Source organism: Oncorhynchus mykiss, chromosome 22 (assembly GCF_013265735.2).
Source record: "Oncorhynchus mykiss isolate Arlee chromosome 22, USDA_OmykA_1.1, whole genome shotgun sequence".
Classification (NCBI taxonomy): domain Eukaryota; kingdom Metazoa; phylum Chordata; class Actinopteri; order Salmoniformes; family Salmonidae; genus Oncorhynchus; species Oncorhynchus mykiss.
The window spans coordinates 29,668,232-29,812,410 of NC_048586.1; the positions used below are offsets into that span (position 1 = coordinate 29,668,232).

General features: G+C 43.9%; 2 protein-coding genes across 3 annotated transcripts; both read right to left on the reverse strand.

The window, feature by feature from the left end:
- Window positions 1–38,580: 38,580 nt before the first annotated feature.
- tnfsf11 (TNF superfamily member 11) lies at window positions 38,581–59,510 on the reverse strand. The gene is made up of 4 exons (XM_021579453.2): window positions 59,197–59,510; window positions 56,381–56,416; window positions 41,544–41,679; window positions 38,581–41,285 (listed from the first exon to the last, which is right to left on the reverse strand). The coding sequence occupies exons 1-4, from the start codon at window positions 59,389–59,391 to the stop codon at window positions 40,840–40,842; spliced, it is 813 nt and encodes a 270-aa protein (XP_021435128.2). The 5' UTR covers window positions 59,392–59,510; the 3' UTR covers window positions 38,581–40,839.
- Window positions 59,511–77,137: 17,627 nt separating this feature from the next.
- LOC110501713 (A-kinase anchor protein 11) lies at window positions 77,138–102,619 on the reverse strand. 2 transcript variants are annotated; one of them, XM_021579454.2, is made up of 14 exons: window positions 102,414–102,618; window positions 99,525–99,624; window positions 99,275–99,385; window positions 99,139–99,192; window positions 98,546–98,677; window positions 97,572–97,833; window positions 93,733–97,433; window positions 93,415–93,585; window positions 92,992–93,311; window positions 92,432–92,578; window positions 87,976–88,059; window positions 82,000–82,046; window positions 81,109–81,311; window positions 77,138–80,994 (listed from the first exon to the last, which is right to left on the reverse strand). In XM_021579454.2, exons 2-14 carry the CDS (start codon window positions 99,585–99,587, stop codon window positions 80,809–80,811), a joined length of 5,481 nt encoding a protein of 1,826 aa, XP_021435129.2. In that variant the 5' UTR covers window positions 99,588–99,624; window positions 102,414–102,618; the 3' UTR covers window positions 77,138–80,808. The 2 variants fall into 2 exon arrangements, with proteins under 2 accessions (XP_021435129.2, XP_021435130.2); XM_021579455.2 differs by lacking the exon at window positions 87,976–88,059 and having other exon boundaries at window positions 102,414–102,619.
- Window positions 102,620–144,179: the final 41,560 nt, after the last annotated feature.

The following is a 144,179-nucleotide window of genomic DNA, read 5'->3' on the forward strand; positions in this document are numbered from 1 at the left end:
GGATATCGTCAAGGTAAACGAAAACAAAGATGTTCAGCATGTCTCTCAGGACATCATTGACTAATGCCTGAAAGACAGCTGGAGCGTTAGCGAGGCCGAAAGGAAGAACCCGGTATTCAAAGTGCCCTAACGGAGTGTTAAACGCCGTCTTCCACTCGTCCCCCTCCCTGATGCGCACGAGATGGTAAGCGTTACGAAGGTCCAACTTAGTGAAAAACCTGGCTCCCTGCAGGATCTCGAAGGCTGAAGACATAAGAGGAAGCGGATAACGATTCTTAACTGTTATGTCATTCAGCCCTCGATAATCTATGCAGGGGCGCAGGGACCCGTCCTTCTTCTTGACAAAAAAAACCCCCGCTCCGGCGGGAGAGGAGGAGGGGACTATGGTACCGGCGTCAAGAGCTACAGACAAATAATCCTCGAGAGCCTTACGTTCGGGAGCCGACAGAGAGTATAGTCTACCCCGGGGGGGAGTGGTTCCCGGAAGGAGATCAATACTACAATCATACGACCGGTGTGGAGGAAGAGAGGTGGCCCTGGACCGACTGAACACCGTGCGCAGATCGTGATATTCCTCCGGCACCCCTGTCAAATCACCAGGCTCCTCCTGTGAAGAAGAGACAGAGGAAACAGGAGGGATAGCAGACATTAAACATTTCACATGACAAGAGACGTTCCAGGAGAGGATAGAATTACTAGACCAATTAATGGAAGGATTATGACAAACTAGCCAGGGATGGCCCAAAACAACAGGTGTAAAAGGTGAACGAAAAATCAAAAAAGAAATGGTTTCGCTATGATTACCAGAAACAGTGAGGGTTAAAGGTAGCGTCTCACGCTGAATCCTGGGGAGAGGACTACCATCCAGGGCGAACAAGGCCGTGGACTCCCTTAACTGTCTGAGAGGAATGTCATGTTCCCGAGCCCAGGTCTCGTCCATAAAACAGCCCTCCGCCCCAGAGTCTATTAAGGCACTGCAGGAAGCTGACGAACCGGTCCAGCGTAGATGGACCGACAAGGTAGTGCAGGATCTTGAAGGAGAGACAGGAGTAGTAGCGCTCACCAGTAGCCCTCCGCTTACTGATGAGCTCTGGCTTTTACTGGACATGAAGTGACAAAATGACCAGCAGAACCGCAATAGAGACAGAGGCGGTTGGTGATTCTCCGTTCCCTCTCCTTAGTCGAGATGCGGATACCTCCCAGCTGCATAGGCTCAGCTCCCGAGCCGGCAGAGGAAGATGGTAGTGATGCGGAGAGGGGGGCAACGGAGAACGCGAGCTCCTTTCCACGAGCTCGGTGACGAAGATCAACCCGTCGCTCAATGCGAATAGCGAGTTCAATCAAGGAATCCACGCTGGAAGGAACCTCCCGGGAGAGAATCTCATCCTTTACCCCTGCGCGGAGACCCTCCAGAAGACGAGCGAGCAAAGCCGGCTCGTTCCAGCCACTGGAGGCAGCAAGAGTGCGAAACTCAATAGAGTAGTCTGTTATGGATCGATTGCCTTGACATAGGGAAGCCAGGGCCCTGGAAGCCTCCTCCCCAAAAACAGATCGATCAAAAACCCGTATCATCTCCTCCTTAAAGTCCTGATACTGGTTAGTACACTCAGCCCTTGCCTCCCAGATTGCCGTGCCCCACTCACGAGCCCGTCCAGTAAGGAGAGATATGACGTAGGCGACACGAGCAGTGCTCCTGGCGTAAGTGTTGGGCTGGAGAGAAAACACAATATCACACTGGGTGAGGAACGAGCGGCATTCAGTGGGCTCCCCAGAGTAACACGGCGGGTTATTGATTCTGGGCTCCGGAGATTCGAAAGCCCTGGAAGTGGCCGGTGGATCGAGGCGGAGATGGTGAACCTGTTCTGTGAGGTTGGAGACTTGGGTGGCCAGGGTCTCAACGGCATGTCGAGCAGCAGACAATTCCTGCTCGTGTCTGCCTAGCATCGCTCCCTGGATCTCGACGGCTGAGTGGAGAGGATCCGAAGTCGCTGGGTCCATTCTTGGTCGGATTCTTCTGTTACGGTGAGTGAATGAGGACCCAAAAGCGAACTAACTTAAACAGAGCTTCTTTAATAACCAAACATAGGTAGGCTCAGATAGACCGGCAGATTCCGACAGGACAGGACAAGGTTACAGCAAACATGACGATAGTCTGGCTCAGGCATGAAACACAACAAACAAGAATCCGACAAGGACAGGAACAAAAACAGAGAGAGATATAGGGGACTAATCAGAGGGAAAAAAGGGAACAGGTGGGAAACGGGGTGACGAGGTAGTCAGGAGGAGACAAGGAACAGCTGGGGGAAAGCGGGGGAGAAAAGGTAACCTAATACGACCAGCAGAGGGAGACAGGGTGAAAGGAAAGGACAGAAAGACACAACATGACAATACATGACACCTTCAACCTAACTCCTAAACTTAACCATAACCTTAACCCTAACCCCTAGCCTAGCTAACATTAGCCAGCTAGCTAATGCTAGCTACCTACCCACCTAGCTACAATTTGTAGCATATCATACATTTTGCAAATACGAAACATATAATACGAATTGTAATTCGAAACATATCATACAAAATGGGTGATGAACATCCACAAATTATACTACATACCATACTAAATGTAACTCAGACCCCTTCCCTTTTTTCACATTTTGTTATGTTATTCTAAAATTTATGAAATATCTTTTCACTCATCAATCTACACAAAATACCCTAGAACTACAAAGTGAAAACATGTTTTTAGACATTTTTGCAAATTGATAAAAAAAAAAAAAAATATATCTTAAAACAAAATAAAAGGGAACTTTAGCTGTCATTTCAGAGTTTGATGTGACTGGGTTAGTTTTTGTTAGCTGTTTATTAAAAAAAATCCCCATTACTCAAATTATGAACAGAAACATCAATGTTATTTGCCTTCACTGGGTATATACTGAACACAAATATAAATGCAGCATGCAACAATTTCAGGCAAAAATTTCAAAGATATACAGTTGATATAAGGAAATCAGTCAATTGAAATAAATGCATTGGGCCCTAATCTATGGATTTCATATGACTGGGCAGGGGCTGGCGTGGTTACACGTGGTCTGCGGTTGGAGGCCGGTTGGACGTACTGCCAAATTCTCGAAAACGACGTTGGAGGTGCAGTATGTAAAGTGTTGGGGCCATGTTTCATGAGCTGAAATAAAATGTCCCAGAAATGTTCCATACGTACAAAAATCTTATTTCTCTCAAATGATGTGCACAAATTTGTTTACAGCCCTGTTAGTGAGCATTTCTCCTTTGACAAGATAATCTATCCACCTGACAGGTGTGGCATATCAAGAAGCTGATTAAACAGCATGATCGTTACACAGGTGCACCTTGTGCTGGGGACAATGAAAGGCCACTCTCAAATGTGCAGTTTCATCAAACAACACAATGCCACAGATGTCTCAAGTTTTGAGGGAGCGTGAAATTGGCGTGCAGACTACAGGAATGTCCACCAGAGCAGATCATTTAATGTTAATTCCTCTACCATATGCCTTCTTCAACGTCGTTTTAGAGAATTTGGCAGTATGTCCAACCGGTCTCACAACTGCAGACCATGTGTAACCACGCCAGCCTAGGACCTCCACATCTGGCTTCTTCACCTGTGAGATCTGAGACCAGCCACCCAGACAGCTGATGAAACTGAGGAGTATTTCTGTCTGTAATAAAGCCCTTTTGTGGGGAAAAACTTATTCTGACTGGCTGGGCCTGGCCCTCCAGTGTGTGGGCCTATGCCCTCCCAGACCCACCCATGGCTGCGCCCCTGCCCATTCCTGTGAAATCCATAGATTAGGGCCTAATTTATTTATTTAAATGGACTGATTTCCTTGTATGAACGGTAACTTGTGTTTATATTTTTGTTTAGTATAGTTGACATCAGTAAAGTTCTCTGTCATTTCTGCTTCTTCGTGGAGCAAAGACGTTTAGATACCGGGGAGAAAATGCAATAATTCAACAACAACAAAAAACAGGAAAGATTTTCTGTGCGAAATGTCCAAATGTCGTCAGTTTGACTGGTTGTAAGGAAATCTAGAAATCATAGAAAGCTATGCAAACTACCCAACTTGTTCCTGGTAACGATTTCAGTTCAGCTTGGATGAATATTTTATGTGGTTGAAATACTATCAGCTTTTATGATGCTGATAAAGTTAGCAGCTCTAAAGAGGGTATGTACAGCAACTGCACATTTGCATTCACTCAATATGCTGAAAGAAAGAAATCATATTTCTCCATTTATAACATTTATATAATTGTATAATTTTACGACAAGAAATGCTTAATTCTGCGGCGTTAATATTAAGGCTATGTGAGAGGTTATCTGTGTGAGAGGTTACAGACCTACAGTAAGTGTCCAGATTTTAGTTCCACACTGTAAACAATTTCCAGTAATATTTCCTAAAAGCACGATTGGCGTGTAGGCTATTTGGCGTGTGTACAGTTAGGCCCTAAAGCTAATGCCAGACAGCCTAAAATAATGAAAGAAAAACCTCAATGTAGCCTATAAATTGCCTCATAAATTGCATGAGAATTATACATTTATGGATTTTTTTTAGGTGTTGTTTTCTCTTTATGCAACCCGCCCCTTTTATGCAACAAGATCTCATAGTTTCCCTTCAAAATTCAACGTATTATGGATGAACGCCTATTTTTGACGGATTAAGTCTGCGTGATTACAGGGTTAATTCCATGTCGTTACAGAGTTAAAACAGAAGCAATTCAAAGGGTTAAGTTTAGGTATTAATTCCTAGTGGTTAAAGATAGGGCTATGGTTTGGGGAAGGACCTCTCTGGACCTTCTCAAACGTCTGAAATCACCGTCTATTTCTAGTGATCAATCTGCAAGTTGAGTTATTGGCTAGATTGTGTGTGTTAGTATGTGTGCCTGTGCGTTCGTGCTTGGTGTGCACCCATGTGTGTGTGTGTGTTGACTGGAGAGGATACAATGACTGTGAAACCGAAGCAGGCCCAGCCCACTCCCACAGTGGAAAGAATTATGGTGATTCTATAAATGACTGTATTGACCAGGACAGATGCTAATTGAGGTAAAGTGGTGGTTATTTGTCTGAATGTGTATGCTTGTGAAAGCTACTTTGTAGTAAGGCGACATCTAGTTTGCTTACGTCTCCTCGCGTCTCCTTGTTTGCTAAAATACTTTGTAACTGGGAAACAGCTTTTACTAACACTAGACGATGGTAGTGCTAGTTCACATCGGAGCATCACATCTGCTCAATGTGTATGCAGTAGCTGTGTGAGTGGGTGCTGAGGGCTCTGAACGGTAGGTTTTATAATAACAGGTAGGGTTTATAATGACAGGTAGGTTTTATAATAACAGGTAGGATTTATAATGACAGGTAGGTTTTATAATGGCCCAGTCAGTCGGTCTCCTGCTGAGTGCTTAGTTTAGCCAGCTCCTGTGTTGTGGTTCTAGCTGTGTGTGTCCTGCAGAGGGTCTAGGAAACTGTATGTGTGTGTCATGTAGGTACAGTGAGGGGGCTAGGAAGCCTTTCAACTACTGGCTGCTCCCTGTAATCAGCTTGACCTCAAAATAAATTGTTTGTTTGTTTGTTTGTGTGCGTGCTTTGTGTGTGTGTGTGTGTGTGTGTGTGTGTGTGTGTGTGTGTGTGTGTGTGTGTGCGCGTGCGTGCGTGCGTGCGTGTGTGTGTGTGTCAGAGGACCTACAGGTGCAGAGGTGTGAGTGTATGAGTGAGTGTGGGGTAGCGTGTGTGAGTGTCAGCGTATCACTTACTTCATGTGGTCTATGAGTCTTGGAGTGGTTAACGTAATTGGTTTTACAGTAAATTTACTGCCTACATCTGTCTCTCTTTAGAACAAAGAATTACCAAACAAATGAGGTGCATTTATATGTACAAGAATCAGTCAGTACTTTACAATAGATGATCACGACAGCTTGTTCTTTTCTAAACTTTCCTAAATATTTGTTCTCAAACATCTCTAATGTTTCTGATAACATCTGGTGTAGCAGCACCTTGTCTTCTCCTTCACATATGTTATGTTACGTTCTGTGTGTTGTGTTGTGTTCTGTTCTGTGTGTTCTGTTATGCAAATTCTGTTATGCTATGTTCTGTTCTGTGTGTTCTGTCCTGTTCTGTATGTGTCTGTGTGAGTCATCCAACCCTGCTGGTCCATCCAACCCTGCTAGCTAATCTCTCTAATGCAAGCACACTCTTTGGATGGCTCAAGGTGACACACAGTGCTACCTTGGACTGGCAGCTAATGGAATTCTCAGTGCCAGACCTGTAACTGTGGATCCGGCTGTGTGTGTGAGGTTTCTCCATCAGTCTCTCCTTAGACAGAAGGATGTCAGTCCATCCAACACAAAGAGGAGAGAATGGAAAACAAGTCCCTCATATGCTTCCATTCCCAGTTTGGGGAATTTAGTGATATGACGGATGAGATACTGGGTGGACTCTCTCCCTCTGCTGCAGTGCTTCTACCAGACAGATATTCATTGACTGAGGAAATACTGTATGTATAGATTACATGTTTACTCGTAGACAAACGTGTATTGACTAATGGAAACATCTCTAGATTACATGTCTAATTTTTGTCAATGCAAGGATTAAGATTAGATTTTTGTCCTATATAGAGTCTAATCTCTGCCAGGTGATCTGTCTCCTCTGACATACTCATAAATATCATCTGACTCTTCTCTAATCCAACTATTAGCACTGGAGACAGAGTTGAGCCCAGGCCAGGGTTAAGACACTGGTCAAATGATGTTTGGCAGATGTTATGTGTGTGTGTGTGTGTGTGTGTGTGTACGCGTGAGCATCCGTGCATGTTTTGCCTGAAGTTTCAGTAAATGTATTGCATGTTATTTAATTTGAGCATCACAATATGGATATTTAGGGTTTGCCAAACCATGCATCAGGACCTATTGCTTTGAGCTGGGCTGTGGCTGGAAGTATTGTTCTGTTTACATGGGTCAATGTAACATCTGAAACACTTTAGTTGGAGCATGTCATAACAGAAAGGTTGGGAACCACGGTTCTGGTGGAGTTTGATAAGGGAGAACAGAATGGCTGCATGGCAGATTGATTATATAGTTCTGTTTCAATGGAACTTCAATCAACTCAGAGCTATTGAAATGATGTCATCACACCCTGCCTAGATCAATGTGGAAAACCACAAATGACTGCAATTTATTAAGATTCCTACAGCTGCACCTAACCAACTGTATAATGGACAGTAATGTTGAAATGTCATTTAAGGATAGGAAAGGTAATTGGAGAGTACAGTTTGAGGAAAAAGGAAATGCACAATAATGAAAATGACTGACTATATTTGTTGATTAAATGAAAATAATAGAAAAAATAATTTGCCCCCTTTCTGATTTTCTCTATTTTTGCATATGTTTGATTTTGAATGTTATCAGATCTTCAACCAAAACCTAATATTAGATAAAGGGAACCAGATTTTACATTGAATGCAGAACTGCTTAAATTCATCAACATTTGTGGGTTTTCAAACATGAACTGCTTCAATTCATCAACATTTGTGGGTTTTCAAACATGAACTGCTTGTTTCAAGTCCATGCAACAACATTTACATTAGGTCTGGAATTTGACTAGGCCATTCCAAAACTTCAAATTTGTTGCTTTTTAGGCATTTTCGTGTAGACTTGATTGCATTTGTTTGGATTATTGTCTTGCTGCATGACACAGCTGAGCTTCAGCTTCATCTCACAGATGGATGGCCTGACATTCTCCTGTATAATTCTCTGATACAGATCAGAATTCATGGTTCCTTCTATTAAGGCAAGTCGTCCAAGTCCTGAGGCAGTAAAGCATCCCGAAACCATCACACTAACCCCCACCATACTTGACCGTTGGTGTAAGGTTCTTACTGTGGAATGCAGTGTTTGGTTTTCCCCAGGCATAATGGGACCCATGTCTCTAAAAAGTTATACTTTTGACTCATCTTTCCACAGAACATTCTTCTAAGAGTCTTGATGATCATCCAGGTGCTTCCAGGTGCTTTTTGGCAAACTTGAGTCATCTTTTTGGGCAAGATGGGTCCCATTATGTCTTGTGAAAAACAAATACTGCATTACACAGTAAGAACATCATACCAATGGTCAAGCATGGTGGTGGTAGTGTGGTGGTTTTGTTTTATTTGTTTTTTTAAATCAGGTTTGCTGTTCACTTGCACGATATGAGATGGAAGGGAGTTCCATGCATTCATGGCTCTGTATAATACTGTGTTTCCTTGAATAAGTTTTGACCATGACAGTTTACAATCTAAGGTAACACCAAGTAATTCAGTCTACTCAACTTGCTCAACAGCCACACCATTCATTACCAGATTCAGCTGAGGTCTAAAGCTTAGGGGATAATCTGTACCAAATACAATGCTCTAAGTTTTAGTATTCAGAACCAGTTTATTACTGACCAGCCCTTCTAAAACTGACTGCAACTTATTGTTTAGGGTTGTAGTTATTTCACTAGCTGTGGTTTTAACAAATATGGGGGTGAATCATCAGCATACACTACATGGACATGCAGGCTTTGTTTAATGCCAGTGGCAGGTCATTGGTAAAAATAGAAATGAGTAGAGTGCCAAGAAAGCTGCCCTGTGATAAACCACACTTTACATGTTTAACATTAGATAAGCTTCCATGTAAAAAAAAAACTCTGTGTTCTATTAGATGGATTACTCTGAAACCACAATATGACAGAGGTTGAAAGCCATAAATAAATTCAAATCAAATCAAATTGTATTAGTCACATGCACTGAATACAACAGTGAAATGCTTACTTACGAGCCCCTAACCAACAACGCAGCTAAAACAATATGGATAAGAATAAGAAATAAAAGTAACAAGTGATTAAAGAGCAGCAGTAAAATAACATTAGCGAGACTATATACAGGGGGGTAACGGTAGAGTCAATGTGCGGGGCACCGGTTAGTTGAGGTAATATGTAAATGTAGATATTAAAGTGACAATGAATAGATGATAACAACAGAGAGTAGAAGCGGTGTAAAGGGGGGGGGGGGGGGGGGGGGGTCAATGCAAGTAGTCTGGGTAACCATTTGATTAGATGGTCAGGAGTCTTATGGCTTGGGGGTAGAAGCTGTTTAGAAACCTCTTGGACCTAGACTTGGCGCTCTGGTACCGCTTGCCGTGGGTTAGCAGGGAGAACAGTCTATGACTAGGGTGGCTGGTGTCTTTGACAATACTTATGGCCTTTCTCTGACACCGCCAGTATAGAGGTCCTGGATGGCAGGAAGCTTGGCCCCAGTGATGTACTGGGCCATTCGCACTACCCTCTGCAGTGCCTTGCGGTCGGAGGCCGAGCAGTTGCCATACCAGGCAGAGATGCAACCAGTCAGGATGCTATTGATGGTGCAACTGTAGAACCTTTTGAGGATCTGAGGACCCATGCCAAATCTTTTCAGTCTCCTGATGGGGAATAGGTTTTGTCATGCCCTCTTCACTACTGTCTTGGTGTGTTTGGACCATGTTAGTTTGTTGGTGATGTGGACACCAAGGAACTTGAAGCTATCAACCTGCTCCACTGCAGTCCCATCGATGAGAATAGGGGCGTGCTAGGTCCTTTTTTCCTGTATCACATTGAGGGAGAGGTTGTTGTCCTGGCACTACCAGGCCAGGTCTCTGACCTCCTCCCTGTAGGCTGTTTCATTGTTGTCGGTGATCAGGCCTACCACTGTTGTGTCATCTGCAAACTTCATGATGGTGTTGGAGTCGTGCCTGGCCATGCAGTCATGAGTGAACAGGGAGTACAGGAGGGGATGAGCAAGCACCCATGAGGGGCCTGTGTGTTGAGGATCAGCGTGTCGGATGTGTTGCTACCTACCCTTACCACTTGAGGGAGGCCCGTCAGGAAGTCCAGGATCCAGGTGCAGAGGGAGGTGTTTAGTCCCAGGGTCCTTAGCTTATTGATGAGCTTTGAGGGCACTATGGTGTTGAATGCTGAGCTGTAGTCAATGAATAGCATTCTCACATAGGTGTTCCTTTTGTCCAGGTGGAAAAGGGCAGTGTGGAGTGCAATAGAGATTGCACCATCTGTGGAGCTTTGTGAATGTTGACCTGTTTAAAGGTCTTACTCATATTGGCTGTGGAGGGCGTGATCACACTGTCTTCCGGAACAGCTGGTGCTCTCATGCATGTTTCAGTGTTATTTGCCTCGAAGTAAGCATAGAAGTAGTTTAGCTCGTCTGGTAGGCTCATGTCACTGGGCAGCTCTCGCCTGTGCTTCCCTTTGTAGTCTGTAATGGTTTGCCAGCCCTGCCACATCCGACGAGCGTCAGAGCCGGTGTAGTATGATTCGATCTTAGTCCTGTATTGATGCTTTGCCTGTTTGATGGTTCGTCGGAGGGCGTAGTGGGATTTCTTGTAAGCTTCCGGGTTAGAGTCCCACTCCTTGAAAATGGCAGCTCTAGCCTTTAGCTCAGTGCGGATGTTGCCTGTAATCCATGGCTTCTGGTTGGGGTATGTACGTACTTTCACTGTTGTGACGACATCATCGATGCAGTTTTTGATGAAGCCAATGACTGATGTGGTGTATTCCTCCATGCCATTGTAGGAATCCCAGAACATTTTCCAGTCTGTGCTAGCAAATAGTTCTGTAGCTTAGTATCTGCTTCATCTGACCACTTTTTTATTTATCTAGTCACTGGTGCATCCTGCTTTAATTTTTGCTTGTATACAGGTATCAGGAGGATAGAATTATGGTCAGATATGCCAAATGGAGGGCGAGGGAGAGCTTTGTATGCGTCTCTGTGTGCGGAGTAAAGGTGGACCAGTGGTTTTTTTCCTCTGGTTTTACATTTAACATGCTGATAGAAATTTGGTAAAACCAATTTAAGTTTCCCTGCATTACTACAGCTACCCCCCTACTTTTTTCAATTTCTGCCTGAAGACATACCCAAATCTAACTGCTTGTAGCTCAGGCTCAGAACCAAGGATCTGCATATTCTTGATTTCATTTGAAAGAAAACACTCTGAAGTTTGTGTAAATGTGAATTAAATGTAGGAGAATATAACACAATAGATCTGGTTTAGATAATACAATGAAAAAAAACATACGTTTTTTCATTTTTATTGTTGTATCATCTTTAAAATGAACAAGACTAAACAAACATTCAGATAGGATGATGGGGACCATTTAAAACATAAGAGGGCAACAGTAAAAAAACATGAAAAAAATATATACATTTACAAAATAACACTTTCAATATTTGGAAGACCCTCAGTCCTCTACACAATATTGTGCTGCTGATGCCAGGTGCCATAACAGTCTCTTTCTGCTGTAAAGCAGAGGGTCACCAAGCATATGGTGCAGGTGATGGGGGACTTCATTTTGCAAAGAATACAGTGACGCCTCCATGCTGTGCCCTTTTGGCCCTGAGGTACATCCATGCCTGCAGAAATACATTTGGGCAGATGAACACCACTTGTGGCAGGAGCTGGATGAACCAGCTTCAGTGGGGGATGGACACCTTGGCACTGGGGGCTCCCATTCGGAGTCAGTGTCACTGTGAAAGAAAATGTTCAGTTAGAATAGTTTCACATATGAGCCCTGTATCAACAGGTATAATAAACATATATATATAGAGTACAGGGAACATAAGGTTGAATATACAGTGCCTTGCGAAAGTATTCGGCCCCCTTGAACTTTGCGACCTTTTGCCACATTTCAGGCTTCAAACATAAAGATATAAAACTGTATTTTTTGTGAAGAATCAACAACAAGTGTGACACAATCATGAAGTGGAATGACATTTATTGGATATTTCAAACTTTTTTAACAAATCAAAAACTGAAAAATTGGGCGTGCAAAATTATTCAGCCCCTTTACTTTCAGTGCAGCAAACTCTCTCCAGAAGTTCAGTGAGGATCTCTGAATGATCCAATGTTGACCTAAATGACTAATGATGATAAATACAATCCACCTGTGTGTGTGTGAAGGTGCTCTGGTCAGATGAAACCAAAATTGAACTTTTTGGCAACAATGCAAAACGTTTGGCGTAAAAGCAACACAGCTGAACACACCATCCCCACTGTCAAACATGGTGGTGGCAGCATCATGGTTTGGGCCTGCTTTTCTTCAGCAGGGACAGGGAAGATGGTTAAAATTGATGGGAAGACGGATGGAGCCAAATACAGGACCATTCTGGAAGAAAACCTGTTGGAGTCTGCAAAATACCTGAGACTGGGACGGAGATTTGTCTTCCAACAAGACAATGATCCAAAACAAAAAGCAAAATCTACAATGGAATGGTTCAAAAATAAACATATCCAGGTGTTAGAATGGCCAAGTCAAAGTCCAGACCTGAATCCAATCGAGAATCTGTGGAAAGAACTGAAAACTGCTGTTCACAAATGCTCTCCATCCAACCTCACTGAGCTCGAGCTGTTTTGCAGGGAGGAATGGGGAAAAATTTCAGTCTCTCGATGTGCAAAACTGATAGAGACATACCCCAAGCGACTTACAGCTGTAATCGCAGCAAAAGGTGGCGCTACAAAGTATTAACTTAAGGGGGCTGAATCATTTTGCACGCCCATTTTTTCAGTTTTTGATTTGTTAAAAAAGTTTGAAATATCCAATAAATGTCGTTCCACTTCATGATTGTGTCCCACTTGTTGTTGATTCTTCACAAAAAAATACAGTTTTATATCTTTATGTTTGAAGCCTGGAATGTGGCAAAAGGTCGCAAAGTTCAAGGTGGCCGAATACTTTCGCAAGGCACTGTATTATTATAGACCTGCTAGATCTACTGTCTCATTTATATTATGACAGACCAGCTAGATCTACTGTCTATTTTATATTATGACATTTCAGCTAGATCTACTGTCTCTATTATATTATGACAGACCAGCTAGATCTACTGTCTTTATTATATTACAACAGACCAGCTGTATCTACTGTCTCCATTTCCCTTTGGCCATTGTTGTGGGCCTGCCCTCCCCTCAACAGCCTCAAATAGGCTATTTCATGTGGGGGTGGGTTGGGGCGGCAGACACACGCATCTCACATTTCATTAAATTACATTTTTATAGATTGCTACTAAAAATAAAAAAAAATCACAAATAATATTTTATATTATTAATTTCAAACAACGGTATTAGCATGAGAAGAACATACCAGTCCAAAACGATGTCCTCTCCGTTCAAAAAATATTCCTACATTTGGGAATCGCTAAATTAATCGTCCTCCAACAATCTCTGTCTCACTTTCCCGATCAATTTATTCTAAAATTGTGTGTACATCTGTATATCTAGACTTATATTTAGCTTTCCCTGACTTAGTCGCCATACTGATTGATATATAAACAGCTGAAGATGTGTTGTACCAAAACAACGCTGTGCGTAACATGGGTTGCTCCTTCCGGTATGAAACTTCTGTGGCGAATGACCCTCTTTACGCCGGAGTTTACTACATGGGTTGGTCTTCCAACACATAAACATTACATATTGGCGTTTACCTCAGCTCATTGGTTATCTACCCAGCTAGATTTCAAGACGATCAGTGGTCATTGGGTTAAAATACAGTCAATCAACGAAACAGCGGTCATATCACTGGTACACAATGATGTCATTACTTGTTGTCTTCAAATCGGTTTCTTTCAGTCAATACGTCCCCTTGAAATGACCCATCAAGTTTTGTTGTGTTACAAACAAACCAGTTGATTGCAATGAAACCAAACATGACTGGAAAAGTCCTGTTTAGTGTGTGTATTTACATCGAATGTGTCGTCGAAAATGGAATGAGACGGAATCACGACACAAGCGGTTCACAAAATGCTTTGTGTTAGGCTATAAAAATGGATGTTATCAAACAAAAGACCATTCCTTGTGTAACAATGAGCATTGGGATTGCAAACAGAGGAAGATCGTCAAAGGTAAACTATTTATTTTATTGCAGTTTGTGATTTTGTTACGCCTGTGCTGGTTGAAATAGTTGTTTTTTATGGGGCTCTATCCTCAGATAATCGCATCGTATTCTTTCGCAGTAAATCCTTTTAAAAATCTGACAACGCAGTTGGATTAGCAAGATTCTAGGCTTTCGATACATGTGAGACACTTGTATTTTCATGAATGTTTAATATGACTATTTATGTAGCGATCACCGTATGTTGTCGAATTTTATCCCGCTAACGGGTTCGGTGCGCAGAGGTTAAAGTCCCCGGCTACTAGGAGCGCTGCCTCTGGGTGAGCGTTTTCTTGTTTGCTTTTGGCGGAATACAGCTCATGCAGTGCTGTCTTAGTATTAGGCTCAGTCTATGATGGTATGTAAACATAGTCGAAAAATACAGATGAAAACTCTCTAGGTAGATAGTGTGGTCTACAGCTTATCACGAGATGCTCTACCTCAAGCGAGCAATAGCTCGAGACATCCTTAGATATCATGCACCAGCTGTTATTTACAAAAATACATAGACAGCCGCCCTTGTCTTGCCAGACGCCACTGTTCTATCCTGCCGGTACAGCGTATAACCAGCCAGCTCTATGTTGATAGTGTCGTTGTTCATCCATGACTCTGTGAAGCATAAGATATTACAGTTTTGAATGTCCCGTTGTTAGTTTAATCTTCCAAGGAGGTCATCGATTTTATTCTCCAAACATTGCACGTTTGCTTGCAGAATGGAAGGAAGTGGGGGTTTATTCGATCGCCTACAAATTCTCAGAAGGCAGCCCGCCCTCTGACCCTTTTTTTTTACCTCCGCTTCACGCAAATCACGGGGATCTGGGCCTATTCCCGAGAAAGCAGTATATAATTTGTGTCGGGGTCGTCAGACTCGTTAATGGAAAAAAAACTATTCTGCCAGTCCGTGGTGAGCAATCGCAGTCCTGATGTCCAGAATTTATTTTCGGTCAGAGGAGACAGTAGCGGCACCAATATGTACAAAATAAGTTCAAAAATAAGTTCCAAACAACGTTAATAAACGAACAAAAAAACACAATAGGTTGGGGACACTTAAACCCTCAGCCTTCTTCTCCGGCACCATTATTACACAACACATACACTACCGGTCAAAAGTTTTAGAACACATGCTCATTCAAGGGTTTTTCTTTATTTTTTGTATTTTCTACATTGTAGAATAACAGTGAAGACATCAAAATGATGAAATAACAAATTTGGAATCATGTAGTAACCAAAAAATGTGTTAAACAAATCTAAATATATTTGAGATTTTTTAAATAGCCACCCTTTGCCTTGATGACAGCTTTGCACACTTTTGGCATTCTCTCAACCAGCTTCACATGGAATGCTTTGGCTGCTTTTCCTTCACTCTGCGATCCGACTCATCCCAAACCATCTCAATTTGCTTGACGTCAGGTGACTTTGGATTCCAGGTCATCTGATGCAGCCCTTACACAGCCTGGAGGTGTGTTGGGTTATTGTCCTGTTGACCCAACTTAAGCCCAAACCAGATGAAATGGCAACTTTGCTGCAGAATGCTGTTGTAGCCATGCTGGTACCCCAGGTAATCTTAGGTTTCATTACATACACTCGGGAGGAACTACTGAATATAAGAGCAACGTCAACTCACCATCATTACGACGAGGAATATGATCCTGGATCATTGTTATTCTAACTTCCGTGGCGGATATAAGGTCCTCCCCCGCCCTCCTTTCGGAAAAGCTGACCACGACTCCATTTTGTTGCTTCCAGCCTACAGACAGAAACTAAAACAAGAAGCTCCCGCGCTCAAGTCTGTTCAACGCTAGTCCAACCAATCTGATTCCATGCTTCAAGACTGCTTCGATCACGTGGATTGGGATATGTTCTGCATTGCGTCCAACAACAACATTGACGAACACGCTGATTCGGTGAGCGAGTTCATTAGAAAGTGCATCGGAGATGCTATACCCACAGCAACGATTAAAACATTCCCAAACCAGAAACTGTGGATTGATGGCAGCATTCACGCGAAACTGAAAGCGCAAACGACTGCTTTTAACCAGGGCAAGGTGACCGAAAACATGACCGAATACAAACAGTGTAGCTATTCCCTCCGCAAGGCAATTAAACAAGTGTCAGTATAGAGACAAAGTAGAGTCGCAAAGTAGAGATGCAATTCAACGGCTCAGACACAAGAGGTATGTAGCAGGGTCTACAGTCAATCATGGACTACAAAAAGAAAACCAGCTCCGTCGCGGACCAGGATGTCTTGCTCCCAGACAGACTAAAAAACTTTTTTGCTCGCTTTGAGGACAATACAGTGCCACTAACACGGCCCGCTACCAAAACCTGCGGGCTCTCCTTCACTGCAGCCGACGTGAGTAAAACATTTAAACATGTTAACCCTCGCAAGGCTGCAGGCCCAGACGGCATCCCCAGCCGCGTCCTCAGAGCATGCGCAGACCAGCTGGCTGGTGTGTTTATGGACATATTCAATCAATCCTTATCCCAGTCTGCTGTTCCCACATGCTTCAAGAGGACCACCATTGTTCCTGTTCCCAAGAAAGCTACGGTAACTGAGCTAAACGACTACCGCCCCGTAGCACTCACTTCCATCATCATGAAGTGCTTTGAGAGACTAGTCAAGGACCATATCACCTCCACCCTTCCTGACACCCTAGACCCACTCCAATTTTCTTACCGCCCCAATAGGTCCACAGACGATCGCAACCACATTGCACACTGCCCTAACCCATCTGGACAAGAGGAATACCTATGTGAGAATACTGTTCCTCGACTACAGCTCAGCATTTAACACGATAGTACCCTCCAAACTCGTCATCAAGCTTCTGCAGATGCACAATCGAGAGCATCCTGTCGGGCTGTATCACCGCCTGGTACGGCAACTGCTCCGCCCACAACCATATTGCTCTCCAGAGGGTAGTGAGGTCTGCACAACGCATCACCGGGGGCAAAGTACCTGCCCTCCAGGACACCTACACCCCCCGATGTCACAGGAAGGCCATAAAGATCATCAAGGACAACAACCACCCGAGCCACTGCCTGTTGACCCCGCTATCATCCAGAAGGCGAGGTCAGTACCGGTGCATCAAAGCAGGGACCGAGAGACTGAAAAACAAGTGTAAAAAAAAACAGCTTCTATTTCAAGGCCATCAGACTGTTAAACAGCCACCACTAACATTGAGTGGCTGCTGCCAACATACGGACTCAACTCCAGCCACTTTAATAATGGAAATTGATGGAAATTGATGTAAAAATGTATCACTAGCCACTTTAAACAATGCCACTTAATATAATGTTTACATACCCTACATTACTCATCTCATATGTATATGTATATACTGTCACCTATATCATCTACTGCATCTTGCCATCTTTATGTAATACATGTATCACTAGCCACTTTAAACTATGTCACTTTATGTTTATATACCCTACATTACTCATCTCATATGTATGTACTGTACTCTATACCATCTACTGCATCTTGCCTATGCCGTTCTGTACCATCACTCATTCATATATCTTTATGTACATATTCTTTATCTCTTTACATGTGTGTGTATAAGGAAGTAGTTGTGGAATTGTTAGGTTAGATTACTCGTTGGTTATTACTGCATTGTCGGAACTAGAAGCACAAGCATTTCGCTACACTCGCATTAACATCTGCTAACCATGTGTATGTGACAAATAAAATTTGATTTGTTTTGCCCTGAAATCTAAATAAATCACAGACTGTGTCACCATCAAAGCATCCTTACACCATAACACCTCCTCCTCCATGCTTTACGGTGGGAAATACACATGCAGAGATCATCTCCCTCACTAGCTTTAAGCACCAGCTGTCAGAGCAGTTTACAGATCACTGCACCTGTACTTAGCCTATCTGTAAACAGCCCATCTATCTACCTACCTCATCCCCATACGGGTATTTATTTATTTTGTTCCTTTGCACCCCAGTATCTCTACCTGCACATTCATCTTCTGCCGATCTACCATTTCAGTATTTAATTGCTATATTGTAATTACTTCGTCACCATGGCCTATTTATTTCCTTAACTTACCTCATTTGCACTCACTGTATATAGACTTTTTGTTTTCTTTTGTTCTACTGTATTATTGACTGTATGTTTTGTTTATTCCATGTGTAACTCTGTGTTGTTGTATGTGTCGAATTGCTACGCTTTATATTGGCCAGGGCACAGTTGTAAATGAGAACTTGTTCTCAAACAGCCTACCTGGTTAAATAAAGATGAATTTTTTTAATATTTTTTTTTTAATCGTTCACCCACACTGCGTCTCACAAAGACACGGCGGTTGGAACCAAAAATCTAAATTTGTGCTCATCGGACCAAAGGACAGATTTCCACCGGTCTTGTGTCCATTGCTCGTGTTTCTTGGCCCAATCAAGTCTTTTCCTCTTATTGGTGTCCTTTAGTAGTCTCTTCTGAACAGTTGATGTTGAGGTGTCTGTTATTTGAACTCTGTGAAGCAATTTTATGGGCTGCAATTTCTGAGGCTGGTAAATAATTAACTTATCCTCTGCAGCAGAGGTAACTCTGGATCTTCCATTCCTGTGGTGGTCCTCATGAGAGCCAGTTTCATCATAGCACTTGATGGTTTTTGAGATTGCACTTGAAGAAACTTTCAGTTCTTGAAATTGTCCATATTGACTGACCTTGATGTCTTAAAGTAATGGACTGTCGTTTCTCTTTGCTTATTTGAGCTGCTCTTGCCATAATATGGACTTGATCTTTTACCAAATAGGGCTATCTTCTGTATATCCCCCCCTACCTTGTCACAACACAACTGATTGGCTCAAATACATTAACTTCTTATGGCTGGGGGCTGTATTGAGTAGCTTGGATGAATAAGTAAACTGCCTGCTACTCAGGCCCAGAAGCTAAGATATGCATATTATTAGTAGATGTGGATAGATAACACTTTGAACCTTCTAAAACTGTTTGAATGATGTCTATGAGAATAACAGAACTCATATGGCACGCAAAAAAAAAAATCCAACCAGGAAGTGGGAAATCTGAGGTTTGTAGTTTTTCAACTCTTTGCCTGTCCAAGATACAGTGTAAATTTGGTCCGATTGCACTTCTCAAGGCTTCCACTAGATGTCGACAGTCTTTAGAACCTTGTTTGAGGCTTCTCGCTCCCGTGAGAGGTAGCTGCGTTCCATTGCATTTATAATGACAAAAGAATTCTCCGGTTGAAACATTAAGATTTATGTTAAAAACATCCTAAAGATTGATTCTATACATCGTTTGACATGTTTCTACGAACTGTAATGGAATTGTTTTACTTTTCGTCTGGCCTGTGCATTGTGAATTTGGATTTGTGAACTCAAGGCGCAAACAAAAAGGAGGTATTTGGACATAAATGATGGACTTTATCGAACAAAACAAACATTTATTGTGGAACTGGGATTCCTGGGAGTGCATTCTGATGAAGATCATCAAAGGTAAGTTAATATTTATTTATAATGCTTTTGCTGACTTCTGTTGACTCCATAACATGGCGAATATCTGTATGGCTTGTTTTGGTCTCTGAGCGCTGTACTCAGATTATATCATGGTGTGCTTTTTTGGTAAAGCTTTTTTGAACTCTGACACAGCGGTTGCATTAAGGAGAAGTTTGTCTAAAGTTCCATGCATAACTCTTTTATCAATGTTTATTATGAGTATTTCGGTAAATTGATGTTGATCTGCAAAATCACCAGATGTTTTCGAAGCAAAACATTACTGAACGTAACGCGCCAATGTAAACTGAGATTTTTGGATATAAATATGAACTATGTTGAACAGAACATTAATGTATTGTGTAACATGAAGTCCTATGAGTGTCATCTGATGAAGATCATCTAAGGTTAGTAATTCATTTTATCTCTATTTCTGCTTTTTGTGACCCCTCTCTTTGGCTGAAAAAATGGCTGTGTTTTTCTGTGACTAGGTACTGATCTAACATAATCAGATGGTGTGCTTTCGTCATAAAGCCTTTTTGAAATTGGACACTGTGGTGGGATTAACAACAAGTTTATCTTTAAAATGGTGTAAAATACTTGTATGTTTGAGGAATTTTAATTATGAGATTTGTGTTGTTTGGAATTTGGCGCCCTGCACTTTCACTGGCTGTTTTCATATCGATCCCGTTAACGGGATCTCAGCCGTATTAAGAAGGAAATAAATTCCACAAGTTGACTTTTAAGAAGGCACACCTGTTAATTGAAATGCCTTCCAAATGCCTTCCCACCTCATGAAGCTGGTTGAGAGAATGCCAAGAGTGTGCAAAGCTGTCATCAAGGCCAAGGGTAGCTACTTTGAAGTAAAATATGTTTTTATTTATCACTTTTTTTGTTTACTACTGTACATGATTCCATGTTATATCATAGTTTATGTCTTCACTATTATTCTACAATGTAGAAGATAGTAAAAATATAGAAAAACCCTTGAATGAGTAGGTGTTCTAAAACTTTTGACCGGTAGTGTACATTTTTTCAACAACACGCTATAGTCAATAACATCAAAGGCTACACTGAAATCTAACAGTGCAGCTCCCACAATCTTCTTATTATCAACTTTTTTTCAACCAATCATCAGTCATTTGTGTCAGTGCAGTACATGTTGAGTGCCCTTCTCTGTCAGCATGCTTAAAGTCTGATGCCTTTTTTCTGGCCACTCTTCTGTAAAGCCCAGCTTTGTGGAGTGTACAGCTTAAGGTGGTGCTATGGACAGATTCTCCAATCTCCGCTGTGGAGCTTTGCAGCACAACCCTTTTCCGTTTTACATGTTTTTAATTTTTTTTTAAACAAGTTGTATTTTTAATTTCACTTCACCAATTTGTACTATTTTGTGTATGTCCATTACATGAAATAAAAATCCATTTAAATGATAGGTTGTAATGCAACAAAATATGAAAAACGCCAAGGGGGATGAATGCTTCTGCAAGGCACTGCATAAGGAAAATCTTATTGTAAGTAGCTTCTAATTTAATTTCAGTCATTTCAAGCCCTATTGCCCCATTTTTGTTGAATGGGGGGGGGGGGGGGGGGGGTTATACACTACCAGTTAAAAGTTACCTACTCATTCTGTAGGTTTTCTATATTTTTACTATCTTCTACATTGTAGAATAATAGTGAAGACATCAAAACTATTAAATAACACGTGGAATCATGTAGAAACCAAAAAAGTGTTAAACAAAGCAAAATATATTTTATATTTGGAATCATGTAGTAACCATGGAGTATTTTAAATTTTAGATTCTTCAAAGTAGCCACCCTTTGCCTTGATGACAGTTTTGAACACTCTTGGCATTCTCTCAAACAGCTTCATGAGGTAGTCACCTGGAATGCATTTCAATTACTAGGTGTGCCTTGTTAAAAGTTCATTTGTGGAATTTATTTTGTTCTTAATGTGTTTGAGTCAGTCAGTTGTGTTGTGACAAGGTAGGGGTGGTATACAGAAGATAGCCCTATTTGGTAAAAGACCAAGTCCATATTATGGCAAGAGCAGCTCAAATAAGCAAAGAGAAATGACAGTCTATCATTACTTTAAGACATGATGGTCAGTCAATGCGGAATATTTCAAGAACTTTGACAGTTTCTTCAAGTGCAGTTGCAAAAACCATTAAGCTTTATGATAAAACTGGCCCTCATGAGGACCACCACAGGAAAGGAAGACCCAGAGTTACCTCTGCTGCAGAGGATAAATTCATTAGCCTCAGAAATTGTTACCAGTCTCAGAAATTGTAGCCCAAAAAAATGCTTCACAGAGTTCAGTGTAATAGAGGAGACTGCATAAATCAGGCCTTCATGGGTGAATTGCTGCAAAGAAACCACTACTAAAGGACACCAATAAGAAGAAAAGACTTGCTTGGGCCAAGAAACACGAGCAATGGACATTAGACCGGTGGAAATCCGTCCTTTGGTCTGATGAGTCCAAATGTAAGATTTTTGGTTCCAACCGCCTTGTCTTTGTGAGACGCAGAGTAGGTGAACGGATGATCTCCGCTTGTGTGGTTCCCACCATGAAGCATGGAGGATGAGGTGTGATGGTGTAGGGTTCTTTGCTGGTGACACTGTCTGTGATTTATTTAGAAATCAAGGCACACTTAACCAGCATGGCTACCACAGCATTCTGCAGTAATACGCCATCCCATCTGGTTTGGGCTTAGTGGGACTATAATTTGTTTTTCATCAGGACAATGACCCAACACACCTACAGGCTGTGTAAGGGCTATTTGACCAAGAAGAAGAGTGATGGAGTGCTGCATCAGATGACCTGGCCTCCGCAATCACTTGACCTCAACCCAATTAGATGGTTTGGGATGAGTTGGACCACAGAGTGAAGGAAAAGCAGTCAGCAAGTGCTCAGCATATGTGGGAACTCCTTCAAGACTGTTGGAAAAGCATTCCAGGTGAAGCTGGTTGAGAGAATACCAAGAGTGTGCAAAGCTGTAATCAAGGCAAAGGGTGGCTACTTTGAAAAATCTACAATATAACATATATATAACACTTTTTTTCGTTGCTACATGATTCCATATGTGTTATTTCATCATTTTGGTATCTTCACAGTGTAGAAAATAGTAAAAATAAAGAAAAACCTTTGAGTAAGTGTGTCCAAAATTTTGACTGGCACTGTATATAATTGTTCGTATTTTATAATTGTTGTTCTTTGTACTTGAGCTTCTGTTTCCAAAAGTGAGAACACCGTAGCAATTATTTTTTTACCAATGACCAGAAAGGTGAGTTCCAAACCTTTCTAAAAGTATGCAGCATTACCAGTTATTGTTTTTGGCCATCTCATGAAAAATGCTTACTTTTGGGTATGTCTATTTAGGTGGAAATGAACATTTTGCACTAAAATGTTCAAGTTTAACTAGGTAATTGCAGTGGACCTTGACTTGTTTAAGGGCTCCTCTATTCAGTCTGTATCGCTGAAGTTCAGCAATATTCCCACATTAGAGGAGACGGCATTCAGAGGAAACGCTGCACATGGCGTCTCAATCGGAAATTACCTTTACATTTCTATCGCGCATCTGTAAATCTCCAGCGATACAGATTGAATAGAGCCCTAACTTCAGCTAGATAAAGACTCCTGTAGGTTGTAGTGCCCTTGTGTTTTTAAATGTTCATCATTCCTGATCACGGTCCAAATCCATTTCCAAAACCACAACTTTCTTAGAAACCTGACGAACCTGTTCTCAGCGTTGTTGAAAAGTGTAATTCTATGCCAAAGGTGACAGCTCATAAACGTTTTATAAAACAAGTTATTAAAAAAATCATCCATCTCATGCAGGAGCTTTTGACATTCATCCCAAGCTTTCCCCTTTCACATCCTCCACACCCAGATTAGACAGTCCACTCAGTTGAGTTTTTCCTCTCATATGAGCAGTAAACATCACAATGTGTTGGTCGGTTGGTGTAGGCTAGTCTAGCGATCCTCAGACACATCTTCGGCACCATGTTCTTCTTATTACACGCGGCGTAATCTGAAAACGGCAGCGTGATGACAGCTCCCGGGTTCTCGAAGGCATCCTCGGAGAATGCCAGCGAGGCTGCTCTGAGACAGGAGATTCCACAGATAAGATTAGAAACGCAGTAGAACCGAGAGAAGTGATCAGCAGATTGTCCCATTGGCTGTGATGCACGGTGTGGTCAATATCTAGGCCGTGCTGCATGGGCTGCGCTGAGAGGAAACTGTTGAACTACTAGACTCTGTGTTCCAGATAATGAGATAAGGAGACAAGCATCAAACCTCAAGCAATAAACATTGCAGTTGGCTGACATTGGCCTGGTTTGACAGACATATAGAGATCAACAGTGGTGATATGGATTTCCCTTTCAGAGTTACAGCGAAAAGGTTTCATTATGAGTTATGGTAAAACACACAATGGAAACTTTCCTGTGGCCATTCAATCTCCACTTGGGATTTTTCATGTTTAACTTCTTTATGTTGAGAAGAAACACTGTGTTGAGCATTGGCTATAGAGAAACATGTTTGGCAACAACACTGCTCTCATTTTGAGTTTTTTGCTTGCAGCAATTAAAAACATCATGATAGTTTTCCTATCTGCGTATATAACACATAGCTGCTGAGGGCTCCAAGTTGTATCTGAGTGCTCCAAACAGTCTTAAAGTCTCCATAGTTATTAAGGGAAAACATAGGGGACTTATAAAGCCAACGTATGCATGCGTCGGGGGGTACTGTAGCTGTCTGTACTAGCAACTACCAGGCTGAAGATGAGACATCCCAACTCTGGATCAAACAACCTCTCTGCTCCCTCCGCATAGTATGGAAAGAGGGGAGGGAGGGAGGGAGAGAGGGAGGGGGGAAATCAGGACCATATGAATTGAATTCCTGGTCCTCTGGCTGGGCGTATAGCTTGTTGGTGGGGGTTTGGGAAGTCTGGAAGTCACTGGTTTGGGACTCAGATGTTGACATTGTCCTGGCACAACCCTTCACTGAGTCCCTGCCATCGCTATACAGTACGTCACACAGGTCACTCTACACACACACACACACATAAACATGACTGCACTTACTGACACAGAGAGACACATACAAACAAACACAAAGACACCTAGTAACTACTCTACTAACTCTTTTGATATGTTTATCAGATGGATTGGCTCTATTTAGTCTTGTTCTTGCCGTGACATTATGCACGCAGAAGGACACGTTGCCAAGTCTAAAGAACCCCACCAGAGTATCCACCAGTAGAGAAATGCCTGTTGGCCATAGTCTCCATCCAGCGTGTACATTCAGTAATGGTCCTAAGAAGAATACAGTTGAAGTCTGAAGTTTACATACACCTTACCCAAATACATTTAAACTCAGTTTTTCACAAATCCTGACATTTAATCTGAGTAAAAATTCCCTGTTTTAGGTCAGTTAGGATCACCACTTTAATTTTAATTATGTGAAATGTCATGAATAATAATAAAGATAATGATTTATTTCAGCTTGTATTCCTTTCATCACATTCCCAGTGGGTCAGAAGTTTACATACACTAAATTAGTATTTGGTAGCATTGCCTTTAAATTGTTTAACTTGGGTCAAACGTTTCAAGTAGCCACAAGCTTCCCACAATAAGTTGTGTGAATTTTGGCCCATTCCTCTTGACAGAGCTGGTGTAACTGAGTCAGGTTAGTAGGCCTCCTTGCTTGCACACACTTTTTCAGTTCTTCCCACATATTTTCTATGGGATGGAGGTCAGGGCTTTGTGATGGCCACTCCAATACCTTGACTTTGTTGTCCTTAAGCCATTTTGCCACATATTTGGAAGTATGCTTGGGGTCATTGTCCATTTCGAAGATCCATTTGCAACCCAGCTTTAACTTCCTGACGGATGTCTTGAGATGTTGCTTCAATATAGCCACATAATTTTCTTTCCTCATGATGCCATCTATTTTGCGAAGTGCACCAGTCCCTGCTGCAGCAAAGCACCACCCACAACATGATGCTGCCACCCCTGTGCATCACGGATGTGATGGTTCTGCGGCTTGCAAGTGTCCCCCTTTTTCCTCCAAACATAACAATGGTCATTATGGCCAAACAGTTCTCAGACCAGAGGATATTTGTCCAAAAAGTTTGATCTTGTCCCCATGTGTAGTTGCAAACCATAGTCTGGCTTTTTTAAGGCAGTTTTGGAGCAGTGGCTTCTTCCTCTCTGAGCGGCCTTTCAGGTTATGTCGATATAGGACTCAATATGTCGATATAGGACTCGTTGGCTCCAGGTCATCTGTAAGTCTTTGCTAGATAAAGCCCCGCCTTATCTCAGCTGACTGGTTACCATAGCAGCACCCACCCATAGCATGCGCTCCAGCAGGTATAGCAGGTATGTTTCACTGGTCACCCCCAAAGCCAATTCCTCCTTTGGTCTCCTTTCCTTCCAGTTCTCTGCTGCCAAAGACTGGAACGAATTGCAAAAATCACTGAAGATGGAGACTCATATCTCCCTCACTAGCTTTAAGCACCAACTGTCAGAGCAGCTCACAGATTACTGCACCTGTACATAGCCCACCTATAATTTAGCCCAAACAACTACCTCTTTCCCCACTGTATTTTATTTATTTATTTATTTTGCTCCTTTGCACCCCATTATTTTTATTTCTACTTTGCACATTCTCCCATTGCAAATCTACCATTCCAGTGTTTTACTTGCTATATTGTATTTACTTTGCCACCATGGCCTTTTTGCCTTTACCTCCCTTATCTCACCTCATTTGCTCACATCGTATATAGACTTGTTTATACTGTATTATTGACTGTATGTTTGTTTTACTCCATGTGTAACTCTGTGTCGTTGTATGTGTTGAACTGCTTTGCTTTATCTTGGCCAGGTCGCAATTGTAAATGAGAACTTGTTCTCAACTTGCCTACCTGGTTAAATAAAGGTGAAATAAATAAATAAAAATAAATAAATAAAAAATATCTCCCTCTCTAACTGTCAGACCAGCTGTCAGAGCAGCTCGCAGATCACTGCACCTGTACATAGCCCATCTGTAATTAGCCCATCTGTAATTAGCCCATCCAATTACCTCATCCCCATACCGTTATTTATTTTTATTTTTACTCCTTTGCACCCCAGTATCTCTACTTGCACATTCATCTTCTGCACATCTATCACTCCAGTGTTTAATTGCCACTATGGCCTATTTTGCCACTATGGCCTATTTATTGCCTTAGCTCCCTTCTCTTACCTAATTTCCACACAGTGTATATAAACTTTTCTATTGTGTTATTGACTGTATGTTTGTTTATTCCACGTGTAATTCTGTGTTGTTGTTCGTGTCGCACTGCTTTGCTTTATCTTGGCCAGGTCGCAGTTGTAAATAAGAACTTATTTGAAATAAAAAATAAAATAAAAAGTTTTACTGTGGATATAGATACTTTTGTGCCTGTTTTCTCCAGTATCTTCACAAGGTCCTTTGCTGTTGTTCTGGGATTGATTTGCACTTTTTGCACCAAAGTATGTTCATCTCTAGGAGACAGAACGCGTCTCCTTCCTGAGCGGTATGAAGGCTGCATGGTCCCATGGTGTTTATACTTGCATACTATTGTTTGTACAGATGAACGTTTTACCTTCTCAGGCGTTTGGAAATTGCTCCCAAGGATGAACCAGACTTGTGGAGGTCTACAATTCTTTTCAGACTTTTTGGCTGATTTCTTTTGATTTTCCCATGTTGTCAAGCAAAGAGGCACTGAGTTTGAAGGTAGGCCTTGAAATACATCCACAGGTACACCTCCATTTGACTCAAATGATGTCAATTAGCCTATCAGAAGCTTCCAAAGCATGACATAATTTTCTGTAATTTCCCAAGCTGTTTAAAGGCACAGTCAACTTAGTGTAAATACATTTCTGACCCTCTGGAATTGTGATACAGTGAATTATAAGTGAAATAATCTGTCTGTAAACAATTGTTGGAAAAATTACTTGTGTCATGCACAAAGTAGATGTCCTAACCGACTTGCCAAATCTATAGTTTGTGAACGAAGAAATTTGTGGAGTGGTTGAAGAACGAGTTTTAATGACTCCAACCTAAGTGTATGTAAACTTCCAACTTCAACTGGCAAAAATGTGTCTCAGATTTGTCTCATTTTGAAGTATTCAAAAGTAATTATTTGTATTATTTAATTTCTTATTATCTCTCCACACAATGCGGACTGAGTCATACTCGCATACATAGTGGACAAGCCATATGTCGACATTATTCATATTCATCATTATTACCACTACAACCATCATCATCATCATTAGCATCCCATCACCATCATCAGTATGTAAAAAAGATCACTGCATGGAGATAGCAGTTGGAATAGTTGTAGGAAATGAAACAGGTGTTTATTGCTAAACTTGTGTTGCCCTCCGTGTGATTTATCTCAGTGAGTGAATGAAGGATCTGAATATAAAGGATATTTGTTACCTCCCAGAACAAAGCGCTAATGTGTTTCCTGGAATGTAAGTATGTTGCTGTTTGAAATTACAAGCCTCCCCTGAGATAAGAGTTAGAGTTTGAGACAGAGCAGGATTTTATGGGTAACTGCTGTAAATGCATCCTGAAGAGCATAGCAGCATCACACCCTCAGGAGTTTACACCAACACACTATCTACTGGAAGGGTTCCTCTCATCATCTGTCAGATGACCATTGAGCTGTTTGAGAGTAAAAGGAAGTACATCCCCATTTCATCCGGACCCACCTTCACACACACTCAACCTTTTACGGCCTCCATCCTACCATCCACACAACGCTGAGATCACAGACCTAGGTTGAGAGGCTGATGACTGTCTGACTGAGTAATTGACGTAGTCACCCGTTGCTATTTTAATACAGGAATAACCTAATCTGAGTGGAACTCACTTGATACAAGGATTACAGTGAGATTAACGCTACATGTTTGTGTGTGAGTCAACGGGGAATTCCCTCTCTCTCGCTTTGTGTGTGTGTGTGTGTGTGTGTGTGTGTGTGTGTGTGTGTGTACCACAAGCTTTTCTGTTTTGACATTATTAACATTTCCTCGACCTCTGGGTATAGTTTCCAGTTGTATGTTCGTGTCAGTGGGCTGGCAAATGATCCAAAACTGTAACACAAGGGATTTGTTTGTGGAATTTGTTCAATTAAAATGGAATTGAAACAAATAAGCAAATATCTAGGGTGTGTATCAAACCCAAACCAATGTTTGGTGATAAATGTAAACAAAACAAAGAGTAACTACTTCAATCCAAGCTAAATAGATTGTTATGGAGACATGCCATATAGTCCTGATGCTTAGCAGTGTGGTACCATAACTAATGCTACTGACATGACTGTAATCTTTACAGGAACAGAGATGATGAGGACAGATGCATGTCACCATCTTACCAGGCTGACTTTTAGCCACACAGGCTCGTGCTAAACCCAGGTACTAAGGACACACACATCATATACCCCTTTTCCATATCTTGGATCCTGTGTTCTGCCTTTCAACCAGGACAACGGAATGGATCCCAGCCGGTGACCCAAAAAGACGACTCCGTAAAAGAGGGAAACAAGGCGGTCTTCTGGTCAGACTCCGGAGACGGGCACATCGTGCACCACTCCCTAGCATTCTTCTCGCCAATGTGCTGCCAGCGGGTTTCTCCACGCATCCATCACGCCGACAGAAACAAACATCTTTCTGGTAAGAAGAGGGGCGGGGGCGTATGCCTTATGGCTAACGAGACGCGGTGTGATCACAGAAACATACAGGAACTCAAATCCTTCTGTTCACCTGATTTAGAATTCCTCACAATCAAATGTCGACCGCATTATCTACCAAGAGAATTCTCTTCGATTACAATCACAGCCGTATATATTCCCCCCCCAAGCAGACACATCGTTGGCTCTGAACAAACTTTATTTGACTCTTTGCAAACTGGAATCCATACATCCTGAGGCTGCATGCATTGTAGCTGGGGATTTTAACAAGGCTAATCTGAAAACAAGACTCCCTAAATTGTATCAGCATATCGATTGCGCAACCAGGGCTGGAAAAACCTTGGATCATTGTTATTCTAACTTCCGCAACGCATATAAGGCCCTGCCCCGCCCTCCTTTTGGAAAAGCTGACCACGACTCCATTTTGCTGATCCCTGCCTACAGACAGAAACTAAAACAAGAAGCTCCCACGCTGAGGTCTGTCCAACGCTGGTCCGACCAAGCTGACTCCACACTCCAAGACTGCTTCCATCACGTGGACTGGGACATGTTTCGTATTGCGTCAGATAACAACATTGACGAATATGCTGATTCAGTGTGCGAGTTCATTAGAACGTGCGTTGAAGATGTCGTTCCCATAGCAACGATTAAAACATTCCCTAACCAGAAACCGTGGATTGATGGCAGCATTCGCGTGAAACTGAAAGCGCGAACCACTGCTTTTAATCAGGGCAAGGTGACATGACCGAATACAAACAGTGCAGCTAATCCCTCCGCATGGCTATCAAACAAGCTAAGCGACAAAGTAGGCTCAGACACAAGAGGTATGTGGCAGGGTCTACAGTCAATCACGGACTACAAGAAGAAAACCAGCCCAGTCACGGACCAGGATGTCTTGCTCCCAGGCAGACTAAACTTTTTTGCCCGCTTTGAGGACAATACAGTGCCACTGACACGGCCTGCAACACGGCCTGAAAACATGCGGACTCTCCTTCACTGCAGCCGAGGTGAGTAAAACATTTAAACGTGTTTACCCTCGCAGGCTGCAGGCCCAGACGGCATCCCCAGCCGCGCCCTCAGAGCATGCGCAGACCAGCTGGCCGGTGTGTTTACGGACATATTCAATCAATCCCTATACCTGTCTGCTGTTCCCACATGCTTCAAGAGGGCCACCATTGTTCCTGTTCCCAAGAAAGCTAAGGTAACTGAGCTAAACGACTACCGCCACGTAGCACTCACTTCCGTCATCCGTCATCATGAAGTGCTTTGAGAGACTAGTCAAGGACCATATCACCTCCACCCTACCTGACACCCTAGACCCACTCCAATTTGCTGACCGCCCAAATAGGTCCACAGACGATGCAATCTCAACCACACTGCACACTGCCCTAACCCATCTGGACAAGAGGAATACCTATGTGAGAATGCTGTTCATCGACTACAGCTCGGCATTCAACACCATAGTACCCTCCAAGCTCGTCATCAAGCTCGAGACCCTGGGTCTTGACCCCGCCCTGTGCAACTGGGTACTGGACTTCTTGACGGGCCGCCCCCAGGTGGTGAGGGTAGGCAACAACATCTCCACCCCGCTGATCCTCAACACACAAGGATGCGTTCTGAGCCCTCTCCTGTACTCCCTGTTCACCCACGACTGCGTGGCCACGCACGCCTCCAACTCAATCATCAAGTTTGCGGACGACACAACAGTGGTAGGCTTGATTACCAACAACGACGAGACGGCCTACAGGGAGGAGGTGAGGGCCCTCGGAGTGTGGTGTCAGGAAAATAACCTCACACTCAACGTCAACAAAACTAAGGAGATGATTGTGGACTTCAGGAAACAGCAGAGGGAACACCCCCCTATCCACATCGATGGAACAGTAGTGGAGAGGGTAGTAAGTTTTAAGTTCCTCGGCATACACATCACAGACAAACTGAATTGGTCCACTCACACAGACAGCATCGTGAAGAAGGCGCAGCAGGCGCCTCTTCAACCTCAGGAGGCTGAAGAAATTCGGCTTGTCACCAAAAGCACTCACAAACTTCTACAGATGCACAATCGAGAGCATCCTGGCGGGCTGTATCACCGCCTGGTACGGCAACTGCTCCGCCCACAACCGTAAGGCTCTCCAGAGGGTAGTGAGGTCTGCACAACGCATCACCGGGGGCAAACTACCTGCCCTCCAGGACACCTACACCACCCGATGTTACAGGAAGGCCATAAAGATCATCAAGGACAACAACCACCCGAGCCACTGCCTGTTCACCCCGCTATCATCCAGAAGGCGAGGTCAGTACAGGTGCATCAAAGCTGGGACCGAGAGACTGAAAAACAGCTTCTATCTCAAGGCCATCAGACTGTTAAACAGCCACCACTAACATTGAGTGGCTGCTGCCAACACACTGACTCAACTCCAGCCACTTTAATAATGGGAATTGATGGGAAATGATGTAAATATATCACTAGCCACTTTAAACAATGCTACCTTATATAATGTTACTTACCCTACATTATTCATCTCATATGTATGTACTGTACTCTATATCATCTACTGCATCCTTATGTAATACATGTATCACTAGCCACTTTAACTATGCCACTTTGTTAACATACTCATCTCATATGTATATACTGTACTCGATACCATCTACTGTATCTTGCCTATGCTGCTCTGTACCATCACTCATCCATATATCTTTATGTACATATTCTTTATCCCCTTACACTGTGTATAAGACAGTAGTTTTGGAATTGTTAGTTAGATTACTTGTTGGTTATTACTGCATTGAATGAGTTCTGAATGAGCTGCAAAATCTGGACCCCTACAAATCAGCCGGGCTAGACAATCTGGACCCTTTCTTTCTAAAATTATCTGCCAAAATTGTTGCCACCCCTATTACTAGCCTGTTCAACCTCTCTTTCGTGTCGTCTGAGATTCCCAAAGATTGGAAAGCAGCTGCGGTCATCCCCCTCTTCAAAGGGGGTGACACTCTTGACCCAAACTGCTACAGACCTATATCTATCCTACCATGCCTTTCTAAGGTCTTCGAAAGCCAAGTCAACAAACAGATTACCGACCATTTCGAATCTCACCATACCTTCTCTGCTATGCAATCTGGTTTCAGAGCTGGTCATGGGTGCACCTCAGCCACGCTCAAGGTCCTAAATGATATCTTAACCGCCATCGATAAGAAACATTATTGTGCAGCCGTATTCATTGATCTGGCCAAGGCTTTCGACTCTGTCAATCACCACATCCTCATCGGCAGACTCGACAGCCTTGGTTTCTCAAATGATTGCCTCGCCTGGTTCACCAACTACTTCTCTGATAGAGTTCAGTGTGTCAAATCGGAGGGTCTGCTGTCCGGACCTCTGGCAGTCTCTATGGGGGTGCCACAGGGTTCAATTCTTGGACCGACTCTCTTCTCTGTATACATCAATGAGGTCGCTCTTGCTGCTGGTGAGTCTCTGATCCACCTCTACGCAGACGACACCATTCTGTATACTTCTGGCCCTTCTTTGGACACTGTGTTAACAACCCTCCAGGCAAGCTTCAATGCCATACAACTCTCCTTCAGTGGCCTCCAATTGCTCTTAAATACAAGTAAAACTAAATGCATGCTCTTCAACCGATCGCTACCTGTACCTACCCGCCTGTCCAACATTACTACTCTGGACGGCTCTGACTTAGAATACGTGGACAACTTACAAATACTTAGGTGTCTGGTTAGACTGTAAACTCTCCTTCCAGACCCATATCAAACATCTCCAATCCAAAGTTAAATCTAGAATTGGCTTCCTATTTCGCAAAAAAGCATCCTTCACTCATGCTGCCAAACATACCCTTGTAAAACTGACCATCCTACCAATCCTCGACTTCGGCGATGTCATTTACAAAATAGCCTCCAATACCCTACTCAACAAATTGGATGCAGTCTATCACAGTGCAATCCGTTTTGTCACCAAAGCCCCATATACTACCCACCATTGCGACCTGTACGCTCTCGTTGGCTGGCCCTCGCTTCATACTCGTCGCCAAACCCACTGGCTCCATGTCATCTACAAGACCCTGCTAGGTAAAGTCCCCCCTTATCTCAGCTCGCTGGTCACCATTGCATCTCCCACCTGTAGCACACGCTCCAGCAGGTATATCTCTCTAGTCACCCCCAAAACCAATTATTTCTTTGGCCGTCTCTCCTTCCAGTTCTCTGCTGCCAATGACTGGAACGAACTACAAAAATCTCTGAAACTGGAAACACTTATCTCCCTCACTAGCTTTAAGCACCAACTGTCAGAGCAGCTCACAGATTACTGCACCTGTACATAGCCCACCTATAATTTAGCCCAAACAACTACCTCTTTCCCTACTGTATTTTATTTATTTATTTATTTTGCTCCTTTGCACCACATTATTTTTATTTCTACTTTGCACATTCTCCCATTGCAAATCTACCATTCCAGTGTTTTACTTGCTATATTGTATTTACTTTGCCACCATGGCCTTTTTGCCTTTACCTCCCTTATCTCACCTCATTTGCTCACATCGTATATAGACTTGTTTATACTGTATTATTGACTGTATGTTTGTTTTACTCCATGTGTAACTCTGTGTCGTTGTATGTGTCGAACTGCTTTGCTTTATCTTGGCCAGGTCGCAATTGTAAATGAGAACTTGTTCTCAACTTGCCTACCTGGTTAAATAAAGGTGAAATAAAAAAAATTAAAAATAAAAAAATTGTCGGAACTAGAAGCACAAGCATTTCGCTACACTCGCATTAACATCTGCTAACCATGTGTATGTGACAAATAAAATTTGATTTGATTTGATACTGATTTACCCCACAAGACATGTCATCAGAGGTCTCTTCACAGTCCCAAGTCCAGAACAGACTATGGGAGGTGCACAGTACTACGTAGAGCCATGACTACATGGAACTCTATTCCACATCAATTAACTCATGCAATCAGTAAAATTTGATTTAAAAAACAGATAAAAATACACCTTATGGACCAGCGGGGACTGTGAAGCAACACAAGCATAGGCACAGACACATACACACACACACACGATAACAAACGTACTATACACACACGTGCACATTGATTTTGTGTTGTGGACATGTGGTAGTAGAGTAAGGGACTGAGGGCACACACTTAATATGTTGTGAAATCTTTCGTGAATGTATTGTAATGTTTTTTTTTTTAAATGTTGTTGGACCCCAGGGAGCCAAGGCAGCAGCTAATGGGGCCCCATAATAAATACAAAAACTGGATTAGCTCTGATGATATTGACCCATTTGTCTGTTCTAGTCTGCCCATGTAATGAGTAACTTCAAATCAATACGACTTTATTAATCCCATAGGGACAATTCGATAGGCATCTAGGGAGTCGGCCAGTAAGGAGTCATCCAACTCGAGATCCATGGTCCTAAGAGATACACACACTGAGACGTTATCAACTCACCCGGGCTCTGACAAGGGCCCTTAATAGTCCTCTCATATTCTCACGCCCAAACGTCTACACAACGTCCTGTAAATCTCCCACTGTTATTGTTTTAATGGTACTAATGTTAGTATTGTCCCAGTGGTAAAAACGTCAGCTTCAAACAGCCGACTATGTCTGGGCTCTACTGGAGTAAAGGAGAAGGGCGAGAGTATATAGCTTGTGAAAATTGATGGCCACGCTGACTCAGTGCTGAATGGAGTCTGTGTGTGTCGGTGTGTGTGAGCATGCGAACTGCTAAGCAACCTGACCGTGAATAACAAAGCACCCAGCTGCTTCGAAAATCGGACCTCGCAGTTATTTCCCCCAAAACCACAGAACCTCGTAAAGTCAAGCACCCATGGTTCACTGGTACAAGAAGAAGCTGTATCAATGCCTCTGAAATTTACTAAGGAAAACAACCCCGTAGAAACAAAACACCACTGGGTGTTTTAATCCTACTCCACCCCTCAGCTGAGACATTATTCTCATCAATAGACAAGACACTGAAATCATGTCTGTGGCCTGAAAGAGTCATGAGTCAAGTTCAATATGTCTTTGGACTGTATTTAGTAGATAGTCATGTAACAGTCATCTTCCTCACACTGGAGACATAGAGAAAATACCAGTCAGCAGTAATGGGTCTTTTGAGGAACTGTAAAAGGTTTTATGTCCTGTAGTGTAGGTTCAATTCCATATTAACATTGTCATGCCTTGTTTTGCCAATTGTACTTCATTGCTGTAGCACTTTGTGTTTTTACATATGTGAACAATAAAGTGAGCTGATAAATTCCTCTGCTTTGCCAAATGTGGCTTTTTTATGTACAGCGGGGACTATGACTATATGTGTGTGTGTGTGTGTGTGTGTGTGTGGCTGTTATAGTTGTCTTTATAAGACTCCCTTTACTCCCTGAATCAGTGAGAATGCAGCTAAAAGAATTGGCTAGATCGTGTGTGTGTGTTTGTGTGTGTGTGTGTGTGTGTGTGTGTGTGTACACGTTCCCCTGGGCAAGCCTGGCTAAATGTTTACTGACACAACACATTTGACTGTTTTTTTGTCAGCGCCAGGCATTGTGAAATTAAGTGACTTCAGAAGAGAACGAGTCACTGCGGAAGTCTGTCCTGCATACTTCAAATGGAATACCGTTGTGAAATGCATATTCAAAATGTGCAGAGGGCTGAATGTATGATAGCTGCCAAATATTGCAAAACATTGTAAGCATTGTTCTAAAAGGGTTCAAACATTTCTGAATAACAGACCAATTGTGCCTAAAAACCTTTTCTGACTGCAATACATCTCATGTTTAGGAACCAACCTCTCTTAAAAATGTGCAATTGTTATCAGACAGATCAAAATAAAAACAGTATGGGACCATTTTGGAGCAGTATACGTAATCCTAGAACTCAGATCTCTCTCTGAGAGAAATGTTGAAATTCAACCTGATCAACTCCATATGCACCTCAGTCACAATTTCCATGACAAATCACTCCATCTCCAACCCAGTGAGAGCATTGTTGAGAAACGTGCTGCAAGCCATCTGAGGGCCCTCCAAATGGACGTGTGAAGGATGGAGAGCTATCTCCAGACCATATGCTTGTTAAATCCAAGGGATAGGAGGTCTATCCAGGGGGCTGCTGTGCTCTCCTCCTCTGAGGAGGGGGGGTTCATAGCAAGGCTCATTTTTATATTTGATTTTGAATTTAGTATAAAATTGAAATTGTAGTAGAAAGAAAAACATGAAAAAAATATTTTGGGCCTCACTGCTATTAGCCCATACAAAATGTATGCATTGAATAACAGATTCACTACATGGAACAACAGATAGTACCCTAGAAAATCTAAATGAAGTTTGTTCTGAAGTGTATGACCTATATCTGACAGATTTAAGGAAGATCAGGAAACATTATTATAGTTTTTTTTTTCAGTGTCTTTAACTCATTTTTTTTGGCACTAGACAGTCTAAACCCTGTCTCAGCCGGGGGGAAGGTGGTTCTATTAAGCTATATGGAATTGTTTTAAGAAGGTCATATACCAAGGATCATTTTGATATTTTATTTAGAATTTTAAGACCACTATACTGTTTCCATAAACTTCCATTCATTTTTACAACTGGTACCAGGGGACCTTCAGATGAGTCTTGTGAGGCCTGTGGGCACCCTAGAGCAAAACATGTTTGTGAGAGTTTCACCTTTCCACAGAGGGGTCATATTAGTGTGTAGCCCAAACTGTTCGGACGCTACAGACAGAAGTTGGCAGAATGGCTGTACCAACTTCAGACAAGTCCCAAGACGCTTGTGTGGGTCGTAGAGCAAAACTGAGAACACCATCGTGTTCGCGAGAGTCTCATATTTTCATAATAACCACTACAGACAATTTTGGACACTACAGACAATATTGTGAGAAGACAGATTTTTCGGGATGTCTTATGGTCTGATAAACACCACTATAGCTCTGTCACCTTTCACCACAGATGCGGAAGAGTGACATAGATGGATGCGGTAAATTGAGACGCAGCCCATGCAACAAAAAAACATATATCCCTAGCTTAAACTGACAGGTTTTTATGGGAATTTTTGTATTATGCTAATTAGACTTCCTCGGGGGTGCGTACATCAACCTTAGGGGGTTTTAAACATCTCTCAGAGCGGAGAACCAGCTTCACTGTGTTCTGGTCACATACTCCAGGAACACACTACAACCACCCACATTTCATATACACACATCACATATTTATCCCATACACACACTTTTCCCAAACACACCCATGTAATAAACATAATGAATGTCATTATTTTTCATTGCCTCCAGTCTGGTACTATTTACTCCCCAGGTCCCCTGTGGTTCAGATATCTGCACAGAGTTATTGGGAGAGTGGGTTACACCATGTGACAATAGCTCTAGGGCAGGGATAGGCAACTAGATTCAGCCGTTGGCCAATTTGTGTCGGAGCAAATTATTGTATTTGAAAAGAAACATGATCACATAATATGATCATAATATGTGATCGTGTTTCTTTTCAAATACAATGTCTTTATTATCTCTTTTTATTTATTTCTGGGAATACTTGGGAACATATTTCCTAAATTCCTGGGAAATTTACAGTCTATTTTTGACTAAAAACTTTGGGTCTCCCAAAAAAATCACTTGCAGACCGGTTCTGGACCCCGGACCACCAGTTGCCGACACATGCTGTAGGGTGAAGATGGGGGTTAGACCATATGACAATAGCTGTAGGGTGAAGATGGGGGTTAGACCATATGACAATAGCTGTAGGGTCAAGATGGGGGTTAGACCATATGACAATAGCTGTAGGGTGAAGATGGGGGTTAGACCATATGACAATAGCTGTAGGGTCAAGATGGGGGTTAGACCATATGACAATAGCTGTAGGGTGAAGATGGGGGTTAGACCATATGACAATAGCTGTAGGGTCAAGATGGGGGTTAGACCATATGACAATAGCTGTAGGGTGAAGATGGGGGTTAGACCATATGACAATAGCTGTAGGGTAAAGATGGGGGTTAGACCATATGACAATAGCTGTAGGGTAAAGATGGGGGTTAGACCATATGACAATAGCTGTAGGGTGAAGATGGGGGTTAGACCATATGACAATAGCTGTAGGGTGAAGATGGGGGTTAGACCATATGACAATAGCTGTAGGGTCAAGATGGGGGTTAGACCATATGACAATAGCTGTAGGGTGAAGACGGGGGTTAGACCATATGACAATAGCTGTAGGGTGAAGACGGGGGTTAGACCATATGACAATAGCTGTAGGGTAAAGACGGGGGTTAGACCATATGACAATAGCTGTAGGGTCAAGACGTGGTGCTGGAGCTTTGGTTAACTCATTTTAAAAACTTTCTGTTCAAGTCTGTAAAGGATGATGAAACACATTATCCACAATTCATAGTATGCGTTTTGCATTCATGACAAAATAATGTTTAACAAACGTCAAACCTATATATAAAAGTAATGATTTTATTAGTTAAATTGACATAAATAAACATCAAATAAAAAAAAAAGAATGTACAAGATTTTTAAACTGAAGTTTGCTACGGTCTTATGATGGACAGTATATTCTGCTTCGGCTAGCCAAGTGCACACAGAATTGTCGTAATAAAAAAATACAAATACAGAATTTAACATTGAGCCCCTGTGTTTGGACAATAAAAGCGCATCTACTAATAAACAAAGTACTTCCTACTGTAATACAGACATCAAATACACAAGATTTTACAGCAGACAGGTCATTTAAGCAATGGTCCCAATCTGCATTGTTATAGCTAATAAATAAATACATTTAGTGCATATTCTCATTTACCTCAAAGAGTCAAATGAAAAAAGGAACTATAAGTTAAAAGGTGGACCAAAGTCAATTTGGATCCGTTAGTTTCATAAAGACAGGAATCTCTGCTCTCCTCCCCTACGGTAAGACAGGCCAGCTATCTTCAGTATGCATCTTCACGTAAGTTGTTTAAGCGTTTTGATAATCATTACTTGTAGAAACCACCAAAAACTGGACTAAATAGTTCAATACTGTGTCATTTGGGGGAAAACGAATCAAAATAAGAAAAAATACTTTTGACCCAAACCACAACCATGTTCCCCTCAGTTAATGGGATGATTGCAGCAGGTCTCTCCTGGTTAAACTAAGTACATGCAGTTATGGAGTACTTCTATACCCACTTTTCTGTATTTCCTTGGAAAACAAAAATCAATAGTGATTGATACAGTATTTATCATTGTTCTTACACAGCTGTTGTTATTCCTTTAAATAATGTCTATGTAATATTAAATGTTGCCTGGGCCTGAATGGACAGTAATACTGTGTTAACTACTGAATAACCTCCTCACCCTCTAAACTTGAGTTCATCATTACCCAAGAGAGACAGAGGAGCATCATTGGCTAATGGCTACACTATACTTATGGTACACTCTTAGAAAAAAAAGGTGCTGCTGTGGTCTAAGGCACTGCATCGCAGTGCTGAGGCATCACTACAGCCTGGAGTTCGATTCCAGGCTGTGTCACAGCCGGCCATGACCGGGAGTCCCATAGGGCAACGGACAATTAGCCCAGCATCGTCCGGGTTAGGGGAGGGTTTGGCCGGGGGGCTTTCCTTCGCTCATTTCGCTCTAGCGACTCCTTGTGGCAGGTCGGGCGCCTGCATGCTGACTTCAGTTGTCAGTTGAACCGTGTTTCCTCCAACACATTGGTGCAGCTGGCTTCTGGGTTAAGTGAGCAGGTGTTAAGCAAAAGCATGGCTTGACGGGTCATGTTTCAGAGGACGTATGACTCGATCTTTACCTCTTCCGAGCCCGTTGGGGAGTTGCAGCGATGAGAAAAGATTGTAACTACCAATTGGATATCACAAAATTGGGGAGAATTATTTTTCTCCAAAAATAAAAGGTGCTATCTAAAACCTAAAAGGGTTCTTCGGCTGTCCCCATTGGAGAACCCTTTGAAGAACCCCTTTTGATTCAAGGTAGAACCCTGTTGGTTTCAGGTAGAACCCTTTTGAGTTCCATGTAGAACCCTTACCTGGAACCAAAAAGGGTTCTACCTGGAACCAAAAAGTGGTCTCCTATGGGGACAGACGAAGAACCCTTTTGGAACCCTTTTTTCTAAGAATGTACCAAAGTGTACACTGGTGGAAACTCTCCTCAGTTATAAACAAAATACCCCAGCTGTGCTTCTGTTCAGGACGATGACAATGTTTTGTAAACTATGAGGGGCCAGACTAGCGATGAGGAATGACTTTGTGTCGGCTGATAAACAGAAGATAGGATCCACACTGCTATACTTTAAAAAACACATCGTAACAACATTTTTCAAAAGTGCTCCCTGGAATGGGAAATATCAACAATATAAAATGGTTGATAACTATCAACTTTATAAAATGTTGAACTAAAAAGCATCCTGTGCAGTTTTGAACCATAAGGAACAGGTTAAGTCTATGTGTGAACGACATATGGGTTTTGTTGAGGCCTAGTGAGTGAACGGAGGTATCCATATCACCTCACTTAAATGACTGCATATCCTAATTCTCTATCTGGTGAAGAGCAACATAGCCCATTCCTTTCAATAAAAAACTCAAACAAATCAAATACAAATTCAGTAATGTTACATACAACAAGTGCTCTGTCTCTCTCTCAGTGGTTCTTTGGCAGTTACGTCTATAGAACGTTCAGTAGCACATCCTCCTCCTCCTCTGTACGCGGTTTCAGTTCCCTATCTTGATCGCCCCAAAGTACGTCCCCTCTGGTTCAGGATCCAGCATCCAGGCATTGGACACATTAACAAACAGTCCATCCCCTTGCTGTAGCATCACCCCCCTGCCCTGCTGGGCACAGTACATGTTATACTGGGAGTTATTCCAGCGCATGGTGCTGCCTGTCTTCATCAGCACCACAGACTTGCTGGGCAGGGACGTGTGTTTCTCGTGGGAGATATACTGGATGAGCTGGGCGTTGTTCACGTCCACGGCCTGGGGCGTAGCATCGCCAGGCTCTGTGTCAGGTCCCAGGTCGTAGTAGCGGAAACAGGTCTTGGCGTAGACGGAGTACAGGCCTGGCTCATCCACCAGGAGACGGCCGTCATGGTAACGCATCTTCTTCAGGTGGCCCTGCGCCTCATCCCAATGGATCATAGCTGCTCTCAGCTCCCCTTCTGGAACAATACAAATACAACAGCCAATCAATAAATTAATGAATCAATCAGTCAGTTGATCAACTAATCAGTAATACAATCAGTCAATCAATCAATAAGTCAGTCAAAACAATGATTATGTTATTAGTCAAATCTGTCAAACAGACAGAGGTTGTCAGAATTATATTTTCACCATTGTACTGTATACTAGTATTGGTTGCAGTAGGCTAGTTCTATCTGTAAGCTGTGGCTTACTGTTGGCTATTGCTATGGACTTACTCTTCACATAGTCTATAGTTGCTCTGATTGGTAGATGAGCTGATGGAAGCCCCTCCCTCTCCTGGTTCTTGCAGCGTTGTCTGCCTTTCCTCGGGTCCTTCAGGGCGTCGAACATGATGGGTTCCATCTGCACTTCCTGCGGAAATAGAAAGGGTCATCAACGGGACGCTACAATGCATGTCAGAGCAGAGTGGAACTGTGAGAGGGCGGCAGCGGAGTGAGGAGATGAGAAAACAGCCATCAATAAAATACAATTGTATTGGTCGGGTACAAAGTTTAGCAGGTGTTATGGCAGGTGCAGTAAAATGCTTATTTTCCTAGTCCTATCAATCAATGCAGTAAATGTCAATAAGCACACAATAATCCAACATTTTGAGAGGATACCTCACCTTAATGAACTGAATTATGAAAATATTGGAATAAAGCAGGCTAATGCAATTGAATGAATGTATCAAATTCTTGCTCATACTGAAACTCCCAAAGTCATATCCAACAATTAGCCTATACTAATTTAAAAGAAATAGAGTTTGGGAAATCCTGACCTAGATGATCATTATTGCCACTATTATTGCCATATCTTCAATCTAAGCCTACTAGAAAGTGTGTTCCCTCAGGCCTGGAGGGAAGCAAAAGTATTTCCGCTACCCAAGAATAGTAAAGCTCCCTTTACTGGCTCAAATAGCCAACCAATCAGCCTGTTACCAACCCTTAGTAAACTTTTGGAAAAAATGGTGTTTGACCAATGCTATTTTACTGTAAACTAATTGACACACTTATAGGAAAGGACATTCAACAACCATGGCACTTACACAAATGACTGATGATTGGCTGAGAGAAATGTATGATAAAAATATTGTGGGAGCTGTTTTGTTAGACTTCAGTGTGGCTATTGACATTATTGATGATAGTCTGCAGATGGAAAAACTTGTGTTATGGCTTTACACCCCCTGCTATATTGTGGATAGAGTTATCTGTCTAACAGAACACAGAGAGTAATGGAAGCCTCTCTAACATAATACAGGTAGATTCAGGAATTCCCCAGGGCAGCTGTCTAGGCCCCTTACTTTTTTGAATCTTTACTAATGACATGCCACTGGCCTGAGTAAAGCCAGTGTGTCTGTGTTTGCGGATAACTCAACCCTATACACGTCAGCTACTACAGCAAGTGAAATCACTGCAACACTACAATAAAGAGCTGCAGTTAGTTTCCGAATGGGTGGCAAGGAATAAGTTAGTCCTAAATATTTCAAAAACTAAAAGCATTGTATTTGAGACAAATCATTCACTAAACCCTAAACCTCAACTAAATCTTGTAATAAATAATGTAGAACTTGAGCAAGTTGAGGTGACTAAACTGCTTGGAGTAAACCTGGATTGTAAATTGTCATGGTCAAAACATGTTGATACAATAGTAGCTAAGATGGGGAGAAGTCTGTCCATAATAAAGTGCTGCTCTTCCTTTTTAACACTATCAACAAGGAAGGTCCTACAGGCCCTAGTTCTGTCGAACCTGGACTACTCTTCAGTCATGTGGTCAGGTGCAACAAAGAGGGACTTCGGAAAATTTGAATTGTCTCAGAAATGGGCAGCACGGCTGGCCCTTAAATGTACACAGAGAGCTAAAATTAATAATATGCATGTAAATCTCATGGCTCAAAATGGAAGAGATTGACTTCATCACTACTTGTTTTTGTAAGAAGTGTTGACATGCTGAATGCACCGAGGTGTCTGTTTAAACTACCAGCACACAGCTCAGACACCCATACATACCCCACAAGTCATGACACCAAAGGTCTCTTCACAATCCCAGAATCAAGAACAGACTTGAGGGGGGGGTAGATAAAAATACAACTTATGGAGCAGCGGGAACTGTGAAGAGACACCCACAGGCACAGACACACATACACATGATAAGACACGCACTCTACACACATGTACACGTAGATGTTGTATTGTAAATATATGATAGTGGAGTAGTGGCCTGAAGGAACACACTAAATGTATTGGGTAAAGTGTTCTGAAATGTAATGTCTTTTATAAATTTCATTTGACCCCTTTTTCTCCCCAATTTCATGGTATCCAATTGTTTAGTAGCTACTATCTTGTCTCATCGCAACAACTCCCGTACGGGCTCGGGAGAGACGAAGGTTGAAAGTCATGCGTCCACAACCCAACCAAGCCGCACTGCTTCTTAACACAGCGCCATCCAACCCGGAAGCCAGCTGCACCAATGTGTCGGAGGAAACACTGTGCACCTGGCAACCTTGGTTAGCGCGCACTGCGCCCGGCCCGCCACAGGAGTCGCTGGTGCGCGATGAGACAAGGATTTCCCTACCGGCCAAACCCGGACAACGCTAGGCCAATTGTGCGTCGCCCCACGGACCTCCCGGTCGGTTACGACAGAGCCTGGGCATGAACCCAGAGCCTGGGCGTTAACCACTGCGCCACCCGGGAGGCCTGTCATGTAATGTTTTAAATTATATATAACTGCCTTAATGTTGTTTGACCCCAGGAAGAGTAGCTGGTGCCTTGGCAGCAGCTAATAGGGATCCTTAATAATTACAAATACACATTTCAGCACCGATTTGATTGGGACAGCACCAACTCGCTGCTTTGAGACACTCATCTTGATTAATCAATCAATAACAATTAGGCTGGGAAAATGTTAACGTTAGCTATATTTTTTAGTTTGCTCATATATTTTTTATTTTTTTTAATTTTATTTCACCTTTATTTAACCAGGTAGGCTAGTTGAGAACAAGTTCTCATTTGCAACTGCGACCTGGCCAAGATAAGGCATAGCAGTGTGAACAGACAACACAGAGTTACACATGGAGTAAACAATTAACAAGTCAATAACACAGTAGAAAAAAAGGGGAGTCTATATATACATTGTGTGCAAAAGGCATGAGCGGCAGGGTAGCCTAGTGGTTAGAGCGTTGGACTAGTAACCGGAAAGTTGCGAGTTCAAACCCCCGAGCTGACAAGGTACAAATCTGTCGTTCTGCCCCTGAACAGGCAGTTAACCCACTGTTCCCAGGCCGTCATTGAAAATAAGAATTTGTTCTTAACTGACTTGCCTGGTTAAATAAAGGTAAAAAAAAAAAAAAAAAAAATGAGGTAGGCAAATAATTACAATTATGCAGATTAACACTGGAGTGATAAATGATCAGATGGTTATGTACAGGTAGAGATATTGGTGTGCAAAAGAGCAGAAAAATAAAAATAAATAAATAAAAACAGTATGGGGATGAGGTAGGTGAAAATGGGTGGGCTATTTACCAATAGACTATGTACAGCTGCAGCGATCGGTTAGCTGCTCAGATAGCAGATGTTTGAAGTTGGTGAGGGAGATAAAAGTCTCCAACTTCAGCGATTTTTGCAATTCGTTCCAGTCACAGGCAGCAGAGAACTGGAACGAAAGGCGGCCAAATGAGGTGTTGGCTTTAGGGATGATCAGTGAGATACACCTGCTGGAGCGCGTGCTACGGATGGGTGTTGCCATCGTAACCAGTGAACTGAGATAAGGCGGAGCTTTACCTAGCATGGACTTGTAGATGACCTGGAGCCAGTGGGTCTGGCGACGAATATGTAGCGAGGGCCAGCCGACTAGAGCATACAAGTCGCAGTGGTGGGTGGTATAAGGTGCTTTAGTGACAAAACGGATGGCACTGTGATAAACTGCATCCAGTTTGCTGAGTAGAGTGTTGGAAGCAATTTTGTAGATGACGTCGCCGAAGTCGAGGATCGGTAGGATAGTCAGTTTTACTAGGGTAAGTTTGGCGGCGTGAGTAAAGGAGGCTTTGTTGCGGAATAGAAAGCCGACTCTTGATTTGATTTTCGATTGGAGATGTTTGATATGGGTCTGGAAGGAGAGTTTAGAGTCTAGCCAGACACCTAGGTACTTATAGATGTCCACATATTCAAGGTCGGAACCATCCAGGGTGGTGATGCTGGTCAGGCGTGCGGGTGCAGGCAGCGAACGGTTGAAAAGCATGCATTTGGTTTTACTAGCGTTTAAGAGCAGTTGGAGGCCACGGAAGGAGTGCTGTATGGCATTGAAGCTCGTTTGGAGGTTAGATAGCACAGTGTCCAAGGACGGGCCGGAAGTATATAGAATGGTGTCGTCTGCGTAGAGGTGGATCAGGGAATCGCCCGCAGCATGAGAAACATCATTGATATATACAGAGAAAAGAGTCGGCCCGAGAATTGAACCCTGTGGCACCCCCATAGAGACTGCCAGAGGACCGGACAGCATGCCCTCCGATTTGACACACTGAACTCTGTCTGCAAAGTAATTGGTGAACCAGGCAAGGCAGTCATCCGAAAAACCGAGGCTACTGAGTCTGCCGATAAGAATACGGTGATTGACAGAGTCGAAAGCCTTGGCAAGGTCTATGAAGACGGCTGCACAGTACTGTCTTTTATCGATGGCGGTTATGATATCGTTTAGTACCTTGAGCGTGGCTGAGGTACACCCGTGACCGGCTCGGAAACCAGATTGCACAGCGGAGAAGGTACGGTGGGATTCAAGATGGTCAGTGACCTGTTTGTTGACTTGGCTTTCGAAGACCTTAGATAGGCAGGGCAGGATGGATATAGGTCTGTAACAGTTTGGGTCCAGGGTGTCGCCCCCTTTGAAGAGGGGGATGACTGCGGCAGCTTTCCAATCCTTGGGGATCTCAGACGATATGAAAGAGAGGTTGAACAGGCTGGTAATAGGGGTTGCGACAATGGCGGCGGATAGTTTCAGGAATAGAGGGTCCAGATTGTCCAGCCCAGCTGATTTGTACGGGTCCAGGTTTTGCAGCTCTTTCAGGACATCTGCTATCTGGATTTGGGTAAAGGAGAACCTGGAGAGGCTTGGGCGAGTAGCTGCGGGGGGGGGGGAGCTGTTGTCCGAGGTTGGAGTAGCCAGGCGGAAGGCATGGCCAGCCGTTGAGAAATGCTTGTTGAAGTTTTCGATAATCATGGATTTATCGGTGGTGACCATGTTACCTAGTCTCAGTGCAGTGGGCAGCTGGGAGGAGGTGCTCTTGTTCTCCATGGACTTCACAGTGTCCCAGAACTTTTTGGAGTTGGAGCTACAGGATGCAAACTTCTGCCTGAAGAAGTTGGCTTTAGCTTTCCTGACTGACTGTGTGTATTGGTTCCTGACTTCCCTGAACAGTTGCATATCGCGGGGACTATTCGATGTTAGCGCAGTCCGCCACAGGATGTTTTTGTGCTGGTCGAGGGCAGTCAGGTCTGGAGTGAACCAGGGGCTATATCTGTTCTTAGTTCTGCATTTTTTGAACGGAGCATGCTTATCTAAAATGGTGAGGAAGTTACTTTTAAAGAAAGACCAGGCATCCTCAACTGACGGGATGAGGTCAATGTCCTTCCAGGATACCCGGGCCAGGTCGATTAGAAAGGCCTGCTCACAGAAGTGTTTTAGGGAGCGTTTGACAGTGATGAGGGGTGGTCGTTTGACTGCAGCTCCGTAGCGGATACAGGCAATGAGGCAGTGATCGCTGAGATCCTGGTTGTAGACAGCGGAGGTGTATTTGGAGGGCCAGTTGGTCAGGATGACGTCAATGAGGGTGCCCTTGTTTACAGAGTTAGGGTTGTACCTGGTGGGTTCCTTGATGATTTGAGTGAGATTGAGGGCATCTAGCTTAGATTGTAGGACTGCCGGGGTGTTAAGCATATCCCAGTTTAGGTCACCTAACAGAACAAACTCTGAAGCTAGATGGGGGGCGATCAATTCACAAATGGTGTCCAGGGCACAGCTGGGAGCTGAGGGGGGTCGGTAGCAGGCGGCAACAGTGAGAGACTTATTTCTGGAGAGAGTAATTTTCAAAATTAGTAGTTCGAACTGTTTGGGTATGGACCTGGAGAGTATGACATTACTTTGCAGGCTATCTCTGCAGTAGACTGCAACTCCTCCCCCTTTGGCAGTTCTATCTTGACGGAAGATGTTATAGTTGGGTATGGAAATCTCAGAATTTTTGGTGGCCTTCCTGAGCCAGGATTCAGACACGGCAAGGACATCAGGGTTAGCAGAGTGTGCTAGAGCAGTGAGTAAGACACACTTAGGGAGGAGGCTTCTGATGTTGACATGCATGAAACCAAGGCTTTTTCGATCACAGAAGTCAACAAATGAGGGTGCCTGGGGACATGCAGGGCCTGGGTTTACCTCCACATCACCCGCGGAACAGAGAAGGAGTAGTATGAGGGTGCGGCTGAAGGCTATCAAAACTGGTCGCCTAGGGCGTTGGGGACAGAGAATAAGAGGAGCAGGTTTCTGGGCATGGTAGAATATATTCAGGGCATAATGCGCAGACAGGGGTATGGTGGGGTGCGGGTACAGCGGAGGTAAGCCCAGGCACTGGGTGATGATGAGAGAGGTTGTATCTCTGGACATGCTGGTTGTAATGGGTGAGGTCACCGCATGTGTGGGGGGTGGGACAAAGGAGGTATCAGGGGTATAAAGAGTGGAACTAGGGGCTCCATTGTAAACTAAAACAATGATAACTAACCTGCACAACAGTATACAAGGCATATTGACATTTGAGAGAGACATACAGCAAGGTATACAGTAATCACAGGTGTTGAATTGGGAGAGCTAGCTAAAACAGTAGGTGAGACAACAACAGCTAATCAGCTAGCACAACAACAGCAGGTAGAATGGCGATTGATTAGGCAGAGAGGGTCGGATTAACTACACACAGAGCCTAAATGCGGCTGGGGCCGACAGATAAAACATAAACAAGCAGAATGGATTACCGTGAATTAATGGACAGTCCAGCATGCATCAGCTATGTAGCCAAGTGATCAGTGTCCAAGGGGCAGCGGTGGATGGGGCAGGGAAGCTGGACTGGCGAGTGTTATCCAGGTTAGAAAACTAACAATGACTAAATAGCTTGTAGCCAGTTAGCTGGTTAGCTTCTGAAGGTTCTTGAGTGTGTTCTAAAAATGTAAAGATAATAGCGGTTCCGTATCACATTGGGTGAGGCAGGTTACCGGAAGGTATAAACAAATAAAAAATCGAAAAGGGATAGAAAGTAAATATGGGTTCAGTGAGTGTTTGGGACGCGGCGATTCAGATGGTTAGCAGGCCTGTGCTAACAAGCTAACAGTTAGTAGACGGTGCTAAACACGGTAGCAGTTAGCGGACCGGGCTAAACAAGCTAGCAGTTAGCAGGCCGAATTTGCAAGCAAGGAGATAGCAAGGGCTAGAGAGTTAGCCTTTGGGGACGTCGCGATGGGGGGAGTCTGTTTATTCCTCTTCATGCGGTGACATCAATGGACCGGTCGTGGGTCTGGATATTGTAGCCCAGGAGCTCAAAATGTTCCGTTTGCGATGGGAATCCGGGGGTGAAAAATAAAAATAAAATAATAGATAGGTCCGTTATGCTCTGGTTAGAGTCGCGTTGTTCGAACTGGCGAGAGCTTTCCGAGCTAAAGGTTAGCTGATGACCGGTTAGCTGACCGGTTAGCTGAAGACCGCTAGCAATGTTTTGCTGAAGCTGGTAGTTAGTTTGCTAGTTGGCTAGCTTCAGTTGAGGGGTTCCAGATCCGAAGTAAATATAAATACTTTAGGAAAAAAAGCTACGTTGGGTGAGGCGGGTTGCAGGAGAGTATTTAGAAGAAGTTGAGGTTCAGCAAAAAGTTTTAAAGATATGTGAAGAAAACAAACGATATATACAAGGAACACGACAACACGTCCTACTGCTACGCCATCTTGGAACGTATATTAGCTGACCCCCACAAAATTCTAGCATGTTATATAGCTTAACAAGTGGAATTTGCTCTTCACTCATGTAGTACCCTGTCCGACTCCCGACCAAAAGCCTCGACTTGTCTGATAATCAATCAATGTGATTTTTTTTTCAGTGAATCTCTTTCTCTATTTTAGGAGTATCCTCAGGAGGTAGGGTGGGCAAACCCTGCCCCAGGCTGGCAGCAATAGTCAAGTTCATTGTTGATGGGTTTGTTATGGTAATAGAAGAAGGGGGAGCTGCACATTGGTTTGTGGAGATATACATAGTGGGGAGAGACCCATTTTCTCTCTCTTGTGATTATTTCTCTGGGGAGATACCTCCCGCTGGACTGTGATTTATGGCTTGCTATTTCATGCTAGCTTTGTTGTTTTGTGCAGTTCCCCGTTACTCCGTGCAGTGTAACATTCAAATGCCTGTTGGCATTAACCATATTTCCCTCTCTGTCCATTTGTTATTTAAGCTAGTAAAGATTGGGAAACCTGTAAACGCCACAGTATTTTTAGATAATTGATCTGGAGGTGCTAGCTCATTTGCCCATCTAGCACTGATCAGAAATACATAGCATGCCATAATGTAGCCTAAATCAAGTGTATTGTTTTCCTCTTGACTCACGTAGTAAGTAGCCTTGTATAACTTATCCACAATCAAGCTATGAGAGTACATCCTGTTTTATCTGCCTTAATGTAACAGCCTACTTCAATATAACACATTATTATTTATTTACTTTTTGTCATTACATGTCATTCATGCCTTTCAATAAAATAAAGCATTTTATTTTGAAATAAAATAACAAAGTTAGTCTTGAATAATGAAACAATAAATGAATAAGATGTTCTGCCAGAAAGAAACGTTTAAACACCCTGTGTTTTGAATGCATGTTTTATTAAGAAAACATTTGGATCAGTTATGGGTCTACTTGTGATAGTTTACAGCAAGGCACATTAACAGGGAAGTCTAGGGTGTACCTCTTGACTTATTCCACATTTTGTTGTGTTACAACCTGAATACAAAATGCATTAAATAGATTTTTAGCCCAACCATCTACACATGGTCACCCATAATGACAAAGTGAAAATATTTTTGGGCAAATGTATTGAAAACGAAATACAGAAATATCTCATTTACATACAGTGCCTTGCGAAAGTATTCGGCCCCCTTGAACTTTGCGACCTTTTGCCACATTTCAGGCTTCAAACATAAAGATATAAAACTGTATTTTTTTGTGAAGAATCAACAACAAGTGGGACACAATCATGAAGTGGAACGACATTTATTGGATATTTCAAACTTCTTTAACAAATCAAAAACTGAAAAATTGGGCGTGCAAAATTATTCAGCCCCTTTACTTTCAGTGCAGCAAACTCTCTCCAGAAGTTCAGTGAGGATCTCTGAATGATCCAATGTTGACCTAAATGACTAATGATGATAAATACAATCCACCTGTGTGTAATCAAGTCTCCGTATAAATGCACCTGCACTGTGATAGTCTCAGAGGTCCGTTAAAAGCGCAGAGAGCAGCATGAAGAACAAGGAACACACCAGGCAGGTCCGAGATACTGTTGTGAAGAAGTTTAAAGCCGGATTTGGATACAAAAAGATTTCCCAAGCTTTAAACATCCCAAGGAGCACTGTGCAAGCGATAATATTGAAATGGAAGGAGTATCAGACCACTGCAAATCTACCAAGACCTGGCCTTCCCTCTAAACTTTCAGCTCATACAAGGAGAAGACTGATCAGAGATGCAGCCAAGAGGCCCATGATCACTCTGGATGAACTGCAGAGATCTACAGCTGAGGTGGGAGACTCTGTCCATAGGACAACAATCAGTCGTATATTGCACAAATCTGGCCTTTATGGAAGAGTGGCAAGAAGAAAGCCATTTCTTAAAGATATCCATAAAAAGTGTTGTTTAAAGTTTGCCACAAGCCACCTGGGAGACACACCAAACATGTGGAAGAAGGTGCTCTGGTCAGATTAAACCAAAATTGAACTTGCAAGACGTTATGTTTGGCGTAAAAGCAACACAGCTCATCACCCTGAACACACCATCACCACTGTCAAACATGGTGGTGGTAGCATCATGGTTTGGGCCTGCTTTTCTTCAGCAGGGACAGGGAAGATGGTTAAAATTGATGGGAAGATGGATGGAGCCAAATACAGGACCATTCTGGAAGAAAACCTGATGGAGTCTGCAAAAGACCTGAGACTGGGACGGAGATTTGTCTTCCAACAAGACAATGATCCAAAGCATAAAGCAAAATCTACAATGGAATGGTTCAAAAATAAACATATCCAGGTGTTAGAATGGTCAAGTCAAAGTCCAGACCTGAATCCAATCGAGAATCTGTGGAAAGAACTGAAAACTGCTGTTCACAAATGCTCTCCATCCAACCTCACTGAGCTCGAGCTGTTTTGCAAGGAGGAATGGGAAAACATTTCAGTCTCTCGATTTGCAAAACTGATAGAGACATACCCCAAGCGACTTACAGCTGTAATCGCAGCAAAAGGTGGCGCTACAAAGTATTAACTTAAGGGGGCTGAATAATTTTGCACGCCCAATTTTTCCGTTTTTGATTTGTTAAAAAAAGTTTGAAATATCCAATAAATGTCGTTCCACTTCATGATTGTGTCCCACTTGTTGTTGATTCTTCACAAAAAAATACAGTTTTATATCTTTATGTTTGAAGCCTGAAATGTGGCAAAAGGTCGCAAAGTTCAAGGGGGCCAAATACTTTCGCAAGGCACTGTAAGTATTGACACCCCCTGAGTCTATACATGTTAGAATCTGTCATTTAGGTTAGTAATGTAGAGTAACTACAATGTTGTTGATCCATCCTCAGTTTTCTCCCATCACAGCCATTAATCAATGAAACTCAATCAAATGTATTTATGAAGTCCTTTTTACATCAGCAGATGCTACAAAGTGCTATACAGAAACCCAGCCTAAAACCGCAAACAGCAAGCAATGAAGCACGGTGGCTAGGAAAAACTCCCTAGTAAGGCAGGAACCTACAGTAGGAAGAAACCTTGAGAGGAACCAGGCTCGGGGGGAGGGGGGGGGTCAGTCTTCTTCTGGCTGTGCCGGGTGGAGATTATAAGACTACATGGCCATTAAGGCCAGATAGTTTTAAACACATGTTGAAGAACAATGTAACAGTTTTAAAGTCACCATTGGCCTCATGGTGAAATCCCTGAGCGGTTTCCTTCTTGTCCGACAACTGAGTTAGGAAGGACGCCTGTATCTTTGTAGTGACTGGGTGTATTGATACACCATCCAAAGTGTAATTAATAACTTTACCATGCTCAAAGAGATATTTAATGTCTGCTTTTTTTTGCTTTTTTACACATCTACCAATAGGTGCCCTTCTTTGCGAGGCATTGGAAAACCCTCCTGGTCTTAATTGTATTTGTGGGGTACAGAGATGTGGTAGTCATTAAAAAATCATGTTAAACACTATTATTGCACATAGAGTGAGTACATGCAACTTATTAAGTGACTTTTTAAGCACATTTCTACACCTGAACGTGTTTAGTATTGCAATAACAAACGGGTTGAATACTTATTGACGCAAGACATTTCAGTGTTTTATTTTGAATACATTTCAAAACATTTCTAAAAACATAATTCCACTTTTAAATGATGGGGTATTGTGTGTAGGCCAGTGACACAAAATCTCAGTTTAATACATTTTAAATTCAGGCTGTAACACAAAATGTGGAATAAGTGTGTCAATACTTCCTGAACGCACTGAATCGGCGTTAACAGATGCATGGGCTTCTCCTGATACTGAGATGCGCTGCCTGTCGTGGTCTCATGGATCATCATTCTCCCGAGTGCACTCCAGCCTATTCGTATCGCTAAATTGAAATATTTAAATCATCAGAAAAATAAGTTTAATCATGGCCACAAATTTCTCTGGCCCAGCCAATATTGGAATCCAGGGCACCGCTAGTGTCTGCAGCTGAGAGAGAGCTGTAGTAGGCTAAAAGGTACTCAGACACTGTTTTTTATTTTCTTAATACAGCACGGGCAAGCCCAAAACCCGCTCAGCCCAGTCCGAACCAATTCACAGAATTTGAGGCCTGGCCGGCTGTCAGGTTCCAGCTGAGAATGAGGGCTCTAGTGACTGCAAACCTCTATCTAGAAGTGATTTATCATTAGCCGAATCATAATACTTTCTAAGCAGATGCTAGCGCCACATATTTCAACCAATGCTTATTTCATTGTCTATTTTAATTATAGCTTATGCTGTGTGTGTACAGGCGTGCATGTGTGTGTTTCCCACACACTTCTCCCATTAGTTCTGCCTAGTGAACCTCTAAGCCCGGAGCTCTGAGTTGTGAGCAGCACCAGAAATTGTGGTCTGGTTCTGGGACCCTAGGGCTGCTGGGTAATGTCACCTTTCAGATGGATGTTCCTTTCACAGTTCTGGCACAACTTCTAAATCTGATTAGATTCACCCCTGGAGTGGTGCGATGACATGTGTATCCCCAGTCAGAGCTACAGTACACAGACTGGAGACAAGACGCAGCACATAGAGAAAAACACCGTCTCTATGCAAGTAAACAGCCTGCCTCACTGAACAGGTTCCGTGTGAAGGCCTACTGTCTGTCTGCTAGAGATACTTACTTCCAGAACAGAGACATCCTGTAGATGTTTCAACTTGTTTTATCATTTCAGTTATAATGTCCCACATTATGATCAGCCCTGGTGTGCCTGAAATCTCATTTCCGCTCTACCTTGAGCCAATAAATACAATTAAATACCAGAAACAAAAGCGAAGTGTTGACTTGAACACTGTTGAAGATTGTTCTTAAATGACCTGAAAACCACAAATGGACACACAACACCTCTGAATAGGAATGGCACAGAACATTTCAAATAAAACAAGACTACTGCTCTGGAATGATCATCACGGTGGTTTGCAGCAACATTAGTGCACCTGCATATTACTAATATTAAGTCTTGTATATTTACTCACAAAACAGGAGCAGACAGACTTGTGTGATGTTCAGTCCAAGATCAGTACAGTCTCTCTTCCAAAAACAATTTGCTGTGTAAACATGTTTATAGAAACGTGGTTTAGAATTAGACAGGGTAAACAAGTCTGGCCAAGGCTATGGAGAAATCACGAACTAACTCCCCCCTGGCCCAACAATTTGGCATTTAGCTTTGATTTGTGGTGAGACACTCGACCACCTCATGCCTCCTTACCAGGAAGAGAAGATTACTTTCGCTGGAGAGCTACAGAGCAGAGGCCCAGGCTGGGGTAGTAACTGTTTACTACAGGACTGTAGTTATCCACTCCAGTGATGCACTGTATTGTTCTATTGTATCACCTTTCACCCAGTTCAGTCCACTGTCCACTGTGCAATAGACTACAGCCATGGGTCATCAGTTCCAACCCATTGAGCTCTGAGTACCCTGTGCTCTCTCACCCTCCTGCCATCACGCTGACCACAGGTCCAATGCAGCCAGCCCACTGTAGGTGAAATATGAGTGGATCAAAGAGCACTTAACAAAGGCAAACATGAGACGTGGCAGCTCTGAATAATACCTGCTCTTTAACAAACCCACTCATTTGTCAGCAAAGTAACACTGGTCCCTGGGAAGACTAACACAGCGCACGCACCCACACACATACACACACATCCCAGGGCAGACTCTATGATCACACACAGGGAGCCAAATAGACATTTCAGCCTCACACCTCATAAAGCCTAGAGCATGGTTCACTCCGCAGCCTGGAGGATGGAGCAGAGCTGAGACTACAACATGGGAACCATCCCAGTCTGAGATGTCAGCCTGATGACACAGAGGCCTCCTCAGTCCAAGGCAAAGCAGAGACAGCAGAGCAGAGTGGGTGGTTTGTCTAAGCACTCCTCTGGGGCAACAAGGGCAAATTCAAAATACATTATGGGAAACTAAACACAGCTAAGCAAAGCAGAGCGGATTCCTTTCTTTCTGTGTTGTTTTAATTCCTGAAAAGATTCTGCTGTTGCCGGGGGAAACCTGTGCCAGCAAGATGATGGAATGTTCCAAAAATGATTTACAGAAAACCCATGTCAGACCTCAACAATGGTGCATTCCGCCGCGACCACCGTTCTACGCCACTGTTACTGATGAGCGAAGATTACTCTGAACACATACATACGTTATGCCACTGTCATTAATGAGTGAAGGTTATGCAGGACACTTAGCAATCACCGCCGCCAAACCATGACATCATTTGATTGGTGCCCCATGTACAATACAGTAAACTACAGGCAAATCTGACTCTAGGCCCTCGCTTTATTGGGGAGATGAAACATGTCTGACCCCTGATCAGTGGGTAGGGACTATGAGGATGGCTTGACCTCTCTACAGGCTCCTGACCACACTGGGGTTAGGGTTTGAAGCTGGGTTTGGCTTAGGGTGTACATTTGCTGTGGTAGGCACAAAAACAGAACCATGGGAACAGCAAGACTAAGCGCAAATTTGAGAATGGGTAACCTTGTTTTGGTTATAATATAAATGTCTCACCATTTACCTACTGTACACCCCGTGCTGATCATACTGTTCACTCATGGGTGCAAGTTATAGGAGGAGGAAATGCTTACCAGGTGTAATCTGTTATAGTAATCCCTTGTTCACTTGCTGAACATACACACCGTGGTGGTTTCCCAGTAGTTTCCCCCGGCTATTGATATTCTGGTTTGGCCAAATAGGATTGCCATAGGCTAACTCCCACACAGGACAAGGCTGTTTCGTGTCAAAGAATCAGTGAATGAAGCCAAAAAGAAAATAGCTTCGGAATTTATATCCTGTAGATAATGTAATCTGATAAAATACTGTAATCTGATTTACTTTCGAAATGGCAATTATCTTTTTGATTACATACCAAATAGTGTAACAAAATAACATCTGAAATAAGATTGTAAAATAAATTGTAACCCAACAATCTCTGAGCTTTAATGACAAACATATTAATTGTACCTTACCAGGAAGTACCGGACAACGTTACAGTAAAAACCCTCTAATGTGGACCAATGAGAGGGTTGGTTATTATGATCAGACAGGGTTCGACTCACCTCCATTGGCTGCTGCGTTGCAGAGGAGAGATCGACCTGGAAACAGAAACACGGGCGTTAGGAAGACACATATTACCTAACAATCCCCCTAATTTATCAGAGTAAAACAGACACAGTTTGTTGACAGGTAGTCTCAAGAGTGTCACAATTCACTGACTGAAACCTGGAAGACCTACTCTGACTTTTAGTGACTGCTTGGCAGGCAGTGTATCCATAGGTTAGAGGTGCCAGTTCTCTGTTCAGGTCTGCACCAGGACTCTTCAACCATTCCCCATACCCATAGCCATTCCCATCCCTATACCCCCATCTAGAACCAGATGTCCTGTACATCCTGGTCTCTCAGATCCTGAGGCACGGTCCTCTGCTGCCTCCTACTCCCCCATCAGATACAGTAACTCCTACAGATGTTCAGACAGGGGGAGCAGTGCATCTGGTCCTTGTGCCAAATACAACTCTAATAGCCATCTCTCATTTTTACATTTTACATTTAAGTAATTTAGCAAAAGCTCTTAAACCAGAACGACTTACAGTACAGTAGTGATTGCATAAGTGTTCATACTTTTTTGTACTGGTCCACCGTGGGAATCAAACCCACAACCCTGGCGTTGCAAGCGCCATGCTCTACCACCTGAACCAGGGACATCACGATAATGATACTATCATGATACTTAGGTGCCAATAGGATATGTATTACATTTCTAACGCTTCAAACAACCGACAGCTTCATTGCGCAAAATAGTATGCATCATCATCTGGATATGTGTGCAACAAAAGTTCAACATTCATCCTTCTGCTACCATTTCTGTCAAGCATTCTAATCATCCAGTTTGATGCATACGTTCGATAAGTCCAATGTATATACATTGTACCACACCGAACGCACTGCAACTGCCTCTGCAGCTCATTACTGCAAGGCAAACACAGCGTTCCATTGGAAATGAATGTAATTATGGTGTACCAAAATGCAATGACACTGTCAGTGTGTTCGAAGCGTGAATGTATTGTGATTCAATACTGTGATTTTATTGTGATTCGATGTTCCAAACATATCGCTCACATATTGTCTGCTGCAGAGAGACAAGAGAGCCATGAGAAAACAAGTTTAATTCAGTCATGGAAATAACAGTTGGTGAAAACAAATTGGCTCTCTATTTTAAAAGAAGATGGAGAACAAGCTATGAACAAAAAAAATGGAGTTTTTGTGCAGGTACAGCCAACCAGCACATAAATAAAAATGCGATACTGTCAAAAGGATACATCGTCAAAAATAATATCCCGATATGTAAATGTATAACGTTTTAGTACCATCTCTCTTCCTCTCTTTTTCTGCCCGTCTCCTGTTCTCTTTCTCTATCCTCTCCTTCTCTCTCTCTATCTAGCTATATATCATTCTCATCACTCTCCTCCCTTTCTCTCACCCAACACCCCTCTCTCTCTTTCTTACTTGGGCTCTTCTCCAGGAGTTAACAAGCTCCCGACACACACCACTGTGTTTATGCCAAAGATTGGTCAACCAACATTGACATCATTCTACAGCAGGCTCTCTCTCCACACACACACACACACACACCATTCTGGGCTTCATTAGGCCTATGTGTGAAGACTGATGGAGCATCATGATGGAACTGAAATGTTTTCTTGTTGTTTGGCTCGTTGAAACACGACCATCATTCAACTCTAGAAACCACCATAAAGCAATGATAACAACCCAGAAATAATGATAATGCTGTCTTATACAAGACTGATTGTGCAGGGTGATAGTGGTACATGACAGGTTAGCTACCTGACTGGCACGGTAGCACATCAATATCACGGACATGTTACTCTGTCTCTCTCTGTGCTGAGGGCTCAATGGCTTGACTGGAGAAGACCTGGAGCTAAAATAGAACAACTGGTAAATATCCATATTGTGCTTTGTTACTTTGGCAATACCAATGTGTAATTATGTCATGCCAATAAAGCATGTTTGAATTTGGTTTTGAATTTGAAAACATCTTCAGTAGAGATTATTGGATGGTTTCTAAAACCACCTACCCCAACTACATCATACACTTTAAGATGTAACATTTGTTTATTCTCATTTCCGAAAGAAAACTGTTAATAACAGTGTAAACATTCCTGCTTCAGTAAAAACTGATGCATTTTACAAACAAGATTACTTGAATGACATCTTTAGTTAGACAACACTATCCCCATTTGGCAACACTCATTGAGATTTATCTTTGTGAAAACGGGAGATTGCTTTGATAAGGTCTGTGATATGGAAAATACTGTCTTGCTGATATAATTTAACTCCTTATAATCTGTGCAGACAGTCTCATCAGTAGAGAGATGTGCTATTTCAGAGTGCTGACAGCTGGTTTTACTATTGGGGACAAATTCACAGAATTACCACCACTGGGTTTCGAGAGCAGAGATTGTTCAAAAGGAAAGTGCTCACGCACTTCAGCCGCAAGTTCCTCAAGAAGTTGCGAGCCCAAACTGTATCCGCAAACCTGCAAGCTTGAATGATATTCAACCATGTGCGCTTGAAACAGCAAAAGGCTATAGGTTTGGGTTTTCCAACAGTTTAATGTAGCCCACTTTTCACTCTCAAGTTTAAACTTAATATGTGTCAATTACAATTTCAAAACTGTGCAACAATTTTTGCAGATTTTTTACCCTATTGTCAGGCTGATTGTTTAAAGTCGAATTTAATATAGCCACCCGCAAGTTCAAGATATAAGGCTGACGCGCACCTCTGCACATGTCGCAACTCGCAAGTGTGTCGCATAGTTATGTTATCACCCGTTGTGCGTCTTGGAAGTGTTTCTTACCTCTTGGAGATAACCTGTCAAGTGTAACAAGATCGCCACACTCGATGCAATCTGCAGCAATCCCATAACAGCCAGAGTAACGAATATAAACGGTCTATATTTGGGTTCCGAGCCATGGGACGGGTGGTAGCGGGACTGAGCGCCCTCCATGTCGGCGTGGTTCCTCAGGTAGCCTCGGTAGTCATTAGCTGCCATGGTGAGTCCTGGTGCTCTGGATGAATAGACTACTCTTACTGCAAGGAAGGAAGTTCTGAGTTTCTGACAGAGGAGAGCTATAAACAGTGGGTGGGCAGAAGACTAGCGGCTCCCTCTGTAGAGAGACAGCCAATCAGACGAAAGATATCTTTAGTCTAGTGTGTGTGTGTGTGTGTGCTACCGTTAAAGACAACGTCGTGCATACACACAAACATACACAGAACCATAACTGTGGTACAGGACAGGTTCATCTAGACCGGGCTCTTTATAACACACAGCAGTTGCGACGCGTCAACCCCCCTCCAGCCAAACGAGATCATCTTCCCCCTTCCGACGGTGATGGAATGATTGGCAAGGTTACATTTGCTAGATTAAAAAAGAGATATGTCAGTTATAACCACTTTATAAAGGTTTTATAATTATAAGAGTCCGGGAAAGTCATTTTTATGCTAAAGATTTCCCTTGAAGAGTAAATGTAGCTGATGGACTTATAGCTTATACTTTGAGAACCAATAATCACCTAAATAAAGATATATAGTCAGGGAGAGTGGCATGGAAAAATGTGTAGAATTTAAGGAAATTAGCTTTAAAACTGCACATTTTTCTCTCAGCCCATAGCAAAATGTGTAGAATAGCAGGAAAATAACTTTAATACTGTAAGCATTTCTCTCAGCCACATGGCAAAGTGTGTAGAATTGCAGGAAATGTGTTTTTTTTTGTCTCTGCGGCCAACAGGAGGGGGGGGGCTCTAACATGTACAGTGCCTGATTTTGTACCCCATCATGTCAAAGTGCATTGTTTGGGGCAAATTCAACACAACACATCACTCTTCATATTTTGAAACATGATGGTATCTGCATCATGTTATGGGTATGCTTGTCAGTGGAAAGGACTTGGGAGTTTTTTGGGGGTTAAAAAGGAACGGAGTAGATCTAAGCACCCGCAAAATCCTAGAGGAAAACCTGGTTCAGTCTGATTTCCAACAAACACTGGGAGGGAGACAAATTCACCTTTCAGCAGGACAATAACCTGAAACGCAAGCTCAAATATATATGTGAGTTGCTTACCAAGACCAAATTGAATGTTCCTGAGTGGTCTAGTTACAGTTTTGACTTGGCTTGAAATTCTATGGCAAGACTTGACAATTTATTTTACTAGGCAAGTCAGTTAAGAACAAATTCTTATTTTCAATGACGGCCTAGCAACTGCCTGTTCAGGGGCAGAAGAACAGAAGAACACCTTGTCAGCTCAGGGATTTGAACTTGCAACCTTCTGGTTACTAGTCCAATGCTCTAACCACTAGGCTACCCTGCCAATAATGTCTGTCTAGCAATGATCAACAACTAACTTGACAGAGCTTGAAGAAAATGTTAAATAAGAATGTGCAAATATTGTACAAACCAGATGAGCAAAGCTCTTATAGTCTTACCCAGAAAGACTCACAGCTCTTATAGACTTACCCAGAAAGACTCACAGCTCATATAGACTTACCCAGAAAGACTCACAGGTCTTATAGACTTACCCAGAAAGACTCACAGCTGTGATCACTGCTAAAGGTGATTCTAACATGTATTGACTCAGGGGTGATAATACTTATGTAAATTAGATTTTTCTGTATTTCATTTTCAATACATTTGCAAAATGTTTCTAAAAACATGTTTTCACTTTGTCATTATGGAGTATTGTGAGTATATGGGTGAGAAAAAAAAGTGGAGTAAGTGAAGGGGTATGAATACTGTATGTTTGACGACTGCACCTGCGACCACACCCACGCCCACCACCTCAGCCCCATTTTGACCCAGAAAGAAACCTGTCATGACATTACAAGGTCATTAGAGAAGTCATTCCCTAATATCTCTGTGATTCACCCTCTCTCTGTAACTCAGGATACGAGTGTCTTCCTCTGTTTGTTTGTGTGTGTACCTGTGCGTGCAACTCCTCAACCTCAACACCCACATATTGTCTTCCCCTCATCGGATGTTAACACTGACCCACATTGGATCTGTCACTGTATCATAGCATGTATACAACGACAGACAGACAGACTGATCTTCCCACCCCTCTGATCTGACAAGACAGATAGGCTTCCCAGGCACATGGCCATGCCTAGAGGTGGGTGACATGATATATCAGTCATATGAGTGGTGTCTCCTAAAGACAAACACCCTACATAGCATTCCTGAAGGTAATGTTACTGTACATTTGGTAACTCCAATAAGGGCCTGTGGATTATCATTCATAAAGGTCTCTCTTGTTGAATTGAGGGGATTTTATAAAGTAGCAACTTCTCATTTGTGTAGAGGAAAGTGATCCGTGTATTTAATCTGACCATCCTCAATGCCTTTAAGCTAAGCCAAACCAAATCAAATCAAATTGTATTAGTCACATGCCTTGTAAATAACAGGTGTAGATTAACAGTGATATGCTTACTTACGGGCCCTTCCCAACAATGCAGAAATATATTTTTTGAAATAAATAATAACATAACAAATAAATACACAATGAGTAATGATAACTTACTGTAGCTATATATTGGGTACCAGTACCGAGTCGGTGTGCAAGGGTACGAGGTAATTGAGGTAGATATGTACATACTGTATAGGTAGGGATAAAGTGACTAGGCAACAGGATAGATAATAAACAGTAGCAGTAGTATTTGATGAGTCAAAAGAGTCAGTGCAAAAAGGCTGAATGCAGATAGTCAGGGTAACTATTTAGCAGTCCTGTGGCTTGATCAGGCCAACCACTGTCATGTCGTCAGCAAACTTAATGATGGTGTTGGACGCAGTAGTGGGTGAACACTACACCCACTACTGCCTCTCCCATCTCCTTATTGGTTTATAGAAGCAGGTACCCACGTGCCATCTCCTCATTGGTTATACCCACGTGGGTGACTGAAAGACGAAGGAGGTCGGTGGCGGTAATGCACCTAATTTATGAAAGTTGCCAATCGCAATATAAAGTTGAGAGAAGAAAAAGCCTGGAAGGAGGAGAAATGACTAGAAATGATTTGGTTGACCGTTTTATGTGTTTTAATTGTCGGAGTAGAGACCTTGTGCATTTCAGGTAAAATAGCAACTCAATGTTTATATCCCAGGACAAATTAGCTAGCTAGCAACGGCAAGCTAGCTAAATTGGACACATTAGCTAGCAACTGCAAGCTAGCTAAATTGCCATAAATGTTTAATGCTTTTCAACCTGTCCCCAAATTAATGTAATTGGTTCCCAGTTTGGGTTCCGTGTAATAGAGATTGCATCATCTGTGGATCTGCTGGGGCAGTATGCAAATTGGAGTGGGTCTAGTGTATCTGGGATAATGGTGTTGATGTGAGCCATAACCAGCCTTTCAAAGCATTTACGGGCTACAGATGTGAGTGCTACGGGGCGTTAGTCATTTAGGGAGGTTACCTTAGCGTTCTTGGGCACAGGCTCTATGTTGGTCTGCTTGAAACATGTAGGTATTACAGATTGGGTCAGGAAGAGGTTGAAAAAGTCAGTGAAGACATTTGCCAGCTGGTCAGCGCATGCTCTGAGTACCCGTCATGGTGAATGTTAACCTGTTTAAAGATCTTAATCACATCTGGGGCGGCAGGTAGTCTAGTGATTAAAACGGGTCACTAACCGAAACGTTGTAAGATTGAATCCCGAGCTGACAAGAAAAAAAATCAGTCGTTCTGCTCTTGAACAAGGCAGTTAACCCACAGTTCCTAGGCCTAGTTAAATAAATAAAATAAACATCGGCTACGGAGAGCAAGATCACACAGTCGTCCGGAACAGCTGGTGTTCTAATGCATGGTTCAGTGTTGCTTGCCTCGAAGCGAGCATAGAAGGCATTTAGCTTTTCTAGTAGACTTGCGTCACTGGGCAGCTCACGGCTGGGTTTCCCTTTGTATCCGTCAGAGCCGGCGTAGTATAATTTGATCTTAGTCCCGTATTGGCATTTTGACTGTTTGGTGGCTCGTCGCAGGTCGGATTAGTGCCCCGCTCCTTTAAAGCGGCAGCTCCATGGTTTCTCTTGACGATGCAGCTATTATTGAAGCCGGTGACTGATGTGGTAAACTCCTCAAAGTTATCGGATGAATCCAGTAACATATTCCAGTCTGTGCTAGCGAAACAGTCCTGTAGCTTAGCATCCGCTTCATCTGACCACTTCCTGTTTGAGTTTTTGCTCGTAAGCAGGAATCAGGAGGATAGAGTTATGGTCAGATTTGCCAAATTCTCCTAAACTAATCTAACCCTGAGCATAATCACATTTTTTTTGAGACTGGATTCAATGACGAGTATGAACTTGCAGCATGCATGCTATTGGGCTGTTGAAGTCACTACCAAACCCAATAAACTTTACAATCCAGTCCAATTCAATAAAATCAAATCTTAATCTGTCCCCTTAGGGCAATTGGTTCCTCTCTGCTGCCTCAGCTTTTTCAGTGTGAGTAATACAGGATCTCTAAACTGTATATAATATCAACATCCCAGTGATCCAACTCAGGCCAGGAGAATTACACTGGAATTACCTTCCTACTTTACTCTGTTTTCTGATGACAGCAAAAGAAACAACAGCGTAGTATTTGAAAACCCAGCAGAAAAAAACGTTCTTTGAAACAAATGTTATTTTAGGCAGACACTGTGACAATAGAAAGGGGGGACGGAGAGGGGGTAGGTCGGTGAGTTTGCGAAATCCATGCGAATCTCTGGGTGCCAGTGGAGTTCATGGGAGAAACGTGGCTTAGGTCTTCAGCCCTAAACCAGCAAACCTCCTGGCGCTAGAAACATTTAATACTCCGTCATTATGGGCTTTTTGACTGCACAAAACCACACACATGATTTCAGTTATGTGCATTAGCACTATATTTCATTTGTATGCAATGGATGTCTCGCTGGCCATGCTTAACAAACCTACCTCCATCTCCTGACAGACACCAAGGTCACTACCATTGGAGGTGAGCGAAACACGTCCTACTTCAAGGACCTCCCTGACCTCTTTTAACATGGTTTGCAAACTTGCCTCTCATTGGAAGACATTTACTTACACTCATTTGATAGGAGAGGAAAACATGGGGTCAGGATCTGAGTTCAGCCAACAACCTCCTCCTTTCCCTTTCTCATGACCTCTTGAACTTGGCTGCCTGTGCCCTGGCCCTGTGCCCTGGCAATGTGCTTCTGGCTCTGCCTCTCTCTGTGGCTCTACCTCTGGCTCTGCCTCTCTCTGTGACTCTACCCCTGAATCTGCCTCGCTCTGTGACTACCCCTGGCTCTGCCTCTCTCTGTGACTCTACCCCTGGCTCTGCCTCTCTCTGTGGCTCTACCCCTGGCTCTGCCTCTCTCTGTGACTCTACCCCTGGCTCTGCCTCTCTCTGTGGCTCTACCCCTGGCTCTGCCTCTCTCTGTGGCTCTACCCCTGGCTCTGCCTCTCTCTGTGACTCTACCCCTGGCTCTGCCTCTCTCTGTGGCTCTACCCCTGGCTCTGCCTCTCTCTGTGACTCTACCCCTGGCTCTGCCTCTCTCTGTGGCTCTACCCCTGGCTCTGCCTCTCTCTGTGACTCTACCCCTGGCTCTGCCTCTCTCTGTGGCTCTACCCCTGGCTCTGCCTCTCTCTGTGGCTCTACCCCTGGCTCTGCCTCTCTCTGTGACTCTACCCCTGGCTCTGCCTATCTCTGTGGCTCTACCCCTGGCTCTGCCTCTCTCTGTGACTCTACCCCTGGCTCTGCCTCTCTCTGTGGCTCTACCCCTGGCTCTGCCTCTCTCTGTGACTCTACCCCTGGCTCTGCCTCTCTCTGTGGCTCTACCCCTGGCTCTGCCTCTCTCTGTGACTCTACCCCTGGCTCTGCGACTCTACCCCTGGCTCTGTGACTCTACCCCTGGCTCTGCGACTCTACCCCTGGCTCTGTGACTCTACCCCTGGCTCTGCCTCTAGCTGTGGTCCTGTTCACCATGGTCCTGTTAGCTCCTCTCCCGGTCAGGGGTGCTTAATAATACACTGTGAGAACCTGTGTTTAGCTGTGGCTTTCCTGCTGTACCCTCAGCTATTTCCTCCAGCCCAGCAACCTGGACCAGTGGCCGATGGCAAAGCAAAGGTTTGGGTGCTATTCAGGTATGGTGTGTGTGTATGTGTGGTACTCCTCTGTGTTTTGCCATGAGCTGTTCTGGTCTCTACCAGAGGGGAGTGGGGCGGACCGAACCCAACGCTCTTTCACATGGAGACAAGCGCCTGAAGTTGGAAAGAGAAAGAGGGAGAGAGAACGAGAGAAAACAAATCTGTGTTAATTAGACCCACTAGTGTTCTTGTATGGTCTATTAGGGAGATTGTTTTGAGTGGACATATGAACACCTACCTCTATAACCACTAATACAATTTAAACAACTCACCAGCAGCCATTAACCCTTGTCCTAACCTTAGCTCATCAGTTCTGACAATATCACCCCTGTCCTTTCTACCATGGCCATATAGTGGCTATCTGATTATTAGCCCTCCCCAGGGCAACGTCTGAAGTAAGAGGTAAGAGGTTAGAGTTCAGAACTGGTGCCTAGTGTGTGTCAGACTGTGAAGTCACAGTGAGAAGAGAAGGTTCCAGCAAGTCTGGACTTCTCATAGCTATTTCAGTTTCAAAACAACCAACATGATTTCACTGGATTCGGGTTATTTTAAAACTCAAAGAATTGTTTGTTGTTTTAAAACGCAAAGATTTGAAATTAGAATGGTCAAATCCCGTGTAATAAGGAAGTGGCTGTGTATTTTCAGTTTGGGAGTTTTGGTCTGTGATATTTGTAACCTCTTCCCCAGTGTGCAACATTTCCCTCAATTGCTAATGCAGTAGTTTGCCTGTGATTTGATTAAGAAGTATAAAATTGATGTGTCATTTAAGGGTTTCATGCTAACCAGGTTCTTAGCTTGCAAACAGTTATGTGTACCCAAGGTATAATAGATGTGTGTCCTCAGTTTATTTATTCTGAGTCTAAATTATAGACAGAATTACAATTGCCTTGTAGAATGAAGTGTCACGACATGCAGAGTTGTGTATTGTCTGTCTCTCCCCTGTCTCCCACATCCTCTGTGGTAACAAGTTCATCCCTAGTCTGCCATTACGCACACACGCACACACACACACACACTTTGCAGAGGGCACACACACGTAGATGGACCACACACACACACACACTTTGCAGAGGGCACACACACGTAGACGGACCCCACCAAAGGTCTCATTCTCCTGTCTCCTGGCTTATTACATAGCAACCTCCTTAGCAACTAGAACTATACAGTGAACCCCCACTCCTTCAACACACACACACTCTCCATCCACATCTCAGTTCACATTGGTCAGTGGTTTAATCAAAACTAAACATTTGAAAAGGAGATTGGAGAAATATAAGTCTAAGTACGGATATTCCTGTTTTTTAGGCCAATATAGACTCCGTTTTTGGGCGGGTTTATGATTGGGTGAGTTGGGGTGAGCACAGCACATTATTAGAGCAGACAGTAATGGGTTGTGGGGGTAAACACAGTCAACTGGTGGGAGATACAAACATGGCAGCAGAACCACATTCACTGATTATTTACTAATGATGGTTCCCAGTATTAATGTTGCTGCTAAAGTTCCTACCGTGGGACACATTGTGTCAACACGCACAGGGCAGTGCCACGCCATGCCATGCCATGAATATGACTCCCATTAGGGTGTGGGTGTGTGGAGCAAGTGTGTGTGCCCTCTGAACGACCTCTGGTTGGGAAAAATTAGTTTTTAGTACCACACACATGCACGCGCCTGCACAAACACACCAAGAGAAATGCATCTCAGCTGAAGCATGCTGTGGGTCTGAGGGCTGCCCAGCCTCTAATTATCCCACTGACATAGTGCTGTCCATGTGTGTGGTAAACATAATCTCCTCTGTGATCCCAGCAGGACCTAAACACACAGTCTGCCTCTGCTTCACCAGGACCCCTGCATTACATCACTTCTTTCATCTGCCTCTTCATCTCTCCAATTTACTATTCCCTCACCCCATATCCCTGTTTCACCCCTCTCTCTATCACCCTGTTTCACCCCTCTCTCCATCTCCCTGTTTCATCCCTCTCTATCTCCCTGTTTCACCCCTCTCCATCTCCCTGTTTCATCCCTCTCTATCTCCCTGTTTCATCTCTCTCTATCTCCCTGTTTCATCCCTCTCCATCTCCCTGTTTCATCCCTCTATCTCCCTGTTTCACCCCTCTCTATCTCCCTTTTTCAGCCCTCTCCATCTCTCTGTTTCATCCCTTTCTATCTCCCTGTTTCATCCCTCTCTCCATCTCCCTGTTTCATCCCTCTCTATCTCCCTGTTTCATCCCTCTCTACATCTCACTGCTTAATCCCTCTCTATCTCCCTGTTTCATCCCTCTCTATCTCCCTGTTTCATCCCTCTCCATCTCTCTGTTTCATCCCTTTCTATCTCCCTGCTTCACCACTCTCTCCATCTCTCTGTTTCATCCCTTTCTATCTCCCTGTTTCACACCTCCATCTCCCTGTTTCATCCCTCTCTATCTCCCTGTTTCATCCCTCTCTATCTCAGTTTCACCCCTCTCTCCCCTCTCCATCTCCCTGTTTCATCCCTCTCTCTCCATCTCTGTTTCACCCCTCTCTATCTCCCTGTTTCACCCCTCTCTATCTCCCTGTTTCACCCCTCTCTATCTTCCTGTTTCACCCGTCTATCTCCCTGTTTCATCCCTCTCCATTTCCCTGTTTCATCCCTCTATCTCCCTGTTTCACCCCTCTCTATCTCCCTTTTTCAGCCCTCTCCATCTCTCTGTTTCATCCCTTTCTATCTCCCTGTTTCATCCCTCTCTCTATCTCCCTGTTTCATCCCTCTCTATCTCCCTGTTTCATCCCTCTCTCTATCTCCCTGTTTCATCCCTCTCTATCTCCCTGTTTCATCCCTCTCCATCTCTCTGTTTCATCCCTTTCTATCTCCCTGCTTCACCACTCTCTCCATCTCTCTGTTTCATCCCTTTCTATCTCCCTGTTTCACACCTCCATCTCCCTGTTTCATCCCTCTCTATCTCAGTTTCACCCCTCTCTCCCCTCTCCATCTCCCTGTTTCATCCCTCTCTCTCCATCTCTGTTTCACCCCTCTATCTCCCTGTTTCACCCCTCTCTATCTCCCTGTTTCACCCCTCTCTATCTTCCTGTTTCACCCGTCTATCTCCCTGTTTCATCCCTCTCTCTCCCTGTTTCATCCCTCTCTCTATCTCCCTGTTTCATCACTCTCTATCTCCCTGTTTCATCCCTCTCTATCTCCCTGTTTCATCCCTCTCCATCTCTCTGTTTCATCCCTTTCTATCTCCCTGCTTCACCACTCTCTCCATCTCTCTGTTTCATCCCTTTCTATCTCCCTGTTTCACACCTCCATCTCCCTGTTTCATCCCTCTCTATCTCAGTTTCACCCCTCTCTCCCCTCTCCATCTCCCTGTTTCATCCCTCTCTCTCCATCTCTGTTTCACCCCTCTATCTCCCTGTTTCACCCCTCTCTATCTCCCTGTTTCACCCCTCTCTATCTTCCTGTTTCACCCGTCTATCTCCCTGTTTCATCCCTCTCTCTCCCTGTTTCATCCCTCTCTCTATCTCCCTGCTTCACCACTCTCTCCATCTCCCTGTTTCACCCCTCTCTATCTCCATTTCATCCCTCTTCATCTCCCTGTTTCACCCCGCTCTATCTCCATTTCATCCCTCTCCATCTCCCTGTTTCATCCCTGTCTATCTCCCTGTTTCATCCCTCTCTATCTCCCTGTTTCACCCCTCTCTCCCCTCTCCATCTCCCTGTTTCATCCCTCTCTCTATCTCCCTGTTTCATCACTCCCTATCTCCCTGTTTCATCCCTCTCTATCTCCCTGTTTCACCCCTCTCATCCCTCTCCATCTCCGTTTCATCTCTCTATCTCCCTGTTTCTCCCTCTCTCTATCTCCCTCTCTATCTCCCTTTTTCAGCCCTCTCCATCTCTCTGTTTCATCCCTTTCTATCTCCCTGTTTCATCCCTCTCTCTATCTCCCTGCTTAATCCCTCTCTATCTCCCTGTTTCATCCCTCTACATCTCTCTGTTTCATCCCTTTCTATCTCCCTGTTTCATCCCTCTCTCCATCTCCCTGTTTCATCCCTCTCTATCTCCCTGTTTCATCCCTCTCTATCTCCCTGTTTCATCCCTCTCTCCATCTCACTGCTTAATCCCTCTCTATCTCCCTGTTTCATCCCTCTCTATCTCCCTGTTTCACCCCCCTCCATCTCACTGCTTAATCCCTTTCTATCTCCCTGTTTCATCCCGCTCTCCATCTCCCTGTTTCATCCCTCTCTATCTCCCTGTTTCATCCCTCTCTACATCTCACTGCTTAATCCCTCTCTATCTCCCTGTTTCATCCCTCTCTATCTCCCTGTTTCATCCCTCTCCATCTCTCTGTTTCATCCCTTTCTATCTCCCTGCTTCACCACTCTCTCCATCTCTCTGTTTCATCCCTTTCTATCTCCCTGTTTCACACCTCCATCTCCCTGTTTCATCCCTCTCTATCTCCCTGTTTCATCCCTCTCTATCTCAGTTTCACCCCTCTCTCCCCTCTCCATCTCCCTGTTTCATCCCTTTCTCTCCATCTCTGTTTCACCCCTCTCTATCTCCCTGTTTCACCCCTCTCTATCTCCCTGTTTCACCCCTCTCTATCTTCCTGTTTCACCCGTCTATCTCCCTGTTTCATCCCTCTCTCTATCTCCCTGTTTCATCCCTCTCCATCTCCCTGTTTCATCCCTCTATCTCCCTGTTTCACCCCTCTCTATCTCCCTTTTTCAGCCCTCTCCATCTCTCTGTTTCATCCCTTTCTATCTCCCTGTTTCATCCCTCTCTCTATCTCCCTGTTTCATCCCTCTCTATCTCCCTGTTTCATCCCTCTCTCTATCTCCCTGTTTCATCCCTCTCTATCTCCCTGTTTCATCCCTCTCCATCTCTCTGTTTCATCCCTTTCTATCTCCCTGCTTCACCACTCTCTCCATCTCTCTGTTTCATCCCTTTCTATCTCCCTGTTTCACACCTCCATCTCCCTGTTTCATCCCTCTCTATCTCAGTTTCACCCCTCTCTCCCCTCTCCATCTCCCTGTTTCATCCCTCTCTCTCCATCTCTGTTTCACCCCTCTATCTCCCTGTTTCACCCCTCTCTATCTCCCTGTTTCACCCCTCTCTATCTTCCTGTTTCACCCGTCTATCTCCCTGTTTCATCCCTCTCTCTCCCTGTTTCATCCCTCTCTCTATCTCCCTGTTTCATCACTCTCTATCTCCCTGTTTCATCCCTCTCTATCTCCCTGTTCACCCCTCTCTATCTCCCTGCTTCACCACTCTCTCCATCTCCCTGTTTCACCCCTCTCTATCTCCATTTCATCCCTCTTCATCTCCCTGTTTCACCCCGCTCTATCTCCATTTCATCCCTCTCCATCTCCCTGTTTCATCCCTGTCTATCTCCCTGTTTCATCCCTCTCTATCTCCCTGTTTCACCCCTCTCTCCCCTCTCCATCTCCCTGTTTCATCCCTCTCTCTATCTCCCTGTTTCATCACTCCCTATCTCCCTGTTTCATCCCTCTCTATCTCCCTGTTTCACCCCTCTCTCCCCTCTCCATCTCCCTGTTTCATCCCTCTCCATCTCCGTTTCATCTCTCTATCTCCCTGTTTCACCCCTCTTTATCTCCCTGTTTCATCCCTCTACATCTCTCTGTTTCATCCCTTTCTATCTCCCTGTTTCATCCCTCTCTCCATCTCCCTGTTTCATCCCTCTCTATCTCCCTGTTTCATCCCTCTCTATCTCCCTGTTTCATCCCTCTCTCCATCTCACTGCTTAATCCCTCTCTATCTCCCTGTTTCATCCCTCTCTATCTCCCTGTTTCACCCCCCTCCATCTCACTGCTTAATCCCTCTCTATCTCCCTGTTTCATCCCTCTCTAGCTCCCTGTTTCACCCCTCTCTATCTCCGTTTCATCCCTCTCCATCTCCGTTTCATCCCTCCCCATCTCCCTGCTTAATCCCTCTCTATCACCCTGTTTCATCCCTCTCCATCTCTCTGTTTCATCCCTTTCTATCTCCCTGTTTTATCCCTCTCTCCATCTCCCTGTTTCATCCCTCTCTATCTCCCTGTTTCATCCCTCTCTATCTCCCTGTTTCATCCCTCTCTATCTCCCTGTTTCATCCCTCTCTATCTCCCTGTTTCATCCCTCTCTCTATCTCCCTGTTTCATCCCTCTCTCTATCTCCCTGTTTCATCCCTCTCTCTATCTCCCTGTTTCATCCCTCTCTATCTCCCTGTTTCATCCCTCTCTACCCTCTGGTTTCCTGCCTGGGTGGATTGATGGTCACACTGTACTTCAACTGTAACGCTAACAATAGTGAACCCATTAGCTACAGCAGCTACAGCAAACATCAATCTAAACTACTGCCTGTCATCATGTGTTCCGTCAATTGTCATTACCTGACATATTACAAAAGCCTATGACAGAACTCCTGTTGCTCTGTGTGAACTGCGAGAGAGAAACAGAGAGAGAGAGAAAACAGAGAGAGACAGACCGGGAAAGACATGTGAGAGGTTGTAACTGACTGGAGGGATGTGAGGAGGCATGTTCTGCATGTTTGTAGATTTTTGGATGACCTCCTGTTTGCCGTTCATCTCCAAACCACATCTCTGTGGTGAAACATGAATTCCTACAATAGGATGTCTGGTGCCAGGCCAGTTCAAGTTCTAGCTCCACTGGAGCAGGCTGCCTGACAGAGCTGGGAGGAACAGCACTAAAGGCAGGATCAACAATGACATCAATGTTGGACGTCTCCAGTCATCTGAGGATCTCCCTCCCAAACCTAACCTCTCTTTCCTCTCTGTGGTCGATTCAAACACCACAGCCCCGGAGATATGAGACGACCGTGACGTGTGTGTAATGCACCAGGTTTGTGTGTGGGATGTACAGGGAATGTGAGGGTGCCTTGAAGTCATGGAAAAAGGTGAGGTGTTGAGGTGTTTCCCTTTTTGAAACAAAAACACATTTAGCACGCACAAACACACACACAAATACACACACACACACGCACAAACACACACACAAACACACACACACACGCACACGCACAAACACACACAGTCAGACATTGTGTCATATGGGCATACTGTGTAGGTAGATCAGAGGGACGCAACATACCGGTTGTTATTAGGTTATTAAGCAACACTCTCTATTCATCAGTAGTGAGTGTTCAGTGTTGACCCAAATCTCAACTGTCTCTATGTTTAGTTTCATACTGTGGAAAACAACCTGAGTGGACGTCAGCTGGGAGATGTTGTGCAGCGGCTCTGAGTCAATCTGAATTATTATCCCTCTTCTAAGATGGATCCATATCCCACTAGTTACCACGACCACCATGACCAATCTGCTGTTTTCAATCACTCTAGTCAAAACATGGGCTTCATGGTCAGGGGAAAACACGAGCAGGCCCACTTGACTTAGACATTTCCCCTCCGCCAAATGTCTTCTCTTCCTCTTCTCATCCCTTCATATATTTGGATAAACACTTCTCTTGTCGTTCCCTCCTTCTCACATAAAATGAGTCAGCTGCTCCTCTGACCAGACCTCTTATCTCCCTCTCTGTTTCCTTTCTCTCGTCTCTCCCTCTTTCCCCCTCGGTGTTGGCTGTTTGCTTTCCATTGTAACCAGGGTCAGGTCATGTCCGTCGAGATTTCCACTGCCCATTTCTATGCACAACTGCCCGGTCCACAAACTCAACACACACGCACTCACTGCCGTCACGAGCGTGGATGCACTCTGAACTCTGACGACTCCTAGCCACTCTGTAGGCTACTAAACAGTGTCCTGCGATCACTCCTCCTGGATAAACATATGCTCTCACTGATAGACATACGAACAGTGAGAAATGGTGAGCAGTATTCTCTTCATGTGTGGACAGATGAGTGATGACTCAGAGATCTCTCAGTGGGAGGTTTCATCTCTGCTCAGGATTAAAGACTTTCAGCACCAGGATACTCATGTCACTATGTATGACACCATCAATATTTTTTTAATAGAAACTAGATGACACTGTAAAAACAATAGAGAAGTTCCTCAAACGTGGCCCCAGCTGATCAAGGCTATGAAGCTGTTACACAAGAGAAGTGGTCTGTTTACCATAAAACCTTTAGAGGTCTTACATAGGGTAGATTTATTAAACACAGCAAGGATATGAACCTATTTGACTGGCAGAAAATGCCTCCAATGTGGTCTGCCACGTTATTCCTTTAGGTCATCCACAAACTCCCCAGATGTGCCTCTGAGTCCCCCAATTAACAAAACACCCACACATAATTATCAAGACAAAAAGTCTACCCACACAAGAAAAGGACAGTAGAAAAACAGTATTTTGTTGAACAGGGCGAGGGTAAACAGAGGCTTGGTGTAGAATAGATGATGTAGCTGGAGTTCCCCTCAGACACAAAGCCCTGAGCCTATGTCATGGATTCCACAAGCCTGACTCAAACACCCCTCCTTCTCCTCTCCAGTGGTCTCTCCCAACAACCCAGCCGTTTGTTGGTGTAGGGAGGGAAGTGATGTCAATGGGCTGTTGAATCATGTCCGACCCAGGGGGGGGATTCCAGGCTGGGGCCAAGCCGATCTGTCAGACCACACCAGTCACACCCTGATAACAAGTCGGATGTCAATTATATAAATAATGGAATACTAAGCACACACCTTAGAACAGGGATCATTATCTTTTTCTTGAGCGGATGGTCGGGGGGGGGGGGGGGGGTCTGAACTTTGCGGTTCCACTTCTTTTTTTACCTTTATTTAAGGTGAAAGTCAGTTAAGAACAAAATCTTATTTACAATGACATCCTGGGAACAGTGGGTTTACTGCCTTGTTCAGGGGCAGAGCGACAGACTTTTACCTTGTCAGCTCTGGGATTTGATCTAGCAACCTTTGGGTTACTGGCCCAACACTCTAACCACTAGACTACCTGTCGCCCCACCTGCACCCAGGCCCTGGGTCAGATGCCCAAACAAGAGTTCACACCCTAAAACATGAGGTGCTGACAGAAATTGATAAAGATAGAGAAGTCAGCAAGTCACACCCTATCCTCTTCACTGCAGTGTGATCTGTCACAGTCCATGCTCCTCGGACTGGCAGAGATCAGATATGTGCCTCACATTCCACAGCTCCTGTATCACAGCGATAAGCCTGCAATTAGAAAGACAGACACTAGCTACCATTCATCCCAGGCCTCTGGGGCAGTACAGTAAGCTGACAGGCCCTCAGCATTGTGCTGTAACACTAACGCCTAATTACAGACGTATCGATGGGAGGAAAACCATCTGTAATTACATACAGTACCAACAATGGCTGTCTGTGTGGCAGCACGGAGGAATAACCACACGCTGTAGCACAGTTGTTAGAAACAGAAGGGCTTGGTTAAGTGAGCACACGGTTTCCTTTCAGAACTAGAGATGAGCCGTTTAATGCGGTACTACTGTTGACTGTAGACACGATGAAACAAGTGACTGCTCGTTTGAATGGCGGTTCAGATAAAAAGCCCTCTGTCCAAAAGAACCCCAAAACACCTCGGCCAGGTGTCCGCAAGGCCAAAGGCAAGTCTTACAGAGAGTAAACTTGATTTGTGATACAACATTCGCTACATCAAACACATAAGAAAGGGTAGTACTAGGTAGGTAGTTAGGCAGAATCACATGAAAAAGCTTTATTGATACACAGCTTAAACAATGACAAATACAGTGCTTTGCCGTCAAGCTTAGAATGTGTGAAATATTTAGCGATGTCACTAGAAGGGGACAAATAGTAGTGTACTCACTGTTACAACTTCAATCATGAAATATCTTATTTGGCAAAATTATACAAAGAAGTAGGAAAAATACAGGATCCAGTAAACACAGTTTGCCTTCCACGGTGCAGGACAAGACGCTAGTAGAACTGCAACAACGACAGTAACAAAATAGACTTATCTGATAGTACATCTCATACTATGGAGTTCTCTCTGCGGACGCACATTCAGCTTTAAATAACACATTATAGCGGCAGGCAGCCAGGCGGCCTGTGAAGGAGCGCATTGGAATGTACAGTTACACTAAATACATTGATAGATACAGGAGGGCCCGACAGCGACCAGCTGTCTATATGTTTACAATCACAACTCAACAAATAAACATATTACAATCTTCCTCTGAAAAAAAATATGGATACTGTGTGTTATTGTACTGTGACATACAGTGCCTTGCGAAAGTATTCGGCCCCTTGAACTTTGCGACCTTTTGCCACATTTCAGGCTTCAAACATAAAGATATAAAACTGTATTTTTTTTTTAAAGAATCAACAACAAGTGGGACACAATCATGAAGTGGAACGACATTTATTGGATATTTCAAACTTTTTTAACCAATCAAAAACTGAAAAGGTGGGAGTGCAAAATTATTCAGCCCCTTTACTTTCAGTGCAGCAAACTCTCTCCAGAAGTTCAGTGAGGATCTCTGAATGATCCAATGTTGACCTAAATGACTAATGATGATAAATACAATCCACCTGTGTGTAATCAAGTCTCCGTATAAATGCACCTGCACTGTGATAGTCTCAGAGGTCCGTTAAAAGCGCAGAGAGCATCATGAAGAACAAGGAACACACCAGGCAGGTCCGAGATACTGTTGTGAAGAAGTTTAAAGCCGGATTTGGATACAAAAAGATTTCCCAAGCTTTAAACATCCGAAGGAGCACTGTGCAAGCGATAATATTGAAATGGAAGGAGTATCAGACCACTGCAAATCTACCAAGACCTGGCCGTCCCTCTAAACTTTCAGCTCATACAAGGAGAAGACTGATCAGAGATGCAGCCAAGAGGCCCATGATCACTCTGGATGAACTGCAGAGATCTACAGCTGAGGTGGGAGACTGTCCATAGGACAACAATCAGTTGTATATTGCACAAATCTGGCCTTTATGGAAGAGTGGCAAGAAGAAAGCCATTTATTAAAGATATCCATAAAAAGTGTCGTTTAAAGTTTGCCACAAGCCACCTGGGAGACACACCAAACATGTGGAAGAAGGTGCTCTGGTCAGATGAACTTTTTGCAACAATGCAAAACGTTATGTTTGGCGTAAAAGCAACACAGCTCATCACCCTGAACACACCATCCCCACTGTCAAACATGGTGGTGGCAGCATCATGGTTTGGGCCTGCTTTTCTTCAGCAGGGACAGGGAAGATGGTTAAAATTGATGGGAAGATGGATGGAGCCAAATACAGGACCATTCTGGAAGAAAACCTGATGGAGTCTGCAAAAGACCTGAGACTGGGACGGAGATTTGTCTTCCAACAAGACAATGATCCAAAACATAAAGCAAAATCTACAATGGAATGGTTCAAAAATAAACATATCCAGGTGTTAGAATGGCCAAGTCAAAGTCCAGACCTGAATCCAATCGAGAATCTGTGGAAAGAACTGAAAACTGCTGTTCATAAATGCTCTCCATCCAACCTCACTGAGCTCGAGCTGTTTTGCAAGGAGGAATGGGAAAAAATTTCAGTCTCTCGATGTGCAAAACTGATAGAGACATACCCCAAGCGACTTACAGCTGTAATCGCAGCAAAAGGTGGCGCTACAAAGTATTAACTTAAGGGGGCTGAATCATTTTGCACGCCCAATTTTTCAGTTTTTGATTTGTTAAAAAAGTTTGAAATATCCAATAAATGTCGTTCCACTTCATGATTGTGTCCCACTTGTTGTTGATTCTTCACAAAAAAATACAGTTTTATATCTTTATGTTTGAAGCCTGAAATGTGGCAAAAGGTCGCAAAGTTCAAGGGGGCCGAATACTTTCGCAAGGCACTGTAGTTGGCAAACTCTTATAGGCTCTATCTACACTCTCTCCCCATCTCCCATATATCGCCATACATTCCTCTTTAATTACATACATTTTCCCCCATTTAATACATTTTCTCCTAGACATTTCAGGAATGTGTTTTCTAATACAGGTTTTAAAGTTCTTAACAGTGTCCCAATACATTAAGGTTATAAACACAATGTGTGTGAAACATTTTTCAGATTTCTAATGGATCAGAAACATTTGGCAGCACAGAATCAGCATTAATACACAAGGCATCAGCAGTGGCCTACTGTACTGTATGCTGTCAAGCAGTTTGACAACGTGGAGTCTACAGCTATGCTGTCAAGCAGTTTGACAACGTGGAGTCTACAGCTATGCTGTTAAGCAGTTTGACAACGTGGAGTCGACAGCTATGCTGTCAAGCAGTTTGACAACGTGGAGTCTACAGCCAAGCAGTTTGACAACGTGGAGTCTACAGCCAAGCAGTTTGACAACGTGGAGTCTACAGCTATGCTGTCAAGCAGTTTGACAACGTGGAGTCTACAGCTATGCTGTCAAGCAGTTTGACAACGTGGAGTCTACAGCCAAGCAGTTTGACAACGTGGAGTCTACAGCCAAGCAGTTTGACAACGTGGAGTCTATAGCTATGCTGTCAAGCAGTTTGACAACGTGGAGTCTATAGCTATGCTGTCAAGCAGTTTGACAACGTGGAGTCTACAGCTATGCTGTCAAGCAGTTTGACAACGTGGAGTCTACAGCTATGCGGTCAAGCAGTTTGACAACGTGGAGTCTACAGCCAAGCAGTTTGACAACGTGGAGTCTACAGCTATGCTGTCAAGCAGTTTGACAACGTGGAGTCTACAGCTATGCTGTCAAGCAGTTTGACAACGTGGAGTCTACAGCTATGCTGTCAAGCAGTTTGACAACGTGAAGTCTACAGCCAAGCAGTTTGACAACGTGGAGTCTACAGCCAAGCAGTTTGACAATGTGGAGTCTATAGCTATGCTGTCAAGCAGTTTGACAACGTGGAGTCTATAGCTATGCTGTCAAGCAGTTTGACAACGTGGAGTCTATAGCTATGCTGTCAAGCAGTTTGACAACGTGGAGTCTATAGCTATGCTGTCAAGCAGTTTGACAACGTGGAGTTTATAGCTATGCTGTCAAGCAGTTTGACAACGTGGAGTCTACAGCTATGCTGTCAAGCAGTTTGACAACGTGGAGTCTACAGCTATGCTGTCAAGCAGTTTGACAACGTGGAGTCTACAGCTATGCTGTCAAGCAGTTTGACAACGTGGAGTCTATAGCTATGCTGTCAAGCAGTTTGACAACATGGAGTCTATAGCTATGCTGTCAAGCAGTTTGACAACGTGGAGTCTATAGCTATGCTGTCAAGCAGTTTGACAACGTGGAGTCTATAGCTATGCTGTCAAGCAGTTTGACAACGTGGAGTCTATAGCTATGCTGTCAAGCAGTTTGACAACGTGGAGTCTATAGCTATGCTGTCAAGCAGTTTGACAACGTGGAGTCTATAGCTATGCTGTCAAGCAGTTTGACAACGTGGAGTCTATAGCTATGCTGTCAAGCAGTTTGACAACGTGGAGTCTATAGCTATGCTGTCAAGCAGTTTGACAACGTGGAGTCTACAGCTATGCTGTCAAGCAGTTTGACAACGTGGAGTCTACAGCTATGCGGTCAAGCAGTTTGACAACGTGGAGTCTACAGCCAAGCAGTTTGACAACGTGGAGTCGACAGCTATGCTGTCAAGCCGTTCACGTGGAGTCTACAGCCAAGCAGTTTGACAACGTGGAGTCTACAGCCAAGCAGTTTGACAACGTGGAGTCTATAGCTATGCTGTCAAGCAGTTTGACAACGTGGAGTCTATAGCTATGCTGTCAAGCAGTTTGACAACGTGGAGTCTATAGCTACGCTGTCAAGCAGTTTGACAACGTGAAGTCTACAGCCAAGCAGTTTGACAACGTGGAGTCTACAGCTATGCTGTCAAGCAGTTTGACAACGTGGAGTCTACAGCTATGCTGTCAAGCAGTTTGACAACGTGGAGTCTATAGCTATGCTGTCAAGCAGTTTGACAACGTGGAGTCTATAGCTATGCTGTCAAGCAGTTTGACAACGTGGAGTCTATAGCTATGCTGTCAAGCAGTTTGACAACGTGGAGTCTATAGCTATGCTGTCAAGCAGTTTGACAACGTGGAGTCTACAGCTATGCTGTCAGCCAGTTCTAACTGGGGCTATTGCACAGCTGAAGTGTCATTAGGGCTCATTCACTGACAGGCATCTCAATATAACAATATTCAAGTGATGAAGAGCATGAGGATCAGGCCATGGTAAACACTGAAATAGTCTCTCCTGATGGTACAGCTATAGTACAGTGCAGAACTATAGCATGGAACCATTTGAGGAGCACGTACAGGCATATGTTGTTTATAACATTGTAACTGATGGTAATCGACCACAGCACAAAGGCCTGCTAATGCAGTCCTGGGAAGTTCCATAACACAATAGTGAGTGTTAAGTTCTCACTCCGTTTGTCCAGGGATGTCAGAAGCAGAACAGCCATGCAAACTCAACAGTTCAACACGCGCAGGCAGGCCATGTATATTACAGTGTAGAGAAGCCACAGTATGGTCAATATCCACATCATTTCACATCGTCTGAAATTCCCTTAATAATACAAGCAATCACAGTGTCACAATAACACCAGAGATTTATTTTGGGCCTGTGTGAATGTTCGCTGCTGTGGTTGACCGACTGACTCTAACTCTACTGTTAAACCTAACAGGATATGGGGCCACTCACTCAAACATTTCATCATGTTGTAGTATCATCTATAAGGAGGCAGAGGCCTGGGGCAGCTGGTGGAAATGCCCAGCCTCACCTCACCACCCTTAAAGTGAATTCACAGCAGGAGTGTTTCTGTGTTGGGGTAGGAGAGGGAAGTTGCGGGGGTCAGATTCCCTCGGCCCACACTAGATGATGTGAGAAAGAGTGGCTGTGTCAGAGGGCTTTAGCAGAAAGGCACATTAATCAACGCATGTGATATGCAGCCTAATATTAAACACAAAAGAACCACAACAAAACCAAAGAGAAGAAAAGACACAATTACTTTCAGTCACGGCATGCAATATATGCCCACTCACCCACCTACCCACTCACCCACCCACCCACCAAACACAATAGATAATATTAAGAAAAGCTGTTTTTATAGCGCCCTCTGGGTAATGAATGGGTGTACAGCCCTATAAGAGACAGGTTCCACAGTACGAGGAGGTGGCTAGATTTGGGGTTTGGCAGGTACGCTGCACATCACTGAAGAGTGATGGGAATCTTCATATGGTTTAGTTTAACATGGCCAGGTAGTGCTCATTATGTGGCAGGCTTCACAAATACTGTACAGTAAGTCACGTGGGGGTGAGGAGAGAAGACGAAATGAGGGAGAGGAGGGAGAGGTGAGGAGGGAGGGGAGGGGAGGGGAGAGGAGAGGTGAGGAGGGAGGGGAGAGGAGAGGAGAGAAAAGAGGAGCGAGAGGTGAGGGTAAGTGCAGTCAGCCTAGGCATGCTCCAGGAGCCACTGGAAGAGGGGAGTGTGGCGGAGTGCTCTCCCCGCCTGGGGTGTCTCCTCTCTGGGTTCAGACTGGGGTGGGGTGAAGGTTTCCTCACAGTAGCGCAGCAGGGCTTGGAGCAGCTCTCCCACCCTCCACTCCCTCTCCTTCAGCCTCTGGACCACCGCAGGCAGCTAGAAGGGCAGACAGAACACACCTCAGTAATGACAGAGGCAGCCGCCCGTCCGTCCGTGCGTGCTTGTGTGTGCATAATCCTTTGGTTGTGTGTTAAGGTTAAAGCCACTCACCTGCTGCAGGTCCCAGCTGTCACTATGACCCAGCTGAACCATTGGCAGGTCTGCAATGGAGGCCGCCGCCCACTGCAGCATGCTCCTGAGCTGGGGGTCAAAGGTCATGTGCTGTGGGTCAGAGGTAATTTCCCTGAGCTCCGAGTTGACCACCAGGAGGAGCCTATGAGCCTGAGCCTGGCCCCGGTCCACACGAACAGAACCTGGAGGGGGGAGAGAAAATATATCATCATCATCCTCCTCTTTATATCTTTCAGACACCTCCTGTGTCTCTTTCTTTGACTCCCCCAATTTATCCCCCTGTTGTCTCTCTGTGTGACAGTCCTCTCTTCAGTACAGTAATATCCCATCTCAACCCGGCTTCCCTTGTTTCCTCTGCTCTAAACTGGTGGTGGGCCAGGTCTGTTTCCCATGCTCCCACCCACACTGTGCCTGCGTCTGGGCCTGACACAGCCTGGAGCCTCAGCCCTTTAGAGAACAGCCCACAGGGGTCTCTGGTCTGACAGATAAGCAGGGAGACTCAGGGGGAATAGATGAATGAATGAGCGGCAGTGTGGCTGAATGTGTGGGCGGTGGGTGAATTCCCCTCCTAGCAGCACAGACACACACAGCGCCAAGTCTCCTAGTCTAACCACTCTTAATCTATAGCAGGGAAGTCAGGATTAGAAGGATAACATTTTCATGTTGCTCAGATGCATGCTGAGGTGGTTCTGTTTGTAGTGTGGTTGTGTAACATGACAACATGGTACGGTATGTACTGTTGCTGCTGATAGAGACCAAGTTTAACCATCAAAACTATCAAATGCTTCATGTAAAAAATAAGAGAATATAAAGCAGCCCATTTTCCATGGATATCCGGTGCAGTTATTGATATAAGTAACTATATCATACCGCAGGATTCATCCTTGGTCTCAAGCTCCTTGTCCTCAGTGCAGTCGCTGTGGGGTAAGAAACATTACACTGGTTAGAGAACAGACCTGCACAAGGCCATAGTAGAGACACAGAGAACAGACAGAAGAAAGGGAGAACAAAGAGAGCAGCTCATGTAAAGAGGAAGAAAGTGACAGAGAGCAAATAGAGCAGAGAGGAGAGAAGAGAGGATGAACAGACTAAGAGTGTGTGAGAGAGTTAGTGTATGTGAGAGAGAAGAGCAGAGGGAGAGAGAGAGCAGAGGGAGGGAGAGAGAGAGAGAGCAGATGGAGTGAGAAAGAGAGCAGATGGAGTGAGAAAGAGAGCAGGGAGAGAGAGGGCAGAGGAAGAGAGAAAGAGGGCAGAGGAAGAGAGAGAGAGGGCAGATGGAGTGAGAAAGAGAGCAGGGAGAGAGAGGGCAGAGGAAGAGAGAGAGAGGGCAGAGGAAGAGAGAGAGAGGGCAGAGGAAGAGAGAGAGGGCAGAGGAAGAGAGAGAGAGGGCAGATGGAGTGAGAAAGAGATCAGGGAGAGAGAGGGCAGAGGAAGAGAGAGAGAGGGCAGAGGAAGAGCGAGAGAGGGCAGATGGAGTGTGAAAGAGAGCAGGGAGAGAGAGGGCAGAGGAAGAGAGAGAGAGGGCAGAGGAAGAGAGATAGCAGAGGGAGGGAGAGAGAGAGAGAGCAGATGAAGAGAGAAAGCGAGCAGATGGAGTGAGAAAGAGAGCAGGGAGAGAGAGGGCAGAGGAAGAGAGAGAGAGGGCAGAGGAAGAGAGAGAGAGGGCAGATGGAGTGAGAAAGAGAGCAGGGAGAGAGAGGGCAGAGGAAGAGAGAGAGAGGGCAGAGGAAGAGCGAGAGAGGGCAGATGGAGTGTGAAAGAGAGCAGGGAGAGAGAGGGCAGAGGAAGAGAGAGAGAGGGCAGAGGAAGAGAGAGAGCAGAGGGAGGGAGAGAGAGAGAGAGAGAGCAGAGGGGAGAGAGAGAGAGAGCAGAGGGGAGAGAGAGAGAGAGAGAGAGAGAGCAGAGAGGAGGGAGAGCAGAGGAGGGAGTGAGAGAGCAGAGGGAAAGAGAGCAGAGGGGAGGAGAGCAGAGAGGGAGAGAGAGCAGAGAGGGAGAGAGCAGAGAGGGAGAGAGCAGAGGGAAATGGAGAGAGCAGAGAGAAAGAGAGAGAGCAGAGGGAAAGAGAGAGAGCAGAGGGAAAGAGAGAGAGCAGAGCAGAGGGAAAGCGAGAGAGCAGAGAGGGATAGAGCAGAGAGAAAGGGAGAGAGCAGAAAGGGAGAGAGCAGAGAGAAAGAGAGAGCAGAGGGAAAGAGAGAGCAGAGGGAAAGAGAGAGGGCAGAGAGAAGGAGATTAAATGGAGAGCAGAGGGAAAGAAGAGAGCAGAGGGGAGAGAGAGAGAGAGCACAATATGACATTTGAAATGTCTTTATTCTTTGAAGCTTTTTGTGAGTGTAATGTTTACAGTTAATTGTTGTTGTTTATTATCTACTTCACTTGCTTTGGCAATGTTAACATATGTTTCCCATGCCAATAAAGACCTTAAATTGAATTGAGAGCGCACACAGAGAGAGAGAGAGAGACAGAGACAGAGAGAGAGAGAGAGAGAGCGCGCAGAGGGGTCTTCGGGACAAGTCTCTGAATGTCCTTGAGTGGCTCAGCCAGAGCCCGGACTTGAACCCGATCGAACATCTCTGGAGAGACCTGGAAATAGCTGTGCAGCAACGCTAAACATCCAACCTGACAGAGCTCGAGAGGATCTGCAGAGAAGAATGGGAGAAACTCCCTAAATACAGCTGTGCCAAGCTTGTAGCGTCATACCCAAGAAGACTTGAGGCTGTAATCACTGCCAAAGTACTGAGTAAAGGGTCTGATTACTTACTTAAATATTATTTATGTTTGAAATGTTTTTATACATTTGCAAAATGTTCTAAAAACCATTTTAAGGTTTGTCATTATGAGGTATTGTGTGTAAATTGATGAGGAAAAAACTACAATGTAGTCCATTTTGGAATAAGGCTGTAACGTAACAAAATGTGGAAAAGGTCAAGGGGTCTGAATCCTTTCAGAATGCAGTGTAGATATCACTCCTGGACTAGGGTGGGGTTTGGCATTGTACTGTACAGGCTACAGAGATAGATATCCCTTACCCCAGGACTAGGGTGGGGTTTGGCATTGTACTGTACAGGCTACAGAGATAGATATCCCTTACCCCAGGACTAGGGTGGGGTTTGGCATTGTACTGTACAGGCTACAGAGATAGATATCCCTTACCCCAGGACTAGGGTGGGGTTTGGCATTGTACTGTACAGGCTACAGAGATAGATATCCCTTACCCCAGGACTAGGGTGGGAGGTCGAAATGACTGTTGCAGTGCTCATTTTGACACTTTTTTTTTTTGTCATTTTGACTAAAATATTATTAAGTCTTAGTCACATTCTTGTCATTTGAATAATGATTTAGTTTAGTTATTGTCAAAATGACTAAATCTGTGGGCAATTTTAGTCAACTAAATATCCTTTCATTTTAGTCAAATCACATTTGTATTGCCTCATTAACCGATAGTAAACATACATCACTGACACACACATACAAAGCCTTGTCCTACCAACATACTTTTCTGCATAACATCATCTCCTCTTCCCAACAGCAGAAATATTACAAACATAGGAGAATATATAACAATTATCTGTCCATGTAAATTCCTAATTCAGCCAATATAGATATTACACATTACATACAAAACAGACACACTCAAGCCAGAGCAAGAAAGAGACAGACAGAGTGAAAGGAGAGAGAGAGAGAAATACAGAGAGCAAGAAAGAGACAGACAGAGTGAAAGGAGAGAGAGAGAAATACAAAGAGCAAGAGAGAGAGCAAGAGAGACAGAGTGAAAGGAGAGAGAGAGAGAAATACAGAGAGCAAGAGAGAGAGCAAGAGAGACAGAGTGAAAGGAGAGAGAGGGAAATACAGAGAGCAAGAGAGAGACAGAGAGAGAAATACAGAGAGCAAGAGAGAGACAGAGTGAAAGGAGAGAGAGAGAAATACAGAGAGCAAGACAGAGAGCAAGAGAGCGAGATTTATGCTTATTTATTTTCCCTTGTGTACTTTAACCATTTGTACATTGTTGCAACACTGTATATATACATAATATGACATTTGTAATGTCTTTTTTGTTTTGAAACTTCTGTATGTGTAATGTTTACTGTTCATTTTTATTGTTTATTTCACTTTTGTATATTATCTACATCACTTGCTTTGGCAATGTTAACACATGTTTCCCATGCCAATAAAGCCCCTTGAATTGAGAGAGAGGAGAGAGAGCAAGAGGAGACAGAGCGAGAGGAGACAGAGCGAGAGGAGACAGAGCGAGAGGAGACAGAGCGAGAGGAGACAGAGCGAGAGGAGACAGAGCGAGAGGAGACAGAGCGAGAGGAGACAGAGCAAGAGGAGACAGAGCAAGAGATAGAAAACCACAAAATGAGGTGGAAACTGAGCTGCACTTCCTAACCTCCTGCCCAATGTATGACCATATTAGAGAGACATATTTCCCTCAGATTGCACAGATCCACAAAGAATTCGAAAACAAATCCAATTTTGAAAAAATCTACTGGGTGAAATTCCATCAGTGCCATCACAGCAGCAAGATTTGTGACCTGTTGCCACGAGAAAAGGGCAACCAGTGAAGAACACACACCATTGTAAATACAACCCATATTTATTTTATCTTGTGTCCTTTACCATTTGTACATTGATAAAACACTGTATATATATATAATATGACATTTGTAATGTCTTTATTGTTTTGAAACTTCTGTATGTGTAATGTTTACTGTTAATTTTTATTGTTTATTTCACTTTATATATTCACTTTATATATTATCTACCTCACTTGCTTTGGCAATGTTAACACGTTTCCCATGCCAATAAAGCCCTTGAATTGAATTGAATTGAGAGGAGACAGAGAGAGAGAGGCACAATCACCAGATGGTGCAGGAAAGTATTGGAGAAGTCGTATGGGTTACACCTCCATCACTCGTCCCGTCATTGACATCGTTACCAGCGTTCAACCGACGCTGCAGCCACTATGATGCCTAAAAGGAGAATTGGGGCTACGGACGTTGAACGGGGGAGCTAATGACTGTTTCGCCCAGTGATGTAGTCGAGTCACTAAATCTCAAGTCTGAATCGAGTCCCAAGTCCCCTGTGTTTAAGTCTGAGTCCCCATGTCCGAGTCACTGGGTCCACATCAACTCAAGATAAAGTTAAGCAGTCAGATAAAGTGTAGTGGCTAGAGTGATTTAGTCAATAAAATGTTTGCTATCCATTTTCTTTCTTTCTTTCTGTACCACCAAATATTTGCATATAGGCTACTGGTAATGTTACCAGAGCCATGTTCAGTTGCAAAACGTTCTTCAACATTGCAGATAGAAATTCCATGAAAAGAACCAACGTTATTCCTTATTCAACATGTCAGAGGCATGTTTGTTCTACATAGCATATTTCTATCTGAACTTTCCAAAACATTGCATCCTGCTGAACGCGCCCCAGGTTGTTCGCTATAGCTAGCTAATAAGGTAACTTAACTGAACAAGGTGTAGCCTAAACCAATGGTTAACGGTCTGGTCCGCAAGTAGCTACGTTTTAAAACAGCTCGAGATATGCTTTATGAATATAAGACCGCCAATGGATGATAGAAAGAAAAAAACATTGCGGCTGTATTATAGGTAATATCATTTGAAGAGTAATGGCTACAATCAAGCTGTTTTCTCTGAGGAAACGAGGGAGACTTGGCAAGTACGTTGGCTACAGAACCTGGCTATGAAATACAGTGGGGAATGTGCGGGGGTTGAGTGAGACTTTTCTATACTGAAGGGAGAGAAAACTATAGCTGGCATGTTAATTTAAACTAAAGGCTGCTATTGTTTTTAACTTCTTAAAGCAGCTTGTGTTTCTTAAACCAGGCAAAGGGTATCTAACTGGTTCGCTACGGGGAAGCAAGACAGTCGCCTGCGCGATGTGTATAATTGGAAGGAGGAGCCTGTCTGCCCCCACTCATTGCTTGCTCCCCTGCAGCTCACCAGCTGATATAGGCTAGGATGTGTGCCGTATCCTTCCCACTGTTTTGTCGAGAACTACGTGCTCTACAAAACACTCTTCTCCAGTCCACGTAGTATTCAGATTTTACTCAGAGAAAATGTTGTCTCGTCTCATTTGAATTAACTCAAATAAAAAATCATTTATGTTTAGTGGTAGTTTTTCTGGGTCTATTTAGTCAGTTATAGTCTCGTCAATTGCCAGTGAAAATAGGTGTTGGACGAATATTTTATTCCCTATATTTGTTGACGATTAACACTGATCTGTTGTCATCACATTCAGCCATGCAGCAGCCAGGCAGACAAGCAGCCAGCCAGACAGGCAGACAGAGAAACCTGCTTCAATCCTTCCCACACTCACTTCAGGACATGCAGCAGGTTCACACACACACGGATTCCATTGACTAGGCTAATTCCACTTGTGTGCCGACATAGTGGCGAAGAACACACTGACAAAGACATTCTCTGTCCTCAATGGTTATCAAGAGGGATCTGTAGAGGGTAGAAGCTGTTGTCTCATACACAGTCACATTCTACAGTGTTGCTGATCACAGCTCTGACATCATGCAATGATTAGGGGGCGTAGGTAGAAGTTGACCCTAACCACTGACACAGGATCACATTATGTAATGGTTTTCTAATGGTAAACGGGGATAGGATCTGATCTTAAATCTGTGGTTGAGGGCAACTTCAACCTGCACCTATGTGGGAGTTAGCAGTCAGCATTATAGCAGTGTTGTGTGTGTGTGTGTGTGTGTGTGTGTGTGTGTGTGTGTGTGTGTGTGTGTGTGTGTGTGTGTGTGTGTGTGTGTGTGTGTGTTTGCGTGCGTGCGTGCGTGTATGTATGTATGCATGTATGTATGTATGGACCGACCTGTCGGTAGGAGAGAAGGACAGGTGCTCCTCATACATCTCTCCCTCTAACCCCAGGCTGCTCCAACTACTGCTGTTCCCATTGCTGCAAGAGACAAGACCATTGCTCAACACTGGTAACATACACACACTGATCATAACCCTGTCCATTACCCTAATCCTAGCAATGACACTAACCCTGAACCGACAAACCCTAACCAGCTCCGACTAACCCTAACCTGCTCCGACTAACCCTAACCAGCTCCGACTAACCCTAACCAGCTCCGACTAACCCTAACCTGCTCCGACTAAACCTAACCTGCTCCGACTAAACCTAACCTGCTCCGACTAAACCTAACCTGCTCCGACTAAACCTAACCTGCTCCGACTAAACCTAACCGGCTCCGACTAAACCTAACCGGCTCCGACTAAACCTAACCGGCTCCGACTAAACCTAACCGGCTCCGACTAAACCTAACCGGCTCCGACTAAACCTAACCGGCTCCGACTAAACCTAACCGGCTCCGACTAAACCTAACCGGCTCCGACTAACCCTAACCGGCTCCGACTAAACCTAACCGGCTCCGACTAACCCTAACCGGCTCCGACTAACCCTAACCGGCTCCAACTAAACCTAACCTGCTCCAACTAAACCTAACCTGCTCCAACTAAACCTAACCTGCTCTAACTAAACCTAACCTGCTCTAACTAAACCTAACCTGCTCTAACTAAACCTAACCTGCTCCAACTAAACCTAACCTGCTCTAACTAAACCTAACCTGCTCCAACTAAACCTAACCTGCTCTAACTAAACCTAACCTGCTCCAACTAAACCTAACCTGCTCCAACTAAACCTAACCTGCTCCAACTAAACCTAACCTGCTTTAACTAAACCTAACCTGCTCCAACTAAACCTAACCTGCTCTAACTAAACCTAACCGGATCCAACTAAACCTAACCTGCTCTAACTAAACCTAACCTGCTCCAACTACTGCTGTTCCCAATGCTGCTGGGGAGACAACCGTTCAACAATGGGCACACACACACAGTCTTAGGCATGGGAATCAGTTCGGTCAAGCAGGTTCATAAGAGACCTGGTTGATCTTTCTTACCTGACAGCAACAACTGCTTTAAAGCATTACATGATCCATCTCAATGTGAGGCTCATACAATAGTTTTGGTCCTGAAAAAACAATCAAAGCAATAACTGATGACTGCCCAATTATGTTAGATGAGATCACTGCATACTAGTCTTCACTTGTGAATTCCACTGGGACATCCAGCTGGCATCACAACACACTGTAGATCCGACAAGGCCCTTGAGCTAGGCACTTAACCCTAATTTGCTCCAGGGGCACAGTACTACTATGGCTGACCCTGTAAAACAACACTTTTCACTGCACTTATCAAACCAAATTGTATTAGTCACATGTGCTGAATACAACAGGTGTAGACCAGCGTAGCCTAGTGGTTAGAGCGTTGGACCAGTAACCCAAAGGTTGTAAGTTCAAATCCCAGAGCTGACAAGGTAAAAATCTGTCGTTCTGCCCCTGAACAAGGCAGTTACTGTTCCTAGGCCGTCAGTGAAAATAAGAATTTGTTCTTAAAGGACTTGCCTAGTTAAATAAAGGTAAAAAAAATAAAAGTGAAATGCTTACTTACAAGCCCTTAATCAACCAAAAAATAAGTAAATAAAATAAAAAAAAAAATAAGAATAAGAAATCAAAGTAACAAGTAATTAAAGAGCAGCAGTAAAATAACAATAGCGAGACTATATACAGGAGGCACTGGTATAGAGTCAATGTGCACTGGTTAGTCGAGGTACCTAGCCGACAATATGCATTTTTTTGTTTAGTTAAATTAGCCCTGATTATCAGGCTGGCTGGAACCTGCACACTGCGTACTCTGGTATGTAAAGAATGATGTGGAGACCTAAAAATAGCTCCACCAACTAGTTAAATGATGACCTGAGCTAAAATACTGTAGCTGTGGTTTATGAAAGTGGTATGCTGAGAGATTGTTAAGAAGTCAATCAGTTCTTCTAGGGTTTGAAAACCTTTACAATGAAGCCTTTCCTTTCCTGAGTTACCTAGTTTATTTGTTGACAGTTGGGAGACAGTTGGGAAAGTATTTTGAAAGGAGAGAGAGAAGCTAATGAATAACAAATGGTGGAAGGACTTTGTTCTTGTGGAAAGGGCCTGAGGCAGAGAGAGAGAAAGGCTGCTACAGACACACCTTAAACAAATATTATCATACCTTCAAAATAACTATCTGTTCTCCTCACACATTCTCCCATTCAGTACCTGGGGAGATACATGTTGACTGGGTCTGCTTCCATAGAGATATCAGGCTGAGCCAGGGAACGTCAATAACTCTCCTCCAACCGTGAGACTGGGTGAGACCACGTCACTCTCAGAGCATTACATCAGATTCACTAACAGACCAGTATGTGTGTGTGTTTCTATCATAAAGGAAAAGACAAAAGTAATAAATGATCCTTATGATGCATTAACTCAAACAATCTCAGCAGAACTTGGCATTAATCAGCTATTTAAATTATATAACATTTGAGAGAATATATGTAATGTAATATTTGCTCAAATCAGAGATAATTGTTTCTCGGCAGCAGCAGGTCCTACAGGTTCCCAAAGTATACATTCTGCTGATGACCTCACATCATCCAGCAGCCATCCGACAGACAACATGGAGAAACCTGTCTTGTACTGATCTCAACTCAGTCTCACAGCATCAAACCAGATAATCCCCAATCACCACAGTCACCTTAAAATGCCATGGGAAATGCCATTTGACCTCTTGATTGAAAAATATTTCTCATTGGCAGTGCAGCCAAAGCGGTGATGACTGACTTGCCTTTATTAGTTTCAGCATTAATTGAAGTCTAGGCTGAATGCCACAACCCTGGTCTAAAGCTCTACTCACTTATATATCAATCCATCTGTGGACATTGAACATGGGTTAGTCCTTCGCTGGTGTGAAAGAGTGAGACAGAAAACAGTACTCAAAGACATTAAAGTAGTGTTTCAAGAGGTGAATCATTAATCAACTAATCTAGATTAGATCTCTCTAATGTAGCCTTCAGAGTAGAGGTCGACCGATTAATCGGAATGGCCGATTAATTAGGGCCGATTTCAAGTTTTCATAACAATCGGAAATCGGTATTTGCCGATTATTTTTTTTTTATACCTTTATTGAACTAGGCAAGTCAGTTAAGAACACATTATTATTTTCAATGATGGCCTAGGAACGGTGGGTTAACTGCCTCATTTAGGGGCAGAACGACAGATTTTCACCTTGTCAGCTCGGGGGATCCAATCTTGCAACCTTACAGTTATCTAGTCCAACGCAATAACGACCTGCCTCTCTCTTGTTGCACTCCACAAGAAGACTGTTACGCCTGTTACGCGAATGCAGTAAGCCAAGGTAAGTTGCTAGCTAGCATTAAACTTATCTTATAAAAAACAATCAATCATAATCACTAGTTAACTACACATGTTTGATGATATTACTAGATATTATCTAGCGTGTCCTGTGTTGCATTTAATCTGACTGAGCATACAAGCATACAAGTATCTAAGTATCTGACTGAGCGGTGGTAGGCAGAAGCAGGCGCGTAAACATTCATTCAAACAGCACTTTAGTGCGTTTTGCCAGCAGCTGTTTGTTGTGCGTCAAGCATTGCGCTGTTTATGATTTCAAGCCTATCAACTCCCGAGATGAGGCTGGTGTGACCGAAGTGAAATGGCTAGCTAGTTAGCGCGCTAATAGCATTTCAAACGTTACTCGGTCTGAGCCTTCTAGTAGTTGTTCCCCTTGTCTGCATGGGTAACGCTGTTTCGATGGTGGCTGGTGTCGTTGTGTTGCTGGTTCGAGCCCAGGGAGGAGCGAGGAGAGGGACGGAAGCTATACTGTTACACTGGCAATACTAAAGTGCCTATAAGAACATCCAATAGTCAACGGTTAATGAAATACAAATGGTATAGAGGGAAATAGTCCTATAATTCCTATAATAACTACAACCTAAAACTTCTTACCTGGGAATATTGAAGACTCATGTTAAAAGGAACCACCAGCTTTCATATGTTCTCATGTTCTGAGCAAGGAACTGAAACGTTAGCTTTCTTACATAGCACATATTGCACTTTTACTTTCTTCTCCAACACTTTGTTTTTGCATTATTTAAACCAAATTGAACATGTTTCATTATTTATTTGAGGCTAAATTGATTTTATTGATGTATTATATTAAGTTAAAATCAGTGTTCATTCAGTATTGTTGTAATTGTCATTATTACAAATAAATTAATAAAAATCGGCCGATTAATCGGTATTGGCTTTTTTGGTCCTCCAATAATCGGTATCGGCGTTGAAAAATCATAATCGGTCGACCTCTACTTCAGAGAAACTAAAAGAACAGAGCAGATTAGTTTGAGACTACATGATGTTCTGTGTGTTCCCTACCTGTCGCTGAGGTGCAGGAAGCTGCTGGTCTCGTCGGGGTGCTCGTCCTCAAAGCTAAGGTTGGACCAGCTGCCCAGACTGTCATCTCCCACACTCAGACTGAGCTGCTGGGACACCGTGGACTCTGTGGCATCCCTGCCTGGAGAGCTACCACAGGGACATGGAGAAAGGGAACCAGACACAAGAATAAAGATACAGAATCTTTATACAGAGACATACAGTTCACAATACTATCAACATTAGGGACTGAGAGAACTAGTTAGTAATCAGGATGGTGGACCTCTTCTTGGCTCCTTTACTATTGTTGTGTAATCTGGTCAAGTACAAAATTGCGAAAATTATGGACTCTTCAATTAATTGCCCAAGATGGTGCGTCACAAGAATTAGTCAAACCCTTACATATTACTAAGCATCATGGTTAACCATAAGGAAATCCATGTGAACAGTCATGGAATCTTATGGGTCTTGACTCACCATGTGGTTGCTCTCTACAACATTAGGGCTCGTCACAGATTGGTGGTGTTGTGTCTTACACAGACTTTGCCACAATGTATTTGTACCTGAGGTTGGCAGTCTGGCATGCGTTGGACAGCGCGGACGTCATGATCTCTGCGGTCAGACTCTCGGCAAAGCTTGGCCCGTCGTGTCCGATCCCGCTGTCAGCATTCAGGCTGGTGTTGCTCAGCTCTCGTTTCGCCCCCTCCATTGCCGTAGTGACGATCTCCTCTGCGAACACTGCCCTGCGGTCCAGATCGATGTGGATCTCAGGGATCTCCAGGCCACACACCCCCACCTCCCCGTCTGGCCTCCTCCTCTGGCCTGCTCCTGCCCCAAGGATGTACTGCCTGCTAGGCCACGAGCAGAACGGACACTCGATGACCTGTAATAACAAACATGAATACTCAAGAACTGTATATAAAAAAATGAGTGGGTGATAGACCATAAGTAATCCATCAGAAAAAAAATGGCTGACACTTCTTGACCTGGCAGTATCGGCAGGTTGTCTCCCCCAGCACAGAGCCCACTGCTCCCCCCTCAGACGGTCTCTCAGAGTGGGCGTGTCTGTCTGGACCCTGTTGGGCTGGGTGTCCGGCCGAGGCCAGGCCCATCTCCAGCGTGTCGTCCACTATCTTCCTGGCATAGTGCTCCATGACCTGCAGAGACAAATGCTGGGAATTGGAGAAAGCTGAAGTCTAATGCTACAATGATAACATGAATCAGACTGCTGTTAATTCAATGTGTACATGTTTTAACAGTATCTTTCCCTACTTAAATAAAATTATGAACTAAACCAAACTGACCTGCATGACTCCACTGCTGTAGCCTCCGTCGTCCAGGCAGCCTGTGCTGTGGTACTGCCTGCCCTTTCCCTCGTTGGCCAGCAGGGGGCATGAAAAGGAGTTCCTGATCAGGTTCTCTGCCATGTCCTCCAGCTTGAATTTCTGATACAGACACGAGTCAGTCAGGGACTTGGGTAGTCGGTCTGACGACACACAGAGTTTGCGTGTGACGTCACAGGTGATGTTGTACGCCAACAACTCTGCAAAGTTCACCAGCTCCATGTACTCCCTCTGGCTCCCATCATCAGAGTCGCTGGAAGGAGATCCCACTCTCCCTGCTTCGTCCCTGGGTACAGACAGCTCAGCGTTGGGCCCCCTGCAGCCATCCTGGTGGAGCCTCCTGGAGGAGTGGTGCCTGGAGGAGGAGGGTCTCTTCTTCATGTTGCGGGCAGCATGGGCCAGGCCCAGTTTGATGGAGCGATAGGCCAGACGGCTGGCATACTGATCCAGGACCAGCTCCCTGCTGCCTCCCTCTTTCTTCAGCAGCCTGATGAGGTAGCCAGCATACTCATCTGTCACACTTTCACAGCTGGGGTAGTCAGAGGACAGGCCAGAGCTGGCAGTAGATGTGGAAATTGACGGGTGGAGGACAGAGGAGAGGAGGTCACCAGACCACTGTTCAGCCAGATGACCCACTCTGCAGCCCCTGCTGTGTTCACTGGGCTGGAGTTGGTTGTGGTGGTGAGGGCATTCCCCTGACCAGTCCTGGCTGGCTCGTTTGACTGATCTTTGACGACACTGTCCTGACCCCATTATCCTCTTCACGTCACTGATCACCTCTCCCGCCACCTCGCCAGCGTAGATCCACAGCGTGTTAAGGGTCTGCTCCGAGAACTGGGCCACGCTGTCTCGTCTCTCCTCCACCGTCCTCCTACCTCTATCCTCCACTCCTCCCAGAGTGCCCATCTCTGTCGCCATGGAGACGATGTGGCACGCCAGGCGCTCTGCATAATGGAGGGCTCCCTTGTCGGCCATCTTGTGTCCTCCAACCAATAGGTTGAGTTCCGGCTGCAGACAGTTTCCTGTCTCGGTTCCAGAGTTAAGCCCTTCTACTCCACCCTCCTCTTCCTCGTTCCCGTCTGCCTCCTCAGACAGAGACCTCATCAGTTTGAGCATGAAGTCAGCCTTGTCCATCTCAGAGGGAGACTCTTTGGGCTCAGGCCCTGGCTGGTAGTGTGGGGTGGGAGGAGGGGTGGCGGGAGAGAACTCCTTGGCCAGTTTGCCTTTCAGCTTCTTGGAAAACTGCTTGATCTGCTTCTCCTGTGACACCTTGTTGGGATGCTGGGGGGTGGAGGGGGGCGTACCAGGGGTCCCGCTGGACTTGCAACCAGTGCCGGGAACCATCTCCTCACCGGAGGCCATCTTCCTGCCTTCCCGGCCGTCCATCTCCAACCCTGGAATCTCTAGAGTGTCCTTCATCATCACAGGCCGGGTCTCTGAGACAGCTCTGCTGGTCCTGGAGCCTGACTCACAGGTCACTCTCCCTGGGTTCTGAGAATGAGGGTGGAGAGAGGAGTGGGAGGTCTGGTCAGTGACAGTACCCTCCTGTCTGGATGGAGGTCCCCGACCAACAATGGCTTTAGAAAGGAAGTCAGCACAGTCCTCCACCTTCTTCTTCATCTTTGTGGCAGTCATCAGCTCGCACGCTTCACTCACTATCATATCCACCATGTTGCCAGAGAAGTTGTGAAAGGGGGTCTTTGGCAACAGGTCAGTCTGTGTGGCAGCAGTAGCATCAGAGGCGGCTGTGGTCACCATTCTGCTCTCTGAGCTGCAGCTCCTCTTGGGGCTGGTCTGGGAGGTGTGGGCCAGGCTGATCTTACACTGGCTGATCTTACACTGGCAGATCTCTTCTGAGTCGTGGAAGAGGGCCTGGCCTGCCTGGGGGACAGGTACACAGCTGGCCATCCCAGACACACAGAACAGAGCCTTCTTCACAGTACAGCCATCCTCCCCTGATGGACCTGGGCCTTCCTCGGCAGGGTTAGGCTGGTGGTCAGCAGCAGTACTGCAGGTAGTGTGTGTTTCGTCAGTGCTGACGTTGAATGTGTTGTCCAGAGAGACACTGATGGCTGCTTGGGTGGTGAAGGCCACGTCAGCCTGGGACAGTTCGATGAAGGCCTCCTGGAGGACAGACTCAGAGAGGTCCGAGGCATAGGAGGACACCACCTCCTCATCGTCCTCCTCCCCCACGCTGAAGGACCAGTCACTGGGGGTGAGGGGGGTGGAGGGGTGGGAGAACTGACACACTTCCATCATCCCCTCATACACTAGCTCCTCCGCCAGGTCGGCGGCAAACTGAGTCACGGTGCTGTTGAACATCTGCTTCTTCACGGTCAGGAAGTCCTTCAGAGCGCCCGACACTGCCTCTCCCACCAAGAACCCAGCCAGCCCGTTGATGGCCCGTTCCTTCAGGACATAGGCGCGGCGCATGCCGATCTCCTGGAAGGCCATCTGGAAGACAGACGAGGTGAGTCTGGCAGCCAGGTGGCAGAGGGTGGTGGTGCAAGAAGACACTCCCTTCTGCAGGTCTCTCAGAGCGCTGCCCAGACTCATCTCTACCAAGTCTGTAGCGAACCTCTGGATGCCGTCCTTCAGAGACTGGGGCTTCTGCTGAAGCTTGGAGACAGTCACCGTCTCCTGGATCTCAGACAGCTTCATGACGTGTCCAGACTGGTTCTGGAACTCCTTGTGACAGACACAGCTCAGGTTCTTGTTGTCGTTGAGGTTCACGGGAGACTGGTATCCACACACGGAGCCCAGGATCTCCTTGGACAGACTGCTGGCAAAGTCTGAGTAAGTCTTGTAGAGGGAACACAGGTCCTGGGGTTTCTTTAGCTCTGACTCATCTCCTCCATCTCCCTCTGTCTTCCAGAAGTAATCCAGAGCTCCATCTCCGAGTGGGCTGAAGGCTGAGGAGCTAACGGGGCTGAACAGAGGACCTCCACCTTCCTCAGAGGAGGTCCGGGCCGGCCGGGGGGAGTCAGGGGATCCATATGGAGAGCCAAGGGGGAGGGGACTTCTGAGTGGGGTGGGCTTCTTCACATTCGCAGGGAGGGTGCGCTGGTCAAACCGGTGAGGGTTCATGGTGGAACAGCTTCGGGACACTTTCTTGGACCCTGACTTGCCAGTACCGGAGTACTTCTTCTTCTGGTCTGGGCCGGTAATGATAACAGAGGAAGTCGGGTCTAAAGGCAAGGTGAGTGTACAGCTCTCTGAGCTCAGCTCGTCTAGGTCGTCAAACTGGTCAAAGCTGTCGAAGAACTCGCTGACCTCAGAGTCAGAGTCCTCCACCCTGTCCGTCGGCCCCCCGGGGATCTGAGGGATGTCCAGTGTCGCTTTGAGACTTTTCTGGTAGCCAACCTCATCTAGGAAGATGATTGGACTAGGGCTGGACCCGTCCGACTCCTCTGATTCGCTGACAGGACGTGTGGGGGAGGGGAGCCGGGCTCTAGGGCTGCAGAGGGTCCACTGGGAATCTGCCCTTCTGGAGCACTGTACGGTAACGGACACCTCTGGAGGAGGCCTACGATTGGTTGAGGACATCCTGTGGGAAGAGCTGATTATGATCCTGGAGCCTGATAGGTCCTTGTCTCTCTTGTGGGCAGGGACTGTCTGGGAGGCCACATCACGGTGGTTTCCATGGAGGTAAGAGTCATCGGCTAGGGAGAGAGGGAGATAGAGAGTGGGGGGGTAAATGTTTTGGTCTAAATTTACTTAACACTTAAGGTTACGCAATAATAACTGAACACATCATGCTCTATTGAACGTTTATCTACATAGAGCTGTGATGAACCTACCGTTGTTATTCTCTCCAGTGGCCTCCTCTTCTAGGTGTTCCAGAGCAGTGACAAAGTCATCTTCGATGGAAGACACAGACTGGTTGGTGTCATCGTCCTCGGGCTGGCAGGGTTCTGCCGTGCCCCTGTGGAGGGCCTGGAGCTCCAGGGCATAACGGACCCCCGCAGCATAACGCCCCAGCAGGCCCACCAACACACCAACAATGGCCTGACTCGGGCTGGAGCTGTGCCTTACAACACACACCGCCTTTAGCGAGCACTGCTGCAGAGGATAGAGAAGAAACAGTCAGAGTTTGCTGGCTGCCTGGTACAGTAGTTTATTCTTACTGCCAAGGGACAATTAGCTCGTTGAGGAATAAAAAAACTAGGTCTGCAGACTGTCAGCGCCTGCCTAGACGCGCTAATCATCGGAGAGTCTTTGGCTTTGGAAACTCACAGGAATTCACGCAAGAGTTCTCTTTCCTTCCGTCTGTGTCTTACAGAGAGAGGGGCTCTACTGGGACAGTCTTGTTATGTCTACATGTCTGATTGTGGTCTGATGTGTTGTTGTATATGCAGAATAGAACACTCAGCGTCACTTCTGTCTTGGCCACCGTGGGTAGAGGCTCAGTTTTAGTTGCACTGCCTGTCTGTATATCTGTATGTCACACACACTGTAACCACAATGTTGCAGAGCCAGACTGAACACTAGCACAGACACATGGGACCAGGCAGGACAATGTGGCAATCGCTGGTGAGAAAACAAGCAACCACACTATCCCAGAGATCTGTATACCTGGCTAGGTTCAACAGGGTGAAAACACAGAATCTCTCAGGCCTTTACAAGCACCCTGAGTAAGGTCCTATGAATCAGCTTCAAAACTATATTGAACTCTTATTTACCTGTGAAATACTGCATTTCCTCTGAAGCAGTCTATAGACCTGAGAAACACACAGTCTTTACCCTATTAGACACTTCCTCCTCTCATGTCTACCTGTGTAGTAGAGTCCCTCCTGTCGGCTGGTTTCCTGCTGTCCTTCAGCAGCAGCACCTCTTCGTTCCTCAGGCTGGTAACGTGGGGAGACCTCAGGAGCTCCGCCAGGTCCCCTGGGAGAGACGACAGGGCCTGGGAACGAGGACAGAACATCACACAAATAATACGTTAATAACGCATAACTTAAAGGGGCAATCAGCAGTTGCTACATCCATTTTTGGACTTAATTCATTAATTATATGTACCCATTGATTCTTGAAGACTATAACTTATAAATAAATGCCTCATGAGTTTAGTTCAACTGTCATACCCCATCAGAACCCCAAATATAAGCTTGTTTTACTCTAACATTTGTAAACAAAGTAAATGTAAACAAACATTATAGCTTCAAAACATGGTTCAAACTATCATTATTTTCATATCATGGATGGTCAGTCCTTGCATCAACAGCTCTGTCTATGAATGTGAGAGTGGTTACATTTCTCCAGCCCCATCTCTCAAATTTTTACAGAAACGCTTTGTTATTGTTTCTACTGCTGAGTGCCGCATTCATTGAACTACAAAAGAGTCAGAGCTGGTGCAGTACGTCTCACCTGTAGAGTTAGATCCTCCCCTTCAGAGAGGCCAGGCAAACACACAAAATTGATCTGAGGGAAGAAAAGGACAAGTCAGGGAAATCCTCAAAATCATGAAGTCATAATCAAAGCGTGTGTGTGTTGTGATATACACCTCAGTCAGACGTGGTGTGTCTCTGGTCTGTAGCTCCAGTCCCATGCTGCACAGCTCCTTCCTGCTCCTCAGAAGGCTCTTCACACACTGAGGCCCACTGTCACGCACCGTCTACTCCATACACACAATTAGAGGGTAGCTTAGGTTTCACACATGCACAACCTCACACACAGTACCAGGTTATCAACATTTAAATGAAATCAATCGATCAGTCAATCAATGAATCAGAATATGGCAGTCTGACACTAACCTCTTTCCTGATGGAGGCTCTGGTCCTGAGAGGAACTCCTCGGATACGGGCACAGGCGTCCATGGCAACGCAGGCTGGGTGTGGCGGACTAGCCACTCACCTATAGAAGGAGAAAGAGGGGAAGGAGAGAGATGGGAAAGAGGGAGAGATTTTATACTTAAACATTTCATATCATTCAATTCTGATTTACTGACAATTCTCAAAGATTAGAATGAAAAACAACAATCCTAGTCTATTGCAAGTACAGCTGTAAAGGGAGGGGATATTATTGGAAACTTTACAAGTTCACCAGTAAACTAACAGAATTTTGCTATCTTTCAAGGATTTTATGTAATCAATCACAAGAATATCAGAGGTATCTGTAATAATCTCCAGCCCCCTGTGGCCTTAGCACATGTAGAATCTACACTGAGTATACCAAACATTAGAAACACCTTCCTAGGAACACAGCCTCAATTCGTCACGGCATGGACTCTACACGGTGACGAAATCATTCTACAGTGATACTGGCCCATGCTGACTCCAATGCGTTCCACAGTTGTGTCAAGTTGGCTGGATGTCCTTTGGGTGATGGACCATTCTTGATACACACAGGTAACTGTTAAGCGTGAAAAATCCAGCTGCGTTCTTTTGTCTTGCCCATTCACCCTCTGAACAGCACACACACAATCCATGTCTAAATTGTCTCAAGGCTTAAAAATCCTTCTTTGACCGGTCTCATCCCCTTCATCTAGAATGATTGAGGTGAGTTTAACAAGTGACATCAATAAGGGATCATATCTTTCACCTGGATTCACCTGGTCAGTCTATGTCATGGAAAGAGCAGGTGTTCTTAATGTTTTGTTCCTAATGTCTTTATACTAAACCCTCTTTGATAAGTCTCAGTCTTCATCCACTCTCAACACAAACCCTAATCATAACAGGAAGTCAGCTGTAGAGGTCAAGAGGTTAGATGTACCACTGCACAACAACACAACCCCAGTCACCTCAGAAAGAAAAACACTGGTGGAGATGAACTGAACTGATGCACTCAAGCAAACACTCAGATTAAGTTCAATAAATTCAGAAATCATAAAAGCAGATATTCTTCGATCAGGTTTCCAGCAGCCTTAGATGTTGGCCTAGTCACTGTCTGATGTCTTCCTTCAGGCTCCAAGCCAGCACGGACGATCAAACGGCCGTAGAGAGAACAGGGGTGTGGACCCGGAGTCTGAACACTAACCCAGGGCAGGAGAAATACACTTGGTAAGCATGAAAGAGCAGCTAAAGACAGCAAAAATATTTACAGTGAGCGAGGAAGAAAGTTTCCCAAGAAATGTGAGCTGTTCTTTGAGGTGCTGTCCAAAGCAGCTGGTTGAATCTGAGTCTAGACGGCCAGTCTTTGATAGGATGCCTGTCCTCTATGGGAACCAACCAGGGGAAATAATGAATACTCTCTTTCTCTTCTGTCCCAGGACCTCCTGGTCTCTTGGCTGCTTTGGTGGGGTTTTCAGAAACAACAACGCAAGCTGTTAGCAGCTAACCTCAGCTATGTACTGACCCCAATGCTATGACCATAGAAATGCAGCTCGAACTAGGAAGTATAGTTTTGCGTGACTGCTGCACAGCAGCAAACTGACAGGCCTCTCTGTCTCTACTACTGCAAGTTGTATTTTCTCCTGATGGTTTTGATGATGCTCAGTTGATGTGTCTTATACCATGGCATTTTAGTAACACCTTTTTTAAACATTTAGGCTTATAATCATACTCAAATCATAGACTTTGCACAAGAAGCTAGTGCAGAGAATGTCAAACTATGGGGATATGGCAAAATAGAAATGACCTATACTACAGGTTCTTATGGTCTCTGTAAGCAGCTTGGCATGAATTGTGTAAGGGCTCAAAATAGGTCAGCCTTTGAGGCGTTGCAGCATGAATGTGTGACTATGTGGGCAGATGGGTAAACAGGGGAAAGAAATGCAGTAGCACACAGGAGTGAAACTACAGCTGAAAATTCAGATAACCTTTTTCAGTAAACCATACATCTTTACAACTAGGTAATACACAACACAAAAACAAACAACAATAAAAGATCTGACAAGGCCCGCAGTTGTTGTTGGTGTAGCTACATCATCATCTGCTGGGCTGATACTAGGAACTGCGTTCTATAGCCTACTGAAAATAGGGGGAGTGGTAGCTAGCTACTTTTGCTATCAATCTTTCATATTAGTTCGCTACTTAGGGGGGTAATAGATTGCCATTGTAGGTGGTGACAGGCCTGTGTCGCATCTGTATTATACACTAACGTTAGCTACCTTATGTGCTATGAAACCGTCCATAACCGCCTGTGTGGTTGACCACAACAAACATGCAAGCCAGCTGATCAAGCAACGAACTAACGTTAGAATTCGCTCCAAATAAGTTTTACTAGTAAACAACTTTCTAACTTCTCGTTCAGGAAAAAAAACTGTAGCTATATAGCTTGCTAGGTAACTGCAAACACGTTTATGTTATGGCAGGCCATAATTTACGTCCAGTGTCGCATTTTCACAGAGGAAATGGAAATTATTATTTGATAGTCCCATTACCTGTGACATCCCACTATAGCAGTAGCGTAACATGTTGGTTTAGTATACTCTGTGCAAATCAATCACCTATCTTAGCTAACTAGCCAAGTGTCAACAAGCTAGCGTAAGGGTATTGACTAGTTAGCTAGCTAGGCTAACTGTCAAACATTGTAGCTAGTTAGCAACGGACAATGTTCCACTGCACAGTCATTATGCTAGCTAGCTGGTGTGAACATATACAAAACAATTGTCCTCTCATGTCATTAAATAAGGACTATACAATAATTTATCGTCAATTCACCACAAATATGGTCTTTCAACCTCCCACTCCCGTTATTCTCACCATTTAGCAAGTGTTGGACTAGAAGCGAGATGATATTCCACTGACTGACAGTTCATTCCATGAAAACAAGACTGATTCAGGCAGTAGTAATCACTCACTGAGCTCTGCTTTCCCTCGGCGATGGAGAAGCACAGAGTAGTCGATTGCGTGACGTCATGTCTAAGAAAATATGCCATGCCAAGCAAAATTCCAGTCAAATAAAATGGACTACATCAAGTACAAATTGTTTGTGAGGCCTGGGTGTCTTCAGCACTAAATTGGAAGTAGGCTGCCCCATTCATAGAGGCTAAATGCTTTAGCGCGTTTTGACAGTAGGCCTATCTTCTGACAAGGGGGTGTTAAGAGCCCCGATGCTTGCTGTGAACATTAACAGGCATCGCGTGTTTCCCAATGGCCATATCTCCATGTTACAGCGTTCGTTTATGGAAAAGTGACAGAAGACAAAGGCGACCACCTGTGCTAATTAGCTATGTAGTGTGTTCCAAACACTTGGCCTGTGTGTAAGCGTAACTCGCAGTCACACGACTTGGATGTTACATATTTGATGATTTGAGACTCAACTTAATAGACAATAAAATTACTTTACTTTAAATTATTTGGCCAGGCTTTGTAGCTCATTTTGTAGCACAGTCTCCGCGGGTTTACTCTCTAAGCAGCGTTAAAAATTCAACAGATTGGCTAGTGAAACGCAACCTCTGAATGGACCAGCAAACTGTCAATGCTGTACAGTTACAGGATCCGGTGCACTGCAAACGTCACATTGTAGGGAGAGGATTCCCGTAATAAATAAACATGCAGCTCAATTTAGAAGCGAACCAGCAAGGGGGCATCAAGCAATAATTAGTCTACTAGCAAAGGCCTACTGGTATTTTGGAAGGCCTATGTCAAAATTGCTTGAAATGTATAATTTACGTATGAAGCTTGCATTTTAAATGTGTTTTTAAAATGTATTATTACTGTGGCAAAGAAGCACCATAGACACGTCTCTCCACTTGCACTCTCCAAACTGCCGCCGGTGGAGAGCGCTTCTCTTGTCGAAATGTTTGCTGTTGCTTTCTCAATTTTAATTAAATGCAGTGGTGAAAATAACTTACGTAAACATACTTTAAAATACTACCTAATTAAGTAGTTTTTTGGGGTGTCTGTACTTTACTATTTATATTTTGACAACTTTTACTTCACTACATTCCTAAAGAAAATTATGTACTTTTTACTCCATATATTTTCCTTGACAACCAAATGTACTCGTTACACTTAGCAGGACAGAAATGGTCCAATTCACACACTTGTCAAGAGAACGTGTCTTGTCATCCCTACTACTTCTGATCTGGCGACCCTACTGTCTCTGATCTGGCAACTCTACTGCCTCTGATCTGGCGTTTCTGAATGATGTCTGAGTGTTGGGGTGTGCCCCTGGCTATCCATACATTTCAAAAACACAAACAATTTTGCCAACTGGTTTGCTTAATATAAGGAGTTTGAAATGATTTATACTTTTACTTTTGATACTTAAGTATATTTCAAAGCAAATACTTTTAGACTTTTACTTAAGTATTATTTTACTGGGTGACTTTCACTTTTACTTGAGTCATTTCCTATCAAGGTATCTTACTTTTACTCAAGTATGACAGGGTACTTTTTCCACCACTGATTAAATGCAATAATGGTAAATCTATATTCCATCTTATCCTACAATAATTGCTAGCATTTCATCATTCCATCTCAGCATGGCATATTGCAACACTTAGACATGTCTGTTTCATGTTTGAAATGATACATTTTCATTTAGGCCTACCATTTCTCTCTGACAGGGTCGATATGTTTATTGTCCACATGAACATTCAGCAAGATGCATGAGGTAGAAGTTCCATTTATGTGTATGGTTTCCTTTGTTCATATTTCCCGTGATGTATGATATAGCTCTTTCACCATGGATTACCAAGACCTGTAAATGTATCTACACTGAACATGATAACCTGCCTTGCCTTCTGCTGATTTCCCTTAATTAAGACTGCTATAAGGTCCCTATTTTACAATTACGTCATCAAAATGTGTTATAAATAAAATAGTGAAAAGGGCTGTCTGATAGCCTCAATAAATAGGCACAGATTTGTGATTTGTCATTTGGACTTGAGACTTGACTTGAAAAAATGTGACTGGACTTGACTTGCTCTTAGAATGTATGACTTGCACTTGACTAAAGACTTGACCCATTCATTCTACTTGGGACTCTACTTGAGACTCAAACCTTGTGACTTGAGACTTGCTTAATAGCCTAATAGTGACTTGGTCCCACCTCTGGTAACTCGGGAAGTCTAGCGGAACTTAGTATAGTTCAGTGGGATGGAGGCACCCATAGCTGTATGGATCTGTAAAAACCTGCTACAGTAAGTGTATCTTTTTTATTTGAGGAATTCTTTCCTGCTGATGAACGATAAGGGCCATGTGTTTAGAAAGCGGTATTGCAAGTGATAATTATTGACCTTTCAAAAAATTAAAACACAGCATCAGGATTGTAGAACCAGTCGTGGGTGAAGCTAACTGCTGAAAGGCAGAATGCCACTAGAGTTTTGTTTTTTGAGCTAGATTGGAAGGACAATACTTTCCCTACCAAGAAAAAAGGCAGTAACTGTTCATAGAGTGGAACTGTCACGCCCTGACCGTAGAGATCTTTTTATTCTCTATATTTGGTTGGTCAGGGTGGTCAGGTGGGAAACTCTATGTTCTTTGTTTCTATGTTTTGGCAGGTTATGGTTCTCAATCAGAGACAGCTGTCTATCGTTGTCTCTGGTTGGGAATCATACTTAGGCAGCCTTTTTACCTTTTGTATTTGTGGGTAGTTGTCTTTGTTAGTGGCATTATAGCCTAAGTAAGCGTCATGGTCGTGGCCTTGTTCTTTGGTTTGTTGGCGACATTTATCAATAAAAGAAATGTACGCTCACAATGCTGCACCTTGGTCCGGTCATTTCCACGACGACAGCGATCGTGACAGGAACTGAGAAACAGTTTGAGAAACAGTTTTTTAATTACCTTGGTTTCAGAGTAATTTTACGCAGTCACTGCTAACATGACTGCCATTTTCTCCAAAACACAATACAATAGAGGCAGGATACTTGTCCACATGATTAAGCATGTATTTAATGTAGTAAAAATGACATTAACACATTTTAGACCAAATTAGCAGCCATTTTGTTTGGAAGGGCAGAGTAGTGGCACCAGGAATCCAAGTTCCTAAGAAAAATAAATGATTTAAATCAAAATGTCTGAAATAACTGTCAAATCTTCAGAACACTCTTAGTTTTAATGGTTCATCATCAGGTTTAATGCCTCCTCTTCTTAGAGCCACAGCCTCTCTTCTTTTTCATTTTTCACTTCACCTTTATTTAACCAGGTAGGCTAGTTGAGAACAAGTTCTCATTTACAACTGCAACCTGGCAAAGATAAAGCAAAGTAGTTCGACACATACAACAACACAGTTACACATGGAATAGACAAACATACAGTCAGTAATACAGTAGAAAAAGTCTATAAACAGTGTGCAAATGAGGTAGGATAAGGGAGGTAAGGCAATAAATAGGCTATGGTGGCGAAGTAATTATAATATAGCAATTAAACACTGGAATGGTAGAAGTGCAGAAGATGAATGTGCAAGTAGAGATACTGGAGTGCAAAGGAGCAAGATAAATAAATACCGTATGGGGATGAGGTAGTTGGATGGAATAATTACAGATGGGCAATGAAGCAGTGATCACAGAGATCTTGGTTGAAAAGAGCAGAGGTGTATTTGGAGGGCAAGTTGGTTAGGATGATATTTATGAGGGTTCCCGTGTTTACGGATTTGGGGTTGTACCTGGTGGGTTGATAATTTAGATTGTAGGGTGGCCGCGGTGTTAATCATGTCCCAGTTTAGGTCACCTAGCAGCATGAGCTCTGAAGATAGATGGGAGGGCAATCAATTCACTGATGGTGTCCAGGGCACAGCTGGGGGCAGAGGGTGGTCTATAGCAAGTGGCAACGATGAGAGACTTGTTTCTGGAAAGGTGGATTTTTAAAAGTAGAAGCTCAAATTGTTTGGGTACAGACCTGGATAGTAAGACAGAACTCTGCAGGCTATCTCTGCAGTAGATTGCAACACTGCCAACTTTGGCAGTTCTATCTTGTCAGAAAATTGGTTGGCAGAGTGTGCTAAAGCAGTATATAAAATAAACTTAGGGAGGAGGCTTCTAATGTTAACATGCATGAAACCAAGGCTTTTACGGTTACAGAAGTCAACAAATGAGAGTGCCTGGGGAATAGGAGTGGAGCTAGGCACTGCAGGGCCTGGATTAACCGCTACATCACCAGAGTAACAGAGGAGGAGAAGGATAAGGGTACTGCTAAAAGCTATATGAACTGGTCGTCTAGTACGTTCGGAACAGAGAGTAAAAGGAGCAGGTTTCTGGGTGCAATAGAATGGATTCAAGGCATAATGTACAGACAAAGGTATGGTAGATGTGAGTACATTGTAGGTAAACCTAGGCATTGAGTAATGATGAGAGAGATATTGTCTCTAGAAACTTTTAAACCTGGTGATGTCACTGCATATGTGGGAGGTGGAACTAAATGGTTGGTGAAGGCATATTGAGCAGGGCTAGAGGCTCTACAGTGAAATAAGACAATAATCACTAATCAGGACAGTAATGTACAAGGCATATTGATATTAGGGACAGGCATGCATAGCCGAGTGATCAAAGGGGTCCAGTGAGTGGTTGGGCTGGCTGGAGACCTGGCGATTCAGACAGCTAGCAGGCCGGGGCTAGCAAGCTATCAGAAGGGCCTTAGAGGGATGTTGCGAGGGAGGTCTGTTTTAGCCTCTTTGTGTGGTGTCGTCGATAGACCAGTCGTGATGAATTAGTAGGGTTCCGAGTAGCAGAGGGTTCCAAGTCCAATTGGCAAAATAGGTATAGTAGCCCAAGAAATTGGCTGGTGGATCTATTCAGCTAACAGTCCAATATGCTCTAGACAGCTAGCGGGCTGCGGCTAGTAGGCTAGCAGATGAGCATTCAGGGGACGTCGCGACGGAAGGGCCTGTTGGAAAAAAAAACCTCGGGCAGATTACGTAGGTAGTCCATTCGTGATGGATAAGCAGGGCTTCGTTGAGTAAAAGTGGCCAAGGCCAATTGGCAAAATAGGTGTAGTGGCCCGAGAAATTGGCCGATTGGCCTATTAGCTAGCAGTCCGATATGCTCTAGACAGCTAGCGGGCCGCGGCTAGCAGGCTAGCAGATGGGCATTCAGGGGACGTTGTGACGTAGGAGCCAGTTGAGTACCCCCTCGAGCAGATTACGTCGGTAGTCCAGTCATGAAGGATCGGCAGGGTTCCGAGCCCCGTACCGGCAGTAGAAGGGGTCCGGGTATTATAGCCCAGGAGTGGCTGATGGGCCTCTTCAGCTAGCTTCTTGGGGAAGCTTTGGGAGGTTGACACTGGATGAGCTTTGTTTGCTTTCCAGTTCTCAGTTTCCCACTTAACACCCCTATTCTCCTGGCCACCTCCTACCTCTGACACGTCCACTATCTAAGGAATACAAGGACATAAAGAACAAACTAATATATAAAGTGTTGTTTTTCATGAATCTTTTTGCCTTGTTTCCAATGAATAACATTGTGATGTTCTTCTATAGGCTTTCTCAGATGGTCCCATTCTATCCCCAGTGCCCCTTCACATCACTGTACTTGTAGAAGCCACTGGAAACTGATCAGGCCAATACAGTTCAACAAACAAGAGATGTGAGCAGAGAGGACCCAAAGCACACATTCTGCAGATTCCATCCTTCTGTCAGCTCTCCCTTTTTTATCTGTTATTTTACCAGGTAAGTTGACTGAGAACACATTCTCATTTGCAGCAACGACCTGGGGAATAGTTACAGGGGAGAGGAGGGGGATGAATGAGCCAATAGTAAACTGGGGATTATTAGGTGACCGTGAGGGTTTGAGGGCCAGATTGGGAATTTAGCCAGGACACCGGGGTTAACACCTCTACTCTTACAATAAGTGCCATGGGATCTTTAATGACTTCAGAGAGTCAGGACACCCGTTTAACGTCCCATCCGAAAGACAGCACCCTACACAGGGCAGTGTCCCCAATCACTGCTCTGGGGCATTGGGATATTTTTTAGACCAGAGGAAAGAGTGCCTCCTACTGGCCCTCCAACACCACTTCCAGCAGCATCTGGTCTCCAATCCAGGGACCAACCAGGACCAACCCTGCTTAGCTTCAGAAGCAAGCCAGCAGTGGTATGCAGGGTGGTCGGCTGCTGGCTATGGACCCATGGACCTCTCCAACCTTCCTCCTCAAGACAGGCTCTCCTGTTCCTTCTCTCTCCTCACTCTTAAGCTCAGTTTCCTGGGTAAGAGGTCCTCCAAACATGGCTACAAAGCTGGGCATAGAATCTCTGGTGGTCTGGTGAGAAGTGTGTCCAATAGTGGCCTGATTTGTTGTCCAGTGATGGTAGATATTGCTTAGAACTGTGTGTCAATGTTGAAAGGATCGGGATCATGGGGGGCTTCAGGGTCTCACAAAGACCCTCACCATTTGGGATTCCAATGTGTAATGCCAAAACACCCACCCAGATAACAATAGTAGCACACTTCAAAGTAATTTCTCAATAATGAAGAGTCAAATCAGAGCGAATTGAAAAGCAGCCTCCAAAGAAATAGGTGAGTTCTAGTGTTTGGAATGTTTGATTGGACTGTTGGAATTAGGTTGTCGTGGTACTGCCATACAGTGGCTTATGATGTCACAGTTGTTAGATGTGACTATCCACAAGTTTCCCATGTCCCATGATGCCTTGCGCGAATTATGGGCATTATTTCTGGTTCAAAGTAAACTAACGGAAGAGCTTGCCAAACTAATAATGACAGATGTCATACAGACAGCGGGTTGCTCATGTATTGCGGGGCCAGGACGCTCTTGTAGTCACGCTGCAGCAATTCTGTGGAAGATCCGTAAAGTACATACTTTATTAAGAAAACTCTTCAAGTTACAATGTTTTTGTTAAAACGTTGTCGTTTAACTTTTTAATAACAAAAAACAAAAATGACATTCATCTTCATATTCCATCTATCATCAGTACCACCATTTTGTCTGGCAAAATATATTGTTCCAAAGTCCATTTATTGCATGTTACTGTTCTGAGGTAGGTTCTCCATAGGCACATCATACATTCCATTCCTCCACACTGAGGGGACAAAGGATTGTGTCTGCTGCCTTAAGATTTACAATGGGTGTAAGGTGTCATGAAACCCCCCACCTCTATACCTCTCTATCTCTCTCCCGCTGGTGGGTGCAAGACTTGTCTCTGTAGGATTGTGGTCCACGGTAACCTGGCCCGAACAGGCCAGTCATGACAGTCCCCCTCTGGTGGGTTCAATCAAAGGATTCTTCATGTTGCAACCCACCATAAGAATGACCATCGGGTGTCCTTGTCTGTGGATCATCGTAGCAGTACCCCCCGGTGATTTACCCTGGTAGGCTTTCTGCAAGCTGCAGATCACCACCAGAATGGGCATGGGAGGTCTGGCGGTAACTCTTGCGTTCAGGCCCATTGTCCGGTTGTCCCGGCTAGTGGATCTAGGCAGTACAGTAACGTAGGCAGACGTTAATAACACACAACACTCAGGCAATACATCACTACATTTCTTCCCCAAATGAGCGGCATTGTGGCACTAACTGGTGGTTATATGGGGAACTTGTTTATGGCTCTATCGCTTCCTAAGGAAATAAAACAAAATGAATAAAACATAAATAAAATATATACAAAATATAGCTACCACAACTTAATCATCTAACTTGGACTATGTTCTATATACGTCAAAGGTCTTGGCTAAATGACTGTATCATGGCATTGTCTCTAATGTCATATATAGGGCAATCCTACTTAAAGGTGGGTAGTTAAGGCACTTTGAAAAATGGCACCCTAAATGACAAAGCTTACATTGGTGACATTACAGGGCTGACCAAGCAAATTCGGGAGAGGAGGCTGGGGATTGATCTTCTGATGGGATTTTAGGATCTATTGCCAACTTTCCGAAAATCGCTTCCGTCCCACAGGTGGTCCTAGTATAAGACCTCATTAGGTCTTCCATTGCACGTGTGCGCCTGTGTACATAGTAGGTGCACACGCCAAGGGAAATAAGACCAAGGATCATGGTAACAGTCAGGATACTGTCCGGCACCGTCCAAGAGCGGGCGACAGACCAATCATTTGGTCTGTAGTCAGTCGGGTCAACTAAAAGTGCCCCATCCAGTACGCTAAGTTCAACAGTCATTGGTCCCTCGTACTGGATTTGGTTTTGAATGGTAACTCAAGGGAACGCTTAGCAAAAGCGTCAGACATTTCAATCTCTGTGTCTATCCTGTCGTTGGGAAGTTGGTATAGAGCGAGGTCATCTATGATAATCGCCCCCTCTGGTACCTTAACAAAAACAATCTGGTTGGGGAGGTTCAATTGGGTGGTTGAGTCATGGCGTTCGTAATTCATAGTGGCGGACACGAACGGGGTGTTAACCAACCATCGATTCCCTACAACCTCCACTTGTGTGGTGGTGGCACCATCCCTTGCTGTTAGTTTGGCTCTACAGTGTTCTTCACGATAGGCTTAAGACCACAAAGACGCTCAGTGTTATCCCTGACGAACGGTTTGCTAGGACAGAGGTAGTGCACGTCTTTGGTTAGAGTACACATTATCAGGTTAGAAATCTGGATTGTTTTCCTGATAAGCTACGACTAGGGGGGTGGCAATTTTGACGTGGGTCTTGTTGCGCCAAAATCCTAGATTTAGAACCGTTTTCAATCTATAGATATTCTCCAGTTCAACAACCGGCAGCGTCAGTAAAAATCCCACTTCATTACGTTCAAGATCAATGTTTATTGGGATTGCCGACCCCAGACTATAGGCCAAATGTGATTGTAACGGCCTTATCGTGGTTGTAGTAGCTGAGGTCAATATGTTGTGTACTTTTGAGAGGGGCACTAAATATGAGGGGATTCTATTCATGGCCAAGTGATCCATAGAAGAGCTAACTTCACGGAGAAAGTCCTCCAATAACAATTGAACCAATTGGACATGGGCATAGTCATGGTTCATGAGCTCTACTAGCTTTCCTATAGACAGGAGGATTTTGTTCAGAAGAGTAGAGTGTGTGTTTACCACCAGAATAGTGTTCTGGAGAGACTTTCTCACATTTTGCAACCTGAGTGCCTGTGCTTTCATCTGTTGCTGGATAAGTGGCATCTCTTCAGTAATCTCCTTAACATTTCTCTTGACTGTGGCTAGACTGACTGCGTTGACGGCAATGGTACCTAGGGCAAATAGCAACCCTACGGCAGCAGCTAAATCAAATCAAATTTTATTGGTCACATACACATGGTTAACAGATGTTAATACGAGTGTGGCGCCCCGACTAATCGTTTTTCTCACCTGGGCTCTGCTAGTTCTGACTGTGCGACTGTGAACTTTTGGAGTTGGGCCAACATATGGGCAGAGTCTAGCAGGGCGTGCTTAACTGCCTGGGTGGTCCAGTCAGTCCCGGCCCAACTCAAATGTGCTGCAGGTGGAATGTGTTGGCGGTACACGTTCTCTGCATCTAGGTGTGTGTACTCTGCAGTTAGTTATAAGGAGTCATGGATCATCGCTGAGAACGATTGCCGTCGGGGGTCTGCTCATGATTACATCTGCTTCGTTGGTTTTGACCAGGGCGCAGAGTTTCAGGATCAACCAAAGGAACTCCATCTGACAGAAATGCATCAGAGATTTTGTTTGATTATTTCAGTTAATTGCTTTGTAAAGAAAAATATTTTGACAACCATTTTTCTGATTTTCCTATTTTGGACAGCACAGCACAGGACAATATCAATAGTGACAACAAATGTATATCTTGTAGCTGGGAAGATAAGAAAATATGTTAGGTGCAATGTACTGATGTCCAGGAAGGGATGAGCTGAGGATACTTAAGAATGTTCTTAATACCTCTGACTTGCTAGGTTTCTATCTATTTCTTCTATTTCTTCTATTCCAATGGGGGGGTGGGGGGGGGTGTACAACTTGAACCTACTTTAACGTGGCGTTTAGTCTAAATTTGTTGATTCTGATCTGATAAGCTACAGGTGACAGTTTCACCACAATCTCGTGTGGCCCCGTCCCGTGGGTTTGGTGTATATGTAGTACCACAGCTTATCCCTGACCTCGAACACCTGGTGTGAGGCCTTTTTGTCGTAATAGGTCTTGTCACCTTCTGCAATTCTTTCCTTCAGCGTATGCAAAGGTAGTCTGGAGGTGGGTTTGCAAGTCCGTCACATGGCTGCGGCGACATCTCCCGGTTGGTACAGGAGATGCAGTGGAAGTGTAATTTGCCGGCCCGTCATCATTTCGAAGGGTGTTATTCCTGTAGACCTGTTGCGTGTGGCTCTGATCGCCATCAGTACCAATGGGAGTTTGAGGTCCCAATCTTTGTGGTTGGCTGCCACATATTTCCTCAGGATTCTGATGATTGTTTTGTTGCTCCTTTCTACCCTGCCCGAGCTCCTAGAGTCGTACGCGATGTGGAGTTTTGCTTTGACTCCTAGGAGCCACCACAGTTCGGTCATTATAGCTGCCGAAAAGTGGGTTCCTCTGTTGCTGTCCACGGTTTCTCCTGTCAGGCCAAAATGACTGAAAACCTGGCTGAGCAAAATAATGGATGTGTCAAATCAAATGTTAATGGTCACACACATGGCTAGCAGATGTTATTGCGAGTGTAGTGAAATGCTTATGCTTCTAGATCCGACAGTGCAACAGTATCTAACAGGTAATATGATATCTAACAAATTCCACAACAAAACCTAATGCACACAATCTAGTAAAGGAATGGTATGAGACTACATAAGTATAAAATATATGGATGAGCAGTGACAGAGTGGATACGATGCAATAGATAGTAAAGAATAGATAGTGAAGTATACAGTATACATTACATACATATAAGATGAGTAATGCAAAATATATAAACATTCTTAAAGTGGCAGTGTTCCATTTATGGAAGTCGCCAAAGATATCAAGTCTGTAAGTAGGAAGCCGCCTCTCTGTGCTAGTGGTGGCTGTTTAACAATCTGATGGCCTTGAGATAGAAGCTGTTTTTCAATCTCTCTGTCCCAGCTCTGATGCACCTGTACTGACCTCGCCTTCTGGATAGAAGTGGGGTGAACAGGTAGTGGCTAAGGTGATTATTGTCCTTGATGATCCTTTTTGCCTTCATGTGACATCGAGTGTTGTAGGTGTCCTGGAGGGCAGGTAGTTTGTCCCCGGTGATGCGTTGTGCAGATTGCACCACCCTCTGGAGAGCCCTGTGGTTGTGGGCGGTGCAGTTGCTGTACCAGGCAGTGATACAGGATGCTCTCAATTTTGCACCTATAAAAGTTAGTGAGGGTTTTGGTTGACAAGAAGGCACTGTTGTGCCTTCTTCACCACACTGTCTGTGTGCGTGGACCATTTCAGTTTGTCGGTGATATGTACACCAAGGAACCTAACACTTTCCACCTTCTCTACTACTGTCCCATCAATGTGGATAGGGGTGTGCTTCCTGTTTCCTGAAGTCCACTCTCATCACCTTTGTTTTGTTGACGTTGAGTGTGAGGTTATTTTCCTGACACCACAATCCAAGGGCCCTCACCTCCTCCCTGTAGGCTGTCTCATCGTTGTTGGTAATCAAGCCTACCACTGTAGTGTCGTCTGCAAACGTAATGATTGAAGTTGAAGGCGTGCATGGCCACGTAGTTGTGGGTGAACAGGAAGAACAGGAGAGGGCTGAGAACACACCCTTGTGGGGCCCCAGTATTGAGGATCAGCAAAGTGGACATGCCTTGTATGCATCGCGGAAGTTAGAGTAGCAGTGGTCGAGTGTCTTACTTGCTCGTGTACTGCAATCAATATGCTGATAGAATTTAGGTAGCCTTGCTCTCAGATTATCTTTGTTAAAATCCCAAGCACAATAAATGTAACCTCGGGATAGATGGTTTCCAGTTTGCATAAAGTCCAGTGAAGTTCCTTGATGGCCGTCTTGGTATCCGCTTGTGGGGGGATATACATGGCTGTGATGATAACCGAGGAGAGTTCTCTTGGGAGATAATGCGGTCGGCATTTGATTGTGAGGAATTCTAGGTCAGGTGAACAAAAGGACTTGAGTTATTGTATGTTGTTACAAATACACCATGAGTCATTAATCATGAAACATACACCCCATCCCTTCTTCTTACCAGAGAGATGTTTGTTCATGCCAGCACGATGCACTGAAAATCCCATTGGCTGCACGGACTCCGACAGCATGTCCCCAGCTAGCCATGTCTCCGTGAAACAGAATATGCTACAATCCCGGATATCTCTTTGGAAAGCAACTCTTTCCCTAATTTCATCGACTTTGTTAACTAGGGACTGGACATTAGTGAGTAATATACCCGGAAGCGGTGGGTGGTGTGCGCGCATACGAAGTCTCACTAGAAGACCGCTCCGGCACCCACTCCGACGGCGTTGTTTTGGATCGGCCTCTGGAATCAATGCAAATGCCTCAGGAGGTGCAGACAAAGGATCCGCTTTGGGAAAGTTGTATTACTGGTCGTAGTGCGGGTAAGTTGACATCTCTCTGATATCCAATAGTTTTTCCCGGCTGTATGTGATAACACTTAAGGTTTTCTGGGCTAACAATGTAAGAAATAATACATAAAAAAACAAAATACTGCACAGTTTCCTAAGGACTAGAAGCAAAGCAGCCATCTCTATCAGCACCATCTTGCCGTCATTGGTCGCGGGCAGGCACTCCACCCACTTTGTGAATGCGCAAGTTACTGTGAGGAGATACTTGTTGCCTCTGGCCGACCTGGCAACTGGGCCGACTCAGTCGATCTGGATTGAGCTCCAGAGGTAAGACACACCCTTGTGTTGCAGGGGTGCTCTGTGAAGTGGCTTGGAAGGCTGAAACTGGCAGCAAACTAGACACCCCCTCATGTATTGTGACCCGTCTTGTTCCATGTGAGGCCAGTAGCAATGTTTCAAATGTAGCCCCCTATGGCCTCCACATGGCTTGTCGTGGACATGAGCTATCGTTATCCCCCTCTGTGTTTTAGGAACCACCCACCTTCGTGTGGCATCGGTTTCTGAAACATAAACCAGTAGGTAATCTAAAAGTGTGGGGTGCTGTTTAGTCGTGTGATCCTCCCAAAGCCAGTTCGGACAATGGGTGGTTGACAGGATCAGTCAGGAAAGCCATCAAAGTGGTGAGGGACTCATCTTGGTGTTGCATAGCTACCAGGTCTCCATTCAGGAATGAGTTAGCAACATATTATGTTCGTGTGAAGACGTTTCCCGCAGTGCTACATGGATATGCGTTACCACAGACACCATGGCCGCCTCAGTGATTATTGCATCTCGAGCATCGAACACCCAAGGGGTGCTGGTAATTGCACCAGATTCCACCATGATGTTGGCATGGTTGTTGCCAAGTTTGTCACGACCAGCTAATTTGAAGTTTCCCTTGACTTTCTTCCAATTAACCTGTATGCCGTGTTTGGTGACGAGGTCATTGCAGGCTAGAATAAGCTCTTTGTTTTTCACTTCTTTGCCACTTGAGGTGGTCATGTGCTTTTGTTTCCAAAACGGTAAGTGGCATAAGAAGGTGAGTCTGGCGTAGTTTGAGTCGGTGCAGATTGCCAGTTCTGACATGTTGTGTTTCACTGCCGTTTCCAGTGTGATAAGCAACTTCTGTGAACTGGCTGATCTTGTTGCCTTGCTGAAACTGAAGCGGTTTGCACGGAATGTCATTGTGTCATACCAATCCCACACCAGCTTGGTCTAGATGGCGGTAAGAACAGCCATCCACAAATGCCATCGGCATGCATAGGCATACGTTCTCTTTGAAGTAGTGATGGTTCGAAGGCAATGGCAGAGCTACGTCACGTGGGGGTGGTGCGAAGTTGTTTTCATCGTCACCACAGTGTTGAATCCCCACCCAAAGGCAGGTTTTTCACTTTTGCGTAGTGGACTACTACATCATGGCTCTGCAGTGTCATAAGCCATGCCACTCGTCTACTGTTGTGTACAGCACACTCAAATCAAATCAAATGTTATTGGTCGCATACACATGGTTAGTAGATGTTAATGCGAGTGTTTTGGTGCTGACCGTGCAGTAATATCTAACAGGTAATCTAACAATTTCACAACAACTACCAACTACCAACTACAACTACCAAGTGTAAAGGAATGATTAAGAATATGTACATATAAATATATGGATGAGCGATGGCCGAACGGCATAGGTAAGATGCAGTAGATGGTATAGAGCACAGTATATACATATGAGATGAGTAATGTAGGGTATGTAAACATTATATAAAGTGGCATTGTTTAAGTGACTAGTGATACATTTATTACATCAAGTGATTTATTATTAAAGTGGCTAGAGATTGAGTCTGTATGTTGGCAGAAGCCAGTCAATGTTAGTGATGGCTGTTTAATAGTCTGATGGCCTTGAGATAGAAGCTGTTAATCAGTCTCTCGGTCACAGCTTTGATGCACCTGTACTGACCTCGCCTTCTGGATGATAGTGGGGTGAACAGGCAGTTGCTCGGGTGGTTGTTGTCCTTGATGGTCTTTATGGCCTTCCTGTGATATCGGGGGGTGCAGTTGTCCTTGAGGTCAGGTAGTTTTCCCCTGATGATGCGTTGTGCAGACCTCAGTACCCTCTGGAGAGCCTTATGGTTGTGGGCGGAGCAGTTACCATACCAGGCGGTGATACAGTTCGACAGGATGCTCTTGATTGTGCATCTGTAGAAGTTTATGAGTGTTTTTGGCAACAAGCCAAATTTCTTCAGCCTCCTTAGGTTGAAGAGGCGCTGTTGCGCCTTCTTCACCACGCTTTCTGTGTGGGTGGACCAATTCAGTTTGTCCGTGATGTGTACGCCAAGGAACTTAAAACTTTCCACCTTCTCCACTACTGTCCCATCGATGTGGATACAGGTGTGCTCCCGCTGCTGTTTCCTGAAGTCCAAGCTCATCTCCTTTGTTTTGTTGATGTTGAGTGTGAGGTTATTTTCCTGACACCACACTCTGAGGGCCCTCACCTCCTCCCTGTAGGCTGTCTCATAGTTGGTGGTTATCACTATAGTGTCGTCTGCAAACATAATGATTATGTTGGAGGCGTGCATGGCCACACAGTCATGGGTGAACAGAGAGTACAGGAGAGGGCTGAGAACACATCCTTGTGGGGCCCCAGTATTGAGGATCAACGGGGTGGAGATGTTGTTTCCTACCTTCACCACCTGGGGGCGGAAAGTCCAGGACCCAGTTGCACAGGGTGGGGTCGAGACACAGTGTCTCCAGCTTAATGACGAGTTTGGAGGGTACTATGGTGTTAAATGCTGAGCTGTAGTCGACGAGGCTGGTTCTCTTTTTGTAGTCCGTGATTGACTGTCGACCATGCCACATACGTCTCGTGTCTGAGCCGCTGATTTGCGACTCTACTTTGTCTCTATACTGACGCTTAGCTTGTTTGATTGCCTTGCAGAGGGCATAGCTACACTGTTTGTATTTGATCATGTTTCCGGTCGTTTTAGTTTCTGTCTATAGGCTGGGAGCAGCAAAATGGAGTCGTGGTCAGATTTGCCGAAAGGAGGGCGAGAAAGGGCTTTTCGTATGCATCGTGGAAATCAGAGTAGCAATAATGATCCAGGGAGTTGCCAGCCCGGGTCGCGCATTCGATATGCTGATAAAATTTAGGGAGCCTTGTTTTCAGATTAGCCTTGTTAAAATCCTCAGCTACAATGAATGCAGCCTCAGGATACGTGGTTTCCAGTTTACATAGAGTCCAATTAAGTTATTTTGGGGCTGTCGAGGTGTCTGCTTGGGGGGGGAATATACACGGCTGTGATTAAAATCAAAGAGAAGTCTCTTGGTAGATAATGCGGTCGACATTTGATCGTAAGGAATTCTAGGTCAGGTGAACAAAAGCACTTGAGTTCCTGTATGTTGTTATGATCACACCACGACTCCTTATTAATCAGAAGGCATACACCCCCACCCTTCTTCTTACCAGAGAGATGTTAGTTTCTGTCGGGCCATGCGTGAAGAAACCGGGTGGCTGTACCAACTCTGATAACTTAGCCCGAGTGAGCCATGTTTCCGTGAAACAGAGAACTCGGGAGTGGTGGGCTGTATGCCGGTCTACGGAGCCTGACCAGAAGACTGCTCCATCTGCCCCTTCTGCGGCGCCGTTGTTTTAGGTCGCCTTCTGGGATCCGATCCATTGTCCTGGGTGGTGGTCCAAACAGAGGACCAGCTACCGGAAAGTCGTATTCCTGGTCGTAATGTTGGTAAGTTGACGTTGCTCTTATATCCAATAGTTCCTCCCAGCTGTATGTAATAACACTTAAGATTTCCTGGAGTAACAGTGTAAGAAATAATATGTAAAAAACCAAAATACTGCATAGTTTCCTAAGAACGCTAAGCGAGACGTCCATCTCTGTCGGCGCCAAACCCTCATGGATTCGTTGGCTTTTCAGAAGAGTCACAGGCTGGTGACATGTTTCTATGATCCCCTTTTGTCCGCCGACATAACTGGTGAAGTGTTTGACCGCCCAGACTGTCGACAGCAGCGTTTTTTTCGCAGTCTGAGCACTTGTGTTCAGCAGGGTTGAGTGTTTCGTTTGCATAAGCAACCACACGTTTGTCTTGGTTGTATTTTTGGTAGAACCCAGCACTAAGGCAGTACTCTGAGAAACGGACTTCCAAAAATGACATTCTGTCTTTGTTGGGGTATACCAAACAGGGTGACTCGCAAAGCAGGGTTTTCGAGGAAGTCAGAGCTTCGTCATGAGTGCCATCCAAAATGAATGGGGTGTCTTTCTGAAAAATACGGGTCAAAGGCTTTGACAAGTCGGCGTAGTTTTCGATGAATTGACGTGAGTAATTACATACTCCCAAGAAACTGCGTACCTCATGAAGGGTTGTAGGTGTTTTGAAGTTACAGACTGCTTGGATTCGGTTAGACTGTGGCAGGATGCCCTCGGCACCCACCAGAAGCCCAACGTAGTTTACCTTGGTCCTGCACCATTGTCCTTTCATGATGGCCAACTTAGCCCCTGCCTCCCCGAGTTGGGTAGGAACGTGGTCCATCTCGTTGAGGCGATGTGACCGTCTCACTTCTCATGAGAACATCGTCTATGTAGATTATCCCCCTGGAGGCTGTGTCTGGCATTGCCTTGTGCAGGAAGATGTTGAACTCTGAGGGGGAGTTTGCATACCCATACGGGCAACGATTGAACGTGAAGAGCTCGTTTGTGAAAGAGAAAGCCAACTTGTGTTGGTCACGAGGGTCAACTGCCAAGGAACAGAAACGATTTGCCACATCGACGGTGGAGAAGTACTTGGCGTTTGCCACCTTTGGCAACTCTTGGGCGATCTGTGTCATTGGCCAACGATACAACGGAACCAGTTTATTGAGTTGTCTATAGTCAATGGTAAGACACCATTTACCCGTTATGTTCAGAACAGGCCACACGGGAGCGCTGTACGTACTGTTACATTCCCTGATTATCTGTTTATCTAATAGGGAGTTAATAACCTCTTGTTCCGTATGCTGCAAGCGGAATTTTGTATTGTCTCACAAACGTAGGAGCAGCTCTGTGTGGCGTAGGAATACGCACCACATGAATGCCCGTAACACTGCAAACCTGCCAGTTTCCCGACCAGATCTCACTGTGTTTGTTTAACAATTCCCTCAACTGATGTCATTCAGTGTCATTGACAAGTGCGTCAGCTTCTGACAGTAGCTGTACCAGGATATGGTTCGGCAACATTTTACAGATCTTCATCGGGTGGTGAAGGCAATTCAATGGTGGGAGATTCATCAGCTGTTACTTCACAAGAGTGTACCTCACATGCAGGAGGAGATGCGGTATTGTCCTCCGTGACGATGGAGTATATTAACAGGTCGTTGTCGGAATCGACATCCAGCCTGAACATCGATGTGTCGTCAAGTGGCAATTCAGGAGTTATTGTGATTGCTTTTGACGGACAAGTAAACAGCCTACCTTCCTTGCCACATAGGTCTAGCGAGGACGGAAGAGGCCCAATCATGGGAACAACAAGTTCAAAATCATGGAAGGAGTAATCAATCAATGTTCCAAGCTGAGTGTGCCGAGGAATGGAAATATCCGCCTGAGTCAGATTCTGTACCAGGAGGTGTGGATCTAGCGTTTAGTTCCAACAGCGATACATTGAATGGTAATATTGTGAACCTAAAGTACCAGTCAAAAGTTTGGACACACCTACTCATTCAAGGGATTTTCTTTATTTTCACTATTTTCTACATTGTAGAATAATAGTGAAGACATCAAAACTAGGAAATAACATATATGGAATCATGTAGTAACCAAAAAAGTGTTAAACAAATAAAAATATATTTTAGATTTTTCAAAGTAGCCACCTTTGCACACTCTTGGCATTCTCTCAACCAGCTTCACCTGGAATGCTTTCCCAACAGTATTGAAGGAGTTCCCATATACACTGAGCACTTGTTGGCTGCTTTTCCTTCACTTTGTGGTCCAACTCATCCCAAACCATCTCAAATTGGTTTGAGGTCGGGTGATTGTGGAGGACAGGTCATCTGATGCAGCTCTCCAAAACAAATAATAATCTCACTAAGCGCAAACCAGGTGGGATGGAGTATCACTGCAGAATGCTGTGGTACTGTAGCCATTCTTGTTAAGTGTGCCTTGAATTGTAAATAAATCACTAACAGTGTCACCATCAAAGCACCCCCACACCATCACACCTCCTCCATGCTTCACGGTGGGAACCACAAATGTGAAGATCATCCGTTCACCTACTCTGCATCTCACAAAGACACGGCGGTTGAAACCAAAAATCTCACATTTGGACTAGTCAGACTAAAGGACAGATTTCCACCGGTCTAATATCCATTGCTTGTGTTTCTTGGCCCAAGCAAGTCTCTTCTTATTATTGATGTCCTTTAGTAGTGGTTTCTTTGCAGCAATTCAAACATGAAGGACTGATTCACGCAGTCTCCTCTGAACAGTTGATGTTGAGATGTGTCTGTTACTTGAACTCTGTGAAGCATGGTAACTCTAATGAGCTTATCCTCTGCAGCAGAGGTCATCTCTGGGTCTTCCTTTCCTGTGGCGGTCCTTATGAGAGCCAGTTTCATCTTAGCTTTGATGGTTTTTGTGACTGCACTTGGAAAAAACGTTAAGTTATTGAAGTTTTACAGATTGACTGATGGACTGTAATTTCTCTTTGCTTATTTGAGTTGTTCTTGCCATAATTACGAACATGGTCTTTTATCAAATAGGGCTATCTCCTGTATACCACCCTACCTCGTCACAACACAACTGATTGGCTTAAATGCAATTAGAAGGAAAGAAATTCCACAAATGAACTTTTAACAAGGAACACCTGTTAATTGAAATGCATTCGAGATGTCTACCCCATGAAGCTGGTTGAGAGAATGCCAAGTGTGTGCAAAGCTGTCATCAAGGCAAGGGGTTGCTACTTTGAAGAAACTCAAATATAGAATATATTATGATTTGTTTAACACTGTTTTGGTTACTACATGATTCCATATGTGTTATTTCATAGTTTTTGATGGCTTCACTATTATTATACAATGTAGAATAGAAGTAAAAATTCAAAATAAACCTTTTATGAGTAGGTGTGTCCAAATTCTTGACTGGTACTGTCTGTTATATATTTTTATCTCCTGTTTTAGGAAGTGATGTCACTGTGTACTGCCCCTATATATAATACCTTCCACCCCCACCTGGGATATGGATGCCCGACGAAGACCTAAGGGTCGAAATGTTATAATAATAATAATAATTATAATAAAATCACCTGGGAGCATGAGCAGCAGTGCGTGGTGTTTTCTTTTTTGTTTTCCACCTGTGTAATGATCATGCTTTTTATTCAGCTTCTTGATATGCCACACCTGCCACATGGATGGATTATCTTGGTGCACAAAATTTGAGAGAAGTAAGTTGTTTGGTGCATATGGAACATTCCTGGGATATTTTATTTCAGGTCATGAAACATTGGACAACACTTTACATGTTGTGTTTATGTTTTTGTTCAGTATAGATTTCCAGCACCAAAAAGGGTTCCCCTATGGGGACAAACCGAAAAACCCTATATAGTTCTACATTTTCTAGGAGTGTAGAGGGCAAGTCTGGGAACCAGCCTAAGTCTTAGAGCCACGGGACTTCTCCTCTTCCGCTCTGTGTAACACCACCTGGGTGATGTCTCAGCATCTCTGGGCGCCAGAAAGGGGCACCACACAAAATTCAGAATAGTAGCCAGTTGTCCTCACAATGAGCCCTCTGCCTCAGCAGGGCTGTATTCCTCCAGCTCCCATTCCTCTCACGCTTCAGGCGACTCCTCAAATTATGTTCTCAGAATATCAGGATTTGGCAGCCAGTTGAAACAAAAAAGCTGGCATTTTCAAACAAATACATTAGCAATTTAGCTAAATAAATATAGCAGACAGAGGGTGACCCAGAACCTGACCTGGGTGTCCAAGGGGCAGTAATGGATGCAAAGCAACTATACTGGGCACCATAACCACATAGTGGAGACTGCAAACAATGACAGTTTGATTAGGGTAATTAGTAGGCAGTCATCATTAGAACCATTTTCAGCCAACCCCATCCCCATCTAGCTTATCACTCAAATTGCAATATTAAGACTAATCTAGATGACATATATTTACATTGTCAATTAATTGAATCTGTGAAATTAGTGTGTTTTCTTTCATCAGACAAAGGAGACTAAATGTATGCCATTCTATTCTTCCTAACAGCTTTGACTGTAAAGTTAGATTTTCTCCAGAAGGGGGCGGTAGTTGACCACCCCAAGACCAGTCATGCCATCTTATACACTGCATGACCAAAAGTGTGTGGACATCTGCTAGTCGAACATCTCATTCCAAAATCATGGGCATTAATATCGAGTCGGTCCCCCATTTGCTGCGATAATGGCCTTCACTCTTCTGGGAAGGCTATCAACTAGATGTTGGAACATTGCTGCAGGGACTTGCTTCCATTCAGCCACAAGAGCGTTAGTGAGGTCAGGCACTGATGTTGGGCGATTAGGCCTGACTCGCAGTCTGCGTTCCAATTCATCCCAAAGGTGTCCAATGGGGTTGAGGTCACGGTTCTGTGCATGCCAGTCAAGTTCTTCAACAAGTTCTTTCTCCGTCAGACTGCCAGATGGTGAAGCGTGATTCATCACTCCAGAGAACACGTTTCCACGTTTCCACTGCTCCAGAGTCCAATGGCGGTGAGCTTTACACCACTCTTGACCACACTTGGCATTGCGTCCTTCTCCCGACGTACAGTTCTTGTGCTGACGTTACTTCCAGAGGCAATTTGGAACTCGGTAGTGAGTTTTGCAACTGAGGACAGGCGATTTTTACACGGTACGCGCTTCAGCACTCGGCTGTCCCTTTCTGTGAGCTTGTGTGGCCTACTACTTCGCGGCTGAGCTGAAAAAACTCCTGTGAGATAAAAGGCTCATATGAGTATGGATGTGAGAAAGCCACATAAATTCATTGGAGGGGTGGGATGTGATTATCACTAAACACCAGGACTGTTAGCAGACTGTAATGTCATATTCCCTTTTTAATATAGCTTGTCCATGCAGAATCCCCTGAGTGGCTCTGCTTAGCCCTCTCAGCTGATCTACTGCTCAATTGATTCTGGAGCTGTGCGTGTGTGTGTCTACCGTATGTTTTCTGACACACAGCCAGCCTGAGGAGATAACCATACAAAAGCAATCAAATCACTCAATTACCAACATCTTAACACGTACTACCGCTCAGGCAATTATCTCCAGAAAGCAACACACACACACGCACGCAGGCACGCACACACACACATACACACACACACACACACAATTAAATCTGTGATGCCAGTGTTCTGCTGTGAAAATGATTGCTTTTAGGGTAGTGAGTCCTGGGAGAGGTGCTAAATATGCTAATACAGATGTAAGGGGGAGCAGAGGTTCAGAGAGACTCTAAGCAATTACACTGTTCAGACCAAGGCCAAGAGGAGGGATGGCACCAGTACCCCACCCCCAACACACACAGCCAGCCCCTCACCTCCAGCCTGTTCCTCCTGAGAGACTGACAGGGTTTGTAACTCCCCTTAGCTAACCTATAGCTTAGAGGATGCTACTAGAAGGGCCTTGTTTTACATCCAACTGGCTGTGGAAAATTGTGATTTTGAGTATCACAGACAGTATAGACCACATGCAGCACAGGAAAGGATTTATCCTCATAAAGTTGGAGTTGAAATGATTGTAATAGCTTATTAATGGTGTTAAAGCAGTTAGAATAGCTTTGTCGGGTGATATTTATGCGATTAATTTAATCAAGTTTAATTGATGCATGAATATTTAAATGTTTACCTCTAACCCACTGTACTGTAGTGTAGCAGCCTCCAGGGACAGATAAGGGATCAGTAGGGTAGAGTCAACCTGATCAATGTTTTAAACCCTTTAAACTCTGTTCGTGCAAACATTTATGAAAATATCTGAATTATTGAATGACCACAATTTTTATTCAGACTTTTAGATTAGCCGTTTAATATCACATTATACTTATCCTCGTGACAATGATAGGGGGGTTGTACAGGGTACGCGTGCACTAAGTGTACAAAATATTAGGAACACATGCTTTTTTCCAAGACAGACTGACTAGGTGAAGCCAGGTGAAAGCTGTGATCCCTTAATGATGTCACTTGTTAAATCCACTTCAATCAGTGTAGATGAAGGGGAGGAGACAGGTTAAAGAAGGGTTTTTAAGCCTTGAGACAATTGAGACATTTGTGCCATTCAGAGGGTGAAAGGGAAAGACAAAAGATTTAAGTGTCTTTGAACAGGGTGTGGTAGTAGGTACCAGGCGCACCGGTTTGTGTCAAGAACTGCAACTCTGCTGGGTTTTTCACGCTCAACAGTTTCCCATGTGTATCAAGAATGGTCTACCCCCCAAAGGACATCCAGCCAGCTTGACAAACTGTGGGAAGCATTGGAGTCAACATGGGCCAGCATCTCTGTGGAATGCTTTCCACACCTTGTAGTCCGTGTCCCGACAAATTGAGGCTGTTCTGAGGGCAAAGGGGGGTGCAACTCAATATTAAGAAGGTGATCCCAATGTGTTTTACATTCCGTGTATCATTTGATATGTTAGCCTAATCACCACATGGTATTCCCTTTGAATATTTAGGATCCATTATGTAATCAACATAAATCAAACTAACAGGTCTGGAACTTATTTCATTCTTATAAAACTTAACTTTATTTTTTCTGCTGGAGATTTTACTGCCATCCCTCTGCTATAGGAATCACACACTCTCCTGGATTAGTTTGGCCAACAGGTCTGTTCTGTCTGGCTATCTATTTTTTTCAGTAATTGGACATGATTAAATTTCATTGTTTTCACAAAGTTGTCAGTGAGAATTAATGAGGAGTCATTTTCTGTTCAACTGGCAGAAAGAGAGAGCGATGGCCTTCAGAATGATCCATTGTTTGAGCTCTCTCTCTTTCTCCTTCCTCCTCCTCCTGATGGTTGAGGTTAGGATATGTGTAGTGTGGTATGGTGAGGTACTGTCCAGTGTCCTCCCACCATCTCAGCAGTAGAGAGCCAGAGGCTGGATGACAGACACATGTAGCACAGAGAGCCATACTGTAGTGTGCTGTGTAGTGTAGTGCTCATATCAACTCTGACCCCTGATGATGTATGTACAATCATTCCTAATCTCCCATATGAGACCATGGTCAGGGCTGGAAATGACAGGGATCCAAACATCTTTGAAAAAGTAATTTCAGTTTGCGTCAAAGTCCCTTTATAGCCAACTGGCCTCTGTCTGTCTTTACTGTTAAAGAGAATGCTTATCCTCTATAGGAGGAGAATACATTAACACACTAGGCTACATACGATACTACACTACACACTCTCTGTGTGTTCAAAGCTCTGTCCCTCTCCAGACCTCTAATACAGGGCATACACTCACAGAACCGCCTGTGTGAAAGCGCCTATGTGTGTGCATGCGCCTGCGTGTTTCTGGTCACTCTGGGTCTCTCTCTGACGGTCTCAGAGTTGTAATTCCTGTCTGGTTAAGTCATGTAGAGCATGCCGGGTAGTTTCGTGCTAAACAGCCTTTTTTGGGAATGTCATGTGAGTGCTTCGATGCCTTTTCCCCTAGAAATCAAGTCAGAGTTGTCTGGAAGCCTGGAGGTTATGGAATGTGAGTCGGCTGAGGGCCCAGGGCTGGTTGGGAATAACCAGGCTACATCTCTGAGTTCTCAGGGACACACAGCGGACTGCAGGTACTGCAAAGCAGAATACCCCTAATCAGGGGTCGGCAATAGGCGGCCCATGGGCCAAAAGCGTCCCGCAAGTAATTTTTTTGTGCCCCCCAAAAAGACTGTAAAATCACCAGGAATTCAGATAAAGATTAGTTTCATTTAGGAAATCTGTACCCAAGTATCCCCCCCCCCCCATTTTTTTTTTTTTTTTTTACATTTGATCGTTTCTCAATGTCATCAAGGTATGAAATGATTGTTATTTTAAAAAACAATCACTTTTTGGGCTCAGTTGGCCTTAGTTATGGTCAATTTGCAGTGTACAAATGATTATAATTAGGTCCGGCCCCATTTGCTCTGACAAAAACCGGCCTGCCCTAATCTAGTTGCCTGCCCTAGACACTGATCTAAGGGCAGTTGTAATAGTTAAAGTTGGGAAATGTGTAAGGTAAGCTGACACTAGATCTGAGGGCAACCTTCCAAACTCTTCTCTCAGTATCTTGCTAAGGCCACAGACTACATTCCAGTGGTGGGCCGTCAGGGCCAGCAAGACCTTCTCTGCTGGCCTAAACATCATCAGAATATATATATTTTTTAAATATATTTTCCCACAAATATGTATTAAATTATTCCCCAGAGTAAGAGTTATACTCTTCATTTCATAGCTTTCCTCTTTCCTCATTTCATAGCTTTCCTCTTGGCTTAGTAGTACGCAAATTAATTTGCGTACTACTCAGCTATTTTTTCAACCCACATTGGCGGAAGGAGGAGAAGATATCGATTTGGTCGAGGATATAATTATAACGCCATTCTCAAGACTAACTTTTCAAGGAAAGTTTAACATTATAAGGAGAGGTCGCCCGACGCCGACGCTACAAAGCCTGTCACAGGCGGGAAAGGGGTTCGTTCGCCACTTTCAAAGTTCCAACTACGAGCGCTATCAATGGCTCACAGGCTGTGTATGTATGTTTCGCATTTTATTTTGTTAATATTAAATAGCCTATATATTAACAAAATTAAATGGCAAATAGCCTATGTTGCAAATGTTTTTTTTTCTTTCTTTTATTTTCAGTGAATAGTTATGTGTCTTTATCATCACGGTGAAACTGCTTTGGGTGCGACAATGCGCTGTTTAGTGAACACACTGTATTTTTTTTGGGGGGGGGGGGGGGGGACTTAAAGCTCAAAGTTTGTGGACCAGAAATGGATAGAAGAAGAATATTAATATAACTATGTTGCACTCGACTATGTTCTTGCCTATTAGTTGAACTGTACTGTATTGTACTCTTCCCCTGCAATTCTCTGAATAAAAATGTCAATTTCAAGGTGACGCAACGCCTGGTTATACTGCGTTTCTGTCTAAATGTATAGTGTCTAGAGCCATGGCATCATAATGATGGTAATAAGAGGTGGATTAATTCAGGTGGGACTGTGTAGGACCTCACTGAAGGCCCAGGCCCCAGGCCCACGGCACGCCACTGCTACATTCACAGATTGCGTGGTCAGCTACTGATGTAGCTAGTAGCTTGGCACTGCCATGTGTGTACCAAAACCGAACATGAAGAGAGAGTATTTTAATTAGTGCTAGTCAACTGCAGTGCACTTGTACAGAGTTTACACTAATTATCTCATGTGCACTTATTAGGAGTTAGACAAGACTGTATCAGGACTCACAGCAGGACTATTTCCTCTTATCTCCTCCATCTCTCTGCTTTATCACTCACAACAGCTAATATACAGTCTCACATTACTGCAAGTGAAAACTCAGCAGTGGAGAAACAGACAACAAACACACAAGTGCCACGGGCACACACACAAGCACGCACACGCCACGGTCAGACACACACACAACGGCCATTATCCAGTATTCCCAGGTGTGTGAGGAATCGTTGAGGGCTAATTTGTTGTGTTAATGTTATTCCCAGGGCAGTGCTGATGAGACTGATGGAATGGCTCTGATTCTGCTCCATGAACACCCCAGGAGACCCTAGGAGTTAATGGGCTGTGTTGTGTGGGTGTGTGTGTGTGTGTGTGTGTGTGTGTGTGTGTGTGTGTGTGTGTGTGTGTGTGTGTATATATATATATATAATGGGCCATGGATGCTGTTATTGATCCTGAATAGAGTAGCAGTGTAATGGAGGAAAATTGGGAGGTGTGAAACATGATATAAGATACTATATAATAACTTTATTAATCTCTAAAGGGATGTTTGATTGCACCAGCCTATGGCCAAAGCAGATACAACAGAAAGACATAAAGACTATGAACTCAGAACACAATACGGCAGTTTAGAAGTATCTGGTGTGTTTACGGACACTGCCGGGAATACCACTGTTTTATTTGTATGGCAATGAAGGCTATGTAATAGATGCAGGGCTACTGATGATTTGCTGTAGAACAGAGCTTTGATGCAGCAGTCTCACAGTGTACAGCACAATCTGCAATACTGTCGTCTTTATTCTTTTTTATTGTATTCTTTTTTAGGAGGTCGATCAGCTTTAATATTGCAGATAGATTGTAGCGTCCTTCAATTAAATTGTCTGAATAAATTCAAATCCTCCATATATATATATATATATATATATATATATATATATATACAGTGCCTTGCAAAAGTATTCGGCACCCTTGAACTTTGCGACCTTTTGCCACATTTCAGGCTTCAAACATAAAGATATAAAACTGTATTTTTTTGTGAAGAATCAACAACAAGTGGGACACAATCATGAAGTGGAACGACATTTATTGGATATTTCAAACTTTTTTAACAAATCAAAAACTGATAAATTGGGCGTGCAAAATTATTCAGCCCCTTTACTTTCAGTACAGCAATCTCTCTCCAGAAGTTCAGTGAGGATCTCTGAATGATCCAATGTTGACCTAAATGACTAATGATGATAAATACAATCCACCTGTGTGTAATCAAGTCTCCGTATAAATGCACCTGCACCGTGATAGTCTCAGAGGTCCGTTAAAAGCGCAGAGAGCATCATGAAGAACAAGGAACACACCAGGCAGGTCCGAGATACTGTTGTGAAGAAGTTTAAAGCCGGATTTGGATACAAAAATATTTCCCAAGCTTTAAACATCCCAAGGAGCACTGTGCAAGCGATAATATTGAAATGGAAGGAGTATCAGACCACTGCAAATCTACCAAGACCTGGCCGTCCCTCTAAACTTTCAGCTCATACAAGGAGAAGACTGATCAGAGATGCAGCCAAGAGGCCCATGATCACTCTGGATGAACTGCAGAGATCTACAGCTGAGTTGGGAGACTCTGTCCATAGGACAACAATCAGTCGTATATTGTACAAATCTGGCCTTTATGGAAGAGTGGCAAGAAGAAAGCCATTTCTTAAAGATATCCATAAAAAGTGTCGTTTAAAGTTTGCCACAAGCCACCTGGGAGACACACCAAACATGTGGAAGAAGGTGCTCTGGTCAGATGAAACCAAAATTGAACTTTTTGGCAACAATGCAAAAGGTTATGTTTGGCGTAAAAGCAACACAGCTCATCACACTGAACACACCATCCCCACTGTCAAACATGGTGGTGGCAGCATCATGGTTTGGGCCTGCTTTTCTTCAGCAGGGACAGGGAAGATGGTTCAAATTGATGGGAAGATGGATGGAGCCAAATACAGGACCATTCTGGAAGAATGGAGTCTGCAAAAGACCTGAGACTGGGACGGAGATTTGTCTTCCAACAAGACAATGATCCAAAACATAAAGCAAAATCTACAATGGAATGGTTCAAAAATAAACATATCCAGGTGTTGGAATGGCCAAGTCAAAGTCCAGACCTGAATCCAATCGAGAATCTGTGGAAAGAACTGAAAACTGCTGTTCACAAATGCTCTCCATCCAACCTCACTGAGCTCGAGCTGTTTTGCAAGGAGGAATGGGAAAAAAATTCAGTCTCTCGATGTGCAAAACTGATAGAGACATACTTACAGCTGTAATCGCAGCAAAAGGTGGCGCTACAAAGTATTAACTTAAGGGGGCTGAATCATTTTGCACGCCCAATTTTCAGTTTTTGATTTGTTAAAAAAGTTTGAAATATCCAATAAATGTCGTTCCAATTCATGATTGTGTCCCACTTGTTGTTGATTCTTCACAAAAAAATAGAGTTTTATATCTTTATGTTTGAAGCCTGAAATGTGGCAAAAGGTCACAAAGTTCAAGGGGGCCGAATACTACATACATACATACTGTCACGCCCTGGTCTAAGTATTTTGTGTTTTTCTTCATGTATTGGGTCAGGCCAGGGTGTGGCATCGGGTTTTTTGTATTGTGGTGTGTTTTGTCCTGGGGTTCTGGTGTGTATGTATTGGGATTGTAGCTAGTGGGGTTATCTAGCAAAGTCTATGGCTGTCTGGAGTGGTTCTCAATCAGAGGCAGGTGTTTATCGTTGTCTCTGATTGGGAACCATATTTAGGCAGCCATATTCTTTGAGTTTGTCGTGGGTGATTGTCTTGAGTGTCTTGAGGTCCTTGTTTGATGGTAGTTGACACAAGTATGGGCTGTTTTCGGTTTTCGTTTCGTTTATTGTTTTGTACTGTTCGTGTTTAGTCGTGTTTACGTTTGTTTAAATAAACATGGATCGCAATTGACACGCTGCAGTTTGGTCCGACTCTCCTTCACTATATGAAAGCCGTTACACATACATACATACATACATACAAATATGTACATACAGTACCAGTCAAAAGTTTGAACACTCCTACTCTTATTTTTTACGATTTTCTACATTGTAGAATAATAGTGAAGACATCAAAACTATAAAATAACACTTATGGAATCATGTAGTAATCAAAAAAGTGTTAAACAAATCAAAATATATTTTATATTTAAGATTCTTCAAAGAAGCCACCCTTTGCATTGATGACAGCTTTGTACACTCTTGGCATTCTCTCAACCAGCTTCACCTGGCATGCTTTTCCAACAGTCTTGAAGGAGTTCCCCCATATGCTGAGCACTTTTTGTTGCTTTTCCTTCACTCTGCAGTCAAACTCATCCCAAACCATCTCAATTGGGGTGAGGTTGGTTGACAGTGGAGGCCAGGTAATCTGATGAAGCACTCCATCACTCTCTTTATTGGTCAAATAGCCCTTACACAGCCTGGAGGTGTGTTGGGTCATTGTCCTGTTGAAAAACAAATGATAGTTCCACTATCAAACCCGATGGGACGGCGTATTGCTACAGAATGCTGTGGTACCATGCTGGTTAAGTGTGCCTTGAATTCTAAATAAATCACGGACAGTGTCACCAGCAAAGCATCCCCACACCTCCTCCTCCTCCATGCTTCATGGTGGGAACTACACATGTGGAGCTCATCTGCTCACTTACTCTGCATCTCACAAAGACATGGTAGTTGGAACCAAAAATCTAAAATTTGGACTTATCAGACACAAGTAATTTTTCCAACAATTGTTTACAGACAGATTATTTAACTTATAATTCACTGTTTCACAATTCCAGTGGGTCAGACGTTTACATACACTAAGTTGACTGTGCCTTTAAACAGTTTGGAAAATTCCAGAAAATGATGTCATTGGTTTAGAAGCTTCTGATTGTCTAATTGACATCATTTGAGTCAATTGGAGGTGTACCTGTGGATGTATTTCAAGGCCTACCTTCAAACTCAATGCCTCTTTAGTTGACATCATAGGAAAATCAAAAGAAATCAGCCAAGACCTCAGACAAACAATTGACCTCCACAAGTCTGGTTCATCCTTTCCAATTTCCAAATGCTTGAAGGTACCATGTTCATCTGTACAAACAATAGTACGCAAGTATAAACATCATGGGACCACGCAGCAGTCATACCGCTCAGGAAGGAGAGACGTTCTGTCACCTAGAAATTAATGTACTTTGGTACGAAAAGTGCAAATCAATCCCAGAACAACAGCAAAGGACCTTGTGAAGTTGCTGGAGGAAACAGGTACAAAAGTACCTATATCCACAGTAAAACGAGTCCAATATTGACATAACCTGAAAGGCTGCTCCAAAACTGCAATAAAAAAGCCAGACTATGGTTTGCAACTGCACATATGGACAAAGATCGTACATTTTGGAGAAATGTCCTCTGTCTGATGAAACAAAAATAGAACTGTTCGGCCATAATGACCATCGTTATGTTTGGAGGAAAAAGGGGGATGGCAGCATCATGTTGTTGGGTGCTTTGCTGCAGGAAGGACTGGTGCACTTCACAAAATAGATAACGTCATGAGGCAGGAAAATTATGTGGATATATTGAAGCAACATCTCAAGACATCAATCAGGAAGTTAAATCTTGGTTGCAAATGGGTCTTCCAAATGAACAATGACCCCGAGCATACTTCCAAAGTTGTGGCAAAATGCCTTAAGGCCAACAAAGTCAAGGTATTGGAGTGACCATCACAAAGCCCTGATCCCAATCCCAGTGAAAATTTGTGGACAGACCTGAAAAAGCATGTGCGAGCAAGGAGGCCTACAAACCTGATTCAGTTACACCAGCTCTGTCAGGAGGAATGGGCCAAAACTCACCCAACTTATTGTGGGAAGCTTGTGGAAGACTACCCAAAACATTTGACCCAAGTTAAACAATTTAAAGGCAATGCTAACAAATACTAATTTAGTGTATGTAAACTTCTGACCCACTGGAAATGTGATAAAATAAATAAAAGCAGAAATAAATAAATCTCACTACTATTATTCTGACATTTCACATTCTTAAAATAAAGTGATGATCCTAACTGAACTAAGACCTAATTTTTACAAGGATTAAATGTCAGGAATTGTGAAAAACTGAGATAAAATGTATTTGGCTAAGGTGTATGTAAACTTCCGACTTCAACTGTACATACATATAGATACACATACATACATATGTATACACATATTTTTTATATATATTTTCCTTTATTACTTTCTAACCCTACCACCCCTCCCCTAATTGGAGTAAACTAGAAAACCTCAACGCTTAGGTTTCTACTTCCAGCTCATACATACTATATACATTTTATGGGCACAGTCTATTTTACAATAGTTATATTTTGTTTGTTTTTACTCCTCTAACCTCAATCTCTCCCAGTTCTGAACCTATATATGTTTTTCTGACACATTATATTTTTCATTTGTTATCTTGCTGTTATTAGTCCCACCCTTCAGCTTCATTCAACCCCTCCCATCTATCTCATAACACCATCCACATTGGATTTCTATGTGCCATGTATTTTTCAACTATACTGTGATGCTTCACAAAGGTTCTGAACCTTTCTATTCTCATCATTTCTACAGTTCACCCAGTAGTGTTATCTGCAGGGTTAGCTCCAGGTAAATGTTGCAATTTATCAGCCATTCCTGGAACTGTGACCAAAAACAAGCTACATATGGACAGTACCAAAACAAATGATCTAATGATTCTGTCTCTTCACAGCAAAATCTGCAGAGTTGGGAAGGTTGTATCCCCCATATATATAAAATTATATTGGTCTAATCATTTTAATTGGACCATACACTTACACAATCATAATTTGGTTGTAATCCAGAGAGGTTAGAAAACGTATCTAGATCCTCTCTGAGGCTGTGGAGGGATACAATTGTGGATTTAAAAGAAAATTTGAATCATCAGCGTACAATGACACCTTTGTTTTTAAACCCTGGATTTCTAACCCCTTGATATTATTTTGGATCTGATTTTAATAGATAACATTTCTATGGCAATAATAAACAGAAATGCCGATAGTGGACAACCTTGTTTACTCCTCTTGACAGTTTAAAGCTTTCTGAGAAGTAGCCATTATTTACTATTTTACACCTAGGGTTACTATACATGATTTTTACCCATTTTATAAGAGATTCTCCAAAATGTAAATGTTCCAGGCATTTATATGTAAACTACAGTTATACTTTATCAAAAGCCTTTTCAAAGTCAGCTATGAATAGCAGGCCTGGTTTCCACAGCTTTTTCATAGTGTTCTATTGTTTCCAGTACTTGTCTTATATTATCTCCAATGTGCCGTCCATGTAAAAAAAAAACTGTCTGATTAGAATTAGTAACATCCGACAATACCTTTTTAATTCTATGTGCCATACATTTTGCTCGAATTTTTGCAACACTGAAGTGTAAGGCACCTCCAATTGTTTAAATGGACTGGATCTTTATATTTATCCCTTGTATCTGTTTCAGTAATAATGAAATCAGACCTTCTTGTTGAGTGTCTGATAATCTACCATTTATATGGTTAAAACATGCTAATAACGGTCCTCTGAGTATATCAAATAAAGTTTGGTATACCTCAACTGGTATTCCATCCAGCCCTGGAGTTTTCCCGGAATGAAAGACTTTAGTTGCATCAAGAAGTTCCTCCTCTGTAATTGTGCCCTCTCGTGAGTCTTTCTGTACGGCTGTTAATTTTACACTATTCATATAAAAAAATCCATGCAATTGGCTTCGGTTAGAGGAGATAGAGGAGACTGAAACAAAAACATATGCTTAAAGCACTTTGCTTCCTCTTTCAAACTATAATTTGGTGAATCATGGGTGACTGTCATTTGTAACAAGTTTTAGTAAATTATTTTTGGTAGCATTTCTAGATTTAATATAAAAAAATAATTTGATGCATTTTATCCCATATTCCATCCAGTTTATATTGTATATATTTTTAAAGAAACGTGGATCAACATAATTTGGTCCATAAAGGTTAATGAGCCATATCTGTGTATGGTCCAATAACAAATCATCCATCTACCTTGAGATCTGTTTGCACAATTTGTACATTCGGATCAAAATGACTGTTAATTAAAATCATCATCCATTTTGATGCTGTAGTCTTTGTAGTGAGTGTGTGTGCCCTTGTTGCCATGTGAAAGAAAGAGAGCGTTAGGAGATGTAAACTTGATAAACAAGAGCAGACTTACTTTACAGCTGCACCATGCACACGCACACACACGCACACACACACACACTCTCTCTCTGAACAACAGCAGAGTCATATTACAGCTGCAACGCCAGGAAATCAAACACTGACTTACAAAACCCTGGCACTGGACTGGTGAAGCAACAACTGTGTGTGTGTGCATACGTGGGTGCGCTCTCAAGCATGTAACTCTGTGTTGTTGTCTGTTCACACTGCTATGCTTTATCTTGGCCAGGTCACAGTTGCAAATGAGAACTTGTTCTCAACTAGCCTACCTGGTTAAATAAAGGTGAAATTAAATTAAAAAAATTTAAAAAATTGTGTATTTATGTGTGTGATGGCCCACATGTGGGCACCATACCAGGCTGGGTTGGGTGTTAGCCTGAGAGAAGAGAAGGAGGGTAGTTGGAGAGAAGGGGGAGCTATGGGTTGGGAGGCAGGGAAGCCATGGATGTTTTCTCTTCCTAAAATCTGTAGTTTTCTGTGGGATGGTTAGGAGGGGTAAGCAGGGGTAAAGGGTGAGGATGGTGAGGAGGGGTAAAGGGTGAGGGAAAGTAAAAGTAGCAGGAAACAGATCCAGGCCGATTCTCCCCCTGTCCCCAGGACTGGATCTGCTGCCCACAATAACAGCTCTGCACCATATTGCTCTTTCTCTACACAACAGGGCATATCATACTCTACAGAACGCTTCGGTAACAGAACCCAATCCCCTTATCCATCTCAACCTCTCTCTGTCTCTGTACAAGCAGGGTCAAGCCAGGACACAGCATGATGATGATTAATTTAGTCTTTTAACCTATCATCTATCATACAGGTCTTTTAACCTATCATCTATCATACAGGTCTTTTAACCTATCATCTATCATACAGGTATTTTAACCTATCATCTTTCACACAGGTCTTTTAACCTATCATCTATCATACAGGTCTTTTAACCTATCATCTATCATACAGGTCTTTTAAACCATCGTCTATCACACAGGTCTTTTAACCTATCATCTCAGAATCAACTCTGATAGCAGAACAACCCTCAGAGCTCAGAGAGATGTTATGCTTGTGTTATGCTTGTTTGAAATCCCACTGCATACCTGTTATGTTTTGTCTTTCACTGGTTATGCTATGTTGTATTATGTTGTCATGTCCAACCATGTCTACACCGTAAATGCTGTGCTTCCTCAATAAAGAAATGAATAAGATTCATCAACATTAGAGCGTTTTACTCATTTGCATTAGCCTTGGCTGCCAGCACAGTGAACACACACACAACCACACAAAGGTTGAGGGGCAGAGAAAGGGGAGAAGAATGTGTGATAAGCCTGAAGCCCTGTGGAGGGCACGAGAGGGAGAATGCCAGCTATGCCAAACATTCACAACACTTTGTGGTGTCACTACCCGCACCCCACAATAGCCCGTTCTCCTGCCTGTCAATGACACCATTGTAGCATCAGGCGAGCAGATGAGAGCTGCCAAGGCCCTTTATCACACACACATTCCACACACACACTGCCCCTCACACAGAATACACACCACTTCCTCCCATCCAACCACTCTTCTCACCCTCTTCTGTCCCTCCAGATTCCTCTCTTTCCCTGTCTTTCTGCCTGCATGGACGCTGAGAGGCAGGATTGAGACATCCAGAGGAGGCAGCCTCTCTCTTTATAGAGAGCTTGAGTATGTGTAGTATGTGTGTAGAGTCGTTTTTTTAGAGAGTGTGTGTGTTTGTCGAGAATATATTAGTGTGCGAATTTATATGTTTGTAGAGTGTGTGTGAGTGAGTAGAGTGGAAGGTTATGTGACAGGGGGGCCAGGCTGGCTGATTCGGGGCCGCTCTGGCAGAGACGTGCCCAGCAGGGTGTCTGCTGTGAGGGGAGGGGGGGCTCCAAACTCCAGGTCCAGGCTTCAGTGACAGGCCACAGTGGGTATACTTCAGAGGGCCAAGACAAGCTGCCCTCAGAGGGACTTTCCTGGGTAAGGAGGACAAAGACTAGCCCAGGGGAGTAAGGAATTAGCTGCCGATTAGTGTGAGTTGCTTCTTAAGGCTACTGTTAGGCACCCTGTCAGGCCTCAGAGGAACTCTGAGGAGAGAGAAGGATCAGAGTGATAAAGGATATTACCCCTGTATATTCTCATCCCTCTCTCCTCAGAAAGATTACACTCTCTGCTGGCCGGATCACAGTGTGGGGAGTGTATGACCCCACAACTGACTGACAAACACACACACACAGACACACACACGGGTCGCGGACAGGGGTCACTGCCTGTGGTATGTCCTTATAGGCTTGTGGTATGTATGGTATGGTCAGTATGGAACAGTAGCAGCAGGTAGGATTGCCTTTTAATCTAATTGAATGTGTAGGGTCAGAGAGCAGAGCAGGAATGAATTGCAGGTGGCAGCGGGTGATTCCTCACTGTAAAGTCAGTGTGTTAGGACTAGAGAACCAGTGTCTCTGTCACTCAGTGGGATGTGGTTGATGGACAGGTGTCTGTTCCTCCTAAGCCCTGAAGCCTCTGTGCAGGAGAGGATCAGAGCTGACGGTCTCTCTGTCTACGGTAATTCAAACAGCTGCAGAAGCTACACCCACTCTCTACAGAAACAGTCACACCTTCACCAACAGTTATGTACTCCAGCAAACATATCCTACCATCTGCCCTGTGCAGTATTCTCTAGTTCTCAGTAATGGGATGGTTCATGTAGGTCCTGCTAAATGCTAGCACTTTAATCATTAATGAGGAATAATACATTATTATACATATTATTAATGCGTCAGGCTGTAGTTAGTAGTACGGTCTGATTGGAAACGTGACAGGATTGAGACAGATCACTTCCCACAGTATGTGAACCCCCCAGCACTGTTTTAACTCAATGGACTAACAATGGCTGTGTGTGTGTCGGAAGGGGTGTGCGAGTGGAGTGGGATTCGCTACTGTAGAGAACTGTCAGAGACCACTAGAGCAGTGGGATGGGAAGTGGAACTCACACACACACAAACACACAAACACAAACACACACACACACACACTCTTTCACACACAAATGGTTAAACATACAGAATAGCCTCTGACAGCCTGTCCAGGTTGGCGCTGAGGCTGGATTGTGGAGCAGTATAGTAGTGTGACAGAGCAGTCCACTGCCAGAGACTGAGTCAGAGAAACAGGTGTTGTCTGCTATTACAGAGCAGAGGAATGCTAGCTATGTTACTGCTGGGTGGTTATCTAGCTATGTTACTACTGGGTGGTTATCTAGCTACGTTACTGCTGGGTGGTTATCTAGATATGTTACTGCTGGGTGGTTATCTAGCTATGTTACTACTGGGTGGTTATCTAGCTATGTTACTACTGGGTGGTTATCTAGCTATGTTACTACTGGGTGGTTATCTAGCTATGTTACTACTGGGTGGTTATCTAGCTATGTTACTACTGGGTGGTTATCTAGCTTTGTTAATGCTGGGTGGTTATCTAGCTATGTTACTACTGGGTGGTTATCTAGCTATGTTACTACTGGGTGGTTATCTAGCTATGTTACTGCTGGGTGGTTATCTAGCTATGTTACTACTGGGTGGTTATCTAGCTATGTTACTACTGGGTGGTTATCTAGCTATGTTACTACTGGGTGGTTATCTAGCTATGTTACTACTGGGTGGTTATCTAGCTATGTTACTGCTGGGTGATTATCTAGCTATGTTACTGCTGGGTGGTTATCTAGCTATGTTACTACTGGGTGGTTATCTAGCTACGTTACTGCTGGGTGGTTATCTAGCTTTGTTAATGCTGGGTGGTTATCTAGCTATGTTACTACTGGGTGGTTATCTAGATATGTTACTGCTGGGTGGTTATCTAGCTATGTTACTACTGGGTGGTTATCTAGCTATGTTACTGCTGGGTGGTTATCTAGCTATGTTACTACTGGGTGGTTATCTAGCTATGTTACTGCTGGGTGGTTATCTAGCTACGTTACTACTGGGTGGTTATCTAGCTAAGTTACTGCTGGGTGGTTATCTAGCTATGTTACTACTGGGTGGTTATCTAGCTTTGTTAATGCTGGGTGGTTATCTAGCTATGTTACTACTGGGTGGTTATCTAGCTATGTTACTGCTGGGTGGTTATCTAGCTATGTTACTGCTGGGTGGTTATCTAGCTATGTTACTGCTGGGTGGTTATCTAGCTTTGTTAATGCTGGGTGGTTATCTAGCTATGTTACTGCTGGGTGGTTATCTAGCTACGTTACTGCTGGGTGGTTATCTAGCTATGTTACTGCTGGGTGGTTATCTAGCTATGTTACTACTGGGTGGTTATCTAGCTTTGTTACTGCTGGGTGGTTATCTAGCTATGTTACTACTGGGTGGTTATCTAGCTTTGTTACTGCTGGGTGGTTATCTAGCTATGTTACTGCTGGGTGGTTATCTAGCTTTGTTACTGCTGGGTGGTTATCTAGCTATGTTACTACTGGGTGGTTATCTAGCTATGTTACTGCTGGGTGGTTATCTAGCTATGTTACTGCTGGGTGGTTATCTAGCTATGTTACTACTGGGTGGTTATCTATCTACGTATGTTACTGCTGGGTGGTTATCTAGCTATGTTACTGCTGGGTGGTTATCTAGCTACGTATGCTACTGCTGGGTAGTTATCTAGCTATGTATGTTACTACTGGGTGGTTATCTAGCTATGTATGTTACTACTGGGTGGTTATCTAGCTATGTTACTACTGGGTGGTTATCTAGCTATGTTACTGCTGGGTGGTTATCTAGCTATGTTACTGCTGGGTGGTTATCTAGCTACGTATGTTACTACTGGGTGGTTATCTAGCTACGTATGTTACTGCTGGGTGGTTATCTAGCTACGTATGTTACTACTGGGTGGTTATCTAGCTTTGTTACTACTGGGTGGTTATCTAGCTATGTTACTGCTGGGTGGTTATCTAGCTATGTTACTTCTGGGTGGTTATCTAGCTATGTTACTACTGGGTGGTTATCTAGCTACGTATGTTACTGCTGGGTGGTTATCTAGCTACGTATGTTACTGCTGGGTGGTTATCTAGCTATGTATGTTACTGCTGGGTGGTTATCTAGCTACGTATGTTACTACTGGGTGGTTATCTAGCTATGTTACTACTGGGTGGTTATCTAGCTATGTTACTACTGGGTGGTTATCTAGGTACGTATGTTACTGCTGGGTGGTTATCTAGCTATGTTACTGCTGGGTGGTTATCTAGCTACGTATGTTACTGCTGGGTGGTTATCTAGCTATGTATGTTACTACTGGGTGTTTATCTAGCTATGTTACTACTGGGTGGTTATCTAGCTATGTTACTGCTGGGTGGTTATCTAGCTATGTTACTGCTGGGTGTTTATCTAGCTATGTTACTACTGGGTGGTTATCTAGCTACGTATGTTACTGCTGGGTGGTTATCTAGCTACGTATGTTACTACTGGGTGGTTATCTAGCTACGTTACTGCTGGGTGGTTATCTAGCTACGTTACTGCTGGGTGGTTATCTAGCTACGTTACTGCTGGGTGGTTATCTAGCTACGTTACTGCTGGGTGGTTATCTAGCTATGTTACTGCTGGGTGGTTATCTAGCTACGTTACTACTGGGTGGTTATCTAGCTATGTTACTGCTGGGTGGTTATCTAGCTACGTTACTGCTGGGTGGTTATCTAGCTACGTTACTGCTGGGTGGTTATCTAGCTATGTATGTTACTACTGGGTGGTTATCTAGCTATGTTACTGCTGGGTGGTTATCTAGCTATGTTACTACTGGGTGGTTATCTAGCTACGTTACTGCTGGGTGGTTATCTAGCTACGTTACTGCTGGGTGGTTATCTAGCTACGTTACTGCTGGGTGGTTATCTAGCTATGTTACTGCTGGGTGGTTATCTAGCTATGTTACTGCTGGGTGGTTATCTAGCTACGTTACTACTGGGTGGTTATCTAGCTACGTTACTGCTGGGTGGTTATCTAGCTACGTTACTGCTGGGTGGTTATCTAGCTATGTTACTGCTGGGTGGTTATCTAGCTTTGTTACTGCTGGGTGGTTATCTAGCTATGTTACTGCTGGGTGGTTATCTAGCTATGTTACTGCTGGGTGGTTATCTAGCTATGTTACTACTGGGTGGTTATCTAGCTATGTTACTACTGGGTGGTTATCTAGCTATGTTACTACTGGGTGGTTATCTAGCTATGTTACTACTGGGTGGTTATCTAGCTATGTTACTGCTGGGTGGTTATCTAGCTATGTTACTGCTGGGTGGTTATCTAGCTATGTTACTACTGGGTGGTTATCTAGCTATGTTACTGCTGGGTGGTTATCTAGCTACGTTACTGCTGGGTGGTTATCTAGCTATGTTACTACTGGGTGGTTATCTAGCTATGTTACTGCTGGGTGGTTATCTAGCTACGTTACTGCTGGGTGGTTATCTAGCTATGTTACTACTGGGTGGTTATCTAGCTATGTTACTACTGGGTGGTTATCTAGCTACGTTACTGCTGGGTGGTTATCTAGATATGTTACTGCTGGGTGGTTATCTAGCTATGTTACTACTGGGTGGTTATCTAGCTATGTTACTACTGGGTGGTTATCTAGCTATGTTACTACTGGGTGGTTATCTAGCTATGTTACTACTGGGTGGTTATCTAGCTATGTTACTACTGGGTGGTTATCTAGCTTTGTTAATGCTGGGTGGTTATCTAGCTATGTTACTACTGGGTGGTTATCTAGCTATGTTACTACTGGGTGGTTATCTAGCTATGTTACTGCTGGGTGGTTATCTAGCTATGTTACTACTGGGTGGTTATCTAGCTATGTTACTACTGGGTGGTTATCTAGCTATGTTACTACTGGGTGGTTATCTAGCTATGTTACTACTGGGTGGTTATCTAGCTATGTTACTGCTGGGTGGTTATCTAGCTATGTTACTGCTGGGTGGTTATCTAGCTATGTTACTACTGGGTGGTTATCTAGCTACGTTACTGCTGGGTGGTTATCTAGCTTTGTTAATGCTGGGTGGTTATCTAGCTATGTTACTACTGGGTGGTTATCTAGATATGTTACTGCTGGGTGGTTATCTAGCTATGTTACTACTGGGTGGTTATCTAGCTATGTTACTGCTGGGTGGTTATCTAGCTATGTTACTACTGGGTGGTTATCTAGCTATGTTACTGCTGGGTGGTTATCTAGCTACGTTACTACTGGGTGGTTATCTAGCTAAGTTACTGCTGGGTGGTTATCTAGCTATGTTACTACTGGGTGGTTATCTAGCTTTGTTAATGCTGGGTGGTTATCTAGCTATGTTACTACTGGGTGGTTATCTAGCTATGTTACTGCTGGGTGGTTATCTAGCTATGTTACTGCTGGGTGGTTATCTAGCTATGTTACTGCTGGGTGGTTATCTAGCTTTGTTAATGCTGGGTGGTTATCTAGCTATGTTACTGCTGGGTGGTTATCTAGCTACGTTACTGCTGGGTGGTTATCTAGCTATGTTACTGCTGGGTGGTTATCTAGCTATGTTACTACTGGGTGGTTATCTAGCTTTGTTACTGCTGGGTGGTTATCTAGCTATGTTACTACTGGGTGGTTATCTAGCTTTGTTACTGCTGGGTGGTTATCTAGCTATGTTACTGCTGGGTGGTTATCTAGCTTTGTTACTGCTGGGTGGTTATCTAGCTATGTTACTACTGGGTGGTTATCTAGCTATGTTACTGCTGGGTGGTTATCTAGCTATGTTACTGCTGGGTGGTTATCTAGCTATGTTACTACTGGGTGGTTATCTATCTACGTATGTTACTGCTGGGTGGTTATCTAGCTATGTTACTGCTGGGTGGTTATCTAGCTACGTATGCTACTGCTGGGTAGTTATCTAGCTATGTATGTTACTACTGGGTGGTTATCTAGCTATGTATGTTACTACTGGGTGGTTATCTAGCTATGTTACTACTGGGTGGTTATCTAGCTATGTTACTGCTGGGTGGTTATCTAGCTATGTTACTGCTGGGTGGTTATCTAGCTACGTATGTTACTACTGGGTGGTTATCTAGCTACGTATGTTACTGCTGGGTGGTTATCTAGCTACGTATGTTACTACTGGGTGGTTATCTAGCTATGTTACTACTGGGTGGTTATCTAGCTATGTTACTGCTGGGTGGTTATCTAGCTATGTTACTTCTGGGTGGTTATCTAGCTATGTTACTACTGGGTGGTTATCTAGCTACGTATGTTACTGCTGGGTGGTTATCTAGCTACGTATGTTACTGCTGGGTGGTTATCTAGCTATGTATGTTACTGCTGGGTGGTTATCTAGCTACGTATGTTACTACTGGGTGGTTATCTAGCTATGTTACTACTGGGTGGTTATCTAGCTATGTTACTACTGGGTGGTTATCTAGGTACGTATGTTACTGCTGGGTGGTTATCTAGCTATGTTACTGCTGGGTGGTTATCTAGCTACGTATGTTACTGCTGGGTGGTTATCTAGCCATGTATGTTACTACT

Coding starts and splice junctions, on each gene's coding strand:
- tnfsf11 (XM_021579453.2), bottom strand. CDS start 59,391: ATGGCAGCTAATGACTACCGAGGCTACCTGAGGAACCACGCCGACATG. Junction 56,417..59,196: donor TGACAGGTTATCTCCAAGAG/GTAAGAAACACT, acceptor TTCTGTTTCCAG/GTCGATCTCTCCTCTGCAAC. Junction 41,680..56,380: donor CAACGCAGCAGCCAATGGAG/GTGAGTCGAACC, acceptor CTATTTCCGCAG/GAAGTGCAGATGGAACCCAT.
- LOC110501713 (XM_021579454.2), bottom strand. CDS start 99,587: ATGGACGCCTGTGCCCGTATCCGAGGAGTTCCTCTCAGGACCAGAGCC. Junction 98,678..99,138: donor GGGAGGATCTAACTCTACAG/GTGAGACGTACT, acceptor CCTCGTTCCCAG/GCCCTGTCGTCTCTCCCAGG. Junction 93,586..93,732: donor ACAGCAGTGGAGTCATGCAG/GTCAGTTTGGTT, acceptor TTGTCTCTGCAG/GTCATGGAGCACTATGCCAG.